Source organism: Schistocerca serialis, chromosome 2 (assembly GCF_023864345.2).
Source record: "Schistocerca serialis cubense isolate TAMUIC-IGC-003099 chromosome 2, iqSchSeri2.2, whole genome shotgun sequence".
Lineage (NCBI taxonomy): Eukaryota > Metazoa > Arthropoda > Insecta > Orthoptera > Acrididae > Schistocerca > Schistocerca serialis.
In genome coordinates, this window is record NC_064639.1 from 425,214,333 (window position 1) to 425,358,511 (window position 144,179).

A 144,179-nucleotide genomic window follows, 5' to 3' on the forward strand; every position below is an offset into this window, starting at 1 on the left:
ATTGTGTATAAACAGAGATGTGTCATTGAATTCGGCACTGATGAATAAACTCGTGCTAGTTAAAATCCATCAAACGCTTGCTGAAACGTATGGAGACGACATAGTAGAAATGTGTAATGCGAGGCTGTGGGTACTGTTGCAATAGTGATTAAAAGAGAGCACACGATAATTCACGCTCCGGTCGACCCTTCTCAGCTGCCATCGCTCTTAACTAAAGCGTATCGATCAGCTCATCCGTAATAATCGGCGGATTACATCCAAGGAATTATGTGCTTAGCTGAATGTTGTCAGTAATGTTTTAGACAAGATATAACACGAAGAAAAAAAAAGATCGTTGTATAGAAATTTGTCGTGACCTGGTGGACCAATGAGAAGATGCAGGTGACAATTTTTTGAAACCCTAGTCACTGGAGATCATACATGATATCACCAGCAGACACATTTCAGAGTTCTACAAGACGACACTGACTACGCTGTAAGTCTGTTTTGCATCATCTGCATCGATATCAGCAAGCCCCTTGACGGTCTGTGGTGGAGTGTGCTTTGGTTCCACTGACTGATGCCTCCATCCCCGTTCCATTCGATAATGGCGCATGGGAAGAATGACTCTAGGTAAGCCTTTGTACTAGCTCTAATTTCTCGAACTTAGTAGTTGTTGTCATTTCGCGAGTCGTGTGTAGGAGGAAGTAATATGTTGTCTCACTCTTCCCGGAAAGTACTTTCTCGTACTTCCAATAATAAACCTCTCCGAGATTCACAACGCCTCTCTTGTAGCGTCTGGAACTGGAGTTTGTTGAGCACCTCTATAACGCTCTCGTGCCGACTAAACGATACCATGACGAGAAACGCGCCCTTCTTCGATGGATCTTGTATCACTCCTACCTGGTAATGGTCCCAGATTGATGAACAACACTCAAGAATGGGTGGAACAGGCGCCTTCTTGGCTACTTCTTTTGTTTGTGAATTAATTGTCCTTAAGATCTTTCCTATGAATCGCAGTCTCGCATCTGCTTTTCCACTATTTTTTCTTTATGTGGCCACTCCACTTACTGTCGCTTCGTTTAGATACTCCTAGAAATTTTACCGTGGTTGTTGTTTCCAGCAATTTGTCATAAATATTGTACAGTACTGGATTTCTTTTTCTTTATCTTGGCAATATTTTACACTACGGCAGGGTTAAACGCCAGTCCCTGCACCGTTCATTGTTCTTCTGTAGGTCCTTCTGCATACCGTTAGTGTCTCCTGAAATTGCAGGCTTTTTATAGACAAACACATCATCTGCGAACAGCCTGCTTCCGACGCATTCTACTAGATCATTTACACACATTGCAAACAATAATGGTCCTGTCACATTTCCTTGGGCTACTCCCGAAATTACCTTTACATCTGTCGACTTTGTACGGTTAAGAGCGACGTGTTGAGTTCTATCTGCAGGGAAGTTCCAAAGCTTTGAAATTAGTTATAACAGTCTAGATCGCAAGGCATGTTTATTGAAAGTTTACCTGTTTTGATCGTCACATGATCATCTTCAGACCTGCGGCCATATTAATGAACCATGGCTGTAGATTTAAAGTTATGTGATGATCGAAACCGATCACCTTTTAATAAACGAGCCTTGCGTTCTAAACTCTTATAATTAATTTCAAAGATTATATTTTGGTCATTGATATCTACAATAATGTTTTAAAAAAAATCCAGTCGCAAATCTGGTCTGGTGGTCGGTAAGTTCGTATTTTCTTCAGTAAACGGCAGTGCGAGACAGTGTCAGATGCCTTCCTGAAGTCAAGGAACACGGTATCAACTTGAACACCGATGTCTACAGCGCAGTGTATCTAATGGAGGAGCAGAGCGAGCTGAGTTTCGCAAGATCTCTGTGAGCAGAATCCATTTTGATTTTTGTAGAAGACATTTTCGTTATCCGAAAACGTCATAACACATGAGCATAAAACACGTTCCATAATCTTACAACAGACTGACGTCAACGATACAGGTCTATAATTATTTGCATCTGTCGTAGACCTTTCTTGAAAATGGGAAGGGCCTGCGCTTTTTTCCAGTAGCTAGGTACCCTTCGATGCTCCATCGATCTACGATAAATTATTGCTAGAATGGGATAAAGTTCTCTCACATAATCTCTTTAGAATCTTACAGGTATGTCACCTGCTCCTGATGTCTTTCCACAAGTTGTTTTTCTATTCCGCTTTGAGTTATCTCACTATCTACCATTTCGAAGTTCGTACGATGACTGGAAAGAGGGATTGTGTTACGATGTTCCGTGTTTAAACAGTTCCGGAAGACTGACTTTTCTATTTCAGCCATCCCTCTGCAATTTTCCTTCTCGGTGCCACTTAGCCGACTCCAAATTTTTAGAGTCACGCCAGAAAATATAAGAAGCGATCAAAAAGTTTATGTTCGAAGGCCGTACTGTCCAGAATAGATATGCCAATCGGGCAAACTCGGCGAGAGCGTTGAGGTAATCACCCCACCGATTAACCAGGCTGAAGATATCCGTTTGGGAAAACACCGAGTCCTGCTGCGTGAAGAAATCCGTAGCCGCCTGTTGGACATTCTCGTTGGACAGGAATTGTTGACCCTTCCAGGACTTTCCTAGGGACCGAAGGTGTGATGATCACATGGGGAGAGATCAAGACGACAGGGTGGGTGCTGGTGTGTTATCGTAACTTCTACGTTAGGATATTTGTGATATAGGGACGCGCGTTTTCACGAGGTAGTAGCACCCCTTGACGCAACATTCCATAACTGTGGTACTCAACAGACAGGCTGCCTCATACATATTTTCCATTCTCCGATGGATATCTACTGATATTCGTCCTTCGGCAGCCAAGGAAAGAAAAATATGACGTTGCTACTATTTCGACGCATTTGATAATAACGCCAATATAATTCACGTTTCGGTACTTACTGCAAAGTCACTCTGGTCTCTTGCCTATATGTCGGTGATTATATGCGGCATCGGAGTCGCACTACGTTCCTTATACACCACAACACCAACAAATAGAAACTTTTTGATTTCTTCTTAGGAGATAAACATCCTCTTCCAACACGATAACATCAGGCTCACTATTGTTTTGCGACCATGGATCTCATTGTCATATTTACCAGTACCTATTACGTTCACTGTATAGTGTTGATTTAGCGCCTTAAACTTCCATCTCTTTGGGTGTGTCAAAGATGGATTGCGTGCTCAACATTTTCAAACTCAGATGCTGCCATAAAAATTACAAGAGAGAGGCTAGTCTTATCTGATGAAGAATTTTACCAGCGCGGCATTTAGATATTTGTTCATCGCTGGGAAAAATATGTAACGAATGGGTGCCACTGCATAGAAAAATGGAATTATGTAGCTTAAAACTTGTTCTATTTCATTGTGTTTTTGTGCTTTCTGTATCTGTTATAGTTTGCATGAAAATGAATTGGTGGCACTAGTTTCAGAGCATGCCTCTACATGAATAAAACTAAATTCATGTGGAATCGTTACTTGAGAATGTCAATTTTACATTTTCTACTAGAGCCATACACTGAGGTGACAAAAGTCATGGGATAGAGGCAAGCACATATACAGATGGCGCTAGTATTGCGTACACAAGGTATAAAAGGGCAATGCACTGGTAGAGCTGTCATTTGTACTCAGGTCATTCATGTGAAAAGGTATCCGACGTGATTGCGGCCGCACGACAGGAATCGACATGGAATGGAGCTAGACGCATGGGACTTTCCCCTTCGGAAATCGCTAGGAAATTCAATATTCCGAGACTCATAGTGTCAAGACTGTCTCGAGAGTGCCAAATTTCAGGCATTACCTCTCACCATGGACAACAATGTAGTCGACGGCCTTCACTTAACGACCGATGGCAGTGGCGTTTGCGTAGAGGTGTCAGTACTAATAGACAAGCAATACTGGGTGAAATAATCGCAGAAATCAATGTGAGACGTACAACGAACGTATCCGCTAGGACAGTACGGCGAAATTTGGCGTTAATGGGCTATGGCTGCAGTCAACCAACGCTAGTGGCGTTACTAACAGCAAGACATCACCTGCAGCGCCTCTCCTGGGCTCGTGATTATATCGGTTGAAGCCTAAACGACTGGGAAACAGAGGCCTGGTCAGATGAGTCCCGGTTTCCTTCTGTAAGAGATGATGTTTGGGTTCGAGTGTGGCGCAGACCCCATGAAGTCATGGACCAAGAATGTCAACAAGGCACTGTAAAAGATGGTGCTGACTCCACAACGATGTGGGCTGTGTTTACGTTGAATGGACTGGGCCCTCCGGTCAAACTGAATCGATCATTGACTTGAAATGGTTATGTTCGGCTACTTGGAGACCGTTTGCAGCCATTCATGTGCTTGATGTTCACAAACATGTCACTGGGCCACAATCGTTCGCGATTGGTTTTGAAGATAGTTCTGGACAATTCGAGCGAATCATTTGGGCACAGAGATCGCCCGATATGAATACCATCGAACATTTGTGGGACATATATCATATTCGAGAGGTCAGTTCGTGCACAAAATTCTGTGCCGGTAACACTTTCGCGATTATGGACGCCTATAGAGGCAGCATTGCTCAATATTTCTGCAGACTTCCAACGACTTGTTGAGTTGCTGCACTACACCGGGAAAAACAGGGTATCCCATGACTTCTGTCACATTAGTGTACTACCCACAAACATGAAAATATCCGCATGTAGTTTAGAGAAATGGCCCGTCTGATTAAAGCCGAATGTTGTTCACGAAACAGCCGTAAAAAGACCGTGTAGTCAGTGGTTGTCCCGCGGTGAAGACGGGCCGTGCGGCGGGCGGCGCCGGCAGCGCTCAGTGCTCTGGATGCCTGAGGCCTCGGCACTGCCTCTGGGGCTGCCGCGTTCCAGAGCGCAGCGAGCTGGCCTTGCGCTCTGGTATTGCAGCCGCCTGCCGCCGCGTTCCGTTCCGCGGACGTGGCTAGCGTGGACAGTAAGCAACACGCCGCGCCAGCACAGCCGGCGAGACACCTCTCCTAGCTACGTGGAGGCTGCGGCCACGGGGTTTAGCAGCAGGCGATCAAAGCAACGCATCCGTGACGAATGTAAATTTGTGCCACTGCAAGAGCTGAACCACGACTTTCTGCTTTTCGTTAGGCTCCCTAAGCGTGTCTCAAGGCCCGACTCAAACGTTTATTGTCACTGTTGTTTTCTCCTATTCTTTCCAGTCGCCGTAATCTGAGGTGCTGTCTTGCTCAGATAGCCTAAAAGTTAAGGCGATGGTTCGCGGAAAGCAAGAAATCCAGGTTGACGTCTGATTCTGCCACAAATTTTTATTTGTGAGGACTATATTTTTTAAAGTAATCAGTATTTCGATTTCAGGAAGAAGTTTTCACTCTGCTGTGAGCTGACACTTGCTGGCATGTTTAAACTGTGCCGTGCCGAGACTCGAACTGGGGGCTTTGCGTTTTGCGGACAAGTGCTGTGCTGACAGAGATTCCCAAGCATGACTCACGATCCGTGCTCATAGCTTTACTTCCACCATTACCTCATATCCTACCTTCCAGACTTCACAGAAGCTCTTCTGAGAATTTTAATATTTTCAACATTTAGTGGCCCTGTCAGCAACTGTATAAATATTAATTTTAAATTAACAACAGCCTCAGTTGCAATGTTCACCTAGATTTACCTAGGTTTCAGTTGGGATAACCCAACCTTCTTCAGAATAAAAGGCACTATCATTTGTCCATAATGGACAACGTCAAAAACTAAAAACTGTAATATAGTAATACATCGTCATATTGCAATAACTTATTTGGGAAACAGCCTCGGCCCCACTTCGCGACCGCAGTACGGCGGCAACGGATGTTGTACAACATTGTTGTTAAACAGTTTCATTTAATATCGCAAAAGAAAGAATGATATGTGACTTTATATTCGTACTCTGTTGAGTATTAGTGTTGAACAATGCCATGGACCTCACACAGGCATTTCTATCAGATTGCTCAATCTGGACTACGTAATATCGCCGGTGTAGCATGTGTTACCATCGGTTAGCTGCAGTAGCAACAACGAGGCTTATGACACCGAAGATTGATCATGAGCTCTTCAGATACAGGTTTTGAAATGAATAAATCAACGTACTTACTTTACTTCAGTTGTGGCCTACATCATTGTAGTGAAATCCATTATGGTATCCTGTATTATTGAACAAGCTTATTTTAGCTCATGTACGCGGTCATCGAGGGACACCGAAGGCAATATAGTCACAATATAGCCATTTTAGCTACTCGCTAACCGGCGAGACGTCACAAGCTAAACAAGTCATCAAGAGGCTGAGACCACACAATGCTGTTCCACCAAGACCGTATGGGCTGCCCAAGATTCGTAAGGATGGCGTTCCACTACGATTGATAGTGAGTAATACTGGTGCTTCTACTTATTCGACTGCAAAACATCTGGCCTTCTTACTCTGCTGCCACCATATTCGCAGTTCCAAGGATTTTATCAATCGTTTGAAGACTGTTAAGCTGAGCAGCTCGGATTTACTAGTTACCTTCGATGTGGTCTCACTTTTTACCGAAGTGCCTGTATTTGATTCGCTGCATCTTATTGGTAACTTGTTCAGTGATGATTTGACGACTTTGTTTGCATGTACTCTCTCCTCAACTTATTCTTTATTTAATAACGAATTTTTTGAACAAACTGAGGTGTCGCCATGGGGAGTCCCTTGTCCCCTGTGGTGGCCAATCTTTTTATGGAAGTCTTTGAGGAGAAAGCTCTTGAGCCTACCGTCTTAACGCCTACTATTTTCTGGCATTACATAGATGACACTTTCGTTGTATGGTCTCATGGCAGACAAGAACTGGACAAATTCCTTTGTCCCTTAAACTCTCTACATGTGAACATCAAGTTCACTATGGAGACTGAGACAGGTGGGACTTTACCCTTTCTACATGTGTTAGTACGCCGTAAGATTGATGGTTCTTTGGGACATTCGGTGTACAGAAAACCCACACATACAGATCTATATGGTTCAAATGGCTCTGAGCACTATGGGACTTAACATCTTTGGTCATCAGTCCCCTAGAACTTAGAACTACTTAAACCCAACTAACCTAAGGACATCACACACATCCATGCCCGAGGCAGGATTCGAACCTGCGACCGTAGCAGTCACGTGGTTCCAGACTGAAGCGCCTAGAACCACACGGCCACACAGGCCGGGCACAGATCTATGTCTTCAGGCGTCCAACTGCCATTACCCCACACAAGCTGCCGGTGTTATTAGTGCTTTAATTCACCGGGCGCATGTAATATCGGATGCTGATAGCTTTCACGAAGAATTAGTGAATCTGGAGAAGGTTTTTAAAGGGAATGGCTATACTTCACGAAAAATATGGAAGGCCATACATAATTAGATTATCAAGAAGCAACGCTCTGGGGAGACTGATGACGACTATAAATCAACTGCATTCCTTCCACATGCCGGGAACTTCTAAAATAGCCAGATGATATTAATGTCATCTTCTGTCCACCAGCAAAGAGCAAGTCCTTAGGCGGATCCGCAAAAGACGAATTACAATTGAGGAAGGCGGGTGTTTATAAAATTCCCTGTGAGTGTGGCTCTGCATATATAGGTCAGATGACACGAAGGGTCCAGGAACGCTGTGTAGAACACGAAAGATACGCCCGTCTTTGGCAACCTTTAAAATCAGCGTTTCCATGGGAGATTCAAAGGAATACAATAATATCAAAATTTTAACACTTGTTTCCAGCTTTTGAGATTCTTTTTTAAAGAATCCGTTGAAATACGTCTTGCTGATAATTTAATGAATCATGATAACGACTTCCTGCTGGATATAAATTGGAATCCAATCATTAAAATTATGCGGTCACAACGGAATAGACATCCTCAGTCGAACTCAGCGATTAGTTTGTTTTTACTTCATCACTGAGGGCAGTACACACAACTTCGCTGCCTTGCGCATGTCACCCCCTAACGCATGCACCGTAATCCGCCAGTACGATTCGCATGCATGGAATTCGCTATAAATACCATGACTGTATCATGTCTCTTCACTATAAGTCCCTCCAGATCCTTGAGCATCATGCACTCCGCCTCGCCTTCCGTATACGCCTCCCGTCCCCCACATGGATCCTCTATGATCTCATTCCTTTCCCCCATCTGCTCCTATTCCTCGAACATATCCACATCCTCTACACCTCCCGCCGCCTTGATCCCCCTCACCCCTTGGTTGCTCCTCTCCTCTCCCATCCCCGCCCCCTGCCACGTCTTCACTGTTGTGTCCCCCCTACCCTCCATCTCTACACCCTTCATCTCCTTTCCCAAGGTGGCTTCCATCAACTCCCCCACCCAGATGATGCCCTCTCTCCCTCCATTTATCCCTCCTATCAACTCTGATCCTCAGACCCCCCCCCTCCTTTCCTCTGTCCTTTTCCCGGGCTCCCTCTCCCCCCCTTCCATTCTCTGCCCCTTCTCCGCCCCGAGTCCTTTTGCATTTCCCTCCTCTGCCTCCTCTCATTCCCTCTCGCATCTGCCCTGCCCCTCTCCCCCTTTATTAGTCCTCTCCTTCCGTGGTTCCCCCCCCTTTTTCCTTTTTTCCTTCCTCCCTCCTTGTTCTTCCCTCTCCTCCAGGTACCCCCCCCCCGCCCTCACCCATATACCTTTGGCTCAGGAGTGTCATCTTTGTGCCGCCATTTTCGTGCAGTGTTTTACAGTGAGTGTTCCGTGTTGTGTTTTTTGGAAAGTGTTGCGAACGGCCATCATACTGTCGCTGGGTGTGCTTTTTATCTCTTGCGAACAGAAACCAGACTGTCGCCATATTCTTTAATTGTGTGTGTACTATGTTACTTGTCTGATTCCTGTGTCTTTTATTAACATTGCCAACCCCTTTTGCTTTCTGTTTTAACTTCCCGCATTTTTTTTCCGCCATTTTACACTTTAAGTCACCGTTTTATCGCCTGTTTTTCTTGTTTCTTTTCTTCTTCCGTTTTTTAACAAAAAAGTCTGTAGGTTGTAGAGCAGCGTACTAAGCTGATGCCAGCCCGTCCCTTTCGTGGGGAATTGAAAATCAATAAAAGAAAAAAAAAAGGCAGGTCTCTTCAGTACTTCGTCTACTCACCTGAGGATGGTTGGACGTCTCTGGGCCGAAATATCGTGGCAAAATGTTGATGGGATTCGACTGCAAACCCGAAAATTACTGGAAGGATAGAATAGTCCACGTCATGTCCGTAGAAACTGGTTTATTTGAATCTCCTGCATGTACTTGTAATGTCTCAACACATGAGACACACATCAAACAAGTTATTTCAGGGTCTCTCACCCAAAATTTGGGGGGGGGGGGGGGGGGTTCGTCACCAAAGAGCACAAGCTTTGTCAAGAAGGTACAATTAGTTTTTTTGCTTTCTTAATGAGCAAAGTTCATGCCTTGGTGTCCGCGGTTCGTGGTCTTGCGGTAGCGTTCTTGCTTCCCGCGCACGGGGTCCCCGGTTCGATTCCCGGCGGGGTCAGGGATTTTCTCTGCCTCGAGATGACCGGGTGTTGTGTGTCTTTCATCATCATTTCATCCTGATTCACTCGCAAGTCGCCGTAATGGCGTTAAAGAACTTGTGGAGCGGCGGCCGAACTACCCAGTGAGGGGCCTCCCGGCCACCAATGCCATACGCTCATTATTATTATTATGCCATGGTTAAGACTGTGAAGTCGAATTCGAGAGGGTCGGATTTCAGTTACCCGTCCGGCAATGAAGAGCTACGTTTTCCGTGGTTTCCCTAAATCACTTAAAGCAAATGACGGAACGATTCCTTTGAAAACGACACGGCCGATTTGCTTCGCTAATCAGGGCTTGTGCCCCACTTATAGTGACGTCGCCTTTGTCAAGTTGTTGAACCCTATTCTCCGTTCCTCCCTTATCCCTTCCAAGAAAACTGAGGAGGATATTTGGCGTTATACTTTGAATCTGGACGCGAAGGTGGAACCCAAGGAGAGGAGAAGACGGAGGTCCGCCAGGGCACTGGATCTCGAGTTTTCTACATGCGTATGGTCAGCATTTAGCAGGAGCGGCTTTACGAATCCTTAGAGTGCATTTCCCTTACTTCACTGCACGCGCCTACTGCAGCAGCAGTTGCTGCCCGATTTAAGCGCATTGTGGTAGTTTGGTTCAGATTCAGTTTACAATCACTATCATTAGTATTAATCACAGTCAGATCGCATTATCCATTTTTTTAAAGTCGCAATTAAAGCCAAATCACCACCTACGGTTTAGCTTTATCAACTGTCTACCAGAACACTTTACGAACACAAGGTAGAATATAACCATTATGTTATGCTGACATAGTCCATTTAACTCAGGTTTTTATGAATAAATCTGCCATGATATTGAATTCTATGATTCAAGTAGACAAGATGCCTTGATCACCACTAATAATTTTGCTTACTTATGTGGAAAATAATAATAGTATAGTCTCGGAATTAAAAAAATCAATCTGTTGCCTTCAGTTTCACTGCACAGTGCCATGTTTTATAGTCATTTGCGTTTAAATCCACCGCATATAATTTTCACAGTAGTGTCACTGAAGCGGCGGTCCCGTGCCTTAGAGATATTGAGAGGCAGGAGTTCATTAGTGGTACCCACATGTCTGCCCACCAGAGATACTTGTTCTAACCTGAGTTCCCAACTTCAGCTTGTTCCCTCAGTCACTCTCTACACTAAGAGAGTAGATTGATAAGTGTGGCGCCGCGTGGGATTAGCCGAGCGGTCTTGGGCGCTGCAGTCATGGAATGTGCGGCTGCTCCCGGCGGAGGTTCGAATCCTCCCTCAGGCATGGGTGTGTGTGTTTGTCCTTAGGATAACTTAGGTTAAGTAGTGTGTAAGCTTAGGGACTGATGACCTTAGCAGTTAAGTCCCATAAGATTTCATACACATTTGAACATTTGATAAGTGTGGCAAAATATAATAAACAACTATTCAAAAAAATCTTGTTACTGCTTTTCAAAGGCTGTTTGCCGACCATACACTAGATCCAGCAAGGTTCCAAGTTTTTGAAGTCATTGCAGAAGTAGGTTTCGTCAAATTCTACAACAAATCTTTTCCAATGAATATTTATTGTCACCAAGAAAATATTTTCTGTTACGGTGTAGTGTAATATAGGAGAAATGGTCAATATTCAGCGATATGGTAGGAACGATCATTCGGAGCATAAAAGTCTAGCACGCACGAGCTTTAAAATGCATACTTTAAGATTTATGAGCACTTATTCATCTTCGATACTGTGAAATTAAGCGCCTAATTTTCCATATTTTCGGAGGAGGTAGTGTGAATCAAAAAAGGAAGAAATTGTCTGGTAAACATGGGCTCTAAAATGTGTCCGTTAAGAGGTTTGAGTAGTTGTTCAATAGAGGAGATGTATTTCACAGTAGCGAAGATGAACAAGTGCTCATAGCTCTTCGGGTATGGATTTTAGAGCCTATGTTAGCTGTACTTTTTTTGCTTCGAATGATCGTTCCTGTCATATCTCTGGATGTTGTCCGTTCCTTCTGGGACATAATGTATAAGGAGAATATGATCGAACCAATTATAATCCATTTTCGTCATTGTGACTGATGATGTATTGGTTATAAGGTTGTCTTAGTTACAAAAATCTTTCTTGTGTGCTAATGTCGCCATTTTCCAATTAACTTTCTGCTTTAAGCGGTAGGATAGCCATGCGTAATAGGGGCATCTTGTAGATGTGAGAATTGGTTAATATATCATGATTTCAATCTGGGGATTCGAAAAAGCAATAGCCTTCCATTTCCTGTCCAACAGTATGAACTTACTCATCTCTGGTAAATTTTCATAGACCTCTGTTCGTGGTTTTAAAATATCTTGGGACTTAAAAATATGGTAATTGATCGAAATTTCACTCTCAGCCACGAATTTACGCAAACGTTTCTGTAGATTGCTGCTAAGCGTTGCTGATCCTACGTTGAAACGGCGTTCCGCATTCGTTTCTGATAAAATCCAGCACACACGCGGGGATTTTCGAGTACAGTTTCGCGTAAAATGTAGTGTGTTTGTTAACTTGAAATATATATTGCATGAACTCTCTCGTACACATAACATTTTGCCGTCTTCCATTATCATATTCTGAAGGTTTTCGATTCTTATCTGTAAGATCTAGACTGGCGGCCGCTGCTCTTCATCACGATTAAACTAGTTCTTCCATAAACTTAACCTAAAGCGAGCCTAGAAAATTCACATGAACTTAATCCAATTAGGTTCAAATCAAATGGTACAAATGGCTCTGAGCACTATGGGACTTAACATCTGCGGTAATCAGTCCCATAGAACTCAGAACTACTTAAACCTAACTAACCTACACACATCCATGCCCGAGGCAGGATTCGAACCTGCGACCGTAGCGGTCGCGTGGTTCCAGACTGAAGCGCCTAGAACCACTCGGCCACACCGGCCGGCAATCCAATTAGGTCTTGGTCTAGGCTGCTATCTGACTCTCCAAATGAAAATGTTTAATAACTAAATGAGGTAAGTTTATTTCCATGCTCTGGGTCATACTAACTACTTCTTAATATGGCTCTCCATGTATGTTCACACTTTAAAAAAGGTTCTGCATTACCTCGGTTTCGAGAGCTCCGGAACCTATACAGAAAATTGGAATAGAGATCAACATACACATTATTTCCGCCCTTTTTATTGCTCATGAAAACCACATATTGCATGTTGCACTACCATACAGCGAGACCTTCAGAGGGGGTGTTCCAGATTGCTGTACACGCCGGTAGCTCTAATACCCAGTACCACGTCCTCTTGCATTGATGCATGCCTGTATTCGTCTTGGGATACTATCCACAAGTTCATCAAGGCACTGTTGGTCCGGATAGTCCCACTTCTCAACGGCGGTTCGGAGTAGATGCCTCACAGTGGTTGGTGGGTCACATCGTCCATAAACAGCCCTTTCAATCCATCCCATGCATGTCCGATAAAGTTCATGACTGGAGAGCATGCTGGCCACTCTAGTCGAGCGATGTCGTTATCTTGAAGGAAGTCATTCGCAAGATGTGCACGATGGTGCCGGGAATTGTTATCTTTGAAGACGAATGTCTCGCCAGTATGCTGCCGATATGGTTGCACTATCGGTCGGAGGATGGCATTCACATATCGTTCAGCTGTTACGGCGCCTTCCATGACCAGCAGCGGCATACGTCGGCCCCTCATAATGCCACCCCAAAACATCAGGGAATCTCCACCTCGCTACACTCGCTGGACAGTGTGTCTAAGGCGTTCAGCTTAACCGGGTTGCCTCGAAACATATCTCCGACGATTGTCTGGTTGAAGGCATATGCGACACTCATCGGTGAAAAGAACGTGATGCCAATCCTGAGCGGCCCATTCGGCATGTTGTTGTGCCCATATGTACCGCGCTGCATGGTATCGTGGTTCCAAAGATGGACCTCGCCATGGACGTCGGGAGTGAAGTTGCGCATCAAGCAGCCTATTGCTCACAGTTTGAGTCGTAACATGACGTCCTGTGGCTTCAAGAAAACCATTATTCAACATGGAGGCGTTGCTCCGAGCCATAATGCGTAGGTAGTGGTCATCCACTGCGATAGTAGCCCTTGGGCGACCTGAGCGAGGCATTTCATCGGCAGTTCCTGTCTCTCTGCATCTCCTCCACCTCCGAATAACACCGCTTTGGTTCACTCAGAGACTCCTGGACACTGCCCTTCTTGAGAGCCGTTCCTGCACAAAGTAACAATGCGGACGTAATCGAACCGCAGTATCGACTGTCTAGGCATGGTTGAACTACAGACAACACGAGCCGTGCACCTCCTTCCTCTTGGAATGACTGGAACTGATCGGCTGTCGGATCCCCTCCGTCTAATAGGCGCTGCTCATGCGTGGTTGTTTACATCTTTGGGCGGGTTTAGTGACATCTCTGAACAGTCGAAGGGACTGTGTCTGTGATACTATATCCACAGTGAACGTCTATCTTCGGGAGTTCTGGGAATCGGGGTGATTGTAAACTTTTCTTGATGTGTGTATTAAACCTTAAAAAACCAACAATAAAGTAATCAGGAAATGTTCCTTTTATCCGTTCTCGGAGTTCCGACGGTTAGCGCATCCTTTTACTGTATGTTGGATTCTGAAACTTCTCTGTTAGCGATATGCGGTGCGAGAGACAAGTAACGTGGCGTACTACTCCGCAACTTCGCTTGGAAACTCTTATGTCAGACCTGGATTAATTCTCTGCACTGCTACATTATTAAATCAGTTTAATTAAGGATTTCCAGTCTCACATTAACCTGCGAGACAGGATTAAACTTCTGACTGCTGCGAAGTCAATAATTAATTGCCTATAACAGTCCAGCTGCTTTCGGAATTTTTTAGAAACCAGACCACTGTGCCGGGCTGCATACACAAATAACGGTTCACACACTGGCTCGTAACAACTGACTCGTAAGAACTTCCAGTGACAACCTCTTCGTCAACAAAACAGGTATGCAGTCCAATGTCATTAGGCCAAAAGAAATGTAGAAACAAAGCACTCTTATTTTCATAGAATCGTATAGAATTTATTTGATTCTGTGAAAACTAGTCCAGTTCGCCTCATTCGGCGGACATTATCTCCAGCTAGCTAAGCCTAACGAGGTGTTGCACCCGTTAGCATACTGGATTCGCATGTGATAGGGCGACGGTTCAAATTCCGGACCGGGCGATGTGTCGCATTAGTTAGCACACTGGACTCGCATTCCGGAGAACGACTATTCAAATCCGTATGGGGCAGTCCTTAAATTCATATTCGACCATCGCTCCAGACTAATACCGGATTAGTTCCGTTGAAAGCGAAAGGACCGTTTCCTTCCCATCCTTGAAACATTCCAAGATTGTGCACCATCTGTAATGTCCTCGATGACGACGGGAAATTTTAAACCCTATCTTCCTTCCTTCCTTCCTTCAAATTCCGGTCTGGTCACCCAAATTTAAGTTTTTGTGATTCCCTAAAATCGCTTAAGCCAAATAGCGGTATGGTTGCTTTGAAAGGTCACAGGCCTGTTTTCTTTCTCATCCTCCCCTAATCTGAACTTGTGCTCCGTCTGTAACGACCTTGTTCTTGGCAGAACATTAAACAAAAATCGTCCTTGCTTCCTTTTCCATGTAAATGATGTTTCCACGCTCACAAGGGGACCACATGGCAATCGGATTTTTATAACTTTTTATATTTATGGTTCGTAAAGTTCAGAAAAAATATGCTTGTCTGAAAGCAGTTCCATGCAGCTCTCAAAAATTGTGGTGAAAACCGTCTTTGAAGTTTTACACCCACGTTTAATATGCTTTTCGACAAGCAGAGTGACTTTATGGTAGAGTGCTCGCTCGCCTGGTGAGGATAGGGGAGCGCTAGGATCGATTTTATCTGGAAATTCATCAAAAATATGCTAATTAACAAGCCTAGTAATCTTATGAAAGATGCACATTTTCTTGTTCCGAATTATATACGGCACACAAATATCCAGATTTCATTTCAAACAAAAATTCTTAGTTACCGATCAGTTCACTTTTGTGAATCAAGATTGTATAGTCTAAAAAAATTACATATTTATTTTTTTCTATCTTTTTTTATCTTACGCTTCACATAAATACTTGTGGTACATGCAATTTTGTTTAAAAATTTGATCCCGCCAGGATTCTAATCCAACCCCCATGTATCAGGGAACTACAGCACCACATTACTTATCGTAAGATATTATCATCATCATCATCATCATTTAAGACTGATTATGCCTTTCAGCGTTCAGTCTGGAGCATAGTCCCCCTTATAAAATTCCTCCATGATCCCCTATTCAGTGCTAACATTGGTGCCTCTTCTGATGTTAAGCCTATTACTTCAAAATCATTCTTAACCGAATCCAGGTACCTTCTCCTTGGTCTACCCCGACTCCTCCTACCCTCTACTGCTGAACCCATGAGTCTCTTGGGTAACCTTGCTTCTCCCATGCGTGTAACATGACCACCCCTCCCCCCCCCCCCCCCCCCCATCTAAGCCTGTTCGCCCTGACTGCTACATCTATAGAGTTCATTCCCAGTTTTTCTTTGATCTCCTCATTGTGCCCACCCTCCTGCCATTGTTCCCATCTACTAGTACCTGCAATCATCCTAGCTACTTTCATATCCGTAACCTCAACGTTATTGATAAGGTAACCTGAATCCACCCTGCTTTCGCTCCCATACAACAAAGTTGGTCGAAATATTGAACGGTGCACAGATAACTTAGCCTTGGTACTGACTTCCTTCTTGCAGAAGAGAGTAGATCGTAGCTGAGCGCTCACTGCATTAGCTTTGCTACACCTCGCTTCCAGTTCTTTCACTATGTTGCCATCCTGTGAGAATATGCATCCTAGGTACTTGAAACCGTCCACCTGTTCTAACTTTGTTCCTCCTATTTGGCACTCAATCCGTTTAAATCTCTTTCCCACTGACATTACTTTTGTTTTGGAGATGCTAATCTTCATACCATAGTCCTTACATTTCTGATCTAGCTCTGAAATATTACTTTGCAAACTTTCAATAGAATCTGCCATCGCAACTAAGTCATCCGCATATGCGAGACTGCTTATTTTGTGTTCAAAAATGGTTCAAATGGCTCTGAGCACTATGGGACTCAACATCTTAGGTCATAAGTCCCCTAGAAGTTAGAACTACGTAAACCTAACTAACCTAAGGACATCACACACACCCATGCCCGAGGCAGGATTCGAACCTGCGACCGTAGCAGTCCCGCGGTTCCGGACTGCAGAGCGAGAACCGCACGGCCACCGCGGCCGGCTATTTTGTGTTCACCTATCTTCATCTCACCCAGCCAGTCTATTGTTTTCAACATATGATCCATAAATAATATGAACAACAGTGGAGACAGGTTGCAGCCTTGTCTTACCCCTGAAACTACTCTGAACCATGGACTCAATTTACTGTCAACTCTAACTGCTGCCTGCCTATCTATGTAAAGACCTTTAATTGCTTGCAAAAGTTTGCCTCCTATTCCATACTCACGTAGAACAGACAATAACTTCCTTCCTAATTCCTGCTAAGATATAATATCTTACGCAACAATCAGAGAGTAAGATATTGTATCTTAGCATATTTAACTTTGTCGGAAAACTTCGAAGTCGATCTTTGACATTTGCAACGAGCTGATTTAGGACTGCTATGTTTGAATACTGAACTTCACGTATACAAATATAAAGAATTAAAAAAAATTCCGATTGCCTGGTGGTCGCCTTGTCAGATATATGATGCCTCTTACTATCAAGATGCAAGATGCCTCTTACTATCGAGCACTTCCACGCTCACTCAAGGGAAACAGTCGCTTAGACAACCAGGAAAGGACTCAAGAGACTTACACGCCCACGCACAGGAACGCAATGATGAAGAGTTTGGTTGACAGTACGAAACGAAAAGGAAGTTATATTGCCAACAACTCGGTATGCCTGGTGTTCATTATGCACCTGACGATGCTAAGAATGCTCGTCCCCTGAGGCCTATTAACTGCTAGTGTCCCCATCATCCTCCTGTATGTACTTATTCAAATCAGTGATATTTCGTAATCCCAGAAATTTGTACGACTTGACATATTCTAATTTACATGCATTGGCATGAGGCTTGGCCACAATTCTAAAGGGTCCCACATACTCATGTGTAAACCTTCTGGTTTCTGCAGTAAGCTTTTTAGATTTTTCTCTGGTTTTCACCAGCACTAAATCGCCTACTTGAAAACTTGTAGGACATGCTCTCACTCTGTGTCTTTTTCTTTCCATAGTCTTTTTTCTGAATTTTGCCCGTGCCACCCTCTTTTTCTGGTCCATGGCCATTTCAGTAAGAGTGGGTAATTGAACTAAGTCAAATGATAAGTTATATGGTATGATTCCACACATTAACTCTACAGTTGCAAAACCAGTTGCTTTATGTTTCAGGTGATTAATCACCTCTTCAAAATATTCTTAGTAGTTGGCCCAAGCTGAGTGCTTCTTGTGACAATACGTCCTACAGGGACGATTAATTTCTTTCATTATTATTTCGCACATATTTCCCTGGGGAAAATAGGCTGAAATCTTTATATGTTCCTCTCAGACAAGGTGCTTTGAATAATTGTCCGGGCACAAATTATCGATAGAATCCAAAAAGGTCAAGTTCGCACTGACTCGGATTTCACGTTTCCCGGGCGCTGAATGCACCAATTGTGGCGGGGTGGGGTTGGTCGTCTGTGTTTTTAACGCTGTCGTCCAGTCCACCTACCTCGATAGGATTCTTGCCGATGCCCCTTCACTCTGTGATAGCAGATACGTGCTAGGTAGTGTAAAACAGCGTTGATGAAACCACTACCTAGTACCTACCATTCTAGTTGAAAGTCAGTTCCTGGAAGTTCATGATTAAAAAATCGGACGTTCGGGATATTCAGTCTACTTGCAGAAAAGCGTTTAAAATTAGATTAACTCTGTTTTTTATTTATACTGAAAGTCCGTATTTAATATGGCGAAACGTTATCGTTGAAAGTTCACTGTCTGTATAACAAATATTCACTCGAAAAGCAGCCAGAATTTTAGCAAGTCCGACCCGACTAATTTTCATGTTCTACCAGTCACAGACCCACAACTATTCGCGAGTTAAACATTCGGTCGTTTCAGTGGTCTTCTTCATAAGAAGTGCTCTCCAAAATATTCTGGACAGAGCACGAAACACGCCATGCGGAGTTGTTACTACGACCAGGAAGTTCATACGCTCATATCTCTCAAACTATTTAACTTAGAAACACCAAACTTTCATTAAAATGTTCGTAATTCCAGTCGCTTCAGTCACGATTTGTTCGAACCGAAATTAGCTCACTATTGCTCATCTTAAAGAGTATTTTTAAAGAGTGATCTAACATCGTGTTATCCATAGGCCGGCTAGCAAGCGACTCTCTCGAGGTACTCTCCCTCTGCCCACTCCTCTATAGACGTGGGAATAGCAATTGGCTGTTGATCTAAACGACCAATCAAAACGTTCCTTCCTGATCATTCTCGCGGCAAATATTGCCTTATCCAACCACTAATTTGATAGTAATTAATGTCAGAAAAACTTCAATTTCTTGTGTTATATTTAATCAAAATAAGCAGTCCGCCTCTATCTTCCATTCTGGCTGCTTTTATACAAAAGCATGCTCACACAGACATACGTCACCTGAATCGTGGTTGCAGCATAACTTTCCCACGGTTTGTTTCTACAAGATTTTACGTTAAATGAAATATTAAATTTCAACATATGTCCCACTACACTCTCTGTCATATCACGCACTCATGCAACAAAATGTGATCAAATAATAAGTTTAACCGATTTTTGTATTACGTAATGCAAAGTGACTAAAGTTTTAAAAAGAAAATTCTAATTAATTGACTTTTATGCACTGACAACTTTGTAATGGCTTCAGATGATTATGAAAGTCAATCTGTTATGGTTCCTAACTTGGTTTTAAAAAAACAAGCATAGGTTTTAGGACTTTTAGGTAATTTTCTTTATCTCAGGAACTATAATACATGAAGATCTGAAATTTTGACAGCATCATTCCATTAATAACAAAGGCTGTTGAACCAAATCGGATAATAACTAATATGGATTATTTATATTCGTATCGACTGAATGTTACGCTATGCAGTTCTCACGGCAGGCAACGTCAGCTGTGCTGTAAGCAGAGCGAAAAAAAAAGAAAAAAATAGTATAGCCATCCTGCAGCCACCCTACTAGGCGGCTGCTTGCCTTACTGCAACGAATGTTATCTCGTAATAACTTGCTGCGTTACAATATGTCTAGCTCCAACCACCACTCAGCGTTCAATGTCTGTTAAATCCAATCGTGCGGTCATAATCATGTCGGAAACCTTTTCACATGAGTTACCTGAGCACAAATGAGAGCTGCGCCAGTGCACTGCCATTTAGTACTTTGTGTGCACTATACTACCGCTATCTGTGTAGGTGCCTCTGGCTGGCCGATGACTTTTGTCATCTCAGCGTATAGTAGTCAGCCCTTCTGTGCACTCAGTAAAAGGAACACCATTTTTTGGCTATTTTCAGCTCATAGCGCTCTGCAACAACGAACTACTTCTTGTGGAGCTTCTAGGTTCCAACGGTGCTGTAAAATACTTGCCATCCTCCGAAAATCACTCATCCTCGAGATGGCCTCGTTGCTCACCATGTGTTAATACCATGTTACAAAGTTACGAGGTTTACTAGCACTAAGAGCAGTTTCAAGAATAATTGCTTTCAGCCACAGAAATTTTCCGGATTTAGCAGTCTAGCCGCACACCACAAAAGATTTCAGTATCGTCTTGGAACACTGTCGGTCTGTTTGTATTGTTGCAGACTTTCTGCCAGTGCATCATGTTACCTGCTCCAGTGCAACTTATGGTCCCGCGAAGGCTTAGCTAGTGGCGGGCGCTGACTCCGCTGGCTCTGGAGCGCCTGCCCACACCACGCCTTTCGCGGTCGTCCATCCAGCCCCGGGCCTGCATAATGCACGCGCCTGCAGTATTCACGCCAGCCGCGCTGCCCACGCCGACTCCGCGTCTGCTGCGCCACCCGCCGCCTCCCACCTCAGCGTCACACCCACGCTGCGCGCCTGGTAACGGTCGGCATCGACAGCCAAATCAGCCTGGTACACAGCAAGGTATCTTCGAATGACGAGCTCCACAGCATCATCTCGAGTATCACTTGAAGACCTCCATTATGGAAAGCCGTATATATTTTTTTCGGAAAGTTAAGTTTTCACTACAATAAAGTGATGCATCACATGAGACATGCTACCATATCAATATGCCTTTTCTCCGTCCGCAAGTTGAGCAATTTTTAGCTGTAAAATTCACCATCTTAAAAGGAAGTTGTATACAGAGTGTTCGGAAATTCCCATTACAAACTTCTAGAACTTGTAGAGGGGAGCGAGTAAATGCCTCGCGGAGTGGCTGCGCGGTTTAAGGCGTCATGTCACGGACTGCGCGGCCCCTCCCGCCGGAAGTTCGAGTCCTCCCTCGGTCATGGGTGTGTGTGTTGTTCTTAGCATTAAGTTAGTTTAAGTTAGTTTAAGTAGTCTGTAAGTCTAGTGACTGATGATCTAAGCAGTTTGTTCCCTTATGAATTCACACACATTTGAACATTGAGCGAGTAAATAATATTTCGAATAGGACCCCATGTCCGGAAACGTACCGTTTCCATTCTACGACTGTTTCAGTTCAGATGTTTAACTCATCGACTTCCGCTAGAGGAATTGAATTAGGCTTGACGAAATACAATTATTAGGTGACAATTCCAATGAAAATATAAGGAAACAGCGGTTTATCACTTAAAAATGGTTCAAATGGCTCTGAGCACTATGGGACTCAACTGCTGAGGTCATTAGTCCCCTAGAACTTAGAACTAGTTAAACCTAACTAACCTAAGGACATCACAAACATCCATGCTCGAGGCAGGATTCGAACCTGCGACCGTAGCGGTCTTGCGGTTCCAGACTGCAGCGCCTTTAACCGCACGGCCACTTCGGCCGGCTTATCACTTAAGTACATTTGTTTGTGTTAACACCTAAACATTACGTGTTTAAAAGATGCAGCGTGCTTTATGTACAGAACGTAATGTGTAAGTGTTAATACAAACAAATGTCCTTAAATGATAAATGGATCTTCGTTACGTTTCATTTCGAATTCTTCCCTACCAGCTGTACTGCGTCAGGCCTAATCAATTCCTTAAGCAAAAGTGGATGAATTAAACATCTGAAATGAATCCGTCACAGAACGGAAACGGTACCTTTCCTGATATGGTTCCTATTCAAAATATTACGTACACACTCCACAACTTCTAGAAGTTTGTGACGCGAATTTCCGAACATCCTGTATAAACGAAAATGGCGGATGTGGCTGATATAAATATCACTCTAAAGAGTATTACATCGTTACACAAAGCCGTAGAAAGGAATCTATCAAATTGGAAGCAGAATGTCAAGAAAGTAGAACAGTGGAAAATTTTGTATTTCTACATCTGGTAAATACATGCCTGAAAAAAACTTCATGAAATGTGAGACGTATAAGAAAGTTGTACTTCATGAAATGTGAGACCTATAAGAAAGTTGTATGTCACTATAACGTAAAAATTATACAGTAGAACTATCTGCTTAGTCTTGCCGTTATTTGAAAAAAAAAAACACAGGAAAAAAATGCTGGATACTCATACTTTTGTACAATTACCTTGTATGGCAGGACATTTTATAACAGTGGGGTCTATTAATCGTCGGCAGTTCAGACGTACTGCGGATTATGGTATCCCTTAGGGAAATGGCAATGGATAGGAAGAGACACCAGCTGCACTCAGTCTGTATGCTGAGGGCTCGCTCAACATGGTGAAGAGGCTATTCCAGCAGTCATTGAGGGAACAGGGTGCAACCAACTGCAGATAGTGGCACAAGCTGGAGCAAATGATGCCTGTCGTCTGGGCTCCGATGTCATACTTGGGTCATTCCAGCGATTGGCAGAGATGTTTCAGAAACAAGCGTTGCGCATGGAGTTTCAGTGAAGCTCAAAATTTGCAGCATTGTACCCTGAACTGAATGTGACCCTTTGGTTCTGGGTCGAGTGGACGAACTGAACCAGAGACTTCGAAGGTTCTGTGACAAGCTAGGCTGCGGTTTCCTGGACTTATGCTATAGGGTTGAGAACTGCAGGGTCCTCTAAATGGGTCAGGTGCACACTACACATGAATGGCTGCTACTCAGGTATCTGACTGTGTGAGGATTTATTAGATTAGGCGACTCTGTATCCAATCTAGATAGCGACAGCTCTAGGAAACCCAGAAGTATCAGTGTAAGATCGAAAGAATGCCTCCCGCAGGTGAAAGTATTAAAATCCTAGTGGTAAACTGCCGAAGCGTTCGCAACAAATTGCCAGAATATGAAGTGCTCCTGAAAAGTATGGAAGCTCAAGTAATACAAAGTACAGAAAGCTGGCTGAAACCTGACAATAAATATAAGTTCACCGAGATAGAAATTGTAGCTCCATGTGGAATTGTTTGGCCAAAATTCAGTATCAGTGGTGGATCCGTCTATCACCCACCAGATACATCCCCTGATGTAACCGAAAAATTTAGAGAAAGCCTCCGTTCACTTGTACGCAAGTTCCAGAATCATGATGTAATCATTGGTGGAGAATTTGATCATTGGGGAAATTACTGTTTTCTTAGTGGTGCACATAAGACATCCTGTGAAACATTACTAAATGCGTTCTCTGAAAACTACCTAGAACAGATAGTTAGGAATTCCACTCATGCTGGAACTACAATGGATCTAATGGCAGCGAACAGACAAGATCTATTAGAGGATGTCCACATTGAAACTGGTATCAGTAAGCATGGCGCGATTGTGCCAACAATTATTATAAAAGTGAAAAAGACAACTGAAACAAATAGAAAGACTTATATCATCAATCAACTAGATAAAGTATCAGTAATGACATATCTCAATGAGGAACTTGAAACTTTCAGCGAAGGGCAGAAGCATGTAGAGGAACTACGGCTCAAGTTTAAAAGAATAGTTGGCCACACGCTGGATAGGTATGTACACAGCAGAACAGTCCAAAATGAGAGAGAAGCTCCATGGTATACAGTTACTGTAAAGAAACTTTTAAGGAAACAGAGAATACTACATAATAGACATAAAACAAAACGTAGGGCTGTAGATAGAGAAAAGCTGAATGAAACACGTTTGGATCTCAAGATAAAAATGAGTGATGCCTTCAGTGACTAACGTAGCAGAATACTGTCAACTGATCTTCCACAGAACCCAAAGAAATTCTGATCGTATGTGAAGGCCGTTACTGGCACCAAAATTAGTATCCTGTACATAACGAAGGAGACAGAACTGAAACTGAGGGTAGCGAATCAAAAGCTGAAATGCTTAACTTCGTTTTCCATTGTTTCAGGAGAATTGCCCCAACGCAATCCTTCTGCCACTGAAAAGATGAATGAAAAAGTATTAGTGTCAGTGATGTTGAGAAACGGCTGAAATCGTTAAAACTGTACAAAGCTCCAGGGCCCTATGGAATCCCTGTCAGATTCTATACTGAATTTGCGGCTGTGTTAGTTCGTCTTTTAACTATAATCCATCGTAAATCCCTCGAACCAAAAACCTTATCCAGCACAGGTCACACCTGCCTACAAGAAGAGTAATAGAAGACATCCACAAAACTACCTTCCAATACCCTTGACATCGATTTGTTGTAGAATCTTAGAACATATTCTGAGCTCAAACATCATGAGGTATCTTAACAGAATGACCTCCTCAATGCCAACCAGCATGCATTCCGAAAACCAACTCGCACTTTTCTCACATGACATACTGAAAGCTTTGGATCACGGCAATCAGGTCGATGCAATATTTCTTGATTTTGGGACAGCATTTTACTCAGTACCTCACCTACGCTTATTTTCAAAAGTACGATCATATGGGGTATTAAGCGATATTTATGACTCGACTGAGGCTGTTTGGTAGTTTGGAAGCCACATGTTGTCTTGGATGGAGAGTCATAGTCAGATTTGGGTGTGCCCCAGGGAACAGTGTTGGGACCCTTGCTGTTCATGTTGCATTTTAATGACACTGCAGACAATATTAATAGTAACATGAGGCTTTTTGTAGATGATGCACTTATGTATAATGAAGCAATATCTGAAGAAAGCTGCTTAAATATTTAGTCAGATCTTGATAAGATTTCCAAATGGTGCTCAGAAATGTAAAACTGTGCACTTCAGAAAAGGAAAATACACAGTATCCTATGCCTATAATATCAATGAGTCGCTTCTAGAATCAGCCAACTCATACAAATATCTGGATGTAATTTGCAAGCATGTGAAATGGAATGACCACATAGGTTCAGTCGTGGGTAAAGGAGGTGGTAGCCTTCGGTTTATTCGTAGAATACTGGGGAAGTGCAAGACTACTACTACTGCAAAAGAGACTACTTACAAAACACTTGTGCGACCAGTTCTAGAATATTGCTCAAGTGTGTGGGAACAGTACCACGTAGGATTAACAGGAGTTAGTGAATGTATACAGAAAAGGGCACCACAAATGGTTACAGATTTGTTTAATCCATGAGAGAATGTTACAGAGATACTGAAGGAACTGAACTGGATGTCTGTCTTGAAGAGAGACGTAAACCATCCCGGGAAATTCTATTAAAAAGTTTCAACAACTGGCTTTAAACGATGAGTCTAGGATTATACTACAACCCCTACGTATCACTACACAGAGACCTTTCGAATAAGATTAGAATAACTACTGCACGCACAGAGGCATTCAAACAGTCCTGCCCGCGCTCCATACGTGAATGGAACGGGAAGAAATCCTAACAGCTGGTACAATGGGACGTGCCTTCTGCCATGCACCTCACGGTGGTTTGCAGAGTATAGATGTAGATGTAGAAGATTATTGTTTCTGGGCATAGATTTCTGCCTTACTATACTTTTGCATTAATGGGGAAGGAAAGAAGAGTAATGGATGTCAGCTCGACTTTGTTTCTGTCATCATTCTTGAAGGAATTATGAAGTGTGACCCAAACTTAAAAATGACTAGTTAGATGGTTAAATATCAATGGAGATGATTCAAATGTATCCACGTCTTAAAATCATCCAACCTGGACTAAATCAAAATCAGCTTCAAGTTAACATCCCTGTACCGGTAATGAGGTTTCCTTTGTTGTATAAAGAGCTTCTTCCTCTTATGGCAGACAAACTGAGGGGATTATTAGATATGTGTAAATGCAATGGTGTACAACACAGGGAGTTTTATGACAACTTGCCTTACAAGTGAATAGTTCGATTTATTCTTCCTCTGTTTAATTTTTTCTTTGTTATTGTTCTTGTCATACATATAACTAGGTTTTTAGTTTGAAGGTTAGTTTATTAAGTACACTGTATTATAACAGTATGTGAGATAATATATTCTGTTAATACTTTACATTATTTTTGCCACTCTAACAGAAAATTAATATTTTTTTGATATACAATGTTTTTTCACAATGTACTTTTACAGGATATGCAACATTCTTACACGGAAAGGTACGTAAAAATTGAGATGCCTTTCAAATCTTGTAAAATATGTTAACTACATGTTGCAGTTCTGTAATACATACTGTATCACTTGATCATACATAATAAAACATACAAATAATCAGCACCAAAAGAAAACAACAATTATTTTTACTTCATGAAAACTTTTGAAATTGTGATGTGGAACCTTCTTTGAGCGAGGTCTTCGGTTCTGTTTTTAAGGGAAAAGGCCGCATTGCTACTCTAGGTTCACCCGTCGTTGCCCATGTCGATAGTGCACGTCTAAACAGAAAACCGACTACTACGACAGAGAAGAGAACAATTTATAGATGGCCACGTAGATGGCATTTATATCACTGAAATTTTGTTTTTGTTAGGCTGGGAAATGTTAACAGTTCCACTATCAATTTCGATATCTACTCAGGAACGAACAAGTTCTGTTGAGATCGAGATAGACTCTTCTTCAGTCATACTTTATCCCCATAGTAACAAATGGCCTAGAAACCTACACAACAACCAAACAGGTCGGCAATAAAGTGCAAGCCGGAGAAATGAAGATCTTACGAACTATTGTCCAGAAAGCTGGGAAGGATAGGGTAAGAAATGAAAAAAAAAAAACTAAGGGACGATGCTTGGGTGTACTCGTCCTTAAAAAAGGAGATGGTCTGGCCATGTCCAACGAATGAATGAAGGGAGTATAGCAAAAAATGGCTACAGGAAGATGTGATTGGTGGAAGACCGGCAGCAAAACCAAGAAACAGATGGCTGGACCAAATGAAGGAGCATATGGGAATAAGAAGAGTCAGATGGGATGGTTCTAAGAAAAGAATTCTTCATGGATGGGTACAGATCGAGAACGCTCGTAAACCACGCCCCGTCAACTACGGTGGCAAACTGATGATGATTATGATAAAGACGTTGCGAAACGTTGCGCAGTAACGTAGGTCAAATCTCAGCTAGAGCTGAAAAGATAGGAAGCACTTTGTGGTTCAAATCTCAGATAGAGTTCAAAGGAAATAAAGCACCTTCTGGCATAGCTGGCTGGGAGACCAGAGCAGTAGGACCAGTAGCATAGTTCCTCTCCGCACAAAGGTGTCCTTCCTTAAGGCGTATGAGAACCTATCCTAGGTGTATGTGTTAAGTGTAGTTAACTGTAATGTACATGTGTACAATAACGCGTATTGTTTGTGTTGTATCATGTGATACAAGGGAGAGGATGAAGCCCAGGGTGCCAGTAAACAGTCTGCTTCTTTCGAACAGCACCAACAGGATGTCGAGGTTAACGTTCCGTTTGGACTGACGGATTACCACGAAAAGTGTCACGTGGCTCCATTGCATGAGGTACAGGGGTTTGGAATTTAATCCAGGATACTGGTGCAATGTAGTTACGTAGGTGGGTAATCTGAATGCAGAACGGTATATGCATAGCACTTTACAGTAGTCTTGTTGCCCATTTCATTTTTTGTTTTGAAAGATTTATTGCCTCTGGAAAGTAACAGAAAATTGGTGAAGGTTTATGTAGTTAAGTTTACTTCTTCAATTTCACCACTTAAGGGAGAGGAGGTAGGCGTGCAGCAAAATACTCTGTCCTTATCTTTACGTCCCAGAACAGCAGTAAAGCATCAGAACTCTAGGAAAGTAGAATACAATATTGGATGATTGTTTATTACCGATATCGGATTTGTATGTAAAAAATGCCAAAATATGCTCTTAAAAGTTCGTAAAAATGCATAAACAATATGCAGAATGAAAATGGTACGATTAACAAATGTTGCCATTAGTTTTCCACAACTGAATTATTTGTACTCAATTAACGTAGAAACGTATTACACTGTTTCATAAAATTTTGGGTGTGCAGCTGCATAAATTCCACTTATTCTTCTGATATTTCGGCTGTATACAGTCCCGCCATCTTCAGCGTGAGACGGGTGACTGACGCTCCAGCACTTACTCCAACGTTTTTAACCCGTGGACCGCGCCACTGCGCGTATTGCCACAGATACGCAAGGTGCCAGAGACGCTAATCGGCGGCAAAGAGGTACAACATGCATGAAATGAGATCTCTGGCTTCGCGGTAGATCCATACGGTGATATCAATGTGTCACTGCGAGCTGCACCGTTGTGACGCCTTCGTGAGTTTATTGCATTTATTGCCGGATTCCATCATTTCTCAAAGTTGAGGCTGCTGTCTGTATTATTTAAATTCGTCACCAACCGAATTTCAATTGCTTCTATCACTGCCGAGTCCCAGAAAAATGTAGTTGAGGTTAAAATTCCGACATTACCGTACGCCATGGAGCGCCCAGTGTCAGTACGTTGCTCTGTCGCCGCTGTAGCCGGGTGTGCATTCGGTGCTTTGTGCATCTTCCATGGACTGTACGTATCGTCTGTCCTATTTACAAGATCCCTTGTGGTCGTTCATACATCTGAAAGACGACACATACAGCCTATGAAACATGCACAGAGCACCGCAGATACACCCGGCTATTACAACATAATAAATGGGCCAATGGCAGAGCCCTGTATTGACGATAACGCCAGAATTTTAGCCCCGACTACATCTTTCTGGGGTTCGTCGGAATTTTAACCCCGACTACGTCTTTCTGGGATTCGGTTGTGAAAGAAGTAATTGAAATTCGGTTGGTGACAAATTTTATGAATAGAGGTAGCGGCTTAAACTTGGGCAAATCATGGAATCCGGCACGTCGTGTAATAAAGCCACAAACACGCCGCAACGGTGCAGCTAGCAACACTACATTGATATCACCGAGTGGATCGGCCTTGCAGACGCAGATCTAATTTAGTGCGTCTGTTGCACCTCTCTGTCACCGATCAGCATCTCAGGCGACTTGTGTACTGTGGCCACGTGCGCAGTGGCGCCGTCCACGGGTTTAAAAGGTCGGAGAAAGTGCCGGAGCGTCAATTACACGGCTCACTCCGAAAAAGGCTGAAAGATATACAGACGAAATATCAGAAGGAAAAGTAAAATTTATGCGCCTGCAAGCCCGAAATTTTATGAAACAACCATCGCATCGCGAAAATATGAAGATGCACATCAAATATTACACTGCTATAATCTAAATCTTAAAGGGAAATGGAATAAGGAATATTTTATGTTAGGAACCTTGTTGTCCAATGCTGCTGCTGCAGTAGACGAAAAAGTCATCCTAAGTTTTTTCTGCAATGAAAATTCTTCGTTTGTCACTAAAGAAGGTTTCGTAGACGTCGCTGCGTCACAAGATGTCATCGTTGCAGGAGAGACACTCCACTTTGGAATTTCATTAATTGTTTTATAGCCTGTATTTTTATCAATAACGGCATTTAACTTATCAAAAGCTATTTTTGAAAATCCACGTGTTTCGAAGGACAGTGAGTGCAATACATAATTCACTAGGGACAAAGATTGTTGCACTGAATTATTCCTAGCCTGAAATTCCTTTATGGTTTCTGATAGCACTGAAAAGCGATTACATTTTTCCTACAATTTATTCTGTATATCACTTTAATTAAAATACTCTTCCGCTATCTTTAAGGAGCTGCGTCTTCCGGATCTAAAGTGTCTACTATTTTTTCACACCACTATAACGTTTAGTATAGTAACGTACCACCTCCGATCACGAACCTTGTGTGAAAGAGGATGAGGAGGTAATGCTAACATCGGAGCCAATTCTGTAATAACTGAAACTCTAGCAAGTGCTCTAATGAAAATTTTGTTGACGTTGTGTGAGGCGGTGGGATAGTAATAAATGGTTCAAATGGTTCTGAGCACTATGGGACTTAATTTCTGAGGTTATCAGTCCCCTAGAACTTAGAACTACTCAAACCTAACTAACCTAAGGACATCACACACATCCATGCCCGAAGCAGGATTCGAACCTGCCACCGTAGCGGTCGCGCGGTTCCGGACTGTAGCGCCTAGAACCGCTCGGCCACTAAGGTCGACCCAAGGAATAGTAATAATATTATTTATTTATAAATAATAGGAATATTTATCACTCATTAATGGTAGGAAATTGAAATATTAGAAATGTTTGACACATTGTTCGCCATCTTTTACGAGAGCCTGGAAACTATTTCTGCGGTTAGACAGAAAGCGATGGAGAACATACTGACCACAGTTCCTAGCCTGCAAGTCCACATTCTTGTCCAGCCCACTGAAAGAAATGTTCCTATTCTCTATTTGCACAGCGGGATCAGGACTATGATTACAAATGACAATTTGGAGTTATAACTGATAGATATATTTTGTAAAGTTTGACAAGCACAACTCTGTAATATTCATTATGTTGAAACTAATAATAAATCTCTCTATCCTCACCAGCACTACGAGCAGTTCAGAGGCGACCTCTATGGTAAGCTCCTGTTAAATTGTCTTATGCCCTGAATTCTGATAATCAAAATAACTGCTCACCACAAAAGTGGAAATTAATTGTTACCACTTGCCATGTGGATTTGTTAACATTATGGGCGGCACACTGATAGCTACTTCTGCGAAACCTAGGGGATCTAGGACGGTGTACAGTCCTCGCGATTTAACTTCCTGTTATTACAGAAAATGTTGTTGCTGTTGTGGTCTTCAGTCCTGAGACTGGTTTGATGCAGCTCTCCATGCCACTCTATCCTGTGCAAGCTTCTTCATCTCTCAGTACCTGCTGCAACCTACATCCTTCTGAATCTGCTTAGTGTATTCATCTTTTGGTCTCCCTCTACGATTTTTACCCTCCACGCTGCCCTCCGTACTAAACTGGTGATCCCTTGCTGCCTCAGAACATGTCCTACCAACCGATCCCTTCTTCTAGTCAAGTTGGGCCGGCCGAAGTGGCCGTGCGGTTAAAGGCGCTGCAGCCTGGAACCGCAAGACCGCTACGGTCGCAGGTTCGAATCCTGCCTCGGGCATGGATGTTTGTGATGTCCTTAGGTTAGTTAGGTTTAACTAGTTCTAAGTTCTAGGGGACTAATGACCTCAGCAGTTGAGTCCCATAGTGCTCAGAGCCATTTTTTCTAGTCAAGTTGTGCCACAAATTTCTCTTCTCCTCAATTCTAATCAGTACCTCCTCATTAGTTATGTGATCTACCCATCTAGTCTTCAGCATTCTTCTGTAGCACCACATTTCGAAAGCTTCTATTCTCTTCTTGTCCAAACTATTTATCGTCCAAGTTTCACTTCCATACATGGCTACACTCCGTAAAAATACTTTCAGAAACGACTTCTCGACACTTAAATCAGTACTCGATGTTAACAAATTTCTCTTCTTTAGAAACGCTTTCCTTGCCATTGCCAGTCTACATCTTATATCCTCTCTACTTCAACCATCATCAGTTATTCTGCTCCCCAGATAGCAAAACTCATTTACTACTTTTAGTGTCTCATTACCTAATCTAATTCCCTCAACATCACCCGACTTAATTCGACCACATTCCGTTATCCTCATTTTTGTTTTTGTTGATGTTCATCTTATATCCTTCTTTCAAGACACTGTCCATTCCGTTCAGCTGCTCTTTCAAGTCCTTTGCTGTCTCTGACAGAATTACAATGTCATCGATGAACCTCAAAGATTTTATTTCTTCTCCATGGATTTTAATACCTACTCCGAATTTTTCTTTTGTTTCCTTTACTGCTTGCTCAATATACAGATTGAATAACATCGGGGAGAGGCTACAACCCTGTCTCACTCTCTTCCCAACCACTGCTTCCTTTTCATGTCCCTCGACTCTTATAACCACCATCTGGTTTCTGTACAAATTGTAAATAGTCTTTCTCTCCCTGTATTTTACCTCTGCCACCTTCAGAATTTAAAAGCGAGTATTCCAGTCAACATTGTCAAAAGTTTTCTCCAAGTCTACAAATGCAAGGAACGTAGCTTTGCCTTCCTTCATCTATCTTCTTAGATAAGTTGTAGGGTCAGTATTGCCTCACGTGTTCCAATATTTCTACGGAATCCAAATTGATCTTCCCCGAGTTCGGCTTCTACCAGTTTTTCCATTCGTCTGTAAAGAATTCGCGTTAGTATTTTGCAGATGTGAATTATTAAATTGATAGGTCGGAAATTTTCACATCTGTCAACACCTGGTTTCTTTGGGATTCGAATTATTATTATCTCCTTCTTGAAGTCTGGGGGTATTTCACCTGTCTCATACATCTTGCTAACCAGATGGTAGAGTTTTGTCAGGGCTGGCTCTCCCAAGGCTGTCAGTAGCTCTAATGGAATGTTGCCTACTCCCGGGGCCTTGTTTCGACTAAGGTCTTTCAGTGCTCTGTGAAACTCTTCACGCAGTATATATCTCCCATTTCATCTTAATCTACATCCTCTTCCGTTTCAATAATATTGTCGTCAAGTACATCGCCCTTGTACAGACCCTCTATATACTCCTTCCACCTTTCTGCTTTCCCTTCTTCCATCTGAGTTCTTGATATTCATACAAGAGCTTCTCTTTTCTGCAAAGGTCTCTTTAATTTTCCTGTAGGCAGTATTTATCTTACCCCTAGTGAGATATGGCTCTACATCCTTGCATTTGTCCTCTAGCCATCCTTGCTTAGCCATTTTGCACTTCCTGTCGATCTCATTTTTGAGACATTTGTATTCCTCTTTACCTGCTTCATTTATTGCATTTTTATGTTTTCTCCTTTCATCAATTAAATTCAATATCTCTTCTATTACCCAAGGATTTCTACTAGCCCTCGTCTTTTACCTACTTGATCCTCTGCTGCCTTCACTATTCCATCCTTCAAAGCTACCCATTCTTCTTCTACTGTATTTCTTTCTCCCATTCCTGTCAATCGTTCCCTTATGCTCTCCCTGAAACTCTGTACAACCTCTGGTTCTGCCAGTTTATCAAGGTCCCATCCCATCTTCTTAAATTCCCACCTTTTGTAGTTTCTTCATTTTTAAATTACAGTTCATAGCCAAAAGATTTTGGTCAGAGTCCACATCTGCCCCTGGAAATGCCTTACAATTTAAAACCTGGTTCCTAAATCTCTGTATTACTATTATAATCTATATGAAACCTACTGTCTCCAGGCCTCTTCGATGTATACAACCTTCTTTCATGATTCTTGAACCAAGTGTTAGCTATAATTAAGTTATGCTCTGTGCAAAATTCTACCAGGCGGCTTCCTCTTTCATTTCTTCCCCCATTCCATATTCACCTACTACGTTTCCTTCTCTTCCTTTTCCTACTATCGAATTCCAGTCACCCATGACTATTAAACTTTCGTCTCTCTTCACTATCCGAGTAATTTCTTTGATCTAATCGTACATTTCATCAATCTCTTCGTCATCTGCAGAGCTAGTTGGCATGTAAACTTGTACTGCTGTGGTAAGCGTGGGCTTCGTGTCTATCTTGGCCACAGTAATGCATTCACTATGCTGATTGTAGTACCTTACCTGCACTCCTATTTTTTATTCATCATTAAACCTACTCCAGCATTACCCATATTTGATTTTGTATTTATAGCCCTGTATTCACCTGACCAGAAGGTTTTTTCCTCCTGCCACCGAACTTCACTAATTCGCACTACATCCAACTTCAACCGATCAATTTCCCTTTTTAGATTTTCTAACCGACCTACCCTATTAAGGGATCTGACATTCCACGCTCCGATCCGTAGAACGCCAGTTTTCTTTCTCCTGATAACGACGTCTTCCTGAGTAGTCCCCACCCGGAGATCCGAATGGGGGACTATTTTACCTCCGGAATATTTTACCCAAGTGGACGCCATCATTACTTAACCTAACCATACAGTAAAACTGCATGCCCTCGGGAAAAATTGTATCTGTAGTTTCCCCTTGCTTTCAGCCGTTCGCAGTACCAGCACAGCAAGACCGTTTTGGTTCGTGTTACAAGGCCAGATTAGTCAATCATACAGACTGGTGCCCCTGCAACTACTGAAAAGGCTACTGCCCCTCTTCAGAAGCCACACGTTTGTCTGGCCTCTCAACAGATGCCCCTCCATTGTGGGTGCAAGTACGGTACGGCTGTCTGTATCGCTGAGGCACGCAAGCCTCCCCACCAACAGCAAGGTCCATGGTTCATGGGGAGGATTACTGAAAATATAAGTTTAGTAATAGCCTGTCTTTGACGTCGTCCGAGGCAGCGCATACTACGGCGTTTGACTGACGCGGATCGTATGATGGCTGTGTGCGAACTGAAGGCTAGTCTTACTTCCCAGGCTGTATATATACAGGGTGTTACAAAAAGGTACGGCCAAACTTTCAGGAAACATTCCTCACACACAAAGAAAGAAAATATGTTATGTGGACATGTGTCCGGAAACGATTACTTTCCATGTTAGAGCTCATTTTATTACTTCTCTTCAAATCACATTACTCATGGAATGGAAACACACAGCAACAGAACGTACCAGCGGTTGCTTCAAACACTTTGTTACAGGAAATGTTCAAAATGTCCTCCGTTAGCGAGGATACATGCATCCACCCTCCGTCGCATGGAATCTCTGATGCGCTGATGCAGCCCTGGAGAATGGCGTATTGTATCACAGCCGACCACAATACGAGCACGAAGAGTCTCTACATTTGGTACCGGGGTTGCGTAGACAAGAGCTTTCAAATGCCTCCATAAATGAAAGTCAAGACGGTTGAGGTCAGGAGAGCGTGGAGGCCATGGAATTGGTCCGCCTCTACCAATCCATCGGTCACCGAATCTGTTGTTGAGAAGCGTACAAACACTTCGACTGAAATGTGCAGGAGCTCCATCGTGCATGAACCACATGTTGTGTCGTACTTGTAAAGGTACATGTTCTAGAAGCACAGGTAGAGTATCCCGTATGAAATCATGTCGGTGAATCGAGGAAGTACAGCACATACTGACGAAACTAAAATGAGCTCTGACGTGGAAATTAAGCGTTTCCGGACACATGTCCACATAACATCTTTTCTTTATTTGTGTGTGAGGAATGTTTCCTGAAAGTTTGGCCGTACCTTTTTGTAACACCCTGTATACTGGCGCAGCGGATGGTCAAGGGAATACCTCCTGTCATCTGCTCTATGCTCACGGCAGCAGTCTCTAAGCGACCGCTTTCTCGGACGCATAATTTTTTATCACAATGTCATGAATCAATTTAGAATCTTCGTAATTTTTGTATAAATGTACTTAAGTTGGTTAAAATCACAGAAAAAGCTTTAGCTCACCTACATATAAACGTGCCATCTAAAATTTTTAGAATGGAAGTAACAGTAGAACATGAACTCTTATATACAACTTCAAGAGACCTTCTATTTGTTATTGTTTACATCTAGGACTTGAAACTTGTTATAGCTTTACTATATAATAGGTTTCATCATGTGCTGCAATCAGAACCTTCTAGCATTAATATAACAGATACTTAATCTACTCCAAATAAGGACTTCTGGTTCCAAATTTAGTTTTCAGTTAGTTACTCAAAAACTACTAGAGGTAGCTCAATGTGGATACATATAATGTTTTTAAGCTGAACTGAAGCTTCATACAAATTTTCATATTTCTAAGTCTAATATTTAGCACCCTCAGTTTTTCTTAAGAACGTGGATTCTGACAAAAATATTGCTTTAATCAGGTTGAGACTTGTACCAGTTAATTTTGACATACATCTGCAAATTATGATCAATTTTTTGGGTTCCTAACTTTATGATTTAGCGCCACTTTTTTTTTTCTTAAAACGATGTATTTAGGGAAACTATTCATCTGCTCAATCTGAGATTTGACAGTCTAAACATTAGTATACTAAGGCACATGCTGACAAAGTTTGGAAAAGCAACTTTAATTTTTAATTCCATTCTTAAATTGTGATGCAATACTTGTGTGCTACGCACAGACGCGTTGAGGTGACGTGGCGCTACTAGCAGGGATCTGGAGTAAGTCCCGACGCACTCGCTCGCCTCTGTATCTCTGTAATGATACAGCGCTTGGAAACAAGACGTTCAGCCTCTGCATACTGTGATATCACTGTTAGGCTGTGTACCCTATGGGCTAAACAGAACAAATTTATTAGTTTGCAATAAAGAACTGTTAATACATTTGCAACTTTTACGATGTACGAAGCAGAATTAACAGCACATTATTGTATTTTATACATCAGGCCACAAAAGGTTGCAATTGTAGAATAGTTTACCCTTTGTAATATTTGAATATGTAACGGGTAAGTTTTACATCCAGATTTCATTGCACTGACTACTGCTCTACATACGAGTACTCACTGGCCTGCAGCGTCTGTTGTCTCATCTACTGATATTCAAATGTTTTTATGTTTTATTGCTTGACGGATATCATGAATAAATTCTTTGAACCATTCGGGCATACACAGTTTACGGAGGATAGATTCGTGAGACACTCATACTAGAGTGTCTTTCTAAGAAAGTTTTGATCTAAATAGTTATTTTGTTCAGAGGGTTGTTGAAACTTACAAATGTTGAACATAATTCCTTGGCGATGGAGTCACGTGAACCTTCGGGACGTCCACTTATTCCCTAACTGAAAAACACATGTTTTCGGCGTAAAGCGGGTTTTCTGGATGCATTTTATTTGGGTTTCACAGTGTTCAGATAGTGTGCTACTTGGAACTTTTTGTCAGAAGTAACAGTTTGTTGTCCGCAGCTCGTAGCGTTCTCGCTTCCCGCGCCCGGGTTCCCGGGTTCGATTCCCGGCGGCATCAGGGATTTTCTCTGCCTCGTGATGACTGGGTGTTGTGTGATGTCCTTAGGTTAGTTAGGTTTAAGTAGTTCTAAGTTCTAGGGGACTGATGACCATAGCTGTTAAGTCCCATAGTGCTCAGAGCCATTTTAACAGTTTCTTCACAAGATAAACAAAATAATATTTGTCCATTATCACTGAAATTATCACTCCAGACAGCCAAAACATATTTACCTAACACAGATGATCGCCACAGTTTCACTGGTTGTATAACGAAGCAAAGCGTTATTCACTCCGTATTCTTGCTTTCAAACTACGATTGTAACTGGAAGTAAACGGATGCAGTTATGATCTTACGTCATGCCTTAGATGACTGAGTATCACACTACGAAGAAGAGGAACCCCAGCTTCTGCTGCGACATGGCTGAACAATTAGCTCATATGATGGAAACGCTCAACTCCGGTCACTAGTCGTCATTTCAAGAAAAGGAAGAAAACTGTTGTATGTGTCAACCAACTAGAATTTTAAATACCGTAATTTATAATTTTGTGATAAAGTATTATTTTTTTTATAAACGGCATATCCAAGGAAATAATTACCTTGCAGATGAATGTCTGCACCTATATCGATATCCGCGAGTATGTCCTTGAATATCTGCATTCATAGTTATGGTGTGCTTAAAAAGTACAGAATAGTGTCAGTTTTATGATTTTCGCCTATTTCCGTTAAATGATCAATGAAAAATTTGATATAAAACAATTAAATATTGTAATATATCGGCCAGAGAGACATGTTGTCTGCCGCTCATATATAATGACGTAGACAGCCGTGCAGTTTGGACTCGCAAGACGGGGAGCGACGCCGGTCGTTTCCCCAGCCTGTACTGTATTGTATGTCCGAACGGGTACTGGTGCAGTCGAGGGCCCAAACTCTCGTTCTCAGGCTCGAGTGAAAGCAGACGGCTGCAGATGTAAATGCGCTTATCAAGGCAGAGATGACAGATGGAAACGTTCACAGGAAATGGGATGTCAACACTTAACGGACGACAAGCAATTTGCCAAGTGAGGGAATACTTAAAGGAATAATTTTCTTCGGAGGTTGTGTGTGGTCTGATATTGTGAGAGTTGTGGATGGTAAGTAACAGTTGAGAAAAATGTTGCACAATAATCTGATTGGCCGCAACAACAACATGAGGTGTCCAAACAGGTGCACGCACACTTCACAAAGGAGAAATTTGTTGGTAAAACTCGACAGTACGGACCACTTGGAGACGCCAGAGTGGAGAGGTGTCTCCTGAGCGTCACTGCCGCAGACGCCGCACACCTAGCTCCTGCAGCATTCTACTTAAGATAAATCGATATCAAACACTACTGACAGTTTTTGAGACCAAGACAAGGACTGTTGTCTCTTGATGTCAAACCGAACAGGGTTCCAACTGTTACTTAAAGGATACCCCTCACCACTGTTTATAATATTGTCAGATAACCGGATTTCAATGGCTTCTTTCACTACACAGTGCCAATACAGCGTCGCAGGGGCAACCACTTGTGTCTCACCGTACATTTTATGTCCTTCCGTAAGACAGTGTTCTGCCTCCGCAGATTTATCTGGATGAAATAAACGCGTATGGTGATGATGCGGGGAGCATATCTTCAAAAATAGCATCATCGCCACACGCGTTCATTTCATCCAGAAAAATCTGTGGAGGCAGAACACTGTCTTACGGAAGGACATAAAATGTACGCTTGCCTCTACGTCGATCATCACTTAATTCCAATCAGAGGAAAGTTCATTCTTCCTCTCGAGTGTGACTGTAGTCAGTCAAAGGTCGTGAGCGTGTGTGAACAGTCCAGACCATAACCAAGAGAGTAGTTCAGATACAATAAACTCAGTGAAACGAAAAGACTAATAGATTGCCCGTGCCTCACACTGTGCCTAAATGAGAGAGGCTCCGCGCATCTCACACCACATAGCTTCAGTTAGTTACATGTTACACATACCATTTGAATGACATAAAGTGATCTCAGTGGGCATGTCGCAAACTGCTGTCGGCACGAGCCTACCGCATTGTAGTTACTCTGATGATAAGCGTCTTTGCTTCCAAATTGCTGGTCGCGGGAGGTACGGAAACCATCCCATCTTAAATCGGCTCCACGGACCAATAATGTCCAAGTCGTGGCCTGGACACGCGCTGGTGTTGAAGGACACGTGCCGGGATGAACGGCAAGGGATCAGGGGTTGTAGGAGGAATGTTGGAGCTAGGGGTGACTGTTATGGTTACCTGCTCTTCTGCCACTTGGGGCGAGGTCTCAGCGTTTGCATCCTCTACTTAGGGCTGGGAATCCATTCGGGTGGAAGGACAAGGATCAGATACCTGACATGGCTAGATCTGCTCGTGGATCAGATGATTCTGCCTGACCACTATCTGGTCTTCGCATTATGATCATACGTTAGGATTCATACTTGGTACGTATCGATCCAGAACTTCCCGAGTCGGGCGCAGGAGATGGGTTAACGTGCAATGCCTGTGACCCTATAGCAGCTCCGCCATGCCGCGGCTATTGACAGGATTGGTACACTGTGACGAAACTCGTGAATGCCTTCCCCACTGTTGCACTCCCCTTTATTTTCGTCATATGCCTTTGGAAAGTGTAATGGTGAAATGATCAGGTGTTTAATCCTAGTGATAGAAATCGTTGAACGCAGATGACACGGATTGTGAACCATTGTTTGACAGTGTGGTATTTGGGGCTACCTCAGTTGCATACATTGTTGGAAGGATCCGTGTCATAGCTTATCTAGTTATTGTTGTCGTCTCGACTAAGCACGGGAAGTTACAGAGAGCGTCCACCACCAATAGCTATACTGCTCTCTGGATCAATCTGTGAGGTCAGAGTGCACCCACACACGAAGAACTTTCACGTGCGCCACGGAGAAAATTGTTGTGCCAGTGATGGCTAACTCAGGGCTTAGACGTTGCAAGACCGGATTGCCTATTTGATGTCTGCATCTATGTGTGGTCAGTAAAAATGAAGCAGAGCTAACGCCTTCATACGTAACATCTGCCATAACGATTGATGGGCCAACTGGAGGATATGGGGTCAGAGTGCGGAAGGGATGATGACCCTAAATTCTGTTTCCCTAGTGGCAAAAAGGAGTACACAGTCCCTGGCGCCGAGGCGATGATGCAAGGATGAAAAAGTGCAGAGACAAGGGTCCATGCTCGTAGACAGGTGCTCTGGTCATCGATGTTACGTAGATGACAATACGTTGTGAAGATGTAATAGGAAAGTCATCTAATACATGACTCACAGTGACGTCGAGCAGGAAACATACCGCTTATTCAAGTTGAAGCCAGTACCTAGGTCCATGAGTGGCCAGGAGGTGTGTCGGCAGTTTCACGTTGAGTTGTGGGATGAGAATGATAGTTAATCATCAATAGTGTCCACCATATCAGATGTTGCACCCTCTTCTCTGATAGCTTGGAGCAGAGGCTGAGTGGGGCTGAAGGTCAGCGATCTTGTTGGTCTTCATGTCACACAAATAAAAGTGAAACTTCTTGATCATTTAAACAATGGCCAGTCTCTGCTTTTCAGTTTGCGAATAGCAAAGTTGCATCACTGATAACGTCTTGGAAGCATAGCATCACACCAACGCGTGTGCGATGCTTCTGGCGTGTGGTTTTTGATAAGCGTAAACGTCGCTACGCAGATACCGTTCAGTTGCGTAAGAGCCATCTGGCAGGCAGCAAACTATACAAAAATGATGCTTTTTTTCCTAGTTCAAAGGGTATGTAACTTCCTCTGCCTTACGGAAAAACTTGTCATTGTAGGTAGACTTATGAGGAAGAAACGCAGTTCTTTCGAACTGGAAATTTTTCTATGGTGTCAATGTGCTCTGCTGTCGGATTGATTCCCGATTTGTTTGATATTTGTTCCAGATATTTAATTTTTGACTGGGTGTTACTACAGTCATCTAGCTGACAGTGGAGGCCATTAGATTTTTGTCGATGAATGTTTCTAGTATATGCAAGTGTTCCTCTTTTATAGCCCCTGTCAGGACAATGTCATCCAAACAAATGGCACATTGTGGAATTCCTTGGATGCTATTGTAAATGATGTTGAAATATGTAGCGATTGCTTGTGACTGGAAGTGGTAATGTATTGCATATTTATTAGCGTTGGCATCTTCTGCAGCAGCTGTTATGTATAAAATGTTATTGTTTGTCGTATCGTAAGTTCACAAAACTTCTTCAGTGGTCACTGCTTTTTTCCGTCTTCCCAGCATGTTTTGAAGACCACTGCTTATTCCTTTGTTGTTAGCGGAGGTTGAAGTCGAAATAAAGTTGGTTTCACTTTCATCTTTCTCGATTTCTCGCCTTTTACGAAGCCGCAAGTGCGGCAGAAGAAACAGGGGGAAAGGCCGGTTGCACGAAAAGTGTGGCGGTCTCCAGGCATCTCCCATGTTGGAAGGCTTCTTTTTTGAAGCTTGCAATCACCATTCCATCTTCATGCGGTAATGTAGCAGAGTTCATATGTCAAGACGGTACTTGGGATCGTTCACTTTATGAGTGTTACTCAGAAATAAGCCTCTATTGTTGGATCGAATGAGATCTCTGTTTAGAGTGCAGACTGCCGTGTCCTTGGAAAAATTAATGCTTTTAGGTTGGCCTCCGCGTTTATTCCGCGGGGAGCTGCTGAGTTAATCATTGCAGCAAACGGCGGCTATTATCATCAGTTGTCGGGTCTTGGGGGTTGGTTATGAACGCACAGGACCACTGATTGAGGCCGCCATGACGGTACCGTTTGTGCACTGCAAGACAGCAACTGCAACTATGTACACTGTTCGCACTCTGCACCTCCTGTAGAGTACCGCCACTTTTTAGAATATGGGCGGAAGTGAGACCACCAAACGTCAAGCCGTGCCAATGCGCAGACCTGTAAACCTGTCTCACAGACGCTTGTTTCTTGTAGAATTATATACACTGCTAGTACATGCTATTTCTTCTGAAGATTGAAAGTGCCGAAAGAGTGAAATTGTGTTTGCTCTGTTCGCTTATCAGCTCCAAAAATCAGAAAATAGCAGAGTTCACATGGAATTTCTCTAACAGATATGCGGATTGCCTGCGTACTTAAAAGGAAATATTGATCACCTACTTAAAAATGTGAAGTGCAGAGCCGTAATTTTACGAAACAGTCACGTTCTTGAGAAGAAAGTTCATAATCTTCTTGGATACAGGTCTCTTTCACGCTTCTCCATACATCTTCCACTTTTCACATCCAAGTTTTCCCTGAATATTTCTTCATATCGTAAATACATCTTACATTAGGTCTTTTCTTATCACGAGCAATCCAACACAGAGTCTCTATAGTTCAGGTCCCATCATATCGTCTCTGTACATGGTCGGCCACCCCCATTTCAATTTCGTAACAGGCGCTATAGTGTTCTCAGCTCCTGTCATTTCTCTCAACCATGTTTTTGTTTTCCAGTCAGTTCATACAAACTTCCACTGGTCGTTGGACAATTCTAAATTCTTGAATGTTAACGCATTTAAGGCCCACGTTTTATTTGCGTAAGATATTATTGGTTATAGACTTTTCGGTCAAGGCACAATGGGAGTTTACTTCTGAATGCAACACTGAGTTTCCCCAGTGAACACCAAGCCATTTTTACTTTCCTGTTAATCTCTCCGACTGTTGTTTTGAGATGTCTTAAATAAAGAAATTTGTCAGGTATCCCTATTACATCATCATTAGTCATTACTATTCTCCTATCTGCATACTGATATACATTATTTTGGTCTTACTGTAATTAGTATTCAGACCTTCTGTCACACTTGCTCTGTTCAGTTTACTAACGTTCCTCTGGAGCCAGAGCAAATATTTAGACTGCCAGCCATCAAAGTTGTGACAGCAGAAAGATGTGTGAAGCAAACTTTAAACTGGCATGAAGTCTACAAATGATTAGCATTTCGTCGAGCAAAGTAAGCACGATTATGTTCACCTACATTCTGTGTATAAGGAAAAATTACGCAGCTGCTTTCACCTTTAGAAACAGCAATGGAATGTTAGTTGTTTGTGAGAAGATTGTGTTACGCCTCGTGTAAGGAGCAGAAATGTCTGCGGGCACCTGTCGGAATACGACAGCGGTTATATCGTGACCTACAGAGACTACAATTTTCCCATGACTGCCATGCGAATGTGGAATGATAGTTTCAGGAAGACCATAGCGCCACCAAAGATCGCAATGATCGCACGCTGCTAGTTCTCGAGAGAACACTTATTATTCACTCGGACATATAATGAGTTTGTTTCAGCAAGTCACATAATGAGCTTGTTTCAGTAAGTCAGGTATCCAAACGGAGAGTGCAAATGACGCCTGGAAGACCACGGACTGTGTAAGGTTACTGTCCTCAAAACTCGTCCAAGTATCGATTGTGCATACAAGCGTAGCGACCAGTAGCATCGTAGAGTTGTGAAAATAAGTAAAACTGCCTGTCTAACTACAACAATGGATGGGTTCACCCTGCGTTTAGCGCCGTGGGCAGCAGCAATCTGTCGGCAGAGTCTCAGAGAGTGGTCCACGTGACAGTCGTGAGAACCTGACGTCGAGGTGATTCGCCTCTCTATTATAAGAAGGGCGGTCGCGTGAAAATTTTCAAGGTTTAATAAAATCGCCCATCATGTAGTTCATAAAGAAATCAGTGGTATACAGTATTCACTAAAAATTTGGTTGTAGTGGAAGAAAACAACAGTAACAACAAACGGTTTTTGTCATTTGCAAATCTTTCTCCATTCCTAGCACTTCCTGCCTTAGGACAAAGAAGAAGTAAAAGATCTACAAGATGTCATGCAGCGATAGTGTGACGGAAGGGCTGCTATAACTATCAACGCGGTGACCATTGTTGTGGCTTCCCTTAACGAGGCAAAAGAGAATCGCGCAGACAGTGGTGCGGCCAGTTACAAAACTGAGCACAGGAGAAGCATCATGGCGTCCCTGCAGATGCTCAGTTCTGCATACAGCATCGCGACGAACATATCATGTGTGTAGGATTCCCGGAGAACGAACGTTGCGAGATTGAATTCGTCATAGTCACACGGGTCAAGGACTTGACACGACAGTATCGTATGCATTGGATACACAAAACCATGACATCTGGTAAGCGTAGCCGATAGTTTGGACAGCAACCACTACATTTATGGCATGTTGATCCTAACGGCTATGCTCCATGTTCGAGGTCTCCATAACGTTGTCTTTCAACGGTATAGTGCAAGATCGATTGTTGCCCATGCTGTCCTGACCTACCTCGATACGTAGGATGTTCGAGTGTTGTCATGTGCAGCACGTTCTCGAGATCTCTTAGCCACTGAAACTGTTTGGTCGTTGATTTCCGAGCGACTGGAAAGCCACCATTCTCCATCCACTTCTCTGGTTTAGAGTTGAAGTAGCATGGAATGACGTACCCATAGAGATCATCAAAGCTCGATTCGACTCGATGCTCAACCGAGTTGAGCGTTTGAACCAGAGTTGGCAGCTCTGTGCACTAAGTTTAGCACCGTGTAAACTGCCAAATCACCTACAAATTTAATCCTGTATTCTTTGTACTAAACTGTACACGCACAATAAATGAAATTTCGATTTTGCTGATGTTTGACGTGTGGGCATAAGGCCGTCGTCCAAGGCATAATTCTCTGCCTAACGTTTCGGTTTTCACTGCTGGAAACTTCATTAGAGGCTTTAACGACTCAGAAAGTTTATTTTTATATGGAAATTTTTGAGAGGCAGCCCTTCAAACGACGAAGAAGAAACCCTTATGTCAGCTTCGATTATTTTTCGTTGCATGGCGTCTCGGAGAAAAAGAAGTCGAAATTTTTAAATTTTATGACCAATATTAATTCTAATATTAAGTTCACTGTCGAAAAAAGGGAAATACCTTTAAATTTCATTTTTGGATGTACAGGTAATTACAAAACCTGACGGAACTTTAGGGTGTAAAGTCTACAGAAAGCCCAGTTATATTTTCACAAAATCTCTCATCACCATGCCAAGCAGAAAAGAGGGGTGATCAATACATTAATAAACCGGGCTAAAAGAATATATGGACCACTGTTCTTGGAGGAGGGACTCGATCGTTTAAGAACGGTCTTCAGAAGAAACGGCTATCGGAAGAAGAGACAAATAGGCAGCTAAATCCTAAAAGCTCTAGAGTTCGCAATGAAAAAGAACCAACTAAAGGGAAAATGTTCCTTCCATTCGTAACAACTGTTGCAGATCTCATGAAGAAATTACTCAGAAAACACGGTATTGATACGGTGTTTAAACCAACAAGAAAGTTACCCGAATATTTTAACACTGCAAAGGACCTATGCCCGCGGCTTGTCACAATAGGAGTGTATGAAATCCCTTGCTCCTATGGTCAAGTGTACATAGGAACTACAAAAAAAAAAGCATTAGCACCCGCCTTAAGGAACAGAAGAACAAATGTCGCCTGCACAAGACGGGTCAATCAGCATTAGTTGGTCAGGCACTACGACCGGAAAACTAGCAAATAAGTTTCTCTGTCACTGTGGTTTTAGCAAGATCTAATAATTACTACACTTCGATGTACAGAGAGGCCATAGAAATTCACAAGCACAAAAACAATTTCAATAAAAAAGAAGAAGAAATGGATTAGACAAGTTGTGGGCCCTAGTGCTAAATAAAACAATCAGCACCAACTCTTCCACACTACAAGCTCCATAGCATACGTCGGTGCGACGCCGCGATCTTACGCAGTGGTCTGGTGACGTCATGAACTCATCGTTGCGTGGATACATATAAACAGCTCGTCTGGGTGAGCTTGTTTTGAATCTATAACAGCTTTCTGAGTAGTTAAAGCCTCTGATGAAGTTTCCAGCAGTGGAAAACGAAACGTTAGGCAGAGAATTATGTCTTGGACCACGGACTTATGTCCACAAATAAAAAATTAGACACTATCGCAAATCCTGGCCATGAAAGCTTACATTAAATAACTAAATGAAATTTCGTCGTTTGCTATCCTTCTTAATATTGCAGTTTTAATGGTCAGCAGCTTACAGATCGAAAGCCCTACAGATAACGTTACATAACATTAGTGTATGCCTATCACTTCTTTAACCCGGTTTGTATTAGTGATTTCTGGTTGCTTGCCAACTCCAATAGGAAGTTTCTCGATTTATTACACATACTTTTTTCAATTATAAGAAATAATAAAATTTGTTTACTGTATTGAGGATTTACTAGCCGACAGAGCTCAACACATTCTTAACGGGACAAAATAGACAGATATAAATGTAATTTCGGGAGGTGTTAACCGGCCACCAGTGTTTACGGTACACATAAAACCAACCTTGTAGATAACATCGGAAGCTCTATGAGATTGTTCGCAGACTATGCAGCTTTCTATACGAAGGCTGTAAGGCCGGAATACCGTAGCCAAATGCAGGATGACGTATGGGGGATCGATATTTAGCACAGGGACCAGCAGTTGATCCCAAATGTAAATAAATGTTATGCTTTGAAATAGGTGAAGAGACCCATTACCGTTAAGTTACATTGTTGGTGATAAACGGCTGTTAACAGTCGTAAAATATGTAGGAATAAGCCCTTGAAGCGACTGTGGAATAACCACTTAAAGATAATTGTAAGAAAAGCAAATACCAGGCTGAAGTTCATTGGAAGAATTAAATGTCAATTTAATACATATACGAAAGAATTGGCCTACAAAATTCTTTTACGGTAGATTATTGAGTATTATTCGCCAGTCTGTAACGATATGAATATGTAGGAGAGGCAGTCGGTCGCGTAGAATTGGTACAAAGTAAGGTGGATTTGTTTGCCAGGCTGTGTGGTCCCAGCACCAATAGCACGACGCTGCCGGACGGGCCCCCACGGCCGCTCCTTGCGAGCCATGTGCGTTACCAAAGGACCGGCAGCGGGAAAAATCCCAACTCTCGGAATCTGGACCGCTGTTACTAGCATGGGCTTTGCGCAGGAGATGCTCCAGGAAACGGCGGAGCGTCAGACAAACTTAAAAATGACTAAGTTACAGCTCTTTGAGATTCGACAGTAACTCGCATAAAATATTAATGCGAAACTGAATACATTTGCGACCTCGGAAAATTGAGGCGCATCCAGTGACACATTATCTCAATATCTTTTAAACTACGGAAGTTAATATTTCACAGTGAATAAACTTTTTCACAATGAGCCTCTGAGTCAACAGCATTTAATCGTTTCATGCGATTTCAACAAACTTTATCTCAGGCGATAGCATTGCACTATAAGCTATCATCCCTGAGAGCTACGTATCAGTATCTAAGTTATTTACTGATTTAAGACGTCTTTTATATCGCTTTTATTATGCAAATGTTTGTCAGAACATACTATTCCTCATATTTACACAGCAAATGAATACAGAGTCAGTACATCATATTTTGTCATACTTGCGTATTTATTTACTGAACAGTTTAATATTTTGCCAGTCACTTTATTTAAATGTTGATCGCAAATGCTATTACAAAAATGTGCTAATTAAAATGTGGTCAGTCGGATGTGTTAGCGGATACCACACTTGAAAAGAGAAACAAAAGCTGCTTCTAATGACAAGGCATAAAAAATTGTTTAAATAATATTTATCGATGATCTGTAGTCATTTAACGTGAGCGCACTTGCACAGGAATACTGGATATTTATTTATGTATAAACCTTTATCTATAATTATTCTCAATTATCCGACTGGGACAGAACGTTTCTAATATTTATTTATTTAAATATAGTTGTAGCATGGTAGTTTAGGCTGGGAGGTGATCGTGTTGAATCAAAGCGCGTCTGTATAGCTAGAGAACGATGTATTTTTGCTGGGGATGTCCTTCAGCCAATGAGAGTTGGACAGTGACGGAACACGGCTGGTGTCAAGTGCAGATGGGGACTTTCTGAGTGAAGAACTCAAGGGAGCGATTCTGGACACTTTAGGCCGAGTGCTGGAAGAAGGCAGATCCACCTATAGTAACGTGCGTGGTTCGATCTGGGCGGTGAACGGCCGCTGTCACACTTTTGAAGGGACCTGATGTTCCGAGAGGTCTCAATGTGCTCCAGAGTAGGACTCTAACTTTTTTCGCTTGTGTTAAGGAACCGAGGATAGAGCATGAGTTACTGTTCTTTGTATAGCAGGAGTCAGTTTGTGAATCACCATGCTGAGCCCTGAACTATTCTGAGCTGATGAATATTTCGCGTATCGTGATCGCGAAAACGACAAAGTTTTCGCGTATCTTTGATGATTGTCTAGTTCAGGATTTTTGCTACCATTACCTTAATGGTCTCAACGTAACTTTACTGCATTTGATAAGGTGATTTTCTGAGTGCATTTTAACTGAATACCGTAGGACCACTTCCTGTTTATTTGAGATGTCCTTTCAATAAACATTATTGAACATAATTCTCTGTCATCTGAGTCAACTGCAGACGTTAGAATACAACCATTGTTATTAAATTAATTATTTACATTTTATTTATTTCTGTGTTAAGTATTAATTCTCGATCCTAGCCATTGCAGAGACTATTTGACTTCACGATCACAGCTACAAGTTATTATTTGGAGCGAATTAGTTGTGGGGCGTGAAAGCAGACCTGCGTGGCTCCACCCTGTGACTACATCGAGGTATTCTTTTTAAAACAGAGCCGTGCATAGCCCAAGTACCTAAAGTATGAGTAATCACAGGTGAAAACCCAACTGGTTTGCTCGAGTGGACTGCTGTTTGGAAGAGCAACTACACTTAGCGCCGGCTGACGTGGCCGTGCGGTTCTAAGCGCTGCAGTCTGGAACCACGGGACCGCTCCGGTCGCAGGTTCGAATCCTGCCTCGGGCATGGATGTGTGTGACGTCCTTAGGTTAGTTAGGTTTAACTAGTTCTAAGTTCTAGGGGACTAATGACCTCAGAAGTTGAGTCCCATAGTGCTCAGAGCCATTTTTGAACACTTAGCAGCAGCAACCGTTAAGTACCGTCGTGAGCCGTGGCAGCTTTCTCGAAATGTATCGATATCACTGTTCTTTCGATCCTGGACAAAGATGTTGCCGTTGGAGAGAGGCGCCCACTGGTGTGGCGGCTCCGGGCGTGGTCGCCGATTTGGTGGGCAATATGAGCTGAGGAACGAAGATGTACTCGTTTTCCGTGGGGCCTCTACGCCGTGGTGTTAGCTGTTAGCGGACGATCAATGTTGGGATCATGTTGCCCCGTGTAATTATTGAGTACCGAGGTGACTTGTCCTGTGGTTTATCAGAAGGGGACCGAGCTGTCAGGGCAGTGTTCGGTGTCATTTTGGTCTGTCCTATCGTTTGTTGGTTACGGTCTCTCGAAGGGCAATGAAATTCCAAGATCTGACAGACATTTTAGACTGATTCATTGGCTGATACCTTATTATAATTTGTTTCATGTATTGAATTATGCATCCGTGGTGTTTGTGAACCTTTAGTCATGTCCCAGAGGAAAGCTTATTTGGAAGGTTGGCGGTGTGCATTAGTATATGTATTACCTGTTCTTGTCCGCCTCCCATTAATTCTTCTGATTTTTAAACTAAATCTTTGGTCATGTAATTTTCCATTGGAGGCGCAGTGAAATATTTAGTATTACCAGTTACCTCGAATGTTTGATCAGACTGTGTCGGTTTTGCTATTTTACTGGTCTATTTATAATTGGCGCTTGTTGTTCTCGTTTCCTTGAAGCTAATGCTAAGGCCCATGCTGTATAAGAATTTATATAGTGCGTTTGTTCTAAGTAAGTGAAAAAATTGCAGGCTGTTTCAGGACGCATTTGATCTCGCAGAACTGCTATAGACTAATGTGTGTACGGATGAGCTTTGAATCTCACGGGAATGTCCTAGTGGCTGCTCCAATGGTTCGTTAGAAAGAAAAATTCTGATATTACCACTTTATTGCTGAAATTATTTTTAAAAATATTTTTAGCTGGTTCTTAAATCTTTAGGTTGTCATGGTTTTTGGTAAATCAGATTAATTAATGCTACCCTTAGAGTTATTTATTTGATGCACTGCAGTGTGTTGGAATTCTCATGCTGCAGGAAAGTGTCGTTAATAAACTTTTGTACTGCATTGCTGGTACGTGTTACGCAGGACCGGGCCCCACTTACTCACGTCCGCAGCTCGTGTTCGTGCGGTAGCGTTCTCGCTTCCCGCGCCCGGCTTCCCGGGTTCGATTCCCGGCGGGGTCAGGGATTTTCTCTGCCTCGTGATGACTGGGTGTTGTGTGATGTCCTTAGGTTAGTTAGGTTTAAGTACTTCTAAGTTCTAGGGGACTGATGACCATAGATGTTAAGTCCCATCGTGCTCAGAGCCATTTGAACCATTTGAACCACTTACTCACACCCGTCGGTTTGCCTAACCGGGTGTTTACGTCATTTGCAGCGCTTACACTCGGCAGCTTTCGCCGCTGTTTCTTTCTCGCGGTTTCCTCCAATCGCAGGTACACTACTTAACGTTCCTGTTCAAATTAAGTTTATACTTGGAATAATTCTGAATTCGTATCAGTTAGCTTGTGTGCTTCACCTGAATCAAAGTCTGATTTATTTATACGTAAAGTTCCACAGGACCAAATTGAGGAACAAATCTCCAAGGTCATGGAACATGTCAGTACACGAAATTGCAACATAAAAGTAATAACAGTTAAAAATAAAATATTTATGACCCCGAAAAAGTCAAGCTATAAGTTGAAGTAAACACTGTCAACAATACAACAATCAGCTAAATTTTCAAAGAACCCCTCGACAGAATAGGAGTGGCCCATGAGGAAACCCTTCAGTTTCGATTTGAAAGCGCGTGGATTACTGCTAAGATTTTTGAATTTTAGTGGTAGCTTATTGAAAATGGATGCAGCAGTATACTGCACACCTTTCTACACAAGAGTTAAGGAAGTCGGGTACGAATGCAGGTTTGATTTCTGCCGAGTATTAACTGAGTGAAAGCTGTTTATTCCTGGGAATAAGCCAATATTGTTAACAAGAAATGACAGTAAGGAATATGTGTATTGAGAGGCCAATGTCAAAATACCCAGACTCGTGTACAGGAGTAGACAAGAAGTTCGTGTACTTACATCACTTACTGCCCGAAACGCCGTTTCTGAGCCAAAAATATGGGAAGAGTCACCCTAAAATATAATACCATACGACATAAGGGAATGAAAATAAGCATAGTAGTCTAATTTTCGTGTTGAACGATCACTTACTTCAGATACCGTTCGAATAGTAAAAGTGGCGGCAATAAGTCTTTGAACAAGTTCCTGAACGTGGGCTTTCCACGACAGTTTAATATCTATCTGAACACCTAGTAATTTGAACTGTTCAGTTTTACTAATCATATGCCCATTCTGTGAAATTGAAACGTCATCTAAGGACATCACACACATGCATGCCCGAAGCAGGATTCGAACCTGCGACCGTAGCTGTCGCGGGGTTTCAGACTGTAGTGCCTAGAACCGCTCGGCCACCCCGGCCGGCAGTCAAATTTAAATCATGTTTTATTCTCAACATTTGGTAATTAAGACCCGCCTGATCTGTTCTGGTAGTGTTGTTTAGCTTTACGTCTGCCTTTATTACGACTTTATCCTTATTTCATTCTGTGTCTTATTAGGATGTGTCTCACCTCAAAGAATATTAAGTAACCTTGGGTTAAAGTTAATTTTATATTTTCTCTGAATTATTTAAATTGGCATTGAATTTTAAATGACTCATCACTTGGACTTTTAATTAATTAAAAAAGAACGTAATTGGCTGCTAAGTGACTGAAACCGTGTAAAATAAATTTGTGTTCTACCAGTGAATAAAGTGTGTAAAACCTCCCTGGTCCAGCCATTCGCAGGTTTCCTGCCTGGCTGAATTAAAAGGTCGCAATAATCACATTTAACGTCGCAAGTATGGATTAACGGAAGAGTGGACAAATATCAACAAGGAGCAACAAGTTTCGTCACATGATCGCGTAATGAGCACAAAAGCTTCACGCAGATAATAAAATTCAGTGTCAGACACTGCGAGAGAGGCGTTTTGTATCATAGGGAGGAGGTTTACTGTCGAAATTCAGAAATGGACCGTTCCAAGAAGAGTCGTGCTGCTGTCTACTTCCTCTCACTTAAGTCTCACGCTATGCCCATGATGATCAGAGAAACTAGAAGGGAACAGGGAAGGGGGAATGTTGATGGTATCAGAAGCATTTTCTGCCACTAACTGTAAGCCGGCTTGCGAAGTATAGACGGAGCAGCAGAGGACTAAGTAGGACGCCAGGAACTGTGTGGTGTGGTGTGGGTGTTGACGTGCGGTGATCCCGGAGCCGGCGGCAGTTTTGAGGATCGATCCCGCGGCCCCGGCCGGCGCCAAGGCGGGCCTTTGTTTTGCCGTCTCGTCGGCCCCTGGGCTCGCTGCCCGCCAGGATTGTGCCGCAAAACAAAGCACGGCGCGCTCCGCCGCCTGCTGCGCCCCGCGGCGGCAACCCGCGACGCAACAGTAATCGGGCGCAGGCGCTGGCGTGGGTGGGTCTGTCCGACAGCCGAGGCGGGGCGAAGCCTTCTTTACACCGACCGCAGAATCGCGGTTAAACAATATTCTCAGAATGATAAACATTCACTGGCGATGTTTAATGAAGAGCTGCAGCGCCTTTAGGGTGACTGCCTGAACTGAAGACCCTTTTCTTTTATCGTTCTCCACCTGTGGCAGAGGTTCATCTTTATTGAACTTCCTGAGGATGGGTGAAGGCCTTTCTTCGTATCCTTGGTAATGGCAATGAGGTTCCACAAAGTGTAGTGTAACTGTGGCCAGTGATCATGCCGAGTTCAAGCTTGACAGCTTGGTTGACTGCAAGAATCAGCGATCGAGGAAGGGACTGCGACCCCTAAATTTATCGCAAAGGAAAAAAATGTAAATGAACTAATTAGGTAAAAACAAAGTATAACAGATAATTTCAGGAGTAGAAAAGTTTGAACGTGTTACGTACAGAAAAAGAGAACGTGTTAGTAATATCAGAATTCTAGAGCACAAATGATTCTGAAGAAATGAATTAATATCAGTGTTATTATTAGTTTTATGCAGCCCACCACGAATTCCTTTCCTGTGCCAATCTTTTCATCTTGCACCCTACATTTGACTGATGTGTTCCAATCTGTCTCGTCCTCTACAGTCCCTCTAATACCATGGAAGTTATTCTGTTTTCCATATGATCTTTCCTGCGTTGATTTTTTGAGGAAGCTCTTGCTTGCCTTATCAGTCCACCTGATTTTCAACATTCTTCTGTAGCACCGAAATCTCAAACTCTTCGATTCTCTTCTGTTCCAGTTTTCCCATGTTATTCACTGGCGTAAAAAGATATGCTACAAACGTATATTGTTAGAAATTTTTCCTCAGATTAAGGCCAATGTTTTGTACAACTAAACTTCTCTTGGGCATCTTCGCTTGTGATACTCTGCTTCTTAGATCCCCCATGCTCCGCCCATAATGGGTTATTTTACTTCCAAGGTAGCAGAATTCCAACTTCCTCTACTTCGTGATCCAAATTCCGATGTTGATTTACCCGCTGTTCCCATTTCTGCTACTTCTCATTACTTTTGTCTTTCTTCGTCTTGCTCTCAATCCATGTTGTGTAGGCCTACTCATTAGAACAGTCCGTTCAAAAGACCCCATAATTCTTCTTCACTTTCAATGCGGGCAGCAACGACGTCATTGGATTTTATCATTGATTTTATCATTGATATCCTTTAACCTTAAATTCTTATCGCACTCTTGAACCTATTTCCGTCATTGCTCCTGTGAATGTAGATTGAACAGTTAGGACAGAAGACGACATCACTGTCTTGTATCCTTTTTTAATCCGTGAGCTTCGTTCATGGTTTCCCAGTCTGATTGTTCCCTCTGGTTTCTTGTACACATTGTACGTTATATGTATATCTCTATATCTTAAGACTAGTCTTCTCAAAATTTTGAACATCTTATACCATGTTACACTGTCGATCTCATTTCCCAAGTAAACAAATCCTGCGACGTGTCTTGGTTTTTCTTCAGTCTTGCTTGCATTATGAAGCGCAGCGTCAGAACTGCTTCTCTGGTGCCCTTACTTTTCCTGAAGCCAGTCTAATCGGCATCTAACAGATCCTCACTTTTATTTTCCTTTCTTATGTATATGATTCTTGTCATTAACTTGGATGCATGAGCTGTTAAATTGACTGTGTGATAATTCTCGCACTTGTAGGCTCTTACTACAGTATCTTCAGAACTGTGTAGACGATCTTTCTCCAAAGTCTGCTGTTATATCGCCAATCTCATACAGTCTTCTCATCAACGTGGTCGTTCTCTTGCCATTTCCCTCAAAGATTTTACAGCTGATGGTATGTCATCTATCCCTTCTTCCTTATTTGATCTTAAGCCTTCCAAATCTCGTTTAAATTCTAATTTTGCTAGTGCATCCCCCATCCCTTTCCTGTCGACTCCTGTTTCGTCTTCCATCACGTCATCAGACAAGTCTTTCCTTCATAGACGCAATAAATGTACTATTTGAATTTATCCGCTTTGTCCTCTGCGTTCAACAATGGAATTGTCGGCGTTACCATTGCACTCTTGAAGTTACAACCCTAGCTTTTACTTTCACAGAAGGTTGTTTTGATTTTTATTTGTGCTTAGTCCCGAAAATAATTTCTTTGTAGATTTCTTCACATTTTTCTCTCCAAAGGCTGCTGTTATATCGCCAATCTCATACATTCTCCTCATCAACGTGGTTGTTTTCTTGCCATTTCCCTCAAAGATTTTACAGTTGATGGTATGTCATCCATCCCTTCTTCCTTATTTGATCTTAAGCCTTCCAAAGCTCTTTTAAATTCTAATTCTGCTAGTGCATCCCCCATCCCTTTCCTGTCGACTCCTGTTTCTTCTTCCATCACGTCATCAGACAAGTCTTTCCCTCATAGACGCAATCAATGTACTATTTGAATCTATCCGCTTTCTCCTCTGCGTTCAACGATGGAATTGTCGGCGTTACCATTGCAGTCTTGAAGTTACAACCCTAACTTTTACTTTCACCGAAGGTTGTTTTGATTTTTCTTTGTGCTTAGTCCCGAAAATAATTTCTTTTTAGATTCCTTCACATTTTTCATGCAGCCATTTCACCTTAACTTCTCTAGACCTCCATTATATCATTCCTAAGTGACTTGTATTTCTGTATTCCTGAATTTTCTTGAACATTTTTGTACTTCCTTCTTTCGTTGATCAACGGACGTATTTTGTATGTTACCCACGATTTCCTCGCACTTACCTTCCTTGTACCTATATTTCTCATTCCAACTTCTGTGATTCCGTTTTTAGAGATGTCCCTTACTTTTCAACTTAACTGCTTTCTGAGCTATTCGTATCGCAGTATCTATAGCCTCAGAGAACTTCAAGCGTATCTCTTCATTCTTTAGTACTTCCACATCCCACTTCCCCATGCAATGATTCTTCCTGAATAGTCTCTTAATCTTCAGCCTATCCTACTATTCATCTTCACCAAATTGTGAGTTGAGTCCATAACTGCTCTTAGGTATGCCTTACAGTTCAATATCTGACTTCGAAATTCCTGCGTGACCATGATGCAATGTAACTGAAATGTTCCCGTATCTCCCGACTTTTTACAAGTATACCTCCTCCTGCAGTGATTCGTGAACCGAAGATGCGCTCTTCACAGATTAAATTTGTTGCTCAACTCAATCAGACTTTATTTTCTTTCGTTCCTATTACCAAGCCGACATTCTTCCGTATCCCCTTCTATTCCTTCCCTTACAACCACTCCAGTCCTCCATGACAATTAGATTTTCATTTCGCTTAACGTACTGGCGTTACCGTTCAGTATCTTCATATACTTCCTCAGTCTCTTCATCTATAGCTTGCGACGTTGGCACGTATACCTGAACTACTGTTGTCGGTGTTGGCTTGCTGTCGATTCTGATGAGATCAACACTATCACTGAAATGTTCATAGTAATGAGTAATGACTCTCTGCTCTAATTTTCTATTTTTAAGGTATCCTTCTCCCATTATACCATTTTCTGTAAATGTTTATATTTCGCTACAGCCATCAGACCAGAAATCTTTGTCTTCTTTCCATTTCACTTCACTGGCCCCAACTATTATACCCACATAGACTCCTAATATTTCTCTTTTAAGAGTTTCTAGCTTCCCTATTAATCTCATACTTGTGACATTTCATGCCCAGAGTGGTAGAAAGCTAGTCTTTATTTGATTTTTCAAACTTTTTCTAATGGTCACCGCCCCTTAGCAGTCTCCTCTTGAAGATCGGAGTGGGGAACTAGTATGGAATCTTTTGCCAATGGAGAGTCATCATGGCACGTTTTCAATTACAGACCACGTATACTGTTGATACACGTTAAGTGTCTTTAATGAAGTGACTCCATTGCCTTCTTCATTCTCATGTCGTGGAACATTGTTAATTTTACCGCGCCTTTTGGGGGCAGTTTCCGCACCCCAAGGGCGAGAGAGTGCCTTGAACCGCTGCCCGCTTCTCCACTCACTTTGACAAGGCAGTTGGCAGAATGAAGGTGACTTATAATTCCAGAAGTCTTCGATCGTCATTTCCGATGATATTCATTCAAAATTTAAACAATGACGACGTTCGAACACGGAATCTAGGATGTTTGATTACTGGTAATAGATGTTACTTATTTTTATCTTGGTATTCGGTATGGGTGGACGTCACATGACACCCCTTGAAGTTCATCGTTGAATATTTCACTCAGTTTTTTTATTACAGAGGGTAGCCAGCTCTCTGAGCGAACACGCTGAGCTACCTCTAAATCACCAGGATAACAATGTTCTAACATCATATTGGGAATTTGAGGTAGTATTTTCATAACAGCAGCTCATCAGTCCGTGTAGCAATAGTAGCAGCACACATTAATTATACGCAATCAGCTGGCAGAAACATCTGGAACTGTCTCAGCGTCTAAGATGAAAATTATTGACACTAAGGTAATAGACTGGCGTATAAAAGAACTATACGGAAAACATGGGAACGAGCTCAGTCATAATAATGTCGATCTGCAAGCATCGAACAATTGGTTAGTGCACGAGGGTTTACGTAAAGAAAATGAGGGCTTTATGACAACGATTTGAGAGCAGGTCATTGCGACGAGTAACCACCGAAAGCGTATCCTGAAACAGCAAGGAATAGATAATAGCAGCAGGAAGTGTGCCAATCGAAAGAGGACGATGTAATACATTATCTCTGCTATAAAACCCTGACACCCAAGAAATATTTGAAATGGTATTATGAGGTCGCCACAACTAATTCTCCGAAGTTGGGACATAAGTATCAATTAATACTGCAGATGCAACCCTCTGACTATCGTGAAAAAAACGAGAATTTACAAATTTACTTGAAGCGCAGGATAATAGCTGATAAAACAATACGCCGTAATCGATGTGACATAACAGTGATCAACAAAGTAGAACAAGTCATCTTCCTCGTAGATATCGCTGCATCAAACTCCCATAATTTACAAACCGCCTGCAACGAGAAAATGGACATAGACAAGGACCTGGCAAATGAGGGAGAGGTCATGGTAGCGTAAGTCTGTAGCCATCGCTTATAATGGTCACCAGCGGTGTCCCTAAGCCATCTCTGAAGTGACTATACGACGCACAACTGCATCCTTCACTCTGTTAGCAACTGCAGTTACCAGTTGCTCTGAATCCCTGGTTAAAAGTCTTCGCGTTCTTGCTGAATTTTCTTAAATTAGTCATGAGTTATTGTTATGCCGTTATCTTATCAGTGCCTTGCTAAAAAATGAAGGAATAGTAATAGTAATAAATTTAGTGTATATATCGATTCTTCCGTAACTTATAGATAGAACAGTTGCAAATTTAAGGTTGAATAACAAGTACACTGTTTTTGATCTACTGATTTTTGTTTATTTCGAACTAGTTTTTGGTTTGTTACGTCATCTTCAGGAAACAATTGAATAGCGTTTGGAAGGGACACTGGTTCTTAGGTAACCAAACGTTGTAGGTGAAGATGCAATTAGTTCCATAGAGTGTTGTGCATCAAACTTGCTTCTTAATGTTGAAATTACGCTTTATACAATGAGCAATGTTAAGTACAATAAATAACTAGTCTATACGATAAGGTTAAACGGTTATCACGCTTTTTTGCGGTCTTGACACTGGCTAATGTAACAGTCGTGTGTTTAACGCTGTAAACTAAACTTTGAGCAACTGACAGTATTACAAAAATCAATTAATTAATATTACAGGTTGTATGGCTATGGTGCCACATCTTGTGAGGTCGTGACGTTGACTGAGAACTATCTAATTGATCGCTATTAACTTACGTTGAGCAACAAACATGTTTTGAATTGTAAATGATATTTTTATGCAATGGGCAATATTAAACATAGTACATAGTTAAAATATAAATTACTGAAGTACTACGTACAAGTCATACCGTTGAAGTTTGTTGGATAACGAATAGGAACTACTTTTATGTATTAATTTTGTGTAGCAGCATGTTTCATTGTGGCGGATTGAGCTAAATGTCTGTTTACCTCCTGTACTTCTAACAGACTTCTAGTAGGTAATTAGACATTTACTTCAAAACCCCTAGCTGGTTCTAAGTGATCAATTACAGCTAAGCGCATCCGCACTTTTAATCTTTATGTAATGCTATCAACCAGCCACATACCCGCAAAACGCCACAATGATACATGCTGCTACATAAAACTAAAGCAAAAAAGCATTTCCTATTGAATTCCCGATCTACTTCAACAATATAACTTGTAATAGTTCAGTAATATATATTTTAACACTGTACTATGTTTGATACTGTCCATTGCATTAAAATGTCATTTATAATGTAGAACATGTTTGTTACTCAACATAAGTTGCTGCTAGTGCTCAGATAGTTCTCCGTCAACGTCACGACCTCACAAGCTGTGGCATCATAGTTATATTAACCTGTAATACTGTAAGATTATGTATTCTGATTAATGTTTGTAATACTGTCTTTGCCTAAAGTTTATTTTACAATGTTTAAGACATGTCTCCAGCATCAGCCAATGTCAAAAATGCAAAAAAGTGTTATAACCTTTTATCCTGTAATATTGTCTAGCTTAGTTATTTATTGCGCTTCAAATTCTCCATTGCATAAAGTGTAATTTCAATATTAAGAAACAAGTTTGATGCACAACGCTCTAAGCAAGTGATTGTATCTTCACCTACAATGTTTGGTTACCGAAGGACCAGTGTCCCTTCCATATGCTGAAGATGACCTAATAACACAAAAACTAGTTAGAAATAAACAAAAACCAGTAGAACAAAAACAGTGTACTTGTTAAAAGGTTCCAGGAAGTTTCATATCAGCGCACACTCCCCTGCAGAGTGAAAATTTCATTCTGGAAAGTGCACTCATTATTCAACCTTAAATAATTTTGATGTTTTGGAAATTTATACACTGTCGGAGATAATGAAGGGAAACAAGATAAGATTCTCCACAGTTACAATTACACATTTCTAGAAGGTGTGGATCTGGACAGCATCATGAAAGCACGTGTGTCCAGAAACGGTACATTTTCATATTTCGAGGTACGAAGAAGAGATTCACATTTTTACCTCAGGTTCTACTTTTGGTATTTTCCGCGCAATAAACCACAGAAACCGTTCAGTATAACGGCCACCACGTACTTTACACAAACTGGTTCTCAGTAGTCAGATCTGACGCTCGTGATTAGAATAAATGGCTTAACGTTAATTATTTCACCCTCACAAGAAACCTCTGCAACCAGGCCTCTTCCATCTGAACAAAAATTTCATTACAGTCCTCTTGTAATACCACAAGAAAAAATATCAAGGAGCGAAGTGTGGACATTGGTGGCCAAATATATGATCCACTTCTACACGTCCACATCTCCTCGCATGCTGCATCTTGACGATCTCTTAAGGGAACTGCAATATTTGCTGACGCGTCATTGTGCTAAAACTGCAAATTATCAACGAGGCAGTGCACTCTGACAGGTGCAATCAGGCGTTATTCATTACAGTAATGAACGACCTTCATCATCAACTAGATGTCAAATAATCCCACCGACGAACCTAGTGAACTAAGTACATCATATGGCATCAGGTGGTTGTCTCATACGATTACGTAATGTGTGTTACACATTGTATAAAAAAACTATCAAAAATGCATCAGTATCACTTTAGGTTCTCTTGTAACTTGGAAACAATGCATCTGCTAATTCCCTTACACAACATTTACAACTATGAACTGAGAGTTGTGTAACGCCAATTATTTCTTTACGCACCTCCGTAGATGGATGGTGACAACGAGCTTAATGAATTACGTGAAACGATACACGATACACGTGAAACGATACACGATACACATGAAACGATACACGATACACTGTGAGTCCTGAGTGAGTTGTCATGGTATTCTACCATAAGTATACGAAAAATTGTTCGTCTGATGTCAAATGATGTACGAATGGCTTGAAGATGTTGGCATTGTAACGGGAAGAAAACTGGACAAATTATTCCCGTTGTCACGCTACACCAGCAGTAGCTCGAAAATATTTCATCGCGTTTCTTAAGAAAATGGTTCAAATGGCTCTGAGCACTATGGGACTTAACATCTCAGGTCATCAGTCCCCTAGAACTTAGAACTACTTAAACCTAACTAACCTAAGGACATCACACACATCCATGCCCGAGGCAGCATTCGAACCTGCGACCGTAGCGGTCGAGCGGTTCTAGACTGAAGCGTCTAGAACCGCTCGGCCACCAACGGCCGGCGTTTCTTAAGACCGGTACCTTACATCACATATCGAAATCTGCAGGCTGTGGATTGCTGGTGCGTTCAGTTCCAAAAGTAGACGGCTGGAGATGGTGCTGTTCTACAAACTTGAGGGTAGGGTATAAATATTTCGTCTGGTACACACTGGTTAAGTTTCACCACAACCGAGAGAATGAAGTGCTGTATTCTTTTTGCTACAAACTCTTCAGTTCAATCGCACATCTGGTCTGATATCGTACGTTGCTGTTTTGTTCACAGGTGGCAGTGGGGAACTGTATCGAACTCATACCGGAAGTCAAGGAATACGGAATCAACCTGTATACCGGTATCTATCGCGGAAATGGCATAACGCAGTCATAAACGATATTCCAAAATCCTACAACAGACCGACATCAGAGTCATTGGCCTACATTTATGTGCGTCTTTTCTACGATATTTCTTGAAAATGTGAATGACCTGCCCTTTTCTCCAGTCATTAGGAACGCTTCGCTTCTCTAGTGACGTTACACTATTGCCACTCTTTGTAGAATCGTATTGGTATCCCATTACATCCAGTAAGCTTTCTTCTGTTGAACTATTTCAGTTGCTTTTCTATCCCGTGGTCACTTAGTTCGATATTTGTCATTTTGACGTTCGTGCAACGATTAAAAGGAGGAACCACGATACGCGCTTCCTCAGTGAAACTGCTTTACAAAGAGGCGTCTAATATTTCTGCTTCTCTACCCTCCTACGTTTCCATATCGTTACAACCACAGAGAGTCTGGAGATGACCTTGATCTGTTTACTGACTTAACGTAATACGAAAACTTCTTAGAATTTTCTGTCAAGTTATCGGATAAAACTCTTCATGCATGACTCTCCTTACGCTGATTTTGGTTCCCTTCAGTTTTTGTTTGTTAGAGAGGAAGCTATTACGAAATGAAAGAAAGCTTCACTGCAAAGTTGAACGAAGCCAAACCTTTACACCGCTAACGAACCGCGGGGTGTCTTTTCTGTGACTCACAACTTTACTCGGTGCGTGCCTGTCTAGGACATTTTGTACAATATTCTTGAACTTTGTCAATTGACGCCCAACGTTCCTAGAGATGAATTTTTCATATTGACCATTCCAGTAACCTGAAATCTGTTTCCTGTCGCTCTTACTAGGCAGAAATATCTTCTTTCATTTCTTTAAATTCCTATTTACAGCTGTATTCAGTGATGCTGTAACGGCATTATTACCATTAATTTCTTGCTATACGCTAGCTGACTCGAAAAGTTCGGGATTGTTTCTGACCAGGAGATGTAATACTTGATGTTGCCCTCACAAGTTGGTTCTCAGATTAGCAGCTCAAGATTATTTAGTGATAAGGAATTTAGAACAATTCCTACTGCTTCTCTGTCCCTTCTACCCACTTTAATCACGTGAGGCTCCCAGTCTGGTTTGTTGAAATCTTCAGATAGTATTTTAACATGAAGGTGGGGCGAGGAAACTTCTGGCCGGCACTTGACTGTGAATTACAAGATAACCACGTAGATGTAGATGTGAACAACACCAGTAAATTTATGCTAAATCTTCTGAAAATCTGCACTGAAATGTTCCGCCACTACCACTTCTGACGCAAGGGCTCTATATAATCATCCGAAGACCACTTTTTATTTACTCTTAACATTTATTTTCCTCCAAATAATTTTACGTTCGGAGAATCACCTCGCGTGATATTTTCGAATCTCTTACGGTTACAAACTCACCTCCACGCAAGCGTTCATTCTATCTGTACCCCATACATTCTAGTCGTAATTTAGAATTTCATTACTATGGACATATTCTACCCCCATGAACCATGGACATTGCCGTTGGTGGGGAGGCTTGCGTGCCTCAGCGATACAGATGGCCGTACCGTAGGTGCAACCACAACGGAGGGGTATCTATTGAGAGGCCAGACAAACGTGTGGTTCCTGAAGAGGGGCAGCAGCCTTTTCAGTAGTTACAGGGGCAACAGTATGGATGATTGACTGATCTGGCCTTGCAACACTAACCAAAACGGCCTTGCTGTGCTGGTACTGCTAACGGCTGAAAGCAAGGGGAAACTACAGCCGTAATTTTTCCCGAGGGCATGCAGCTTTACTGCATGGTTAAATGATGATGGCGTCCTCTTGGGTAAAATATTCCGGAGGTAAAATAGTCCCCCATTCGGATCTCCGGGCGGGGACTACTCAGGAGGACGTCGTTATCAGGAGGAAGAAAATTGGCGTTCTACGGATCGGAGTGTGGAATGCCAGATCCCTTAATCGGGCAGGTAGGTTAGAAAATTTAAAAAGGGAAATGGATAGGTTAAAATTAGATATAATGGGAATTAGTGATTTTCGGTGGCAAGAGGAACAAGACTTCTGGTCAGGTGAATACAGGGTTATAAATACAAAATCAAATAGGGGTAATGCAGCAGTAGGTTTAATAATGAATAAAAAAATAGGAGTGCAGGTAAGCTACAACAAACAGCATAGTGAACGTATTTTAGTGGCCAAGATAGACAAGAAGCCCATGCCCACTACAGTAGTACAAGTTTATGTGCCAACTAGCTCTGCAGATGACGAAGAAATTGAAGAAATATGTGATGAGATGTAAGAAATTATTCAGGTAGTGAAAGGAGACCAAAATTTAATAGTCATGGGTGACTGGAATTCGACAGTGGCAAAAGGGAGAGAAGGAAACATAGTAGGTGAATATGGATTGGGGCTAAGAAATGAAAGAGGAAGCCGTCTGGTAGAATTTTGCACAGAGCATAACTTAATCATAGCTAACAGTTGGTTCAAGAATCATAAAAGAAGGTTGTATACATGGAGGAATCCTGGAGATACTAAAAGGTATCAGATAGGTTATATAATGGTAAGACAGAGATTTAGGAACCAGGTTTTAAATTGTAAGACATTTCCAGGGGCACATGTGGACTCTGACCACAATCTATTGGTTATGAACTATAGATTAAAACTGAAGAAACTGCAAAAAGGTGGGAATTTAAGGAGATGGTACCTGGATAAACTGACTAAACCAGAAGTTGTACAGAGTTCGGGGAGAGCATAAGGGAACAATTGACAGGAATGAGGAAAATAAATACAGTGGAAGAAGAATGGGTAGCTTTGAGGGATGAAATAGTGAAAGCAGCAGAGGATCAAATAGGTACAAAGACGAGGGCTAGTAGAAATCCTTGGGTAACAGAAGAAATATTGAATTTAATTGATGAAAGGAGAAAATATAAAAACGCAGTAAATGAAGCAGGCAAAAGGGAATACAAACGTCTCAAAATGAGATTGGCAGGAAGTGCAAAATGGCTAAGCAGGGATGGTTAGAGGACAAATGTAAGGATGTAGAGGCTTACCTCACTAGGGGTAAGATAGATACTGCCTACAAGAAAATTAAAGAGACCTTTGGAGAAAAGAGAGCCACTTGTATAAATATCAAGAGCTCAGATGGAAACCCAGTTCTGAGCAAAGAAGGGAAAGCAGAAAGGTGGAAGGAGTATATAGAGGGTCTATACAAGGGCGATGTACTTGAGGACAATATTATGGAAATGGAAGAGGATGTAGATGAAGATGAAATAGGAGATACGATACTGCGTGAAGAGTTTGACAGAGCACTGAAAGACCTGAGTCGAAACAAGGCCCCGGGAGTAGACAACATTCCATTGGAACTACTGACGGCCTTGGGAGAGCCAGCCCTGACAAAACTCTACCATCTGGTGAGCAAGATGTATAAGACAGGCGAAATACCCTCAGACTTCAAGAAGAACATAATAATTCCAATCCCAAAAAAAGCAGGTGTTGACAGATGTGAAAATTACCGAACTATCGGTTTAATAAGTCACAGCTGTAAAATACTAGCGCGAATTCTTTGCAGACGAATAGAAAAACTGGTAGAAGCCGACCTCGGCGAAGATCAGTTTGGATTCCGCAGAAATGTTGGAACACGTGAGGCAATACTGACCCTACGACTTATCTTAGAAAATACATTAAGGAAAGGCAAACCCTTCATTTCTAGCATTTGTGGACTTAGAGAAAGCGTTTGACAATGTTGACTGGAATACTCTCTTTCAAATTCTAAAGGTGGCAGGGGTAAAATACAGGGAGCGAAAGGCTATTTACAATTTGTACAGAAACCAGATAGCAGTTATAAGAGTCGAGGGGCATGAAAGGGAAGCAGCGGTTGGTAAGGGAGTGAGACAGGGTTGTAACCTGCCCCCGATGTTATTCAATCTGTATATTGAGCAAGCAGTAAAGGAAACAAAAGAAAAATTCGGAGTAGGTATTAAAGTCCATGGAGAAGAAATAAAAACGTTGAGGTTCGCTGATGACATTGTAATTCTGTCGGAGACAGCAAAGGACTTGGAAGAACAGTTGAACGGAATGGACAGTGTCTTGAAAGGAGGATATAAGATGAACATCAACAAAAGCAAAACGAGGATAATGGAATGTAGTCGAATTAAGTCGGGTGATGCTGAGGAAATTAGATTAGGAAATGAGACACTTAAAGTAGTAAAGGAGTTTTGCCACTTGGGGAGCAAAATAACTGATGATGGTCGAAGTAGAGAGGATATAAAATGTAGACTGGCAATGGCAAGGGAAGCGTTTCTGAAGAAGAGAAATTTGTTAACATCGAGTATAGATTTAAGTGTCAGGAAGTCGTTTCTGAAAGTATTTGTATGGAGTGTAGCCATGTATGGAAGTTAAATATGGACGATAAATAGTCTGGACAAGATGAGAAGAGAAGCTTTCGAAATGTGGTGCTACCGGTTAGTAGGACATGTTCTGAGGCATCAAGGGATCACAAATTTAGGATTGGAGGGCAGCGTGGAGGGTAAAAATCGTAGAGGAAGAGCAAGAGATGAATACACTTAGCAGATTCAGAAGGATGTAGGTTGCAGTAAGTACTGGGAGATGAAGAAGCTTGCACAGGATAGAGTAGCATAGAGAGCTGAATCAAACCAGTCTCAGGACTGAAGACAACAACAACAACAACAACGTGGACATATTTATCTTTCTACCGCTAGTGCCTTGTGGGTACTGGTCGCTGTGGCCGATCGGTTCTAGAAACTTTAGTCCGGAACCACGCGACTGCTACGCACGCAGGTTCGAATCCTGCCTCGGGGATGGATGTGGGTGATGTCCTTAGGTTAGTTAGGTTTACGTCGTTCCAAGTTCTAGGAGACTGATGACCTCAGATGTTAAGTCCGATAGTGCTCAGAGCCATTTGAACTATTTTAACTATATTGGTACTGATTTCGTTTATAAACGAGACTAGTTCTGAGACCTTTACACAGACATTCTCACAGTTACCTGATACTGTATTAACACTTTCTTTCTGCGATCTGCCGCGACTAATGCCGCTCTCTTTAATTAATAATTAGGATTGCATTCTTCCTTGTCTGAAATGAGAAAGTATCTAATCGAGCCTGCGGAGGGATTTCTCTGTCCTAAAAACATCGATTTGTGCAAACAATATGTTCTCCGCTACACTAGCGTACCTGAACTGTAGAAAAAGGCATCAATGGTCATAAAGCTATGATAGCATTAATGGCTACGGGTATTAAGAATGGTAAGGAAATATTCTTACTTATCAAGCGTTTCAGTGATGCAGAAAGTGTATCTGAATAGTCAACATTAAATATTTATTGATGAGGACGATGACGTGATAAAAAAATAGACAAAAATTCAAAAGCATCGTTCAGTACACGTTAGATAAGAATGTTCCGGGAAGTTTTCAAGGGATGTGAAATGAATGAACGAATTTAATGACGTGAGAGAAGAGCTTGTGAAAGCCTATTAGGTCATACCGCTGAACAGTTGTGAGTGTCGCTGGCGCAGTAGGGCAGACCGGCCGGAAGAGTGTGTAATTGGAGCGGGCAGTGGCGCCAGCAGCGGCGGCTGGGCAGCCACTTGCTGGCTGCACGTGGGCCCCGGGGGAGCGGCGTGTTGCTGGCGGCGGCGGTGCCTCAAATATTCAGCAGGCCGGCCTCGGCCCGCGTATAAAAAGCCGCGCCGCGGGCCTCCGACGAGTGCCGCCTCTGGGCCCCGCATCGGCGGGGGATGTTGCGACTTCACGGCAGCAGAAAGTCGTGTTCTACTTCATGCTGTGTGTTCTACGAGGCCTCACGAATTATACTTTCTAAGAAAACTTATAAACCGTCTGAAAAGCCTTAAGCAAAATAACTCTAGCTTCCAGTTACGAAGAGTGGTTTATTTTCCAATGATTATTCGGTAATGTATTTCTCGCTCTCGTCAAGTGCAAAGGGACTGATATGTGGTTCGATGTCTAATGACGTCAGTGCTGCTCAGCACTTTGCAATATAGAGCTGTAAGTGGGCTTCTTCTGTGTTGGCAGCGCTGTGTAGCGCTTTGCATTGGATATCTGTCTGCGATTTCTTTGTAAGGGACTCTGTGGCTGGTTGGAGTCGTTGTTGGAAGTTAATCGCCAGCAGTGATGGAAGTACTGTTGGACAGTTGGAGGTGAACGGCCAGCAGTGATGGATGTTAGATGTGAGAAGTTAGCATTGACGGCGGGTAGAGGTCTGAAGTGTTAGCGTAGGCTAACGATCTGTACATGCTCGACTTGGAGATTGAATATTATTCATGATTATATACCTTTGTACTAGATGTCAATGACGATTTATGTTTGTGTATGAACTGGATGTCACATTATTAAGGTAAAAAATATATTGTTTGGTTTGCTACAAACTATTTCCTTTTCTAACCACATGCCTATTAGTAGTTAGTGGCTTTAGTAGGTAGAATCTTTTATTTAGCTGGCAGTATTGACGCTCTCTGTATTGCAATAGTTCGCGCAATGAAGATTATTGTGAGGTAAGTGCTTAATGAAATGTATAAGTTATTGTTAAGATTTCTTTTTAGTCAGCGCCACGCGTTTGAATTAATTATTTGAAGTCAGGTTATCCTTTCTTCGCAGGCAGATTGCGTTGCGCTAGAATATTGTGCGTCAGTGTTGACATGATAAGGAAAAGTAAAGAGAAAGTAGGTTCACTTGCATTCGATTTCACTCAGCATTTTAAGTAAAATATTTAATAAAGAAGTTTAAAAGCTTCACTGTGCACCCTTGAACCCTGCAGTGTCAGATCCCCTGTTTGTGCGGTGCCCTAAGCAACCATCTTTATAGAGGATGATTTCCGAAGCTTTAATTTCAGGCGTTACAAAACCCGACTCTGTGAATGATTATAGAGGTATGCTCCAGTGCAAGAAAGAATGAGGATGTACTTCGTCCAATCACATTAACGTGACCACCACCTGTTTTCGAAGCCAATGTCATTAACCACTCACAGATGACAGGTGGCAGCACTACCAGTGGAGGGTATAAAAATCGTGTCGGGGAACACGAAAAGTAGCAGTTGTTGTCACAATGTGGAAATGGAGCGATTTATTTGACGTACTAAAGGGCATGGACATTGGCTTTCGGATCAAGAGTGAAAGAATTTCCGAAACGGATAAGTGTGTGAACTGTTAGCGTGCCGCCGTGGTTAAAGTATACCGTGCATGGAAAACTGGCTCCATCCAAAACCGGCGCCGAAGCAACTGTGGTGCTCCACGAGACACAGATGACAGGGGCGAGCGACGGCTGCAGAGATGTGTACAGGCTAATAAACATGCAACTGTTCCCCAGCTGACCGCCCAAATGAACCAAGGGGCTACCAATAGTGTCTCCTCAACGACTATTCAGCGAACGTTGCTGCAAATGTGCCTCCGCTCCAGGTACCTGGTTTATGCATCCTTGCTGACTGCTATTCATCGGCGACGATGGCTGGAGTTTCCACGTCAGTGCGGCTATTGGACGTCAACTGAGTGGCGGCAGGGGCCCTTTTAGATACATGACGTTCTACGCTCTATCAGACAGACAGACTGCGACAATCGTCGGAAGAATCCAGGCTGGAGGAGATAGAATTATGATCTGGGGAATGGTTCATTGTATTTCCAGGATTACCTCGTCGTTCTGGATGGCACAACGAATCAACACAAGGGGTTGACATGGTACCCAATGATAGATGCGTTGTCCTTGGGCACCTTGTCCACCCCTGCAAGCAGTTTGTTTTTCCTCGGTACGATGTCATCTACCAGCAGGACACTGCAACGAGTCACACAGCTCGCAGTGTACTGTACGTGAGTGGTTCGAAAGGCACCAGGATGAGTTTACCGGTCTGCCCTCGAGAATCTGTGAGAGAACCTCTATCGGAATGGTCACAGCATGGCAGCGCGGCTTCTGTGTCATCGAATAAAATTATATGATTGTATTATATTTAACTTTTCAGTATTTTATAAATGAGGCGTTGAGAATAAGGGCCTCAACCACAGTGTCGTCGATTTTGAGGCTCTACCATGTATGTTTCTCGCATCGATTCATTTTATGGTGTACCAGCTTTACGAGTACTGTACCCTACACTCTATATATGAGCATTTGCGAAAAGCTGTCTCACTGAATTCTCTTATATTCAATACCTTAAGAGTCAAAGCACAAATTTTCATTGCTATAGGAACGCTTAACGGTTACATTGACGCCCATTCCTCCATTAAAGCTGGAAGCTATTGAGTGAATGCCCCACAATAAAATCACGTTCCGTGGTTATAGCAATCCAATCCGTAAAATGGACACTGAGGATTTCAGAAACCTTTAGAGTGTTACCGACGTCACCACCAAACTCAAAGTGAATGTTTTTGGCAACAGTGTGTGTTTCGGAAGTTTAACAAAGATGACCTTTTTAATTTGCTGCCATGAACTGATGTTTAAAGTAACGTACCAGAGGACGTTTAATTAGTAATGCCCTACATAAAAAACCATTAATATAATAGAAAATCGTCTTTGTTAGTGCTTCATATTTGATATTTGTTCTGTGCGCCGGTGAAGTTTCGAACAGTTCTGGCAGAGGGTCGTTCAATAAGTAATGCCCCACATAAAAAACCATTAATATACATAGACAAACGTCTTTGTTGGTGCTTCATATTTGATAGTTATTCTGTGCGCCGGTGAAGTTTCGAACAGTTCTGGCAGATGGTAGAGGCACAATACAACGTCAGAATGGCGACTACATACGACTCTCGTTACAAGCAGCGTGTTGTTATTGAATTCTTGTGTGCAGAAAAAGAAACCGTGGCGAACATCCATAAACGTTTGTGTGCAGTGTATGGCGATGCTTGTAGTTAATAGGATTACCGATGGGATGGGTAAAGAAAGAGCCACAGAAAATACAGAAGCAGAGCTCCATGATGAGCCACGCTCGGGGCGTCCTCCCACAGTTATTTCTCCAGACATGCTGAATCGTGCGGATGCCATTATTCGTGCCGACCGGCGCATCACAACTCGGCAGTTGGCTCTATAGTTGTCGATCAGCGTTGGATGTGCGTCTGCAGTGATCGAGAATCGGATATTGAAAGACGTGCTCACGATGGATTCCACGAATGTTCACAGCGGGCCACAAAATTCAAAGAAATGGCATTTCATCTGTTGGAGCGTTTTGAGACCGACGTAGAGGCTTTTCCGTCACGGATTGTTACGTTGGACGAAAGCTGGGTGCACCACTTTGCACCGGAAACAAAAAGGCAGTCCATGCAGAGGCATCATCCTCATTTACAACAAAAGGGGAAAGTCAAGACAAACCCCTCTGCCGGAAAAGTCATGATGGCAGTCTTCTGGGACTCTGATAGCGTCATTCTCGTGGATGTGATGCGAAGAGGGTCAACAATCAATTCAGAGGCATATGTGAAGACTCTGAATACTCAAGAACCGTTTCCGACGTGTTCGGCTGGACAAGAATCCAGCAGAAATCTTGTTCCAACACGACAATTTACCCCCGCACACAAGTCTGAGAACCCTACAGTCCAGACCTGGCACCCTCGGACTTCCATCTCTTTGGGCCACTTAAAGATTCTCTAGGGGGAACATAGTTTGAAGATAACGAAAGTGTCAGTCATGGAGTGAAAACATGACTATGCCTACAGGACAAGAGTTTTTACCAGCAGGGGATACATGCTCTTCCGCGACGTCGGTGTAGGCCATAGAACCTGATGGAGACTGAACAGAAAAGTAGGACATCGACGAGACATGTTGATGTATATTGCCACCAAATTCTGACTCTTAACAATAAATACGGTCTGAGAAAAAAATGTGGGCCATTACTTACTGAACGACCCACATAGTCTTCATTGCAGTTGAGAGAGGCCACAATTTTCTTCAGCTCAGTTTGTAGATGTCTTGCAAGATCTAGTGCCCAAATATGTGAAACGCAAATATCAAACTTGAAAGAAAAATACTTAACAAAACTACTAGATTTTATGCTTAAATTGAACAGACTGTTTTATCTGAACCTCAAGCTAGAGAAAGTGCTTTATGAAAGCGATTGTCATGAGGACCATGAAGTGTTGGGATAGGTTGCAACAATGTGATTAGTGCAGTTAGTATCCGTTTTTGTGTTCTGATTCTAGTTTCATATAAATTGCAAATTACACAATAGTCACAAAGACACTATTTGCACTACCCTACATGTGAAAATTTCATGATTTAAAATGAATAATAGTAATTCTAAATGTCAACTGAAATTTCATAATATAAAAAGGGCGCATGAATTTCTTATAGGAAGTATAGGACGTTGAGGCTTGATTAAAAAACAAGTCAAATCTAGGAGACAGGTAATTTGCATGCAAATTTCAAATTTAATTTTCACAATTATCTATTTTTCTCAAACCTTTGCTTCTGTGTTTTGAGACCTTACAGTTCTCATTGCGTCATATACATTATGTTATGTTTGATATCTAGGGACAGATATCCAAGGATAACAGCTTTAACAAAATATGGCTTCGCAACGGACATTCGAATACAATGCTTGCGAGAAATATCACGAGAAATGGATCACATAACATATTTTACACAAAGCACACGGAAATTTATTCATAGGTAGGAAATTAGAGGACATTTTAATTCATATCGCTGCAAGACCATCATTCGCCCTCCTACATCCTTAGTTAACTAATAAAAATTGAACGCTTATCTACCCAGAGCGTTTTCACCATCAGATGGAATAAAATGGTTGTTGTACTGACAAGTATATTGGCTCAATATGGAGGCAGAGAAACAACTCACAATATTTGTCATATCGTAGTGTCTGATAATAATACTGGAAAATCTAAATAAAACCAGTTCTTGTTAATAGGGACAAATTAATAAAGAAAGAGCAAGAAAATTTTTAGAATGGGAACAAAGTGATTGGGCATACTTGTGCCAAGTTCTTTGCAGAAGACTTCGCGATTGCGCCCTTTGTAAGCAACAGCACAACTGATGCGAGGTATGAAGAGCGGATTACCTACAAATGTACGTCAGGAATATGCCCTGAACTGAAGAGCGCCCATTCATATAAAACGTGTAGAACTAGTAACACGACCTAACAGCAGTATGTATGAAACATACCTAGGCATGAAACGTTTATTAGTACAACGATAAAATGGGCATAACGAAAGAAAAGGAATTTACGTGAAACTGAATATTTGCGACAAATATCTGACTTTGTATGAAAAACGTGTTGCTTGTAGCACCGTAGAACTTGTAGCACTGCAGCGTGCGATGGGCATGTGTACCTACACTTATTAGAGCATACAAATGTAAGATGTAAAATAATCAGCTTTTTCAAATAGAGAAACTGTGACTCTGTCAACTGTATCAAATTCCGGTACCTACCTTTTGTACTGAAAAAATCAAGCATAGTAACGCATCTACTCTGAAGCACGAAAGAAACTGGCGCAGGCAATACTGAGGTATGCAAACAGGCAGAATACGGCACTGCTGTCAGCAATGTGTATATAAGACAACAAGTGTCTGGTGCAGTTGCTGGAACGGTTATTGCTGCTGTAATGGCAGGTTATGAGTTTGAACGTGGCGTTATAGTCGGCGCACGAGCGATGGGACACAGCATCTCCGAGGTAGCGATGAAGAGGGGATTCTCCCGTACCACCATTTCACGACTCTACCATGAATATCAGGAATGAGTAAAACATCAAATCTCTGAAATTTCTGCTGCCTGAAAAAGATCCTCCAAGAAAGAGACCAAAGACGACAAGAGAATCATTCAACGTAACAGAAGAGCAATCCTTCCGCCAGTTGCTGCAGATTTATATTCTGGGCCACCAACAAGTGTCAACGTGGGAATCATTCAACAAAACATCATCGATATGGGCTTTCAAAGCCGAAGGCCCATTCCTGTATCCTTGATGACTGCACGATACAAAGCTTTACGCCTCGCCTGGGCCCTTCAGCTCCGACATTGGACTGTTGATCACTGAAAATGTGTTTCCTGGTCAGACGAGTCTCGTTTCAAATTGTATCGAGCGGATGAACGTGTACGGATATGGAGACAACCTCATGGATCCATGGTCCCTGCATTTCAGCAGCAGACTTTTTAAGGTGGTGGAGGCTCTGTAATGGTGTGGGGCGTGTGAATTTGGAGTGATATGAGACCCTTGATACGTCTAGATACGTCTCTGACAGATGACACGAACGTAAGCATCCTGCCTGATCACCTGCATCCATTCATGTCCATTGTGCATTCCGACGGACTTGGGCAATTCCAGCGGGACAATGCGACACCCCACAGGTCCAGAATTGCTACAGAGTGGCTCCGGGAACACAATTCTTTATTGTGCATCTTTGGGATGCCTTGCAATGTGCTGTCCAGAAGAGATCTCCAACCCCTCGTACTCTTACGGATCTAAGGACAGTCCTGCAGGATTCATGGTGCTAATTCCCTCCAGCACTAGTTCAGACATAGTTGAGTCTATGCCACGTCGTGTTGCGGCACTTCTGTGTGCTCGTGGTGGCTTACACTATATTAGTCAGGTGTACCATTTTCTTTGGCTCTTCAGTGTGTACTGTTAACAGTGATTGGTTCTAATTTTGAGTTTAATGGTGGAAAAGATTCACAGAATTCACTCCCATTATTGAACATTACTGTAGGCAAGATGTACGCTCTGCAACACTATTTTCAGACTGCGAGAAAGTGCCATGGGGCTTTCTTCGGCTTAAAAAATGCACGGACACTTGCCAGCTTCGGAACCAGGTGGGTACTGTGTCTGGGCAGCAGGGTGAGCCTTTCGTTTGCCCGATCGACTAAAAGTTTCAAAATACACTTCTTTAAAAAATCTTACATCATTACCTACCAACCTACTCTCATTCTGACTGTGAACGAAATTTGAGCTTATCTGGTGACGGAATAAAACAATGCATTTTGATCTTGTTTGAAAACTGAAGGTTTGCACAGATGTGATTCCCAGCTGATTTCATATTAAATTAAAATGCTCGTTTAGTACTTACACAAAGGTGTCGATTGTCGTTTTACTTACAATCATGTTAACTGGGCGAGTGATAACTGCATGAATGAAACACAGTTAGGAGGAGACTTCGAAAAGTAAATTACACGTTATCACGGCAGGCGTCTTGCTTTTTTCAACATAGCCACCAAGTCTCCGTAAACATCGCCCCAAAATTCTTACAATCGTCCAATTTCTCGACGATACTTGCAGAAATCCGCTCCTTGATGACAGAGCCATTCGAAAACTGCTTTTTGAACGTCCTGGCTGTCGGAAAATGTCTTTCCCCGCAGATGTTCTTCCAGTTTTCCGTAAAGAAGGAAATTCCATGGTGGAAGATCCGGACTGTATGTCGAATGAGCAACATCTATCTCCTGGAAATGGAAAAAAGAACACATTGACACCGGTGTGTCAGACCCACCATACTTGCTCCGGACACTGCGAGAGGGCTGTACAAGCAATGATCACACGCACGGCACAGCGGACACACCAGGAACCGCGGTGTTTGCCGTCGAATGGCGCTAGCTGCGCAGCATTTGTGCACCGCCGCCGTCAGTGTCAGCCAGTTTGCCGTGGCATACGGAGCTCCATCGCAGTCTTTAACACTGGTAGCATGCCGGGACAGCGTGGACGTGAACCGTATGTGCAGTTGACGGACTTTGAGCGAGGGCGTATAGCGGGCATGCGGGAGGCCGGGTGGACGTACCGCCGAATTGCTCAACACGTGGGGCGTGAGGTCTCCACAGTACATCAATGTTGTCGCCAGTGGTCGGCGGAAGGTGCACGTGCCCGTCGACCTGGGACCGGACCGCAGCGACGCACGGATGCACGCCAAGACCGTAGGATCCTACGCAGTGCCGTAGGGGACCGCACCGCCACTTCCCAGCAAATTAGGGACACTGTTGCTCCTGGGGTATCGGCGAGGACCATTCGCAACCGTCTTCATGAAGCTGGGCTACGGTCCCGCACACCGTTAGGCCGTATTCCGCTCACGCCCCAACATCGTGCAGCCCGCCTCCAGTGGTGTCGCGACAGGCGTGAATGGAGGGACGAATGGAGACGTGTCGTCTTCAGCGATGAGAGTCGCTTCTGCCTTGGTGCCAATGATGGTCGTATGCGTGTTTGGCGCCGTGCAGGTGAGCGCCACAATCAGGACTGCATACGACCGAGGCACACAGGGCCAACACCCGGCATCATGGTGTGGGGAGCGATCTCCTACACTGGCCGTACACCACTGGTGATCGTCGAGGGGACACTAAATAGTGCACGGTACATCCAAACCGTCATCGAACCCATCGTTCTACCATTCCTAGACCGGCAAGGGAACTTGCTGTTCCAACAGGACAATGCACGTCCGCATGTATCCCGTGCCACCCAACGTGCTCTAGAAGGCGTAAGTCAACTACCCTGGCCAGCAAGATCTCCGGATCTGTCCCCCATTGAGCATGTTTGGGACTGGATGAAGCGTCGTCTCACGCGGTCTGCACGTCCAGCACGAACGCTGGTCCAACTGAGGCGCCAGGTGGAAATGGCATGGCAAGCCGTTCCACAGGACTACATCCAGCATCTCTACGATCGTCTCCATGGGAGAATAGCAGCCTGCATTGCTGCGAAAGGTGGATATACACTGTACTAGTGCCGACATTGTGCATGCTTGTTGCCTTGTCTATGTGCCTGTGGTTCTGTCAGTGTGATCATGTGATGTATCTGACCCCAGGAATGTGTCAATAAAGTTTCCCCTTCCTGGGACAATGAATTCACGGTGTTCTTATTTCAATTTCCAGGAGTGTATATGTGTGTGGCCTTGGTCAAATTATTTGCATAATTTCACTACGGGTCGACATGACATTCACTGTATATCACCAGAATTTCGCTGTGAATCTGTGTGAAATTTAGATGTTTTACCCACAAGGATCCCGCGAACTTCAGCTTCGGAGTACGTTTCCAGTCGCCACGCCGTTTCACTCGTACACGGTGATGCAGGTGTTATACGTACCGCAGCAGGTCTGTGTCTGCAGGACACGCGGAACATGTACTCTATTCTGACAACGCACCGCTCTTGTTGCGTTATGGTCTTGTTGTGCAAGCGTTCACCAAGCGCATACAAAGCCGCAGCAGGGTGACATTTCTTATTCACCGATTTGTAGTTGTACGCAGTTGCTTGTAAAGTTTTCCCTTATTATCCTCTCGCTGTGTTTTATTTTGGTTCTGACGTGCGGGCTGTGTAGAGAGCGTGCTCAAAAACTTTATTGGTAGGATTATATACCCCCAGACTCAGAAAAGGTCTGTTACGATCGCAGGGTAAAACACTAGTCGTTAAAATGGAACAAAGGCTACGTTTAATTTATCGGCTCCACAACACATCCATCAAGACAATTATTAACTTCCTTTAATGACCGTATCTCACTACGAGACAGGAAGCCCTACGTAATACAAACCATAAAGCACTCCGTCTTCAGGCCACGAGTGGCCTACTGGGACCATCTGACCGCCGTGTCATAAACTCAGTGGAGGATGGGGATAGGAGGGGCGTGGGGTCAGCACACCGCTCTCCCGGTCGTTATGATGGTATTCTTGACCGAAGCCGCTACTATTCGGTCGAGTAGTCCTCAGTTGGCATCACGAGGCTGAGTGCACCCCGAAAAATGGCAATAGCGCATGGCGGCCTGGATGGTCACCCATCCACGTGCCGACCACGCCCGACAGCGCTTAACTTCGGGAGATCTCACGGGAACCGGTGTAGCCACTGCGGCAAGGCCGTTGCCACGGAATACAAACCATACTACTCAATAACAGGCGTCCGCACCGCCACATATTCTCATGCATACTACTGCACGACACTCGCCTCACGTTGTCGCATGCCAAACTAGGACCACTGTTGATGTCAGAAACAAAAAGCAACGCACTCCCATATCCACACAACAGTGTACAATGCACAAAACCCACATACACCGGCGTATCATTCAGTAAACTGATACTGAATTGGGCTACTTGAGGTACACACATATCTCAAAAGCTCTACGCTAAATTGCATACTTCTTTACATTTGCGACGGCTTGGATCGAGGAAACACTCCCCCCAAAAGTGTAAGAAGAGAAGGGAAGAACGCGGCAATGTCGCTTTGTGGGATGCCTTAGCTCTACAAGACAAGAGCGTAGTACGATGTAAAAATGCAAGTGTAGGTTTATTTGTCATTAAATCACTACGAATCTGCCTACACTACGGAGCAAATAGTGAGCGGAAATAAATGCTACATTTTAATATAACACCTCTTTTCGGAAAGGCAGCTGTATATCGTCAGCAAAGACTGTGGTCTTGTTTACAATTTTATATTTTGTTTTAATGTCACGTTTCTGGCGAACTAAGACATCTTCAGATGTACGAGTAATATGGAGAGGGAATGGTCGCTGTCACCGGCATCAGTTGCTCATTATTAGTACACAACTAAGTGCCACAGCCGACATGGTGTCAGCGCAACCATGTCGGTCTCTCCTCCACTATTCTGTTGAACAACGCTATTTCGGCCCAGGGCTAAAATGAACGTTAGTGTCTAGAGCGCTGTTTGTATAAGGAACAATTCTAAACATATTAATGATACTTCTTTCATGCCGCGATAACTGCACCAAGAACAGCCCACATCAATCTCAATCTGTAAAAAGGAGGAATAAAACACCAAAATGTTTATCACCTTTATTCGCAAGTATCACATTTTTTTTTTACACTGAACAGCTGCATGTGGAACCATTATTAGTCAGACTAATAGATCAAAAAAGAAGTACGTGTGTACGCTATGAAACTCTCAAACGACCATAGCGGAGTGGTTCTCTCATTGTCAATGTATTCCAGATTTTTTTTAGCTTGTATAGCGATAATAGGATTCAACGCTGATGTACATACATTTAAAATCGGGTAGAAATTATCATACTTGCAATGGATTCCCGTCTGGCTTTTTGCCGACGGGCTAAAAACCAACACGGTTTAGTAGGATTAATTATTCTAGCGAATATGTTACATATAACACGTGTGGTCAATTAATCACGTATTGAATTCAGAATTCACAACCTTTTAAATCTCAGAGATGGGAAATTAGAACGACTTAACTGGGCAGCGCTTTAATCTTGGAGGTGATAGAACAATCTCTAAGTACAAAGGTCGTAAGGAAAGCCACGATCAATTTACGCTAAGTTAGGAAAATAAAGCAAATGTTTCACTGAAAGTATATGCATTTATTAAATTAGCTATAAAATATTCGTTCCAACGCCTTTCGTATACAGTTTTGATAATTTCAAAATAACCTGCTTGGCAGATTCAATCGAATATCAGCTCTCAGGATCAAACGACCTCAAGTTCCTCTTCTTGACTGTGACTGTACTGCTCCTTCCACAGCTGGTACTAGACAAATACAACAGATTGTGATTGGATCATGCCATTTCTTGCTGCAGGAAGAAAGCACAATACTTAGACATTTCTTCACTAATGGCTGTGACACGTGGGGACGGTATTTATCGTTCGAAGGTCTTATTTTTCCCTATACATTTGTTATCTGTTATTGTACGTTCCAGTGAAAGGAAAGAGGGCATTTTTTTTCTAAGCAACATGCGTGCTTCCGGTACGGGGAGGTTTGCAGGGCCCGGATCGAATCCACCCGACGGATTAATGACGAGGAGTCGGTGTGCCAGCCAGCCTGGATGTGGCTTTAAGGCGTATTCCAACGTCCCACAACTGTAGGTGAATAACGGGCTGCAAACATTTGGAACACTTTTTGACACTTATAGACAGAATTTACTGCATATGCAGACAGATTGGGTACACTGCTTCTGTCCTCGGGGAGAATGACCTTAACTGTTTGGAATTACAATGAAATCCAGACTATTAGCTACTTACAGGCGTTGATAAATATCAACGGGGACAGTAGAAAATGTGTGCCCTGACTGGGACTCGAACCCGCGATCTCCTGCGTACATGGCGGACGCTCTATCTGACTGAGCCATCGAGGACACAGAGGATAATGCGACTGCAAAGACTTATCTCTGGCACGCTCCCCGTGAGACCCACAATTCCAACTTACTGTCCACACACTACATTAGTAGTGCCCGTGCCCACTATATTAATTACTCGCGGTAATCAATCTACCGGTATTGGTGATCTTGCAGATCTCGATACAGATACCATCTTCATATGTATAAGGCTTACCGGCCAATGATCTTCTTCAATGCGGCTGCATTAACACTGCTCAAATTCTTACGGGAATCGGTAGATTGATTGCCGCGAGTAATGTATATAGTGGGCAGGGGCACTACAAAAATAGTGTGTGGACAGTAAGTTGGAAATGTGGGTCTCACGGGGAGCATGCCAGAGATAGGTCCCTGCAGTCGCGCTGTCCTCTGTGTCCTCGATGGCGTCGCCTTACGGCACGCTAGCGGCACGGACGTCTTGTGTACGTCCTCGCCGCGCAGCTCGCTCGCGGAGTTGTTTACGTGATTCTGCCGTCTTAAGGCGCTATATTTTCTCCTAAATAGAATGGGTTATGGTTCAAATGGCTCTGAGCACTATGGGACTTAACTTCTGAGGTCATCAGTCGCCTAGAAGTCAGAACTACTTAAACCTAACTAACCTAAGGACATCACACACATCCATGCCCATGGCAGGATTCGAACCTGCGACCGTAGCGGTCGCGCGGTTCCAGACTGTAGCAGAATGGCTTATGCCCTCAGAAAATTGACACCGAAAATTAGAACATTCTCGGTTTTCTTGCCGCGTCAATTCGGGATAGAATCTCAAGCTTTCGACGATAGCCTCCATCGTCATCGTCAGGAGCAACTGACTGTCTTCACTGCTGCTGGGTGGTCTTTTGTAGCCCGTGGATGGCTTCTGACTGGTCTGCTTGTGGTTGGTCGGCGATTACGTACTGCTGTCGCAGACGGTGTCAATGTGTGCGCTGGTGGCGCCACCGCTTCCGTGGGAACGTAAACCTTGGAAGGAACGTCTCTGCTGCTTCTCTGCATCGAGCACTCGTTTCCATGCACCGCTCAGAAAGTATCCACTATCACGGTTAAAGTTCTTCTCGCTCATTCTTAACTCAACAGCCTTCTTAACAACAGAATCCCAGTATTTGGAGGCATTGGACATATTTTTTCTTTCCTCGAACAGTATTTTATGTTTGTTCGTGAGGCTGTGCTCCGCAATTGCTGATTTCTCCAGTTGGTGTTCTGCACAGCGGTCGTAAACGGTACTAATGGTCTGTCCTATATAATTGCTTCTACACTCCCAGGGGATATAAATTCCAGGGACCCTGAGGCCGACACTGTCCTAGACAGGGCTCATCATCTCCTTAATTTTCTTAGGAGGACGAAAAATCGGTCTTATACCCCCTCTACACAGGAATCTTCCTATTTTGCCGGATGTAGCGCCACAAAAAAGAAGAACCGCAGTCGGTTTTTCATCGTGTGAGTGTGCAGCATTTTCACGTCTTCTTTTCTTTTCAGCCGGCCGAGGTGGCCTAGCGGGTCTAGGCGCTTCAGTCCGGAACCGCGTGACTGCTACGGTCGCAGGTTCGAATCCTGCCTCGGACATGGATGTGTGTGATGTCCTTTGGTTGGTTAGGTTTAAGTAGTTCTAAGTTCTATGGGACTGATGACTTTTTTTTTGACAGCACTGTCTTTATATCGTGTGCACCATAGCCATACTTTCGGAACACGTACTTCAGATGGTTAATTTCGGACTTCAAGTGGTCGTCGTCAGAAACAATTTTCGCTCTATATACAAAGGTGTTCAAAATAGCTCTCTTCTGAGCAGAATGATGGAAACTCTGTGCGTTACGGTATAACTCGGTATGCGTCGGCTTACGGTACACAGAGTGGCCGAGACGCTCGTCCGCCTGTCGTTGTACTAAAACGTCTAAGAATGGCAGCCTTCCTTCCTTCTCCATCTCGACAGTGAACCGGATGTTCGGAAGTATGCTGTTCATGTGTTCCATAAATTGTTCGAGAGCTTCTTCACCGTGTGGCCAGACCATAAATGTATCGTCAACATAACGATAATATAAGGATGGACGGAGGGGAACCGAATTTAATGCACGTTCCGCAAAATTCTCCATAAAAACGTTAGCCAGTGATGGAGACAACGGAGAGTCCATCGCCATACCATCCGTCATTTCATAAAATTTATTACCATACAAGAAGTAGGTGGTCGTCATCACATGCCGGAAGAACTTAACAGTTTCAGGAGGAAAAAGATCCGCCAGCATTTTCAAAGTGTCCTCCACAAGAACTTTTTTAACAGCAATACCACATCCAGGCTGTCTGAAATGTCATTTGGAGGAATTCTAATCTGTTTGATTTTCTCAATGAACATCTGGGAGTTTTTGATGTGATGCTCACACCAGCCGACTATGGGAGTCATCAACTTTGTTAAATATTTGGCCAGCTTGTAGGTAGGAGAACCATTTGCACTGACAACACGTCGAAAGAGTACATTATCCTTATGGACCTACAAGCTGGCGAAGTAGGCTGTTGAAATAAGAATTAGCGATAAGAACTTTAACCGTGATAGCGGATACTATCTGAGCTGTGCATGGGAACGAGCGTTCGATGCAGAGAAGCAGCAGAGACGTTCCTTCCAAGGTTTACGTTCCCACGGAAGCGGTGGCGCTACCAGCGCACACATTGACACCGTCTGCGACAGCAGTACGTAATCGCCGACCAACCACAAGCAGACCAATCAGAAGCCATCCACGGGCTACAAAAGACCACCGCACCATCAGTGAAGACAGTCAGTTGCTCCTGACGATGACGATGGAGGCTATCGTCGAAAGCTTGAGATTTTATCCCGAATTGACGCGGCAAGAAAACCGAGAATGTTTTACATGCAAGTGCCGTCCCGAAAGACTTCGTTATCACTGAAGATCAGCTTTGCACCTGAATATGCCCGATCAAAAGCATTGGAAATCGAACAGTTTATCAGAGATGAAGTCAAGATTGATTGCAACGATGTTGCATCCAACTGTCTATAGTGAGCAGTGTGGTGTACGTAAAATTGATTACCGAAGACATATGTGACAAAATTCTAAGTGCAACTCCAAGTGCTCTTAAGTTCCGTCACTCTGGTGGACACATCGGTGACATATCTGTGGAACATGCAGGACTTGGACTGCGGACGATACGTGTATTGGAACTCCCTTTCGAGGTGCCTTTAGAGGTAGTCGTATCTGCATTCCGTCCATATGGAAAGGTGCTTAGTCATACAGCTGAAAAGTGGGTTTACTTCACTACATACCCGGTTATCAATGGAGTACGACAGATCCGTAGAGGTAACCAAACATGTACCGTCCTAATTGTATAATGGCGGCTGCCGTGCAATTATAATTTATGATTGCCAGCCGAAGACATGCTCAGGATGTGGTAAAGAAGGACACCTGCATTCCAGTTGTCTGCAACGCAGAATCACACAGTTACCGCCTGGGGACCTGCAGGCCACGACCTCTCCGACGACGCTACCGCTGACGTTTGTCGAAGTTCTCCATAACGACCCCCGACCGCGATCACCACGGGCTCCTACTACAGCCGCATCGTCGTCTCCGGTAATGCCACATGCTGCTGCGGACGCACCGACGCCCTTGCCTCCTCCTCCCGACATGTGCAGTGGTGAGCAATCTCTTGGGCAGGAGATGGCCCTTGACTCCATTGTTGTGCCTACCGATGCTTTTGTGGCTGACCCTCCGGACCCCCAGGTGTCTTCTGACACTAAAGATCACTTGTTCAAGCAACGCTCGCCGAAGGGACGTCGGAAACGGCGGATCGCCCCGTCCGACACCTGCAGAATGAATTCTCAAGACGATGAGGATCACAACTATCAATATGTTCCCCCGATGGATAATTCCGTGGTGGAAGCACCAGTCTGACCCCTGTCGGAGGTACAACCATCTTTGCCTGCACCAGGCGCTGTACCTATGGACGTTGAACAGCAGCTGAGCCAACACCACTCTTCCACCGCCGACGCGACGCCGCCTTCGGACGCCGCAGGTACTCAATTGGACGCACACCATCCATACGGCTTTGAGTGGTCTAACGATGTAGACGACGAAACACCTACCGTTGAGACAGCAGCGAATGTTGCTGCTGCTGCTCCAACTCACGACTGCTAATCATCAGGGTTACTGGATGGGAATGTGCAGCCTGTTGGGACAACTTTCTTGCTAGCTGCTGCTCTTCATGCCTCCATGAGCGTCCAAGTAACCCCAGTTCCGCGACAAGCGTAAGGAATTGGCTCCATCAATGTCACCACCTTTGGCACCTCTGTGAAACTACGATTGCTCCATGAAATGTTGAGAGCGTCGGACCGCAATTTTGCCCTTCGGCAGGAAGTTCGCCTGGCGACGTTTCCTAATATCTCTGGCTATGTTTCTTACCTCACGCCGTGTGCTGACGGTGGCTGTGGGACAGCTATTCTTTTAAAGGAAGGCAGTGACGTAGACGACGTGATTTACCTATCATCGGCTAGGGTCTTGCTGTGACTTTCCACAGTGTCCGAATCATCAATGTTTACGCTCTCTCGGGCATGGCCAAGCGACGGGAATGGTCGCCATTCTTTTCAGAACAGGTCGCTCCTTTGTTTGTAGGCCGCTACGACCATATTATTCTTGACGGCGACTGCAATTGTGTGTTATCTCAGAAGGACCAACATCCCCATTTCACCACAAGCCAGGAACTCAAAGCGCTCGTATATGAACTGAAACTCAGTAATACCGGGGACGTCATGCACGGTGATCGACCAGGAAATACGCACGTCACCAGCCATTCAGCAAGTCGTCTTGGCCGTGTCTACGTTTCCCAAGAAATCGTGACTGCCTCGCTTGACGCTGAGTTATGGCCTACCGCCTTCTCCGACCATATCGTCTACATTTGCACCGTTTCACTCCAGAAGCAGAAGGTGTGGCGCGGTCGAGGCCTGTGGAAGCTGAATGTCACCCATATCAAGGATCCGGAATGCAGGCAGGTCGCAGAGACAACGTGGAACACCTGTGTGAGATGCATTCCATTGTATCCTTCAACACTCCAGTGGTGGATCGACTGGACCAAGCCTTCTCAAATCGTTCGATGATGAATTACAGTAGAGACAAAATGCTGTGACAACGACATACCATGGAATACTATTTCACAATTCTCTGGGAACTCTCAAACCATGCTCCCTTTATTCAACGACAGGTTGAAATTCAACGGTTAAGGCGAAGATAAAATCTCTTACGCGTCACTGCCTTGACGATACAATAGTACGCGCAAGATGTCACGATTGTGTACTAGGAGAATCCCCGTCCATACATCATATTATTCGAGAGAAGCGGCGGTGTCGGAGAAAGCTGGCCAGCACCCTCGACACACCAGATGGTCGCCGATTGACGTCCCAGAATGACATCGTAAAAGTCTTTGTGGATGACTACATCCAGTTCTATGCAGCAGAGGACCAGAAGATGGCGATAATGACTGATATACTCCGTTCCTTGACAGGTACACTTGACGGGGCTCCTGCGGAGATTCTCACAGCGACAATTACGACTGATAACGTCGCCTATGCTCTTCATAATGGTGCGGCGAACAAAGCCCCAGGTCCCGACGGGTTTCCGCTGGAGTTTAACCTCACATTCGACGACATCATGGGTTCACGCTGGACTGTTATGTATAAAGAACTGATGAACCCTTACCTTCTCCTCCCATCCGAATTCGTAGAAGGCTTGCTTATCCCGGTCCCCAAGCCATCGGGAGGTCGGCGACTTGGACATTATTGACCGTTGACCATGTTAAATTGTGACTTCAAGATTTTTGCCCGGATTCTTGCCGCTTGCCTTTCTGAGCGTGATCCCTCAAGTCATTTCTCTGGATCAAACGTGCTTTGGTGGTGACAGTAGCATTCAGACGGCACACAGCGGTTACCGTGGCGTCATAGCCCTGGACACTACCTGCTGCAGTCGCGGTGCCTTAGTGACAGTGGACTTCGACCACGTCTTTGATAGAATGATTCATGACTTTCTAGAGAACGTATTCTGACGGATGGCCTTTCCCCACAGGTTTATAAACGTCGTCTTGCGGCCCCTTCGAGGTACCGCGTCGCGAGTGCTGGTCAATGGCAGTGTGGCGGGCCCTATTAATGTCATGCGGTCGGTCCGTCGAGTATGTCCACTGCCGATGATTCTTTTCGCCATCGCCCTTGAGCCATTGTTACACGATTTGAGGAGCCGGCTGACAGGGATAACAATGGGGGGGGGGGGGGGAATGTTTTCATCAGCCGCGCCTATGCAGATGACGTGGTGTTTTTGGTTCTATAGGAGGATGAAGTGCGAGAGGCACTGGCATGGATCAACCAGTACGGGACTGCTGAGGGCAACCGTGTGAATCTGACGAAATCTAGTGCTGTGCCCGCCGGTAGAGGATTTCCAGCAGACAGTGTGGATCCATGCCATTAGCGGACAAGCTCAAATGTTTGGGGATCACCTTCAAGCGTGATATACCGCGCACGACATTTAACTATAAACGCCTGCTTCAAGCTATCCGCACGAACGTTCGTGGCAACCTCCTGAGAGCATTGAAACATGTTACAAAAGTTGGATTTTGTTAACACTCATCTAGTCTCGTGACTACCCCATTTAGCAGAGATTTTACCAATGCCAAAGTCAATGGAACACAGACTTCAGGCAGCGTTCAGCTACTTTGTAAGCGCGGGTCTTATCTTCAAAGTCCGTTACGACACGCTGACACTTCCTCCTCGAGATGGCGGCGTCGGTCTTGTCAACGTCCAAGAGAGAGCAGCTGCCCTTTATATAAGTACGATCGTTAAATCGTGGATCCGCCACCGATTATTGGGAAGCCTGACTGACGAACTGGCACCCGTTGCAGTATCCCATATTTCTTCATCTCTCTCACATGTCAGGACCTTTTTTCATCGAATACAGTTACGTCCATGCCGCTTGCCTAGTACCAGGAACCTTACGGCATGTGATGTTTACCGCCTAATGATGAGAAATCATACTCGGAATGTTGTGGAAAGCCGAAATCCTACAATCACATGGCCCGTGGTTTGGCGTTCTGTGCACCACATCTTATTCTACACGAGTGTTCTCGTGCGACCTGGCATCTGGTCGTTAATGGAAAATAGATGACACAACTACGTCTGCATGCAATAATCTAATATGTGTGAAATCTTATGGGACTTAACTGCTAAGGTCATCAGTCCCTAAGCTTACACACTACTTAACCGAAATTATCCTAAGGACAAACACACACACACCCATGCCGGAGGGAGGACTCGAACCTCCGCCGGGACCAGCCGCACAGTCCATGACTGCAGCGCCCAGACCGCTCGGCTAATCCCGCGTGGCTGCATGCCATAAAAATGACAGATTCGCCGCTGTGTCCTCGTTGTCACACGCTTGATACGGACGAACATCGACTGATGTATGGATCTTCTGCAGGGTTGTGGCAGCTGATACAGAAGATGCTTGTCTTTCTTCTACGTACTGCCCCCCCCCCCCCCCCATGCCATTACACCGAAATCACTTCTGTTCCCAGACGAGACATATTTCCCACATACAAAGACCAACGCTGTGATCTGGATAAAAGGCCTCTCGATCTCTTATTTGTTCCATGAAGGTGATAAGAGTGTTCTTGATTTTTGGACGTTCCTGCAAGATCGCTTTACTTTTCTCGTACACCACACGCGATACCGTCAGTACTATGCCAACATTCCGGGTAGTGCCTTCTTTGACCCCCCGCACAGTTGTGGTGTCCCAGGTATGAGTAGGTGATTTCAGTGCGATTGTGTAATACCAGGACTCTTTCCAATGTTCCGGCAAGATGCAATGTTCTTCGTGAAGACTTGCCTGGAACATGCCTGACTGCTCTGGGACTCAGTGTGCGTCTACCCACACGTTAGCGGGACGTGGATGTCATTTTGTTTGTCCTGCCAGGAGTAAATTTTCATTGATTTCTTTAATTCACTTTATATTTTGTTTATTATTGGTGGTAATTACAAAAAAAAAAAATGCTTCAAATGGCTCTGAGCACTATGGGACTTAACTTCTGAGGTCATCAGTCCCCTAGAACGTAGAACTACTTAAACCTAACTAACCTAAGGACATAACACACATTCATGCCTGAGGCAGGAGTCGAACCTGCGACCGTAGCTGTCGCGCGGTTCCAGACTGTAGCGCCTAGAACCGCTCGGCCACTCCAGCCGGCTGTGGTAATTACACATCACTCTTTTTCGCCTGGAGGGTGTCCTATGTGATCTCAACAAGTATAAGGAAAAAATAAAAATAAATTAGCATGATACATTATAAAAAAAACTTGATATCGAGAAGTATACTTATTTACATTTTCAAGAATTTTTTTTATGATGAAGACCGCCATTTATTTTAAAACATCAGAGATTTTTATTTCCTCTGTTATTATCTAAGACATTAAAAAAGAAAAAGGAAAAAAAGAAAATAACGTTCAAATCCATCCACCTCTCATTAATTTTGTTTTGTATTTCTTATTTCTGTAAAGTTCTTGAAACTTCTTATGTAGGGAAAGGTGTAGGGGAAATAAAAAAAAACTAAAAAATGGTAAGGCACAAGAAAGAAGTAACGTGCTTGCCTACCAGATGCAAGTTGCTTTCGTTCTCCTTACGAGATTCCCTGAAAACCAGATATTAAGTTCTTTTGTAGCAAAGGTACAAGTACGAAAAAGAAAAAAATATGGTAAGGCAACCACTCGCGAAAAAAAGAAAGCGTATAACACCGGAAAAAAATTAAAAAAATGGTAAGGTGACCGCTAGCGATACGCTGGTAATCCGGGTTCTAGTCCCGGTGCTGCACTAATTTTCACTGCCGTGATTCCATAAAAAAGTGGCTCAGTTTGACAGAGCGTTTGCCGTGTAAGCAGGAGATCCCGGGTTCGAGTCCTGGTCGGGGTACACATTTTCAACTGTCACAGTTGATATTTATCAATGCCTGTAAACAGCTAATGGTGTGGATTTCATTGTAATTTTATTCTTGGAGAGCTGCAACATCGCCAATGGTATCTGTTCTTTCGGACATGTACCATCTTCATATTAACTATTTGCTGTCCTTAAACGCTTACTCAGCATCAGCAACTATCTTGGAGACTCCTTTTGATAAAAATATCTCTGTATACTGCATTGGTATATAGATATGCAATAATTTTGTCAGAATGTGTACTCCGCATCTCTTTTGCACACCCCAAGCTGTTGGAATTTTAACATGTCGCCAACGTCTCTGCCATACGAAAATTAACCTTCAGCCATACATGTCCTAAAAATGGAATGTTGAGTGCGAGCCTGCGTGGGTCAGATATTTCAGTATCTTCCTTTCTATTACGTTTTATTTAACCAAAAATTTTAATCGTACGTATCTTCTTTCACATATTTTTTTTCCTTACATGCGTTTGTGTAATTGTTCAATTTGTTTCTTAGATCTATCTGTGTATCATTATGTACAAAGTATCAAATCGATGTTCGTAGACTGCAATGTACGGCTAAAAAGACGACAGGTCTTATAAACAAAGCAAATAAATAAAAAAAAACAAATCACTAGAAAATATTGTAGACCGTCGCCATTGCAATTCACAATGGAGCTCTTGATGTGCCGGAAGGACGAACAAGATATTATACTACATAGGCAAAAGCCTGTTTATGCGTATTTTATGCGATCGAAAGACTCAACTAACAGCGCATGTGTTCCACTTTTGTTCTGTTATAATTTTTTAGTTTTCTGTATGACTTTGCGCTAATTTTTGATGGACTGAGGGCCGAATTTGTTTTCAGTCTTCCTGATACGTGCTCAACAACGGCCAATCTTTTGGGGCGATTGCAGTCTAGGAATAGTTCACAAACTGTTGCCACAGCATGATAAACCTAAGGTAGAGACAAAGCTCCTGACAATCACCAAATTCGTACAGATTTTTATTGTCACTGCGACTCACTGGTGAAAGCACTGCTCGCCGGGAATCTGTCACGTTTCTCTGAATGCCCACTGTGTACCACCGTGACCCTTCACTCCATAAATCGTTCTGCTAGTGCTCCACGGACCAATAACAGAATTGGTAGAACCCGTTAGAATTGAAATCACACATTGTCTATTGATCGGTGGTGACAGCTACATAGAATTACTGTGAAAATCGTGTTCTGTTTTCTTTGAACAGATAGTTTCGTCGGTGACGTCGACACCTGTCCTAGTGGGTTGGCGCAGTGGTTAGTACACTGGACTCGCGTTCGGAATGACGAATGTCCAAATTCCCATCAGTCCATCCAGATTTCCCTCAGTCGCTCCAGGCAAATTTCGGTACGGTTTCTTTTTTTTCCTTCCCCGTTCATACGAAATCTGAGCTTGTGATCCGTTCTGCGTCTGCACTGACATCGCTCCCGATTGGGTGTTAAACTCTAATGTCCCTTCCTTCAACACGTGATCTATAACCGTACTCCGCAGTAGCTAATCAGGGTTCCTGGCAGCTGATCTCTATAGATCGTCTTGCGGTTTGGCTATACCTCTTAGTCAGTCTCTACTACAGCCAGGTTGGACTTCAGTGAAACACTAACGCTTGAAGTTTACATTAGAATCTCAACTTTTTGAAGTAAGCACTTACTTCCTTAAAATATTCTTGACGCTCTGTGAGAAGTTGTGGGTCGCTGCAAACATGTCTTGCTTGAAATAGTTCCGTTGATTCCATTGACTCATCGTGACAGAAAAGATACCCATGTTGCCGATACAATGTGCTCCCATTTACGTTCTCCGATGGCACACAGTGCGAATTCAATGAGATGTTTTTCGCAACTACCAGGAAATTTCTAAGTACGGCTTTCGGCAAAACTTGTGCTCATCTCCAATGTTAAAGCGTCCAGTTTGCGCAAGGTATTATGTACAGAATTAATTGGGTTAGAAAAGAGGAATGAGCTGACAACTGCATGTTAAATTCTTAAGTGGAGTAAAATCGACAACAAACCAACTCCGGCAACGATAGTTCAGGTAGACACGCCGACGTTGCAAGGTGAAGGTGATGAGAGAGAGAGAGAGAGAGAGAGAGAGAGAGAGAAAGAGAGAGAAACTATACGATAACACTGAAAGGGTAACACAGTACGTAAAGGGAATGAAAATCTAATAGTCATGAGGGACTGGAATACAGTTGTAGAGGAAGGAATAGAAGGAAAGGTTACAGGAGAATATGGCCTTGAGACAAGGAGTGAGAAAGGAGAAAGGCTAATTGACTTCTGTAATAAATTTCAGCTAGTAATAGCGAATACTGTGTTCAAGAATCACAAGAGGAATAGTTACACTTGGAAAAGGCTGGGTGATACGGGAAGATTTCAGTTGGATTATATTATGGTCAGGCAGAGATTTCGAAATCAGACACTGGTTTGTAAGGCGTACTGGCGTCAGATACAGACTCAGATCACAATTTAGTAGTGATGAAGAGTTGGCCGAAGTCTAAGGGGAGATGTGATGGAAAATGTAAACAATTGTTTAAAAAACTATTACAGCCATATTTATTAATGTACAAATATAAAAATTGCATGTGTAAAGCAAAAGAGCTGTCTTTTAAACAAAAAAATAAAATATGCAGTATTAATATTTTGGCAGAAATTTGAACTTTTAGTTCTTTTATTGTCTTTTTTATAAAAAGCCATAACTCAAATTCTAATACTGCACTTAATTTGAAAATTTTATTGTAGTGTCCTGAGAACTGCAGTTATTAATTTATGGTACAAATTGTAACCTTAATACAGTTTTTAATTTTGCGTTTCCAAAATTAACTTTTTTTCTACATACAATCATCTAAAAATCAAAATGTAATTGCAGGATCTCGTATTTTTTAGTTCCAGGTAGACAGCAACACGTTGCGAACAGTTCCTGATAATTTCATAGAATTTGCGCATATACATTTGAGAAAAGACTTCTAATAACGTAAAAAAAATGTAAAACAGAGAAAATGTGGTTCAAAGATTTTCTTCTCGTACTTCTACATATAATAAGCTTACCATCCTCCTTACTGATACTCCTCATCCTCCAGGTTTCTCTTCTCTCCTCTTCTAATCGGCCTGGCCTGTATTTGCAGGTAAGACACTGATCTGTTATCTTTCTTGACCCTGCTCTCGTCGATGGTGTAAAATGCATTTGTTGTAAGCACAGCAGGATTTATACCAACTCTCTTCAACACTTCGATTCTCCCATTATTTCAATTATTGTAACATAAAACTGCACCATAGACACCTATTTTGAGTACTTCAAGTCAACAGAATGTCCTTTTGGAGTATCTAATCCAAATTAAACTATTGAGGCTTTTATTTGCATTTTGTGTCTTTCCGGGAAGACACTTCCTCAATAAATCAGGGTTTGCAAGAAACCTGAATGTGGGCTTAATTGCATTCATAACAGGTCCTGGTAATGAGTGTTTATGTGAATACGTCGCTTTTCTGTTGTTGATCTTACATCAATCGTCTTTCGGACACAGACTGTGCATTGGTGTTTGGTTAGTGGATAGTTTGTGGAAGAAAACTGCCTGCACAGCACGCCTCGTTGCCTTTAAATTATGTGTGTTTTTCCTGATAGCTCTCCCATAAAGTACGTGGGTGAGTCAAATGAAAACCTTAAATTTGTAATAACAAATCGAAATTTCGCGCCGTTATCCTGTAAGTTGGTAAGCGTGCTACAAACAGCGTGCAGAATGGTCTGTAGGTGGCTGCATAGTGCAGATGCACACATACTGTCGCAGTATCAATATAAAGATGGCCGTCCCACTTGCGACTTGCACCGGGGAAGAACAGCGTTCTGTTATTCGGTTTTTGCGTAGTGAAGGTGTGAAAGCTATTGAAATTCATCGACGAATGAAGGTTCAGTACAGTGATGTATGTTTGTCACAGCAGTAAGTCTACGAATAGCGATTTCAATGGAGGATGCTCCTCGTCCAGGTCAGGCACAACGAGTTGTGACTCCACAGAACATTGCAGCAGTTGAAACCATAGTGAAGGAAACCTGCCGAGTGACACTGAATGCCATTGCAGCATGTATACAGATTAGTCATGGGTCAGCACACCACATTGTGCACGATGTGCTCCAGTTTCACAAAGTGTCTGCAAGATGGGTGCCACGGCAGCTGACTCCTGAAATGAGAGAACGACGTGTTGATGCTTGTGAAGAACTTCTTCGGCGCTTTGCACGAGGAGGTGGTGGCTTTATTGCAATAATAGTTTCTGGAGACGAAACCTGGGTTCACTTCCATCAACCGGAAACGAAGAGAGCGAGCAAGGAATGGCGCCATTCCTCATCACGAAAACCAAAGAAGTTTCCAACAGAACCATTAGCAGGGAAGATTACGCTGACTCTCTTTTGGGACGAAAAAGGCGTAATTTTGGAGCATTACATGCCTAGAGGGACCACTAGCACCAGTGCATCATACACAGATCTCCTAAAAAATCATCTCCGGCCTGCAATAAAATCAAAGCGACGTGAATTGCTGTCAGCAGGTGTCCTTTTGCAACATGACAATGCAGGACCCCACACTGCCCGTACAACAGTTGCAACAATCACAGCCCTGCATTTTCAGTGTCTTTCTCATCCACCATACTCACCAGACCAAGTGATTTCCAAATGTTTGTACCACTCAAAGACGAAGTAGAAGGAAAGAAGTTCCGTTCTGATGAAGAGGTACGCCACGCGGTGCATGAGTGGTTGCGCGGACTACCAAAAGAATTTTTTTCTAAAGGAATTTATGCACTTTGTAAGCACTGGAGGACTTGCATTGAGCGTGGGGGAGGTTATGTTGAAAAGTGATACAGCTTTGTACCACTTCTGCACGGTAAATAATATTTAAAAATATTTAAGTTTTCATTTGACTCACCCTCGTAACTGAAGAGAATCAGTTTCTTTCAGAGTACGCCCGCCTTTTCCTCCTAGTGGTTTTCCATCCTCAAGTACTTCACCTTTCTTCTCTTTCAGCAAGAGACGAAGTCTACCACCAAGCCTCTTTTGGGTGCGACCAACACATTCCAAATGTTCTATCGTTGTATTGTACGGATTTTTATCTGTTACATCTTTGAACGGAGAGTAGTCCCCATCACTAAGGTATTTAGCATATCTAATACCATACTGTTCCTCAGATTTGGAGAACATCCCCACAACTGCATCAGTCTCCATGCCCCCCTCCCCAATTTTTAGAGCATGCAGCTGCATTCTTTTCTTGCCACAGTTTATCACTGTCTTCATTGTTGGACATTTTCCTTGTTGCACAGTGGTGGAGGTATTTAGACATAACTTCTTCATCTAAAATTTTACCTGAGTTAATACTAATAACAGATGCAACTCCAAACAGATATGTGCGACCCCTTCTCATCCAGGTCCCATCTACAGACACACACAGCTCAGTAACATTTGTAGGAGATTTATTGTCATGAATATCTACCCCAGGATCTATTTCTTTTTGGTTTATTTCCCACCAATTCCTCCACTGCTTTCTTCATAGAAACTTCAACAGTACCGCATACAGCATCAGAAATTTCTTTATTTATTTTTTCCATCCTTGCACAAGGTGGAGCCATGTACAAAAAATCACACAATAAATTACCTCCTTCCCTGCCCTGTCCAAGGTATCTCAGAGCATATGCTAACCTTAAATTTCTTTCATAGGTACCAGTGATAGTTTTTTGGAGGAGGAAAATGAAAATTCATAACCAGACGAATTACAAATTAATTTAAAATCACAAGCTATTCCCACTCTTCTTTCTTCAAAAAACAATCATGCATTCCGTATTTTTACAGGTAACACATGAACATGAAAACCTTATAGTGTGGCAGAGAAGCTCTAAATCAATAAGTCTGAATCCAGTGGAAGCCATATCAACATCATTCATGCACCTGTACAATTCTCCTGTCCCAAGTTTCGATGCTGATGATGTGAGCTTATGTTCTTCATTTTGAGCTGTTTCCTCTTTCTTGTTGGTAAACTGATTTCCATAAAACCTCCGTTTCCAAACACTGTTTTTCTACCACACATTATGCATAAATCTTGACTACCACGTAAAGGTTTGCGAATTCAACCTTCCACTTACTAATATGTGTCAGTATTGTCAAAACGTAAATAAACCACATGCAACAAAGTTTTCAGGCAAAGATATAGATGTCAGCCAGAGATATAGATGTCAGTCAAAGATATCGAAAGAAAATAGAATTCACACTGACAAAAATTCCGCTGAAACAGGCAGTTTCCCAAATGTCGGTAAAGGTGGGAGTGGCCGCCAGTCCAGAGTCAATAAGTTTAACAATTTAAAAGCCTTTCCGAAGCTGCTAACACGATAAAATTCACACCCAACATAGATTAAACTGTGTAGCTAAAGAAAATAATATTTTTGAAAAATCGATTTTTTGGACCAAAATCCATTACATCCACCCTCAAGAGGTTAGTCAGGAAGAATCAGTACGCAAATAAGTGGGATACAGGAGTACTAAGGAAAGACGAGATACTCTTGAACCTCTCTAAGGATATAGATACTGGATATAGGTAAGGAATAGCTCAGTAGGCTGTACAGTTGAAGAGGGATGGACATCTCTGAAAAGGGCAATCACAGAAGTTGGAAAGAAGAACGCAGGCACAAAGAAGGTAACTGCGAAGAAACCATGGGTAACAGAAGAAATACTTCAGTTGATCGATGAAAGAAGAAAGTACAAAAATGTTCAGGGAAATTCAGGAATACAGAAATACAAGTTGCTAAGGAGTGAAGTAAATAGGAAGTGCAGGAAAGCTAAGACGAAATACTTGCATGAGAAATCTGAAAAAATGGAAAACGAAATGATTGGCAGAAGGACTGATTCAGCAGACAGGAAAGTCAAAACATCCTCTGTTGAAATTAAAGGCAACGGTGGCAACATTAAGAGTGCAATGGAATTTCCATTGTTAAATTCGGAGAAGAGAGCGGTTTAGTGGAAAGAGTACGTGAAGACTCTATGAAGGGGAAGATTTGTCTGATGTGATAGAAGAAGAAACATGAGTCCATTTAGAAGAGACAGGGGATCCAGTATTAGAATCAGGCAAGAGAGTTTTAGAGGACTTAAGATCAAATAAGGCAGAAGGGATTCCGTCTACATTTCTAAAATAACGACTATTCAAGTTGATGTGTAGAAGGTATGAGTCTGCCGACTTACCATCTGACTTGCGGGAAAATGTCATCCACACTATTCCGAAGACTGCAAGAGCTGACAAGTGCGAGAACTATCGCACAATCAGCTTAACAGCTCATGCATCCTAGTTACTTACTAGAATAATTTACCCAAGAATGGAAAAGAAAATTGAGGATAAGGTAGATGGCGATCAGTTTTTTGGAAAGATAAAGGCACCAGAGAGGCAGTTCAGACGTTGCGGTTGATAATGGAAGCAAGATTAAAGGAAAATCAAGACATATTCATAGGATTTGTCGACCTGGAAAAAGTTTTTGAAGATGTAAAATGGTACAAGATGTTCGAAATTTTGAGAAAAAGAGGGGTAAACTATATTCAGAGACGGGTAATACACAATATGTACAAGACCAACAGGGAATAATAAGAGTGGACAATAAAGAACGAAGTGCTCGGATTACAAAGGGTGTAAGACAGGGATGTAGTCTTTCACCCCTGCTGTTCAATCTGTACATCGAAGAAGCAATGATGGAAATTTAAAAAAAGGTTGAAGAGTGGAGTTAAAATTCAAAGTGAAAGGATATCAATGATGAGATTAGCTGATGACATTGTTATCCTTCTAATGAGTACAGAATATGGACTGAGAGTAAATCGAAGAAAGACGAAAGTAATGAGAAACAGCAGAAATGAGAATAGCGAGAAACGTAATATCAGGATCGAAGGTAACGAAGTAGATGAAGTTAAGGAATTCTGCTACCTAGGCAGCAAAATAAACCATAACGGACGGAGCGAAGAGGATATCATATACAGCCTAGCACTGGTAAAAGGGGCATCCCTGGACAAGAGCAGTCTACTAGTATCAAACATGGACCTTCATTTGGGGAAGAAATTTCTGAGAATGTCCGTTTGGAATACAGAATTGTAAGGTAGTGAAACATGGACTGTTGGAAAACCGGAACAGAAGAGGTTAGAAGCATTTGAGATGTGGTGCTACAGACGAATGTTGAAAATTGAGTGGACTAATAGGGTAAGGAATGGGAGGTTCTGTGCAGAATCGGAGAGGAAAGGACTATGTGGAAAACACTGACAAGGAGGACAGGATGATAGGACATCTGTTAAGACGTAAGGGAATTTCTTCCGTGGTACTAGAGAGTCAAAACTGTAGAGGGAGACAGAGATTGGAATACATCCAGCAACTAATTTTGGACGTAGGCAGGAAGTGCTACTCTGAGATGAAGAGGTTGCCACAGAAGAGGAATCCGCGGCGGGCCGCATCAAACCAGTCAGAAGACTGAGTACTAAAAAAGAAAAAAGTATAATTGAGATTTCATTGTCTGGCATGTTTTAATATACTTATTTCAGTTCTCAGTTTTATAACTATTTTCCTTAACATTAGAATAACGATATTCAGACGAAGCACTTCATGCACCTCTGGCTTCTGCGAAAAGTACGCTGCGAAGTGAAATGATTCGGGCTGTGTAGTCTCTTTTCTACTACTTTTATGCAATCGTTGCACTTTAAACCACCCCGTACCCATACTTTCAGATATTTAATGGACGTAACTGTTCCCAGTGATTATTCGACAATCGTGTTTCCATACATGGTTTCATTCTCTTTGACATATTGGGTCATGGGACGCACGGGCGCAAGTGAGTTAACACTCTAAGGAAAAAAATAAAATAAAAAACACGCACCACGAAGGAGTTATGCAAATTGATAATTGGTCACAAATTGTCATTAATACAGGTATCAGGTTGTGGGACATCAACACAATTGTGCCCGCCATGCAGCCTAACAACCAGGAGTGGATGGTCCGACTGCCATTTCATTTCGTACCAGGTCTATTTATTTATTTATTTATTTCATTAGCAGTACATAGTAACTCACCGCCTTGAAATATAAGATTAGTCGGATGCTTCTGCATCCAACAGCAAAAACTTCTCAGTATTACAATGTTATTGGTATGCAGTTGTTAATGCTTTTTTTAAATAATACAAAGAACATAATATAAAAATTTCTCTAAGATTACAGCGAACTGAGTGTTTAACAGTTGTTAAAATGATTCTATACAATTTGTTTCTGCCTATCTGACGACAATATAATTTATACATGCAAATGTTAAAGAAAAAGAAAAAGAAAAATGTAATACAATGAGCGTAGTGGAATAAATTTGCAATATGTAGAGGGAAGTGACATACCGTATTTGGATGTGTAATACAGCCTATGTAGCTTGTTGATTGTTAATGTCCTATTTCTACCTATTTCAGGTGAGAAGACTCGGTAGAACTTCGAGTTATTCTCATCTGAAATGGTTTGTGCCTATGTATGTTTACTGTGTTTGTGTGTGTTGGTATATTACTGGGAGTGTTGCAAGACAAGACATTACATGATACTCAGCAGCTGTTTGTTGTCCTATTGTTGGTAGTTGCGGTATATTCCATGTGATACCATAGATACAAACACCTGGTATAATACAGATTAAATACTGACTGAGCATTTGATACATGGAATACATGAATTTTAGCTTTACATGTGAAATACACTTATGTTTGTAAATTTTTTAGTAGAAAAAGAATGTAGTTCATTGCTACTTGAGTGCATTTTTCCAACAGGACTCCTTTGGATGCCATCCGCGGCACACATAGGGGAGAGCGGTACGTCGAAATATTCTACGCCCCGTTTTTTCGTCCTTCATGGCAGGCCATTCTTGGATTACAATTCAGCGAGATAATGCGCGCCCATACACGGTGAGAGTTTCTAATATTTGTCTTCGTGCTTGCCAAATCCTACCTTGGCAAGCAAGGTAGCCGGATCTCTCCCGAACTGAGAACGTTTGGAGTGTTACGGCAGGTCGCTTCAACCACACCGGGATTTTGAGGATCTAACGCTCCAGTTGGACACAGTTTGGCGCAGTATATCCCAGGATGACATCCATAACCTCTAACGATCCATGCCAAGCCGAATAACGGCTTGCATAAGGGCCAGAGGTGGACCAAAGAGTTATAGATATGGTCAGTTTGTGAAGCTGTTACTCTTGAACAAGTCATGCTATTTTCTGAAATTGTAATCATTTGTTTGTCTATACATGTACATCACATCTACCGACTGTTTATAGTGCGTCGTTTTTTCTCTTGGCGTGTATGTCGGTTTAGGAATATTAATTTAGTGGCTAAGCACTTGGAGACGAAGTAACAAATGTAGGTAAAGTAGGTAAGGTGTAAACGAAAGAATACTTACGATATAAGTTCACCTTGACGACAGGGAAATGTGCAGTCTAGACTCTGGTATACTGGTAAACACAGTAACGACTTTTAAGCCATGGCAGAACAATGAGAGTGAGTTTCGCCCTACTGGTCCTGCACTAAACTGGCTGGGAAGACGCCGTGTTCGTCGCTGTCATTTCTTTCCCGAAAGCAACGACTGAAAATGGAGCAGTGCGCGAGACGAGACAAGGGCCTGGTGCCTCCAGAGAGCGTGCGGCGGAGTTGGCTTTCCGGACAGGCAGCCCGGCGGCGGCGCCTGTGTGTGTGGCGGAAGCGGGCGGAGAATGCACAGCGGCACAAGTTGCTGGCGGGAGGAGCTAATTAGCCCAGCCTCTCCCCCAGTCAGCCCACCTCTGGTGGATGGAAACTTTACATTTCACTGGTTCACGAATTCTTAGAAATTCAGCAGACTTCAGCGTCCTTAGTAACAGCCGTGAAAAGTATTTCTAAATTTGGGTTACATCCTTTGAGGGCTAATAGTGGCAGTCTGATCATAAAATAGAAACTGTTGTCTGGAAACCTAAAATATTTGCGCTATATCAGTAAATAAGTAAAAATATATTTCACTCTGGGTGAAATAGCTATGATAGGTGACTGAGGCGGTGGGAATTATTACATTTTTAACAAACTGCTTAATGTGACAACGGAGCCCAATGGAAAGGGAGAAACTGAACGTGCAATTTTCACACGATTCACCACAAATAAGTTTCTCTTCTTCCACTGGTGGTCCCCGACACATTCCATAACCACAGTAGTTGCTATGACCGTTGTAATCACAAAAATGGTTCAAATGCCTCTGAGGTCATCAGTCCCCTAGACTTAGAACTACTTAAACCTAACTAACCTAAGGACATCACACACATCCATGCCCGAGGCAGGATTCGAACCTGCGACCATATCAGCAGGGCCGTTTAGGGACGGAAGCGCCTAGAACCGCTGGACCACAGCGGCCAGCTTGTAATCACAGTAATGTCTGTAGTGTAACACAATAATAACGAAAGCCCAACTAAATTTCTATTAATTTTTATTCAACAGGCATGGGTGAATGGAATGTGTTTGCTTTACATGATTATTCCTATAGAAATGGTGCGTTCGTACACAGCAGATCCGATTCAAAATCATATTTACTCGTCAATCATTACGAGCATTCTAAGTGTGCAATGGAAATTCAGAAGCACCTTTCTTATTTTAGTATCTCATAAGTGCGACAGGACGTCAGCATCCCTACCGCAATTTATCCGACCATATGATTCATAAAATTTAAATTAATAACGTACGGTAAAGCTAGGATGTATTAGATGACGATCAGTTTGATTTTAGGAAAGATAAAGGCATCAGAGAGGCAATTCTGACGTTGCGGTTGATAATGGAAGCAAGACTAAAGAAAAATCAAGACGCGTTCATAGGATTTGTTGACCTGAAAAAGCGTTCGACAGTGTAAAATGGTGCGAGATGTTCGAAATTCTGAGAAAAATAGGGGTAAGCTATAGGGAGAGACGGTTAATATACAATATGTACAAGAGTCAAAAGGGAATAATAAGAGTGAACGACCAAGAACGACGTGCTCAGATTAAAAAGGGTTTAAGACAAGGATGTCGTCTTTAGCCTCTATTGTTCAACCTCTACATCGAAGAAGTACTGATGGAAATAAAAGGAAGGTTCAGGATTGAAATTACAATTCAAGATGAAAGGACATCAATAATACTATACGCTGATGACATTGCTATCTTGAGTGAAAGTGAAGAAGAATTAATGATCTGCCGAATGGAATGAACAGTCTAATGAGTAAAGAATATGGACTGAGAGAAGACGAAAGTAATGAGAAGCAGCAGAAATGAGAATAGCGAGAAACGTAATATCAGGACTGAAGGTTACGAATTAGATGAAGTTAAGGAATTCTGCTACCTAGGCAGCAAAATAACCAGTGACAGACGGTGCGAAGAGGACATTAAAAGTAAACTAGCAATGGTAAAATGGCATCCCAGGCCAAGAACAGTATACTAGTATCAAACATGGAACTTAATTTGAGGAAAAAATTGTGAGAATGTATGTTTGGAGAAACGGTAGTGAAACATGAACTGTGGGTAAACGAGAACGGAAGAGGATCGACGCATTTGAGATGTGGTGCTACAGACGACTGTTGAAAATTAAGTGGACTAATAGGGTAAGGAATGAGGGGGTTCTGTGCAGAATCGTAGAAGAAAGGAACATGTGGAAAACACCGACAAGGAGAAGGGACAGGATGATAGGACGTCTGTTAAGACATCAGGAAATTACTTCCATAGAGCGAGAGAGAGCTGTAGAGGACAAAATATGTAGAGGAAAATAGAGATTGAAATTCATCCAGCAAATAGTTGACAATGTAGGTTGCAAGTTCTACTCTGAGGTGAAGAGGTTGGTACAGGAGAGGAATTTGTGGTGGGCTGCATAAAACCAGTCAGAAGACTGATGATTCAAATTAAAAAAAAAACAGTTAGTAATCCAAACATATAATGAAATAAAATGATCGTATGGCGTTGTGGTCGGGAGTCCCCACCTGGGGAAGTTCGGTTGGTGAGTCGCAAGTCTTTTCAATTGACGCCACACTGGGTGACTTGCTTGTCGATGATGATGAACTGATGATGAGGGCAACACAATTAACAATACCTTGTCCCTGTACGAAGAAAATCTCCGACATCGTCGGGAATCGTACCTGGGCCCGCTGCATGGCAGTCAGACACGCTGAACGCTTTGTTTTCTTTCTCTCTCTTTCTTTTTTTTGGGGGGCGGGGAGGGAGGGGGCTCAGGGGGCAGAATATGCAGGGGTCGACTCCCGAAGCCTGGATAGAGTGTCCCCCTCACTGCCAACCAGCCTGTGGGGCATAGGAAAGTGAGAGACAGGGGAATCAACAAAATTGGAAGAAGCTCGCTTGTTATTTATTTTAAAGAATTATTACTATTATTATGAAATTATGTGGAACAGACGTCACCTAAATAGCATAAAAACGAAAAACTGGGGAAAAAACCGTTCATTTACAGCAGGCTTTCCCATCGGCGGAGGTCGGGGTCGATTCCAACCTAGGCAGCTGCAGCTCAGTCACCCCCACAGGAGGCGGCAGGCGGGTATGTGTCTTCAGCTCCTGGCGCTCCCAAACTAAGTGGAGATCTAACAAAGATCTCTGGAAGATTGATGGCAATTAAAATTCGATAAAGTGACGTGTGTTCGAGCGCTGCATGAGCAGTTTGTAAATAGGTCCAGTAGTCGTGGCGGGATTTTGGTCCTTCATGGAATCGGTAAGTAACCACTCCCTTCCCCATCTCTCCCCCATCCCTTGACCCATGTAATGTCATGATATTTGGCGGCGGGGAAGTGTGTGTCCTCCGGGTATAGAAACATTTGCAATTCCATCGCATGTGGTGGCACTCGGATGAAACAGACAGTCATTTGCTGCACGAATCGCCAGCCGTCGTGTGAAGAGAGATGGTGGTCATCAGTGTCGAGTTGCTTTCGGAGGAGACAAAGAGGGAAATCTGACAAACTGATGTTGTGCTGACTCAGTTTTGTGGCAAATTTCCTGTTGACCTGATACCACATTCGCTGAACATCCGTAGGAAGGAGGGGCTGGTGGAATGTACTCCACACTATTAACTAGCGGATGGAAGGATATTTGGTCTCCAGCACATAACGGGGAACACAGCGCAATACTAGGTTGTAAGAATCCTCGGTCATGGGTGGACACGTATCTAGGAGGCTGATATGTGCGTGATTGTGGGCGATGAAAAAGGCCGAAAAGTGAGACAAATGAGGCGCGAAACGGTCAACAGACACTGGTGGTGAGGTAGACGCAGGCAGCAGGACCTCGAGTTAAATTGCGTGTTGGGGATGTACCACGTCCGGTCCATTGTTTTCTCATGGTACTCATACAAAAGGCTGCAGCTTGCTTACGCACGTTGACAAGTCCTAGGCATCATCCCATGAGGGCAGGGTAAGTGTCTCACGATCGACTTTAAACATGGAACCAGCCATAAAATAATAGCCAAGGGCCTTCTAAACGTTGTGCCCAGTCGCCTTCGGCAGAGGGAGCATTTGCAGGACGAGGACCAATTTTGATGCCACATAACGATTAAGGAGCTCGCCGTGTTGAAGTGTGTCTTAGCAGCGCAGGAGGTTCCGGTTGAAGTCGTCGCAGATGACGTGTAACTGGCGACAGAAATTTGTCGCGGCTGTGCATGTGACGGTGGGGGTAGAGGTAATGTCCAGGTATCGGAACGTACGGCAGAGGTGTCACTTCATCTTATTGGAGGTCTCATCCGACGTACATCGCAGAAGAACTGGAGAGATTCATGGCAGTTGAGCTTTGGCGACAGGTGGTTATCAATTATTTGCTGCCTTCCGTAGTCGTATGTGTCTGTGGCGTTACATTTACCTCTGTGTGTCGGTTCTCCTTGTGAAGCAGCATCTCTGTCGGTGCATCGAGGAGGCGACGGAATACGGAGGGAGACGGTACGACGAGGGTAAGCAAACAGCTGGCTCCGGCAGACCAGGACGACCTGCGGCCCGTGCTACCAGCGGCAGCTACATTTCCCGAATGTTTGTTTCTGTCACGGCATTAGCGTTTCTCTCCTGTTGCTATTTTTGGGGAGACAGCATTCTGTTGTATGAATTCCGTTCATCTTGATGTCCGTCGGTTTGCGATTCAGGCGATTCAATGCTATGTGCGACTGGATATTTAATTCTTGCCTTCGTCTTTTGCATCTTTCATCCACAATGGTCGTACTACGAGAGCGTCTTGCTTTACCTTGTCTTGGTGGATTCCTGAAGGGTTGATTATTGACTGAGCCCCCTTTTTCTTATTTATTGGTATTTTTTTTATCAATTGTGTGTTCGTGCCATTCAGTGCCTCTTAAGGATGATTTACTGCGTTATTTATTGCATGTGTAATTGGTCGCTTAAGTTAAGTTACAGTGCCCAAAGGCAGTTACTGATGTTATTCATCCTTCTATATTGTTGGTAATTACTTTGAGGGTTGCCCTTGTTTATTTAAATGTCAGTGGGCACCCTTTTTCAATTAGAAAATTGTTAATTGAATTTTAGTCCTTCAGTATTCTTTAAACAATTTTATGGTGTAATTGGGCAGAGTTTTCTTACGGATGGCTATCTGAAACTCTGATTGAACTGAAATGTTTAATTACCCTTATGAACACCTGCACCTTAAGTCAATGAAATTTACTAGTTACATTTTCAGCTGCTGGTTATTTTAGCAGTTGCTTTTTTATTTTTTTTATATTTGAGGGAGTGGCTTTAAACACTGCATGTCTAATACACATGCCAATTGCGTTATAGATTTCCTTGCTTAGAGTGTTACGTAAGCAGCTAATGGGTCTGAGAATCTGTTCAATTTCAGTTCTGTTGAGATAAGCTCGTTCCTTCTTGACTTATTGTAATATACGCCAACAAAAGGCTACGTGGCAAGACAGTTATCTACTGTAGTAGTCGCTGAGGCTCTGAGTATAACTACGACTAGCCAGCTGATTAAAGCATGAGGCTGCTTTTAATTATCAGATTCTGTTTTCTTGAATAGAGAGTTAAAGATAAGCTGCTACTCTGTGATGTGTTCTTGTAAGGGTTTCATTTATAATTGTTAATCTGCGTCTTTGGCCCTCACTTATTTAGTGCCTTTCATTAACAACACTAACTTGCCTCAGCTTGCGGCCGACTTCTCGACTCCTCATGGGCGAGGTGAAATGTTATGCAAAAGCTGAATCCAGCGAGCTCGGTCGTCAGGCTGCCAATGAGAGGCTCTAGCGAAATAGCATACTGGCGGATAGAGAAGGGGCACCCTTGACGAAATGAGCAGTGGATGGGTTCCGACTCTGCCAAACGTCCAGTGACTTGGACTCGTGAACCGTCACTACTGTAAAGGCTCCGGAGAGTGTTGATGAATGGAGCTGGGATGCCCATGAGAAATGGCACTGAAAACAGGAAACGATGGCGCACATTATCGAATGTGCTATCGAAATCCATAGTGACGACTGCTGCACGGAGTTTGCAGGTCGTCGCCATCGCAGGTAAGTCGCGGCATCGCCCCAGGCGTCGTTTTCTCTGGGGAGAGGACACGAGGGAGTATCATCCGCAGACGCATCGCCAGTAAGCGGGTAATCTTCATTGAGGAGGGTGAGCAATCTGTAGTTAGCGACCATCGGATTGTGGGCTGTTTTGTGGACCGGAATCATAAAGCCCTCAACAAATACGGGTAGGACTGCTTGGTCACATGTCATCAGTTCCTGGAACATAGTCGTCCATCACATTGCCATGAGCTCCTGGAAGGCCCGCTAAAATTCAGTTGATACGTCGTCGATGCAGGGCGATCTGTTGATTGCACCCTTACCGAATGCATCGTTGACTTCGTTTAGTGTGACCGATACTGTTAAACAAACTGCCTCTGTGTGGTTGAGTGGTGTAGTGGGACGCGAAATTGAAACGTCACCCATCCACCAATGTCAGCCCAGTTTGCAGGTGAATATAAGTTTAATTTAGTGTTTTGTTTATGTATTTTGTAATAGTTGTAATGTTTGTGAATTATCTAAAGTTTTGCATTTATTTTTATGTTTCATGTACGGAGACGGCGGCGCAACGAACGGAGACAGCATCTTCACTGCCGGGACCAGAGAGAAAATTGCTGGCCACTATACGTCGCGGGTCGACAGCCAAAGAGCAACAGAAGATCCTGAGACCGAGTTGTTGCGTCGTGCTCCTAAAAACTGAAAAAATAAGAATTTGTAATGTTTCTACAACAATGACGTCATAGAAAGTTTAATCGTGTTGTAAATGTTCAGTCCAATCTTATCAAGGCTCATGTTCACGTCTATATGTAGTATATATGAAGATAATAAACTAGTGTATACTACAAAAGTTTAAATACGTGTTCCGAGAATTTATTTATGAAGAATTATATTAAGGAAGAAGTATTACTGATTTATTTGACAAGATTATTAATTTTTGACAACGTTCATCGCGAGTTTGAGTCTTAAAAGTTTATTCAATGCGGTTTTAATATTTATTAAAGCAGATAACTTGCATTAATATATTTTCTGAGAAGAAACAAACGACATCTACATTGAAAAAAGTTTGCGCAAACCAATTGGACTGAGTGACGCAATTCTGCGCATACGACTCAAATGATGATGTTTTAATTACAGTTTCGTTCAAGAACCATTCAGAGACAACTTTAAAAAGAATTTAAATAATTTTGAAGTGTTTTGTAACTGGCGTAGGTGACGAAGTCTGCACGTGGTCATCTCAAAAGAAAATCATTTATACAAAACTTACGTCGTTAAACTGCAGTGGGCGCGTCACATAATGCAAGGTGCAGTCGTCCGCACCAGCTTTGACATCTTCTTGCCTGTAACCTTGTCGGTAGTGTTTGACGAATACATTAATGATGTTGATTGATCACCTGTGCGTCATGAGGCATGACCAAAGTATCGATGAGCTGTTGATAGAAGAAGTCCATGTAGCAAGTTTCCGGACTTCGTTGGACATATGACTTGTGTCTCTTACACATTCCCCACCGAAAGCAGGGTTGCCATCCTTCTTCGTGATGATTTGACGACCACCAACGTGCGATACCTCCTGAATGCAAGGGCATGGCCGTTACGGATAATGCCATGCAGCTCGTTAACATCTACACTCCTTTTGCCTCAGAAAGAAGGAGAGAACCCTTTCCTTCTTCAACTCTAGCGCCACTTTGCCAGGGTCGACTGGATGACATGGTGACAGGTATCGACTTCAATTAAATGCACGCCCTTACCGACAAGCTGCTGTACCATTCACCTTGCCTGGAACTCGAGAGCCTTATATGAGAACGTCATCTCGTCGAGACATGGTGACATGAGAAATGATGATGCACTCGGATTCACGCACCTTACCAGTAGCTTGTCGAGCAGGATAGATCGGTTTTACGGTGTATGTACACTCGTGCTCAAAAGTACCCGAACGACCTGAATTGCATTTCGCCTGATTCGCATGCAACCCACATTACGCAGCTGTCTAGCGGCTCCTCTAATCGCTCCTTGATACAGTCGTTTGACTATTGAAAATGGTTCCAACAAGTCACCACTTGAAAACACTGCTCTGTATCGCAATAACTCAAGATTTAAAGTAATACCACGATACTAGAAATATCAGGGAACACCTTATGACAGATAGGACTGTCCTTAACGATTGTCAGGTCACATTTGTTGCAATAAATGACATACCTGAAATGTCACCACTCTAATTATTACGTTAGATAGGTAACGCACGTACTAAGCTCGTCGTATTCATGATTTCCTCTTCAAAGTAACATACCGTACTTGTTATTTAACATAAAATGACATTAAAAATCTGAGTTATTCACTAGCAGCTAGTTGAGAATATGTATGAACTTCAAATGACACGACGAACCGTCTCGTTCTGCATATGGATTCAAACACAGGTCATGCAGACTAAGATTTCGTGACTGACGGAAACCAACAGTCATTCCTGACTAGGCATACAGAGAGTGATATACCTCGATTTTAGACAGTATCAGTTAGCATATATGAACTTTAAATTACGTAATGTAATTACTTTTAACGGATGCGAATTCCTACACGGCATCTATTGTCCCTGATAACGAACTACGAGAGATGTTAAATATTGCTTCTTCACAAGTCACGTACTTGAAATGCCGTGAGGTAAAATTATTTGTTGGACAGGGATTCGAACCCAGAACCTAATCGGATTGCTATCGAAGCACAATCAACTGTGACGTATCGGATTTTCTCGGCAGTAGCTATATGTTTTAACTGTAATGACGAGACGAAACATTAATTTTTTCCTTTCCAGAACTCCAACCCAGCACCTATCGCTGCTATATTCTAGAGAAAACGAACGTTACATACGGGTTTGTCACACCAGCAGCGACATGTGAGCATGTTTGAAGTAGAAATAATATGAAGAAGAGTTCAGTGCTGACTGGGAATCAAACTCCACACATATCGTTGTTGACTACACACAAAGAGACGTCAGCTACCGAATTTTTCTCCACCAGCAGCTCGGAATAACATCTTGGAACTTACAATGATGTCTCAAATAGTTCTGTGTCCCACTGGGAGTCAAAAACGTCAGATATCGCTAGTGTTGACAACGAATGCAAATGCATTAAAAATCAAAATTATTATCCACCAGCAGATAGTTGTTCTCATGCTAGAGCTTGATAATACATAATGAAATCTTTAGTTCCGGACCAGGATTCGAACCCTTCCATGCGCAATATGTGGAGATGTTGGGGGATCTGCAGTTTTGAACAAACAACAAATTGTAGTCGAGCTGTATTTTCACGAAGGAATCAAATTCCGCGTTAAGGGCGGTCTGAGTTGCATTCGAAGTTGAGAACCAATTTTATCACCATATGCAACCTCAAATAAAAGATGGAATTAGTGTCCCGTGACCATACATAGCGTTTGTTTCGTCACTAGAAGTAAATAACTAGTATAAGAAAGGTTACTGGTGATAGAGTTCCCACATTTCGCCACTCCTGGCTTTATTGAGGTTCAACCTAACGTCTACTTGGTAGAGAAGGAATCTCATGTTTAATGTGAATTTCAGACAACAATACCATTATACCTTCTTCACTTGGCGTAGCCAGAAGAGAATATAATCTGTCTCCACCTATTAAAAATCATTGACAGAAAGTGGAATCGAACCCAGAGCATCATCATACGGACCTATCATCAGTCCAACAGACCACCAAGTCCTCTTTCTTCGGACTCATTTTTCTATCATAACACTTTTGCGGCACACTCGATGAAAATTCTGACACACAGGCTACCGGTAGTGGTTTGCAGCTTGTTCAGTAGGCTACATTCATTTACTTGGTCGACCGAACCGCCATGAAATAGCTGCCTCGGCTACCCAGCGCATACATTCGACTCTATTTTGTAATCAGCGAAATAAAATCACGTAACTGCCACCTACACAGAAAAGCCAACAGTGTAGGGTGCAGAAATTTAAATAGGAAGTGGTCCTTTCTATTTGTGCTACTCAATTGCGCTATCTGTTTGTTCAAAACGTCGTGCAGTGTAAAAGAAAAGCTGTGACTGTCTGTCTCTCAGAAGTCTAGATCCGGTCATACGCATTATCTCACAGCACTGTGGAATACGGAAGTCCTGGAGGAAACGTTGTTGACTTCTGGAGATGCTGTAACTACATGATAGGTAGTAGCGTAAAGGTAAGTGTCGTGCACTGTAGGTAAGACGTCGCGAGTTCTATTACATTCGCTGCAACATTTTTTTTAAAACGCCGTTCTGCTGTCTGCTGAAGTTATCAATTTAATGGAACTTTGAACATAATTCCCTTCAGTTCTCAACCCAAAATAGCCGTATCTGGAAAAAGGGCTAACTTCTCCGACATTTTGTTCTTTTCAGGTTTAATAGACGGCCAGGCAGCAGATGCCTTTCGAAGCTGTTGTATTATGTATGGGGAGAGCGCATCGTGTCAAAATAGTCAGAAAAGTATTTTATACATTAGCTGTCGTCTGGTAGTGCCATTTTACTCTTCTTCAAACCTTGTTTGACAGCTTTAACTCAGAACAAGTTTTCTACATGCATCTAATCAATAAACTGCATGTGCATTGTCACTGTTATAGATAACATCAGAGAATTCGCAAATATCGTTGACGATTAATTTCTCTCTCATGTTTAGTATTGTTTTAACAACACTAAAAGAAACCTTACGAAAATTGTGCACTGTGTTATAAGAAATGAAATAAAACTATCCACGATAACCTTACGACGAAAGTCTGTTTTAATAAGACTGTGTGTCTGTACACATGCGTGCCTGTATCGGCACGAATTAGTAAAATACTACTCACTTAGATTTCGATTGTATCTGTGTTTAATTGGTATGCTGTGTCATACTCAACAGGTATGCAAATGTGGCATTTCCTAAATAAAGTTATGTATACCTGCCGGTAGGCAGCAAACGGATCCCAAAGAACTCAGACGCATATGGTGTTCAGAGGCAGATGGTCGGCCAAGAAATCTCTCGCTAAAATATTGTTGAAGCAAACTGTTATTACCAATTTGACAGGAAGCGAAATTTATTGTAGATTCGCTTGAATTATACTCATAACTTCAGCACCGAGAGGACAGGGCCAATAAAAAGTTTTTCGATGTGCTGTTGGTTACCAGACGTCGTATGAACTAGGCTCACGTTTTACCTCAAGACTACAATCGTAGACAAGAGGGATATACTCATACTGCAGTCAAGTGTTCCTTTGGGAAGTGTAGCAGTCTTCATTGTTGCCAGATCGAGCATATTGACGAACATAGAATTCAGAGGGGATCACGACTGTATTGTCAACCTTACGTAAATGACTCGATTGGTCAGTTTTTTTCTCTAACGCAGTAGCTACAACACATTTGCACGCTTAAGAAACAGAAGAATTAAAAAAACAAAATTAATTTATGAGAGAAATGTTAACTATTAGTGTTCGAAGTATTCATTGTATTGTATACTTGTGAGTCAACGCCTTCCAATGCCCACTCAAGAAAGACAGTCTAGCTTCAATATTATAAATATGCCTCAGTTTGTGGATGAACTCTGATTTAGGTTGATAATCATTTTGAATTTTAGTAGTGTTGTACCCACTGGTGTTAAACCCGTTTTCAACCGATGATTCCCACAGCTACAGGAACACTTCTTGTGATACCTCTAGACAAAATACTTACGCAGTGCTCAAACTGACACAAGCTGTGGCAAGTTTGTTTTACAACCTTCGTACCTGGATAAAGAGCAGTTCCTATTTGAGATATCTGTGAACGTTGCTGCATAAGACGATTTAAGAAGAAACTAAATTCCTTCAGCTGCGCCAATGTTTAAAGAAATCGTCTTAACGGCACTAAATCGTGGTTTATGAATCGTTTACCGGCCATACCCTGCCACATGTCGCTGGTTGGAAAGCAAAAAGTTTAGTGACAAATTTCATAGAAAGAAAAGGGGGACGAAATGTCTCCCACTGGAAGGTCATATTGTTTTATTTAAATGATTACAAATTCAGGTAAAACGAACAGTGAGGTTATCAGTATAAGCACATTACTGTTGTCAGTATGATGTTGGACCGCCCAAAGCCTGTAGTGACAAATGGCCCGTTTAGCTTAGGCATATTGTATACAGAAGTGGGAGAGAGAGCACCACTAAACTCTACATTCCGTACGCATTGCATACACACAGAAATTATTGCTACAGTGTACTTAAGGAGCCCAATGAGTCAATTGCATATTTTCCGGTAAGGCAGAGCACTGGCAAACAGTCTTCACTACATTAGGTTACTTAAACTGGTGTCACTCTGAGCTAGAATTTATGGTCAGCGACTGAGTGTAAGGACAATGAGTCGGTTGCGGGTTTTGCAACTGTGAAATACTTTCCTACATTACAGAAGCGAACATTAAATTTGAACTAATATTGCGAAAATTTTGAACTTGGATAGCTTAGAATGAAAAATCTTCCTGTTTATTGCAAAGGAAAACAATTGATTTTCTTAAACATTCTCTGTCATACACGACTTGAAACAGGAAACTTCGACCAAATCATATGGAAGAAATGACAGCGACGTATATCGGAAGGCAGTAAGATCCCTTTAGCTTTTGGTTTGGCGATATTCGACAGCCATTTCTAGGCGCAAGTAAATGAAGAAAGACAGCACGTTTTTGTTATCAAGTAACGTCTTCATCAATTACTTTAATTTTAATGTAACCTACGAATAATTGCTGATGTTTGATATGAACATGAAATGGATTCCGTAGACAGGGAAAGAACCTGTTCTTAGGCAACTACTTCTATAATGACCAAAAGGCCTTAAATGATCTTCAAGCACATGTGTTCCAGCAGCGGTATGAAGAAAATGATAGTAATAATGACGGTAATAATCGAATTATCCGGTAACTTCACACTTCAGCGTGGATTTTCCCGAACTAAGAAATTTCCTTAATTAGTGAAAATTTCAAAATGGCTTCACATCGAGGCTATGATGCCTAGAAGTGTCTTTACATCCTGACGACGTGAAAATAGCAAAATCTCCGCGTCAGAAGCTCGCTTCTACTTAACCATTACATAGACTCGCATTTTTTCCACCGTGACTAATTTTGTAAGCTAAGCACATCATCCGTTACAGCACACTCCTGGGAAATGTGACCACAATGGTCTGGTGGAACGAACTATCACAAGTGGAATCCGTGGGTTCAGGCATTTACTTTTCAGAGGCACAAAGAGATTTACTTTACCTCTGGTAACCTGAAGAGAAAGACAATATAATCCAGAATCCGCATTAAACATCACGTTCCTTCATTCCCAACTGGACAGAGCCGGTTTACTTTTGGAAATGACATAGGTGGAGGTCATGGTAAATAGAAATACTGTCGCCAGTAAACTTACTTACATTAGAAAATTTTATTTCGTTTGATGAACCGATAGCCATTTAAAGGAACAGGGCTCTTATTGCACTTGTACTTGATTAACTACAGACGTTTTAAAATTTGGTGGTGGACTGTGATTAGAATTCGCATCTCCTCTTTCGAGGATCTGAATCTCTCGGAACAGTACAGTTGAATCATTTCGTTCCTTTTAACAAGACTGCAGTTTTCTCTAGGTCTCCTCCAAAGGTAAGTATGTGGGTCTGAATCCTGATCCAGTACAAAAATATTTATAATTTCATTTGAAGCCCTATCAAGTGCCCACCGGCATGCTAGTGAAAATTAACGTGCATTTTTAATGTCTGTTCATGTGTTGCCAACAATTTCTGGTCATACACGCACACATCTTACTGTTGGTGAGTAAGCAATTGATACTTAAGCTATATTCGTGGACGATAAAGAAGATCGATAGGAGTGCGGTTCGATTGTCTCTCACACACAAAAATTTGTATACTTACTTTAGATTCAAACACCTAGCAGCCGGTAAGAAAAACCGATACGTAACATTTGATTTTACTTAGTTAACAATCCGATTACGTGTTGGGTTCGTATCTCTGTCACAGAACTTCACTTCATGCGCTTCATCTTTAAATGCGTACACACTTTGTTGCTTCTGAATGGAGGTATATCAGACATCTTTCGTGGTTAGTGAACAGGGATGAAAGGGTCTTGATAAGAGTCCAGGTTTATTACAAAAATTGTCGTCTTTTATTTTCAAGTTTTGATTTGGTTACTGATATTGGTGAAAATTTCGGTATTTCATGACTCTTCACGGCTAGTCAGCAATATGATTAGATTAGATTAGATTAATACTTGTTCCATAGATCATGAATACGATAGTTCGTAATGATGTGCAACGTGTCATTTTAATGAAAGATTTCTCTACATATCAGTATTCAATTCCTTTACAACAATTTTTTACCACCTCTCTCTTTTTTATTTTTATCTCTCTCTCTCTCTCTCTCTCTCTCACACACACACACACACATTCTTTTTTTATTTTTAATTGTTTGGTGTGCTTGACTATTGGCGAGGCACGGAAATGTCCGTGAATGAGTTTCTTAGTTTTAAGTACAGTTACGCAAGAAATATTAATTCAACAATGAGAGTTACTGATTTATGATGCTTAGTTTGCAGTCAGTTCTGAGTATTATTAGTAACTACGGTCCAGTCCCTAAACCCAGTTACAGAAATGCGAATCAGACGCATTACGTATTCCAGGCCGTAGCGGCCACGTTTTTGAGACGCGAGCTATGCTCACTTCCCAGCCCGCTGTAGGATAACATCGGTTCGTCTTCTTCCCGCTGGTACTGTAACTGACATTTGGCAACAAGGCAACATACGTTTGGCAACTCTGTGATCGACGAGTTACTTCCTGGTATGCACGGAATGAAGCCTCAAAGTTCACTTGATTTTTCCTGTCATTTCCATTGAATAATCTGTGTTATTATCGCTCGAGGTGTAACAAAAGATTGTAAATTTACGGTTTTCAGCCCAGGAAAGCCGTTGCACGTGGAAATTGCAGCTAATCTCGTCCTTTAAATAGCGGTTTACGATTTCAAGGCACTATTGGCCTCGTAAGAGGAAAGTGCAACACATACGTCTTCACTAGCTGTGTGGTGACGTGCTGACCTGTAATTAAGCGTCTGTTATCGTTCGCGGTTCCAGTCTGGCTGTCTGTGAAGTTTTTATCCGTTTTGTGATAGAGCTCAAGCAGTCAGATCAAACATCGATAAGGAAATCTTAAGAAAATACTCTCAGCTCATAGTGCAATGGTGAAAAACTTACAATGCTGCACAACAGGTAACGCCACTTTCCGCTGCTGACAAGCAAATATTGGGTTTCCAGGTATACATAACTTTATTTATGAAATGCCACATTTGCATTCCTGTTGAGTACGACACAGCATACCAATTAAACACAGACGTAATCGAAATCTAAGTGAGTAGTATTTTACTAATTCGTGCCGATACAGGCACGCTTGTGTACAGATACTCAGTTTTATTAAAACAGACTTTCGTCGTAAGGTTATCGTGGATGGTTTTATTTCATTTCTTATAACACAGTGCACAATTTTCGTAAGGTTTCTTTTAGTGTTGTTAAAACAATACTAAACATGAGAGAGAAATTAATCGTCAACGATATATGCGAATTCTCTGATGTTATCTATAACAGTGACAATGCACATGCAGTTTATTGATTAGATGCATATAGAAAACTTGTTCTGAGTTAAAGCTGTCAAACAAGGTTTGAAGAAGAGTAAAATGGCACTACCAGACGACAGCTAATGTATAAAATACTTTGCTGACTATTTTGACACGATGCGCTCTCCCCATACATAATACAAAAGCTTCGAGAGGCATCTGCTGCCTGGCCGTCTATTAAACCTGAAAAGAACAAAATGTCGGAGAAGTTAGCCCTTTTTCCAGATACGGCTATTTTGGGTTGAGAACTGAAGGGAATTATGTTCAAAGTTCCATTAAATTGATAACTTCAGCAGACAGCAGAACGGCGTTTTAAAAAAAATGTTGCAGCGAATGTAATAGAACTCGCGACGTCGTACCTACAGTGCACGACACTTACCTTTACGCTACTACCTATCATGTAGTTACAGCATCTCCAGAAGTCAACAACGTTTCCTCCAGGACTTCCGTATTCCACAGTGCTGTGAGATAATGCGTATGGCCGGATCTAGACTTCTGAGAGACAGACAGTCACAGCTTTTCTTTTACACTGCACGACGTTTTCAACAAACAGATAGCGCAATTGAGTAGCACAAATAGAAAGGACCACTTCCTATTTAAATTTCTGCACCCTACACTGTTGGCATTTCTGTGTAGGTGGCAGTTACGTGATTTTATTTCGCTGATTACAAAATAGAGTCGAATGTATGCGCTGGGTAGCCGAGGCAGCTATTTCATGGCGGTTCGGTCGACCAAGTAAATGAATGTAGCCTACTGAACAAGCTGCAAACCACTACAGGTAGCCTGTGTGTCAGAATTTTCATCGAGTGTGCCGCAAAAGTGTTATGATAGAAAAATGAGTCCGAAGAAAGAGGACTTGGTGGTCTGTTGGACTGATGATAGGTCCGTATGATGATGCTCTGGGTTCGATTCCACTTTCTGTCAATGATTTTTAATAGGTGGAGACAGATTATATTCTCTTCTGGCTACGCCAAGTGAAGAAGGTATAATGGCATTGTTGTCTGACATTCACATTAAACATGAGATTCCTTCTCTACCAAGTAGACGTTAGGTTGAACCTCAATAAAGTCAGGAGTGGTGAAATGTGGGAACTCGTATCACCAGTAACCTTTCTTATACTAGTTATTTACTTCTAGTGACGAAACAAACGCTATGTAGGGTCACGGGACACTAATTCCATCTTTTATTTGAGGTTGCATATGGTGATAAAATTGGTTCTCAACTTCGAATGCAACTCAGACCGCCCTTAACGCGGAATTTGATCCCTTCGTGAAAATACAGCTCGACTACAATTTGTTGTTTGTTCAAAACTGCAGATCCCTCAACATCTCCACATATTGCGCATGGAAGGGTTTGAATCCTGGCCCGGCACTAAACTTTTCATTATGTATTATCAAGCTCTAGCATGGGAACAACTATCTGCTGGTGGATAATAATTTTGATTTTTAATGTATTTTCATTCGTTGTCAACACTAGCGATATCTGACGTTTTTGACTCCCAGTGGGACACAGAACTATTTGCGACATCACTGTAAGTTGCAAGATGTTATTCCGAGCTGCTGGTGGAGAAAAATTCGGTAGCTGACGTCTCTTTGTGTGTAGTCAACAACGATATGTGTGGAGTTCGATTCCCAGTCAGCACTGAACAGGGACAATAGATGCCGTGTGGGAATTCGCATCCGTTAAAAATAATTGCATTACGTAATTTAAAGTTCATATATGCTAACTGATGCTGTCTAAAATAGAGGTATATCACTCTCTGTATGCCTAGTCAGGAATGACTGTTGGTTTCCGTCAGTCACGAAATCTTAGTCTGCATGACCTGGGTTTGAATCCACATGCAGAACGAGACGGTTCGTCGTGTCATTTGAAGTTCATACATATTCTCAACTAGCTGCTCGTGAATAACATAGATTTTTAATGTCATTTTGTGTTAAATAACAAGTACGGTATGTTACTTTTAAGAGGAAATCATGAATACGACGAGCCTATACGTGCGTTACCTATCTGACGTAATAATGAGAGTGGTGACATTTCAGGTATGTCATTTATTGCAACAAATGTGACCTGACAATCCTTAAGGACAGTCTTATCTGTCATAAGGTGTTCCCTGATATTTCTAGTATCGTGGTATTACTTTACATCTTGAGTTATTGCGATACAGAGCAGTGTGTTCTAGTGGTGACTTGTTGGAACCATTTTCAATAGTCAAACGACTGTACCAAGGAGCGATTAGAGGAGCTGCTAGACAGCTGCGTAATGTGGGTTGCATGCGACTCAGGCGAAATGCAATTCAGGTCGTTCGGATACTTTTGAGGATGACTGTACCTTAACAGCGTGATAAGTGATGCGGAAGATCGACCTATTGCCTTCACTGACCACATGGCATATATCTGTCCTATTGCTATCCAACCCGTCCATGTACGAGGAGTCGACTCCCCTGGAATATGAACACGACCATCTCGCCTCACAGGTATGCAGGAATGCAGTGGAGATCACTTCATCAGTCCTTACGCACATTTTGGATCGCCATTAACTTGGGAATCAAATGTGCTAAGCCTTCTCTCCGGCGGACAATGATGACATAAAGCAGGGAAGACACATGGTCAACTTTTCTTATGCCGTCCTACTACAAGGGCACGACATCATGATGGGTACGCTTCTAGGTTATTCCATGGTACAGTTCCATTGATTGTGGCAACAAACTCATTGTAGGACATGGCAGAAGATGAAGTTCACGACGATATCTATAAAGGGACAGCTAAAAATTCGCCAGTCCCCGATGGGCTACCATTGGAGTTTTGGAAAGTAGTATTGATTGTTGATACCGTGTTGGAGTGACATTTGTAGAGAATTGTTGACTCCCATCTGAGGCCTCGTCAAAGGTCTGATAGTGTCAATGGACAAATCTAAAGTTGGGAACCGAATACGAGACTACCAACCTTTCTCGATGCTTAACAGCGACTAAAAAGTTTTCACACGACTGATGACTAACCGTATGCAATGTCCAGTATGCCACATTATCTACAGAGACCAAATTTCCCTAGGAGCTCCATACAATATCAGGTCTGCTCTGTGCCAATACACGGACTTACTCTCCCTACACGTATTGGAATCCCAGATGCACTGGTCTCGCTGGATTTCGGCTGGGCATTCGATGGTGCCGACCACACCATCTCACTGCAGTGCTATGCAATATGCGATATCTGGATGCCTTTATTGATGCGATCATGCGCCTTCATGGGAAGCAGTCAATGGCTGTCTGATGGGCATCCTCCCCATCAACCGTTCGGTTCGCCAGCGCTGTCCTTTAACTACACTGCCTTATGCTTTTGCATTGGAACCTTTACTGTGTGCCCTGTATCAACGATTAACAGGAATCCAATTTGGCAGTCGATCTTACTAATGCATGGCCTTTGCTGATGACGTGACGCTCATCGTCATTGGAGCCTATGATATGACAGATGCCATGTCCTGGTACGCAACGTGTCGAGTGGCATCGGGAAGTAAACTCAACATCGACCCAAGCCAGCGTAGTGGATTAACGCTTATGGTCTCTCAGTATCGTACAGTGATCACATTATCTCACTCTGTGCACAAACTCTACCCATCATGCACACACGGCCTCGAAGAATTATGGCCGCTTACAGCTCATTTGTAAGAAAAGTTATGTTTTAACAATAGATCCTTCCCCATGAACCGTGGACCTTGCCGTTGGTGGGGAGGCTTGCGTGCCTCAGCGATACAGATAGCTGTACCGTAGGTGCAACCACAACGGAGGGGTATCTGTTGAGAGGCCAGACAAACGTGCGGTTCCTGAAGAGGGGCAGCAGCCTTTTCATTAGTTGCAGGGGAAACAGTCTAGATGATTGACTAATCTGGCCTTGTCACACTAACCAAAACGGCCTTGCTATGCTGGTACTGCGGACGGCTGAAAGCAAGGGGAAACCACAGCCGTAATTTTTCCCGAGGGCATGCAGCTTTATTGTATGGTTAAATGATGATGGCATCCTCTTGGGCAAAATATTCCGGAGGTAAAATAGTCCCCCATTCGGATCTCCGGGCGGGGAATACTCAGGAGGGCGTTGTTATCAGGAGAAAGAAAACTGACGTTCTACGGATCGGAGCGTGGAATGTCAGATCCCTTAATCGGGCAGGTAGGTTAGAAAATTTAAAAAGGGAAATGGATAGGTTAAAGTTAGATATAGTGGGAATTAGTGAAGTTCGGTGGCAGGAGGAACAAGACTTCTGGTCAGGTGACTGCAGGTTTATAAACACAAAATCAAATAGAGGTAATGCAGGACTAGGTTTAATAATGAATAGGAAAATAGGAATGCGGGTAAGCTACTACAAACAACAAAGTGAACGCATTACTGTGGCCAAGATAGATACGAAGCCCAGGCCTACCACAGTAGAACTAGTTTATATACCAACTAGCTCCGCAGATGACGAAGAGATTGATGAAATGTATGATGAGATAAAAGAAATTATTCAGATAGTGAAGGGAGACGAAAATTTAATTGTCATGGATGACTGGAACTCGATATTAGGAAAAGAAAGCGAAGGAAACGTAGTAGGTGAATATGGAATGGGATTAAGGAATGAAAGCTGAAGACGCCTGGTGGAATTTTGCACAGAGTACAACTTAATCATAGCTAACACTTGGTTCAAGAATCATAAAAGAAGGTTGTATACATGACAGAAGCCTGGAGATACTGGAAGGTTCAAATGGTTCAAATGGCTCTGAGCACTATGGGACTCAACTGCTGTGGTCATAAGTCCCCTAGAACTTAGAACTACTTAAACCTAACTAACCTAAGGACAGCACACAACACCCAGCCATCACGAGGCAGAGAAAATCCCTGACCCCGCCGGGAATCGAACCCGGGAACCCGGGCGTGGGAAGCGAGAACGCTACCGCACGACCACGAGATGCGGGCATACTGGAAGGTCTCAGTTAGATTATATAATGGTAAGACAGAGATTCAGCAACCAGGTTTTAAACTGTAAGACATTTCCAGGGGCAGATGTGGACTCTGACTACAATCTATTGGTTATGAACTGTCGATTAAAACTGAAGAAACTGCAAAAAAGTGGGAATTTGAGGAGATGGGACCTGGATAAACTGAAAGAACCAGAGGTTGTAGAGAGCTTCAGGAAGAGCTTTAGGGAACGATTGACAAGAATGGGGGAAAGAAATACAGTAGAAGAAGAATGGGTAGCTTTGAGAGATGAAATAGTGAAGGTAGCAGAGGATCAAGTAGGTAAAAAGACGAGGGCTAGTACAAATCCTTGGGTAACAGAAGAGATATTGAATTTAATTGATGAAAGGAGAAAATATAGAAATGCAGTAAATGAAGCAGGCAAAAAGGATTACGAACGTCTCAAAAATGAGATCGATAGGAAGTGCAAAATGGCTAAGCAGGGATAGCTGGAGGACAAATGTAAGGATGTAGAGGCGGATATCACTAGGGGTAAGATAGATACTACCTACGCTAAAATTAAAGAGACCTTTGGAGAAAAGAGAACCACTTGCATGAATATCAAGAGCTCAGATGGAAACCCAGTTCTAAGCAAAGAAGGGAAAGCAGGAAGGTGGAAGGAGTATATAGAGGGCCTATACAAAGGTGATGTTTTTGAAGACAATATTATGGAAATGGCAGAGAGTGTAGATGAAGATGAACTAGGAGATATGATAATGCGTGAAGAGTTTGACAGAGCACTGAAAGACCCAAGTTGAAACAAGGCCCCGGGAGTAGACGGCATTCCATTAGAACTACTGACAGCCTTGTGAGAGCCAGTCCTGACAAAACTCTACCATCCAGTGAGCAAGATGTATGAGACATGCGAAATACCCTCAGACTTCAAGGAGAACATAATAATTCCAATCCCAAAGAAAGCAGGTGTTGACAGATGTGAAAATTACCGAACAGTCAGTTTAATAAGCCACGGCTGCAAAATACTACCACGAATTCTTTGCAGACGATTGGAAAAACTGGTAGAAGCCGACCTCGGGGAAGCTCAGTTTGTATTCCGTAGAAACGTTGGAACACGTGAGGGAATACTGACCCTACGACTTATCTTAGAAAATAGATTAAGGGAAGGCAAACCTACGTTTCTAGCATTTGTAGACTTAGAGAAACCTTTTGACAATGTTGACTGAAATACTCCCTTTCAAATTCTGAAGGTGGCAGGGGTAAAATACAGGGAGCGAAAGGCTATTTACAATTTGTAGAAAAACCAGATGGCAGTTATAAGAGTCGAGGGACATGAAAGGGAAGCAGTGGTTGGGAAGGGTGTGAGACCGGGTTGAAGCCTACCCCCGATGTTATTCAATTTGTATATTGAGCAAGCAGTAAAGGAAACAAAAGAAAAATTCGGAGTAGGAATTGAAATCCATGGAGAAGAAATAAAAACTTTGAGGTTCGCCGATGACATTGTAATTCTGTCAGAGACAGCAAAGGACCTGGAAGAGCAGCTGAACGGAATGGACAGTGTCTTGAAAGGAAGATATAAGATGAACATCAACAGAAGCGAAACGAGGATAATGAAATGTAGTCGAATTAAATCGGGAGATACTGTGGGAATTAGATTATGAAATAAGAGGCTTAAAGTAGTAAATGAGTTTTGCTATTTGGGGAACAAAATAAATGAAGATGGTCGAAGTAAAGAGGATATAAAATTAGACTGTCAATGGCAAGGAAAGCGTTTCTGTTGAAGAGAAATTTGTTAACATCGTGTATAGATTTAAGTGTCAGGAAGTCGTTTCTGAAAGTATTTGTATGGAGTGTAGCCATGTATGGAAGTGAAACGTGAACGATAAATAGTTTAGACAAGAAGAGACTAGAAGCTTTCGAAATGTGGTGCTACAGAAGAATGGTGAAGATTAGATGGGTAGATCACATAACTAATGAAGAGGTATTGAATGGAATTGGCGAGAAGAGAAATTTGTGGCACAACTTGACTGGGAGAAGGAATCGGTTGGTGGGGCATATTCTGAGGCATCAAGGGATCACCAATTTAGTATTGGAGGGCACTGTGGTGGGTAAAAATCGTAAAGGTAGACCAGATTCAGAAGGATGTAGGTCGCAGTATGTACTGGGAGATGAAGAAGCTTGCAGAGGATAGAGTGACATGGAGATTTGCATCAAACCAGTCTCAGGACTGAAGACCCCAACAACAACAACAACAACAATAATAGATCCGGTCAGCAGCTGTGGCCGAGGGGTTCTGGGTGCTTCAGTCTGGAACTGCGCTGCTGCTACAGTCGCAGGTTCGAATCCTGCCTCAGGCACGAATGTGTGTCATGTCCATACGTTAGGTAGGTTTAAGTAGTTCTAAGTCTAGGGGACTGATAACCTCAGATGTTAAGTCCCATAGTGCTTAAAGCTATTTGAGCCATAACATTAGATACGACTCTCTCACTCCACCCAAGGACAGAGGAGAGCTTGGACGCTTCAACATCTATGACAAATTGGTGGACCTCTACAACAAAACCCATCTAAAGTTGCAGAGTAGAGGCTCATTGAATCTTATGAGGTCGTGACTGATCGCAATGGAACTGGCCTTTCTCGACCCACCGATTATGTTAGGAGAGCGCCAGCTCCAGTAGCAGGACAAAGAACGTGCTACCCCGCATTCCATTGTTGCCAGATGTATCCAAGGGTGGGGCGATGACATCATCCAAGATGGCGTCGTGTAGGCTTGGCAACAGCTCATGACGTCATCAAGGATGGCGGATTTTGAGCGGAATTTTGAATTTTGCCGGGAAGATAGGTCAATTGGGCTATCTCCATTAACCTAACCCTCCAGAAAAAAATTGGCGGGAAATTCAAATTCCAGTAGGATAATGCATCACACCACGAAAGTGGCGGGAAAATAGATCAATTGGGCTACGTCCCTAACCTAACCCCCAACCTCCTAGAAAATGGTGGCAAGTTTAAGTTCCAACAGGATAATGCACCACACCACTCTTACCTCTACTGAGCAAAAAAAATCCCAGGAAAATCGCTCACTTGGCCTACTTCCACTAACCTAAGTCATGCAACCGCCACCTCTTCCTACAAACTGCCACCAACTTTTTTTTTTGCGGTAAATGAAACTGAATTCCCATATGTCAACTAAGCTAACAAAATGGCGCAAAAGAAAAGACATTTTACTAACCTCAGTCGCCAGACTGCCACCACCTCCTAAGGATTTGTGGGAAAAGTAGTTGGACATTAGACTTTATTTAAACAATTCCATGTAGGTGTGTTCACCACAAGGTCAGGACTCCAGCTGACTTAGTACACATTGCCACATTCAGAGGGCGCTCTCATCTGTGATGTAATCCAAGGTGGCGAAACCCTGTGTATTCACTACAAGGTCTAGACTCCAACTGACTTAGTACATATCATCGCCACCAGAGAGCACCACCGTGACGTCATCCAAGACGACGGCAGTGACGTCAGTGACGTCAGTCAAGATTGCTGCACCCAGTGTATCCACGACATGGTGTAAGATTTTACACTTGTCTACCTCCACTAATCCAACCCCTTCCCCAATAAAAACTGGCTAAGCTCAAATTCCTTCACGATACTGGCGGGAAAACCGGACTTTTCTTTATTATTATTATTATTATTATTATTTAAACAATATCATGCAGATGTGTTCGCCACGAGGTCCGGACTCTAACTCGCTTAGTTCATATTCTCGCCAGCAGAGGGTTCCAGCCTTACATCAGAACATGACACATGTCCCATTATTCAAGATGGCTGCACCCACTATGTCCATCACGAGCTCCAGAGCTCAAGTGGCTTGTTCATATCGTGACCACCAGAGGACGCTACCGTGACGTCACCGTGATGACACACGATCGTCTGCTCTTTCTCGCACAAGCACGTTATAACCAGACACGTGCCGCCGGCCCACAGGCATCCGACCGCTTACATCACACAACCCCAGCCGCTACCTCCACACACTCACCGGACATTGTCTTCTATAAATATGCTAATCTAACCTATCAATTACCTAAGTACTTAACTGCATTTCAATTTTAACCGTATTAAATAATTCAATTTACAATTTCATATAGGTATGAAAAGGTGTTCAACTATCTAGTTTCAACTACTTTTCAATATCGAGACCGTCACCTCCTCCTAGGAACTAGCGCTGAGTTTGAATTCTGGCAGTACAGAGAGGTCACTTATACTTTCCTTACCAACATAAGAAAATTGCGCGAAAGAAAGGTCTCCGGTACGTAACTCATCCACTTCCTCCTAGGATCCGGGGCCAAATGTGAAATCTGCCCGTAAACAAAGCTCACTTGCGTTTTCGCTACCAACGTAAGAAAATTGCTGCAAACGAAGCTCACCACTAACCTAAGTCGTCAGACCGCCACCTCCTCCTAGGGGTGGGTGGTAAAAGGGCTCAGCCTGCACTAGGCTGATGGTGAGAGGAATGAGTCTACTTTATTTATTTTGGACCAATTTATTTAGGGGTGGAGTATATTTATTACAGGACACACGCTCTGACATGTCCCACAGCATACAGACCTGCAAACTGCTCCTACATAACTCATGTATAAGGCTCTACACACACTCTTGCTAATTTTAAACTGTCAAAAATAACACATTGCACAGACTACAGACATGCGAACTCTCCAAATGTGGAGGAGACTGGTTGCAGCCGAATGTAATGCTATATTACGTATAACGATAAATGCATTTGGGCTAGGTGGTGGCATCTGTGCTACATTTACAAACAATTTTAGAACACAGAACGAGATGTTATGTCATGATTGCAGATATAGATCTGACCTAAAATGGATATAATTGCGAAAAGTGACCAGGGAATAAGTATATATCTACTGAATATGTCGCCTAATTTGGTGTACTTGAGGAAGTACTTTGCCATTTTTTATATCGGACCAAGTACGCTACAACGGGAGGAATCCCGGAAAACGTGGACATCGAAATGAAGGGAATAAGGGAGGCAGTCAGTTTTTTTCCCATTGAGGCTGCATTATACTGTATGTCTATTGAGGTGCCAGTGATTCCGGATGCATCAGTCACGTGACATAGCCTGTGTTCGTTTGCAGCTATGTGTTCCATATGTGTTTTAAAGCGCTGTCTACTTGCGATCGTTAATGGTAAACCTGTCGGTCATCAGAGGACTTCCATCTCATGTGTGAAGAAACTTGACACACTGCTCTAAAGGAGCTTTCATTTATGCGATCACCCCTGTCGCCTCTTGTGTGTAAAATCTAGATTTCAGGGGCATAACTAACTTAGCGGCAAGAGCTTGTGATGCGCTGTAATCCCTGTGTGCGCATTTGCCCGACTGATGCGCTGTTTACAGAATCAGTGACAGAGTGACTTGTGATTTTCACATGTCGGACGCTGCTGCTTTGTGTTTATCTGTTTCCTTGTAGGATGTATCCCCTGCTAGTAACCATCATTTTATATAGGCCTTATGCAGTCATCGTATAATTTCTGAACCGTGATCGAATGTGAACAGGGGACACTATACGTCTCCGCAAAGCTATATTGCGCTCGTATCATGCAAAGCAAATGTTGTACCATTCGATAACATAGTTCAGCGTAGAGAAACTGTGAAGAAGGATGTATGTCTGATAGGCAGGAAAGGTTTTCGATCTAACATTATAGTCAGTTTTTAAGTGCAGAACGTTGTAGTCTTAGGATTGTGTATCTTTATGTTCTCTATCTTACCAATACCTTTCAAGTACAGATCCTAGACTCCAGAACAATAATTTAGAGTTGATAGCTTCGTTGATTTAGGTAAAAATGTGTCCAACTCAATTCATCTCGAACTCCATCGCGTATAAAAATAAGTTTCTTCTTGTTCTTCTTAACTGTATGCTATTACATTACGACACTTTGAAATCTGTTACTACACATCGATAAGGAGTGGTAAGCTCCTCGACATGGAAACATCTCCAGAAATCTCGTGCACGTGGATGGGTTGGGACTTGGAAAGCTATATTCATTCACAAGACGTGGAGTGTAGCGCTCTTTTTCTGATCGCTTAGAGGTTAAATCTCTAACGGTGATGCAGGGTGTGTTGGTCAATGACTGTGTGAGGTTGGTCTTTTACCCTAAGATGGGGAGAATGCTCTGTGACTCCCATACGATGAGAGACAGCTCGTAAACTAATCACTATGCTCGAAGTGTTACAAATATGTAGAGCATTGTCTGATGTACTTTGATCATCCGTGTGTTCCAGAATTAACAATGAATGGACGTACTGCACAGTAAGCTACCCACAATAGCAATCATACTCGCAAAGTGATGTGAAAGGGGCGGTTTAGCTGTGACACTGGAATTGGGGGTATGCTGTCACATCAATGGCTGGTGCTGAAGTTAGTGTAAAATTCTTTGCACTATCAAGTCTGTTGCTTAATATTACAGTACATCAAAGGTGTCTTTTCCATTGCATCCACGCATCGGTTACCACATAATGATTGAGTGACGTAGCTTGTTTGAGTTGGGGGAGAAGTTTTTTTTGGGTGAGAGACTACTTCTGGGGTTGTTAGCAGCTAAACAGCGATCGCGTACATGAGTGTAAAATTACGAATAACTCGAAATGTAACGCCGAGCCATCATCTGTTCCGTCACGGTGACATATAAACTTAAATGTAGGGGTCATGAAAGACTTTCGCATCGTAGTTTGGAAACTCTCCCGAGGGCTGCCAAACTCTTCTAGCTTCCTTATGTTGTAAGTGTGTTTTATTTAAAAATAATTCAGTGTTATGCTAACCGCGGTAAGAATATGATTTACATAGTGTGATGTCTAGTTTTCTGTGAGAGGTCGTGGATCAGAGTGTGTTAATGCCAGTTTAGAATCTGACATAAAGGTCGAAGTCGTGGCAGAAAAAAGAAATGTTTGGCAGTGTACAAAGCGCGTTAGAAAACGGTGTTTCTAACAACTAAACAGGGCCACAGTGGGCGATTCTTGCGATTTACAGTATAGTACGTGGGACACGATCATTCTCCTAGAGTAGAGGTGACGACACTTTAAACTACCCTCTGTAGTGTATCAATAAGCGTGTATTTAATATTTTTGTTCGACACAGGGAGCATTAGCAGGGGCAGTTTGAGGGGTAAATTCAGTGAGGGGCAAAGTATGCCGTTAGGAATGCCTGGAGGACTGCACGCTGTGCAATTCTGGGAAGCATTGCGAAATCTCTCTCTCTCTCTCTATCTTCCCCCCCCCCCCCCCTCTCTCTCTCTTTCTCTGGACCCCCAACGCAGCTTTGCGTCTTCGCGTGAGTAATGACGTCTATGTGAGTTCTATATCGGATAAAGTTATTTGAGCTTCTTAGTTGTTAATTTTTGTCTGTTGAGGGGGTAGAGAATAAAGATGATAGGATGTTGGGCTTATAGATTTGAATGCACGTGGATCTGTAGTACTTGTATGTAGTTCGGGAACGCACCACAATGCGCGCATTTCCGCCGAATGGTCAAAACACGGTCCTGTCGCAGTAACTCAATTCGCTCTGTTTCTAGACGGACTGCAGAGGGTGGTGGATATGGCTTCGTCCGACGTATGCTCAGTTCCGACTTAAAAAGGCATGATCACATGCGCAAAGCTGTAGAAATGGAAGCATTTCCAAGACGTGTAGGGACTGACTAAGACCATGCTGGATTTTTACTGTAGCAGATAGGTACGAGAAAGGTGACTCGCTTCGAGATATGAGAGCGCCAGAGATATGATTCACTTGTGGCTGTGATCCGGCACTTGTATGTGGCTGAATAGGAGGACCTGATTCCAAATCATAGACGTTATTTCTAGCGGATAGCGTAACACTAGAGGTGTGAAAAGCTAGTGTGCATTTCTTACAACCTCAATAAGCATACGATTTACTACTGTTTGTGATCTTTGTCAATCAGTCCAATATTCCTGCGAGTCTGTTATGTATTTGATAACCTGTAGACAAGATTGCGATGTTTAGTTATCGGTGCAAAATGGTGAGCAGTGTAAAATAGTTCATTACTGTTGAGTGTAGCGTCTGTAGAAAGAAAGAACAGGATGGCAGTGCTTCCCTAGGACTGGGGGGAGCATCGTGACATATAGGCAGTGTGAGTGTGGGCATAAGATAACTGCGCTGTTTGTGTAGAATGTGCATATATTGTATTTTAAAGTTAGTGTGGCTTACACTATGTGAACTGTGATTATATTGCATTGTAAAGTTAGTATTGTTTACGTTATGGATGACTAGAGAGGATGACTGTGCGTCCTATCGTGAGATTGAGTATATGGATAGGGGTGAGCGATTTTTTACGTGGAAAATTATATGGGCTATAGATAGTGAGGCGCAGTCATCAAGCGGAGACATTAACCGTACATTGTCCGGTGTCAGAATGTAGCAGAAACCGTAGTATTTAATTTTAGTTACACTGATAATTGTCTTCCTCTCTTCCAACATTCGTGGAAATCTGATATGTACTTGATAATGTGTAGGCAATTTTGCGTGTTTAACTGTCAATGCAATTTAGCGATGTGTGCAAAATAACGACAGAAAACCCCAGAAAGAAAAGGTGGATGGTGCTTCGATACCGATGGCGTTAGTAATTCGAATGGTAAATTCGATAAGAGCTAATGAGAATGCTCAATTAATTGTGGTGGGATATAGGAGCGGTGAGAACATTTGCATACGTTGCAAGCAGGGAGGCTATGACGTTATGTACGGGAGGAAGACTGGATTCGGCGATATTTTGCTAATCAGGTTCTGTTAGGGTAGGAATTTTGGCGCATACAAGCTCCAAAAACAAGAAAGCGAGCATTAATTATTGCGGGGGGGGCTATCGAATTTAGTAGAGTTAGACTTGGTTATTATTTTAGATAGCAATGTGACTTGAGTATAAGACTGATAACGTTACTAGATGCAGCAGCCTCACTTCGCGGTAGTATGTAGCTAAGCGTGTTGAAGCGTGAGTCAAATGTGACGTAGGGTCCATTAGAATCACTAAGGAGAAAGTAGTTTCTGCTATTGTGGAACGGAATTCTGCAGCGTCTTCGCCCGACCGTAGTTAGAGTGAGGGTATAGAGGAACGCCGAATGCGCGTGGCGCTGCTTGGAGTGCGCGCTCTGTAAATAAATGCACGGTCATTAATGGTGCCTACATACAACTTTGGCCTGCGTTTGGCTGCAGCTCGTGGTTGCGCTCCTGCCCGATCACATCAGCACATGTGTGTAGGTGAACAACTGGATAGGAATTTCTCAGGTGTTACATATGAACGGGAGGTGCCGCCACCCCCTGCTTGCGGAAGCCGAGCAGGGGTTGTGCGCAGTTTGACATCTGAGGGATGCTTCACTTATCGCTACCTGCTGTGTACTCAATGGACAGGGGGGCTGTGGGCTGTGCTTGCGCGCATTGATTGCGGGAGCGGATCTGTAGGCCTTGATGTGTGCTACTTGAACAGTTTACGAGTACTTAGCGTGTCTACACATCATTGTGCTGTATTATTTAGGAGCAGTTTGGAGGTCTGCACTGAAATTATTTGGGAAAATTAGTTGTTTGCGTGTCTGCTGACTGTGTATTGTGACGCCAAGCACGTTAGGGTGGATGTTTTGTATCGGTATGATGGACATATTCTATGGTTAAATAAATTGTTTGAAAATAAATAGAGTGCACTTCATCCTTACTCACCTCAGTTAAATAAGTTGTTTGAAAATAGCACACACGTGCACTCCATCCTTACTCTCCCCAGCAGCCCAGAGCAGGCTGGGTCGTTTTCCGTCACCATCTTGGTTTACGTCACAAAAAGGACGACAGCGTTCTTTGCTGGTGGTACTGAGTACTAGACCGTGTGGAGATCACACTGTTTGCCACCGTCATGGATACTTGCGTGTTCAGCTGCTTCACAGTGGCGTCCTCTGGTGGCTACGAAATGTACTAAGACAGTTGGGGTCTGGAGCTCATGGTGAACACACTAGGTGGCGCAATCTTAGATTAAGGTACTTGGGTCACTATAGAGTCCTCTAGTGGCATCGATATGAACTAAGTCAGGGGTTATGGACTCAATGGCGAATACACTTGGTTGTGGTGCATCCTCTAATTGTTTAAATAATGACTGGTGTATGATTTCGAGAGTTGACGATTAGCAAGCAGAGTCTTTCACATGGATTATTATTTTGACAATTTAGGAGTTGTTTGGCCATATGGATGTAAATGCTGAGCATTGTTTATGAGTGGTTCACATGTCTGTAAGCTGTGCAATGTGTTTTTTTTTTTTTTTGACGGTTTACAATTAGCAAGGGTGTGTGTAGAGCCTGATACATGAGTTATGTGGGAGTAGTTTGCAGGTCTGTATGCTGTGGGACATGTCAGAGCGTGTGTTCTGTGATAAATATACTCCACCTCTAAATAAATTGATCCAAAATAAATAAACTAGACTCATTCCTCTCTCCATCAGCCTAGCGCAGGCTGAGTCCTTTTACCACCCGCCCCTAGGAGGATGTGGCGGTCTGACGACTTAGGTTAGTGGTGAGCTTCGTATGCAGCAATTTTCTTACATTGGTAGCGAAAACGCAAGTGAGCTTTGTTTACTGGCAGATTTCACATTTGGCACTGGATCCTAGGAGGAAGTGGATGGGTTTCATTCAGGTGTCCTTTCTTTTGCACAATTTTCTTAGGTTGGTAGAGGAAGTACAAGTGACCTTTCTTTAGTGCCAGAATTCAAACTCGGCGCCGGTCCTAGGAGGAGGTGTCAGTCTAGACCTTGAAAAGTAGTTGAAACTAGATAGTTGAACACCTTTTTATACCTATATGAAATTGTAAATTGAATTATTTAATATGATTAAAATTTAAATGCAATTAAGTACTTAGGTAATTGATAGGTTAGATGCACGATGTGGGTATTAAAATATTTATAGAGGACTATGTCCGGTGAGTGTGTGGAGGAAGCGGCTGGGGGTGTGTGACGTAAGTGGTCGGAAGCCCGCAGGCCGGCGGCGCGGCACGTGTCCGGTTTTATCGCGCATGTGCGAGAGAGAGTAGACGATCATGTGTCATCATGCGACATCAAGGTAGCGTCCTCTGGTGGTCACGATATGAACTAAGCCACTTGAGCTCTGGAGCTCGTGGTGGACACAGTGGGTGCAAACATCTTGAATAATGGGAAATGTGTCATGTGCTGATGTAAGACTGGAATCCTCTGTTGGTGGGAATATGAACTAAGCGAGTTGGAGTCCGGACCTCGTGGCGAACACATCTGCATGATATTGTTTAAATAATAAAAATAAAGAGAAGTCTGGTTTTCCCGCCATTATCGTGCTGGAATTTGAGCTTAGCCCGATTTTTATTGGGGAGGGGGTTGGATTAGTGGAGGTAGACAAGTGTACAATCTTACACCATGTGGTGGATACACTGGATGCAGCAATCTTGGCTGACGTTGTGGGGCGGTGGGTGGAATAATTGCTAATGTTCCTATTATTTATTTAATGCTGTTGTTTGCTGTTCTCAACACTGGTTCCCTAACTACAATATTGGCAACCAGAAAGTGATTAGCAAAACGTGAAGCCTGTAATTAAAATTCCTAGTGCCCACTTCATCTGAGAAATACATTTATAGCTACAGCTTATAGCTCTGAGGCATTAGGAGATTGTCTGGGATTCATAATCAAAAACCATTCTCTCTAAAATGTTCACTATATTCTGAAAGTCACAGACCAAAAAGAATCCCCACAATCTAACTACCACAGCAGTTCAGAGTCTAATGCGCTGATGCAACTATAACTGTTCAAATTAAATGTTTAAGTGAATGCTCGCCATAATTTGATGATAATGTTCACCAAACCCCACGCTAATAATGGTAGATTGTCTGTCCTGCGGCGGCACGTGAAAATACGACATACGCAAACTAAAGATAGATCATTAACGTCTTCCCAAAATTAACACTTCACTCGAAAGCGATTTCATGGTTACGCGTATCCCGAGTAACTTATTACTGCATCCGAGGCTGTTTATATCAACGATACCGACGCGACGCGACTTCCGGCACAGGTGGTGAGCTAATCAGCGTCTGGAGAGAACTGGGGCCTTCTTCCTCGCGCAGCGTTCTTACATATAAAGCCGCGGTGCAGACGGATAAGGGAACGCCTGATCAAATCTGCTCTCCCGACTAGCCGCTGGGCTAGTAATGCACCAATAAATCATTGTTTCCTTTGCTGATGGCCGATGATGCTTTCAATTTAATAGTGCAATCAACACACAAGTAATTAATCATAATAAAAGTCTGACGTGGCTAAGTCAAATATTTTGGGCGAGAGAATTAATTTAATTACACTACACGCAGTAGACGAGCTCTGAACTTGCTCTTTGGAGATACACTATAGCTATAGTTTTATAGTTATTCTGTTGAAACTACTCACATTTTTATGATTATAGCGGATCTCCCTTCTACTTAAATTTAAACATCCTAGTTTTATTTATTCGCCTACTTGATCTATCTTGCTTCCTTAATTTCTAAGACAAAAACCAGAAAATCATGAATTTCAACTAAAATTTTAATTTGTGAGATCCAGAATACTGTTTCTACTAAATTATTATGCAAAAGGAATCTAAATATAAATTTTTAAGTTTCTAGCTCTTTTCTGTTGCGCCAATGATTTTTACAGAAAAACGTCCAAATTTTGAAAATGGTTAAAGTTATTGAACTGATATTCAACACATATTGATTTAGTATTACTCCTGACATCCTAGAAACGTTTCAGGTTATTTACTTGATTATTAAAGTATTGCACAACATTTATGACGTCAGAGCTAGTTACAGCGGACTGGCTGGCACACATTGGAAAGACTGATGTGAATTTTATAAGGCGTGCGTAGGCTGCTTCCCTACATCACGCTCTACTTAATTTTTTGAATGTAAATGAAAAAAATTTAATTACAAAAAGGGAAGCAAGAGTACAGCTTAACTCCCTATGAATATTAAAATTGAAATGTAAACATATAGAAATATTAAAAGAAAACTTATTACCTACTTCAACTATTTAAATTGCTGGCATGTTCACTGCCTCTTATGCAACATTATCACTCAAAATTTAAGCAAAATCAATGAAACACTTTGGCATACATATTGCCTTAGACAGACAAACATATAAAATAAGGTAAAATTATGAAAATCTTAAATCCATTAAATTGTCTGTAAATATTTTTACATACACAAATCAAAGAAAATAACACAGTTATTCATGATACATAAACAGATAATTATATCTTAGCAGTCTTTTCTAAACCAGAAAGAAAATTTCAGAAATCATGATAATTTCATTTTTACACACGTGGTTGTAGCCGCTTTGGCTGGCGTTCTACACTTCCATTCACAAGGGTAGAGGAGGGGAAGTTGCTATGGTGTGCGTCCTTCACGTTCACTCTAAATTACATGGGATAAGGGGAGGGGTCACTGTGCGTTGTGTCCAAGTCACTCCATGCTTTCACGCAACTACCAGGCTGCCATTATCTGGTTTGTCCTGTAGAACAAACAAAGGAGTGCCTCAGACTCTGTTCATTTAAAATCTAAGGGTGGGTCACAATGAAATGGGGATATATATACATTTTATCTTTCAATATGTTGCTGACCTCCGCCCTACAGAAAGCATTCACTACCTATGAACTTCTTTAGGTCGATCACGTTCCTGAGACCTAATAACTTTTTACTCTTAAGGTACTCTAGTCTATATGCATTGGCATGTGGTTTTCCTATGATCCTGAAAGGTCCTTGGTATACGAACATGAATTTCTTTGTTTCTGCATTTATTTTCTTTGATTTTTCCTTGGTTTTGACAAGGACTAACTGACCTATTTCAAAGCTGGTGGGTACAGCTTTTGCGTCATGACGCTTCTTCCTTTCTTATGTGTTTAGCTTACTTTTACTAAGATTAACACCTTCGTCCCAATATCTCCTATTTTTCAGAACTCGTATAGGCAGCTCCCAAGTTTCATCATTAGTTACTACGTGTTTATCAATAAAAGGTACCGTAATTACTCTGGTTAACGGCAAGACCAATTTTAACTGGCTTCTTTCAAAGTCAACAACACTCTGATATTTTGACAAGAAATCTATGCCAATTAAAACCTCAATACTGAGATTATTTACAACTAAGCATGGATGATCAATTAATTACCATTAATGTTAAAGGGCAGCAAAGCTTCTTGTTTTACCGTTTTTGACACCTTGCCAGTAGCACCAATTATTGTTAGTCCTGATACCGTCATTACGGTAAGCTTGTCTTTACTAGGTAATGCATCAAAGAAGGACTAAGATATCGCAATCACCTCACTTCTACTGTCTAAGAGACAACGTACATTGATACCCAACATATTCACTTTATTATAGGGTGGCTTATTCTAGGTTGTACAGGTGGTTCCTCAAACTCATCCAATAGTTCCTTTTGGATTTGTCTCCAACTAAAGTGATCGACATCTGTCTTCATTACATTTAGGTCAAAGTGTGTAGGGGTTTCCTGAATTACATTTTCAGCTGCCTTTTCCAGTCGGTCTATTAATTTTAAATCGAAACACCGCACGACTTCATTACATTTAGTTTGCTGAACATGACCCAAATTACTGTAGTCTGAGCGATTCTTCGCCCCCAGACCCGGCATAACACTAGTTGCAGCTAAACCACTTTCACTATTATCGTCGGGTTCCTTCTCCAGTGACAACTGGTCACAGCTACTGGGTTCATCGACCCCCAACAGGCTACCCTCTACATTCTCACTTACCTCCTCTCTTAAATCTATTAGTACAGTATCAACATCCTGCACAGGCACTTTAGATAAGAGCACATCATCCTCATCGTAAATATAAGCATGAATTTCTTTTGCTTCTTCACCTGAAAATTCAGTATTTTGTAGCTCTTCCCTACCGTTACACTGCTGCGCCTTCTCTTTCTCTTCCCACTTAGAAAGCGTCTCTAACATGGTATCTATTAAATACTGTGAGTGATCTAATATTTCTGCTGTATCCTTAGATGCTACCGACCCCTCATCCACATGTTCAGTCTGAGTATTCTGATCTGTCTTACCAATTACTGTAATTACTGGCTTAGGAAAAGTAACTGCGGTGAGCGCCAGTGTCCTCATAGACGGCAACTAGTTTTCCTGCCTCGGCCTACTACTGTTTCCTTTATTTCCATTATAGTTAACTGGCACAGCATTGCTTTCCGCACTGTTGTTTACCTGCATAATTTTGTTCGGAACAAAATTACTATCATTTGGATGCCATTGTTGGTTCTGATAATTATTTCTCCAATTCCTGCCTCTCTTAGGATGGCGAACACCTACTGTTCTGATGTTTACATTGCCATTCCGCTCGTTCTTAAAATTACTACTAGTGTTATTACCATTTATGTTATTACGTGCTTGCTCCTCATTGGCAGCAACACGCTCTACACGTGCAAAATAATGAAACGATGAAGATTGTCTCTAGGGGCAGATATAATTCTAGTTTGCCAATACTATGGCAGTTTGGCTTCAAGACCTAGTATTATCATTTCAGGTTTTAGCTTTTCGGCCAAATGTGACAAACGTGAAATCCATGACCTAGCAAACTCTTTAATAGATTCCTTGCCTGCATTGAAGCGTTTTACACTCCAAAATTCTCTCAACACTTCATTTTGCTTATTGCTAGACCAATACTCATTAATGAAAGCTGTTTTAAATTCCGCTAATGTTTTACACTCCAACATAACATCAGCTGACCAACGCATGGCGTCACCTGCTAAACGGCTTCCAATAAATGAGATTTTCTCTCGTTCAGACCAAGTTCGTGGAAACACATCTTCAAAATCGTTCCAGAAATCTAGCGGGTGGATATTTTTATCTGGATCGAACCACAAGAACTGCCGACATCCGATAAATGCGGCGTTTGCAGCTACAACTTGTTGTATACTACCATTACCAGAAGTTACTGAAGCTACTTTACTCTCAATGTTAGCAATGTTAGTACTAATATTTTCTACTCTCATTTCAACATTATCTACTCTTTGCACAATATGAGTAGTATCAGTTTTGATTGCATCTACTTCTGCTTGACATATGTTTACTTTTATATTAACATCTTTAAACCTATCTGAGCACAGTTCAGATTCCGCCTCGATCTTTTCTGATAACTTGTGCTCCAGCTTCGCATCTTCCATTTGGAAGTCTTTGCGAACCTCAGCAACTTCGGATTTTACTGTTTTATACATTTCAGAAAATTGTTGAGCAATCTTTTTTTAATATCCTCATGATTGTAATAATTTTATAATTCAAACTGTCCAGATCCTCTTTCAACTTATTGCAACCAGCCATTAAGGTATTGTCCATTACCTCCAATCGTTTATTAAAATTAGTTTGGCTGGCCACAATCTCATACTTTAATTCAGTATTACTGCTTTTGACCTCAGTTATTTCAGACTTTAATTCAGCTGTCATTTTAGCATTACTGGTAGCTATTGCTTGTAATATAACATTTAAATCAATAGCCCCAATATCTTTGGGTTGCTCACTAGCTGGTTTTTTATCACACTCAGGTGACAAAAAACTAGCTCCAATACCAGTATCATCAAAACGAAATGAAACATCTGATTGATCAGTCATATCTAACTTATCCTTTTTAAACTCTACCACCTCTGATGACTGTTTCGTTTTTAACTCATCAGATAAACTATCATCCAATAAATTAACAATTTCTGATTTCTGCCTTACTACAGGGGTCTCTATTATTGAATCTTTGCCCCTTTTCACACTACTGTCAGGAGACAATACTTCATATTTCACTTTAACATTACAATTTTCATGCATATTTACACTTGAACTGTTGTCTGGATTTACAGTTTCCTCAACAGACATAGGTTCTGATTTAAGTTTAACCTCAGTTTCTTCTGGCGGTTCCATCGCCGACAGTCTTTTAGTGCAGGTTAGTAAAAATTTTAACAGCTTTTCACTTAACTTCGTTCCTTCTGCACAACGTATGGCGTTGCCGGCGCGGCGTACCAGGATTACTGATGCGACGCGTCGCGTTGAACTGCAGACGGCACTTCGACAGCTGCTGTGTGTTTGCGTGGCCCACAACTGCAGGCGCGGCTCCGGTTGCTCCGGCGGACGACTGCGGTGAGGCGAAACTGGCTTCTTGCGATGCCGGCAGCGCCGCTAGACTCAGTGCCAGCTCCGTCAATCCAGATGCGTTGTTAATCCAATTGCGTCGGCCACATGCACACGTAACACTATCACTGTTCTATTACTCAGTTGCGTGTCGCATTTCACTCCCGAATCCAAATATTAAAAAATCACTTTCACTTTTACTTAGTTTCTTTCGCGGCCGATGCACCATATGTGGGGCGGCGGGAGGAATAATTGTTAATGTTCCTATTATTTATTTAATGCTGTTGTTTGCTGTTCTCAACACTGGCTCTCTAACTACAATATTGGCAACCAGAAAGTGATTAGCAAAATGTGAAGCCTGTAATTAGAATTCCTAGTGCCCACTTCATCTGAGAAATACATTTATAGCTACAGCTTATAGCTCTGAGGAATAAGGAGATTGTCTGGGATTCATAATCAAAAACCATTCTCTCTAAAATGTTCACTATATTCTGCAAGTCACACACCAAAATGAATCCACACAATCCAACTACCAGAGCAGTTCAGAGTCTAATGCGCTGATGCAACTATAACTGTTCAAATTAAATGTTTAAGTGAATGCTCGCCATAATTTGATGATAATGTTCATCAAACGCCACGCTAATAATGGTAGAATGTCTGTGCTGCGGCGACACGTGAAAATACGACATACGCAAACTAAAGATAGATCATTAAAGTCATCCCAAAATTAACACTTCACTCGAAAACGATTTCATGTTTACGCGTATCCCGAGTAACTTATTACTGCATCTGAGGCTGTTTATATCAACGATACCGACGCGACGTGACTTCCGGCACAGGTGGTGCGCTAATCAGCGTCTGGAGAGAACTGGGGCCTTCTTTTTCGCGCAGCGTTCTTACATATAAAGCCGCGGTGCAGACGGATAAGGGAACGCCTGATCAAATCTGCTCTCCCGACTAGCCGCTGGGCTAGTAATGCACCAATAAATCATTGTTTCCTTTGCTGATGGCCGATGAAGCGTTCAATTTAATTGTGCAATCAGCACACAAGTAAGTACACATAATAAAAGTCTGACATGGCTAAGTCAAATATTTTGGGAGAGAGAATTAATTTAATTACACTACACGCAGTAGACGAGCTCTGAACTTGCTCTTTGAAGATACGCTATAGCTATAGTTTTATAGTTATTCTGTTGAAACTTCTCACATTTTTATGATTATAGCGGATCTCCCTTCTACTTAAATTTAAACATCCTAGCTTTATTTATTCACCTACTTAATCTATCTTGCTTCCTTAATTTCTAAGAAAAAAACCAGAAAATCATGAATTTCAACTAAAATTTTAATTTGTGAGATCCAGAATACTGTTTCTACTAAATTATTATGCAAAAGGAATCTAAATATAAATTTTTAAGTTTCTAGCTCTTTTCTGTTGCGCCAATGATTTTTACAGAAAAACGTCCAAATTTTGAAAATGGTTAAAGTTATTGAACTGATATTCAACACATATTGATTTAGTATTACTCCTGACATCCTAGAAACGTTTTAGGTTATTTACTTGATTTTTAAAGTATTGCACAACATTTATGACGTCAGAGCTAGTTACAGCGGACTGGCTGGCACACAATGGAAAGACTGATGTGAATTTTATAAGGCGTGAGTAGGCTGCTTCCCCACAACGTCACTGTCGTCATCTTGGATGACGTCACGGTGGTGCTCTCTGGTGGCGATGATATGTATTATGTCAGTTGGAGTCCAGACCTTGTGATGAATACACTGAGTTGCACCATCTGGGATTACTCACAGATGAGAGTGTCCTCTGGTTGTGGCAATGTGTACTAAGTCAGCTGGAGCCGTGACCCCGTGGTGAACACACCTACATGGAGTTGTTTAAATAAAGTCTAATGTCCAACTCCTTTTCCCACAAATGCTTAGGAAATGGTGGCAGTCTGGCGACTGAGGTTAGTAAAATGTCTTTTCTTTTGCGCCATTTTGTTAGTTTGGTAGACATATGGGAATTCAATTTCGTTTACCGCAAAAATTAAAAGTTGGTGGCAATTTGTAGGAAGAGGTGGCTGTTGGGTGACTTAGGTTTGTGGAAGTAGGCCAAGTGAGCGATTTTCTTTGCTCAGTTGAGGTAAGAGTGATGTGGTGCATTATCCTGTTGGAACTTAAACTTGCCACCATTTTCTAGGAGGCTGGGGGTTAGGTTATGGACATAGCCCAATTGATCTATTTTCCCGCCATTTTCGTGGTGTGATGCTTTATCCTACTGGAGTTTGAATTTCCCGCCAATTTTTTTCTGGAGGGTTAGGTTAATGGAGATAGCCCAATTGAACTATCTTCCCGGCAAAATTCAAAATTCCGGCCAAAATCCGCCATCGTGGATGACGTCATGCATCGTTGCCAAGTCTACACGACGCCATCTTCGATACATCTGGCAACAATGGAATGTGGTGTAGCACATATTTTGTCCTACTACTACGTCCCCGCTGCCTTCAGTCACTTTGGATGATTCTGTTTGGAGCTCAGTTCTACATCAAGCAACTCGGACTCCATTTTAGCGATGGCGAAACGACTCTGCAGTGAACTACAGCAGTACCGCCAGGCTAATGTGATCGGATCCAAATATCCAAATACGCCAGAAAGAGATTTTCACTCTGCAGCGGACGTGTGCTGATATGAAACTTCCTAGCAGATTTAAACTTTGTGCCAGACCGAGACTCGAATTCGAGTCTCGGTCTGCTGGGAAGTTTCATCCAAATATGCGTTGAAGAGCGATGTGGGGAGCGCTGCATATCCCTTAATTGACTCTGATGCCTAAACCGCGTTTTATGTGGCTGTCGACAGATAGTGTGATACACGAACGCCTTTATTAGAACCACTAGGCGGCGTCACCCACTTGCCCGACATGCCACGAGGTAGACACTTACGAAGCTGTGGGGACGCGGGACAGGAGTGGTACCTTGAGCGCCAGAATTTAGCGTATATCAAACGTACAACGCTGCACCACATTGGCGCAAATGTGGTTCTCCTACTGGATGAAGCGTTCTGCCCGTGGGGTCGGACGAATGCAGTCTTGTGGACCCTTGGCCAGGCCGTGAAATATCTCTACCTTGAAGAACTCAAACATGTTCTTTATTTCTCACGTTGTCTGTGAGTGGCACCACACCACTGTTCGCCGCCCACAATACGATGACCCCCTCCTGTATATCCAAGATTAGCAAAAAGAATAAGATCAACACATTATGCGCTCACAGTAGAGTCAAAATCGTAATTCAGCTATGGAATTAAAAAGAAACTGCGAGACAAATAAAAAAAGGAAAGATGTGGTAAGGTGACTGCTCAGGATATACGAGAAATCCGGGTTCGAATCCCGATCCGGCACAAATTTGCACTTGTCTCCATTGGATTTATTCCAAAGATCGACTGCGGCTGATATCGAAATGTCTCTTTGGTCGTAAAACTGATCGCTGACTTATGAGGAAATAGGAAAGTATGTCACGGCGGATAAGAAGTGTATTTTTTCTGTGTCGTTCGCTTGTAAAAAAAAAAAAAAATGTCTTACATAAATGAAGAGAAGCTGGATGTGTTACTTCTATACGCAGTATGCAGAAGGAACACGAAGAGAAGCGTTGTGCACACAAAGGCATTCCGATATATGATATCCAACGGGAATGACAGTTCAGCGAATGTTCAAACATTGCTGTTGGAAGGACAGTGGATGACTACGCTGAGGGTAAGCAGCAAGGGGGCAACGAGTGGATTGAGCGAAACGGATGTTCTGACAGCTGTCAGTCATAATTCACGCCTTAACTCCAGAGAAATTGCGAGTGCCTGTGGAATAAGTTATTCCAGCATTGTTCGTATTTTGTGCCCAACAGATTAACCAGCAGACTGCAGAAGACACATGGTATTCTGTCGCTCGATTCCAATGCGATATTAGGACAACACATTCTTTATTCAAAGAATTCTCTTTACTGATGAAGGCGTCTTTACAAGCCATGGAAACCTGAATACAAAAAAATTATTGAGCCGCAGAGGATTTTGCACTGGCTGTGGCAGGTAGAACGTCAGAGGCAGTGGAGTGTGGAAGTCTAGTGCGGGATTCTTGGAGACGGCGAGACTGATCCTTATTTCAGTGAAGAAAATTTACCGAAGTGCTACCGCCTTGGAGGAAATACCACTTGAAATACGTAGACAAATTCGGTATCGCACTACTGCTGTCCGGTTCTCTCGCTTGTTTTTACGAAAGCGCGCACCCAGCTGTTTCCTGACCACTGGAAAGGTCATGAAGACTTTATCAGTTGGTCTTCTAATTCGCTTGATTTGAAGCCACTGGACTCTTTTCTCTGAGGTAAACAAAGACGAAACCCACGCACAGGCTCCAACGACTCGAGAGGATGTAAAATATCGCACTTTTGCAGCATTGCAATGGTATCGAGATGTTCTCTTCAGTCCGTCCAAAAGTCCTTGCACCAGCTCCTGGAAACGTGCAAAGTCATTATTTAATAATCTTTTACAGCTCAATTTCCTGTTTTACATAGCCATTCTGTTTCTGATGTGTACCTTTCTTTGAAGGTCCTGACAGAAAGAAGAGCAGAACTGTTACCGCAGTTAACTGGTGAATCATAGATGTATCGTCCTTTTCCTTCCGGTCGTCGTGGCTGTCCTACTACAGGTAGCCAAATGTGGCTAGTTTAAACTTTTCTCCACTATATTCACATTTTAAGCAGGCTCTCAGCTGCGACATGTTGGAGCGCCCCATCCGCCTGACGCCACTGTTCCGTAAAACAGTAGGAAGATTTGTATAAAACTGCAATGTTGAAGACATATGACTCCTAAGTGCTACGTATCGTTTTTATGCGAAACTGTTTAATGACTTTTGAAGAGTGAAACGCCATTGAATTTGCCTCTTTTAGAACTACGATACCGATAGCAGAAATTATTACAGATCCATTTAATACTGTGTTTTCCGATATCTCAGTAATTCTTGTACCTATGAAAGAGACTATAATTTAGTGAGGACTTTCCCACAATTTATTTAGTTGGAAACAGAATTAGGACATCTTAAACGGTTCAGGAAATATCTGAGGTGAACAGTTTAACTGAATCACCGTCTATAAATTGATGATATTTAAAATATATGCGTGTCAAACACCCTAGAGTGCATATGAGCTGTTAAATTTGTAAAAGCCATAATTTTTGTCTGGTTATTGTCTTATAATTAGTAGAAAACGTACTTTGTAAACAGATGAGAGACTTTATTAGAGCTCGCTTCTGTTGCATGTTAACGTTAGTGACACTACAGGCGTTAAAGTATTCATTATGATCTGGTTTTGACGTAGTGACTCATTTATTAATCATTCCCGTTATGTATAACGAAGCAATAAGAGAAACTTTCCTCCGTGAATGATTCCCTTAAGAGCTATACACTGAATTTCAGTCTGTTGTGTTCATACAACCAGGCTTAGATTGTCATTCCACCTTAATGTTCTTCGAACGCTTACCCTTAGTCATTTATCGCTATAGCTTTTCAAGTATCGATTTCCGATGGTGTAGCTAAACAATAATGAGTATTCCTGCCTACGCAGTACGCTATGTTTGTTTATGTAGAGAGTCAACAGCCAATTGTTGCATTGTAGTGGCCCAGGGGTTAAAGATCACTACGGTGTAGAGGTTGAGGTGCAGTGATGGCATTGGCACGGAGCTGGAACTCGTAGTTTGGCAACACACTTGATTCTACCCACACACCTTTGTTGAGCACTTTAAAAATGTATCTGTACAGTGACACTGTGACGGATTCCTAGATACCGGAAAACTGGCAACATAGCCAAAATAAAGTAGAAAGAGCAATACTTTTTTTCAAATCAAACTCAAAATTACTCTAACAAATTTAATTTAATGTTTCACAAATCACTTACACTACCAATAAACTATCATATAAAAAAATAAGTTCGATAAAATATGCTAAGACAAAATAACACAATAAAATTATTTCTGCGAAATAATTAAGTAAACAAAAAGCATTGATTTTTTATATTACCTTCGTCGTCCCTCAGATTCTGCATGAAGGCAGGCGCTACAGGATCAGTGTACAGCCACTCTGCTGATGGGTGTCGATGGGTTGCATACCTTCAGGCGCCTAGGAATCTGTCACAGGTTGCCTGTGTATACGAAAATTTTTAAAGTGCTTAACAAAGGTACACATGTCCCATCAAGGATGTTGCCAAACTGAGGTCTTAGAGGGATCATTCCCCGTTTTATTCCCACATATTTCAGTGTCACTCCACATTCCCCCCCCCCCCCCCCCCCCGCCACCTCACCCTCCCAGTGTTAATGCCCCAGGAGGGCGTGATGCAAGAGGTCTGCAAAAGCATAAACACCCTAAGCTGCTCCACATCACTTTCTAATTTCTGCGAATGGTTTCCGTACGTTTCCTAATGGCTCATTCTGTTCATCAGAGTGAAAACTGCGGTCGCGCTACCTGACAAAGAGTTGTTCAATGACGTTGCTGGCCAACGATGCCCATACAGAAGGACTGAATCGCCTGGGAGGTGTCAGAAGTGTCATAGGTTGCTCAGTGCACTGCTTACCGGTGTTTTCTGAGGCGAAATTGTGAGAATTAATGCCCCAAGGGAAGGAATGGTTTCACTGACGCCATTTCTCGTCGATTGGGTGCGACGTTTTGTCTGCAATGATTTGCTCAGCCACCCATAAGAAAACCGTGATTTCAACGCCGGGCATCGCCGGTCTGACCTCCACAGCACATGCGTCAAAATAAGGAATCAAATTTAAGTAAGGGGAGGGGGTGTGACGATTTTCTCATTGTGTGTCAAGTCCACAATGGCGTTTGGAAGATTTGTGGTGACATTTGGTGCCAATCTAACATCATTAATTCCCCTTATACCTTAATAAATTTTTGTGCTTTGGGTTTTTTCGCATGTGTCTACACCTTGGTGTTTGAGGCATCGTCGAGCCTTCACATCATTACAGAGGAACGTTGTAGGCACCTTTGAGCCAAATTTCAAACTTCTGTGGCTAAACTGGGGACAAGTAAAGGGTTTCGCAAAAGTGGCACTTTAATTGCGATGTGGAGTGTACTTTAACACTTGACAGAATTTTCCCTCTGCGAACGACCTACTGTCATCTTTTTTCTTCAGTTCGATCAAACACTGGTCTGATATTCCCTAAGCTCGTATTTTGTTCACTAGACGAGTGTTCGGAATCGTATCAAATGCCTTGGGAACTGAAAAACAAGACGCCCGACCTCGACATAACTATCTCCTACTTTGTAACAATCTTGGAGGAAAACAGCAAGCTGAGGTTTCAGTCGACTGGTAATTGCGGAATCCACGTGGTTTCCTACTTATGACATGTTAGACTTCTCATGGGATGACAATAAATGATCATAAAATTTGTATCAAATTCTACAACTAATTAGTTTATGAGAAACAGCCTAGCTGCCAGACCACGTGTTCTTCTATCGACTAAATGAATCTTTGAAGAACAGTAACTGCAATTCAGTTTATCACAATGGGGTGACTATTTTGCAGTTGGGATAAACAAAAAGGAATATAGAGTTTCGCAACAGTTACTCCTTCGTGGTGGGAGACTCTCTTGGCCCAAAATGGAATGCGCCAACAACAGGATGTTGATCAGCTAGGGTGAGAGTAGCGGCCAGAGCGGGCGCCGCCGCGCTGGCAGTTGTCGCGGCCGCCGCGTCGTCGGTCGGGGCTGCCTGCCTCCGCTGATCTTTGTCCCCCCTCCCCTCCATTACACCCACGCCGCCGCCCACGCCTGGCTCCCCGCGCTGGGGCCGCAACATGCTGGCTGTGGCTTCACGCCCAACGCGGCCACCCTGATCCCCTTTGATCTCACCGCCGCCGTTCTCCGAGGATTTGCCTCAGATTCTTATCCCATCACGTTGCGTGTCAGCAAAGAGAGACGAGCAAAGCGAACTTCAGATGCATTCAGAAGGAAACCCTTTCACCGCTGCGCGCCTCTGGAAGAACGTCCAGACTTCCTGACGTCACCATGCTGCGTTCCATCCTCCACCGCAACAGCGATATACGCGTCAGCTCTTTCGTAAGCAATGGA